Source organism: Hemiscyllium ocellatum, chromosome 24 (assembly GCF_020745735.1).
Source record: "Hemiscyllium ocellatum isolate sHemOce1 chromosome 24, sHemOce1.pat.X.cur, whole genome shotgun sequence".
Classification (NCBI taxonomy): domain Eukaryota; kingdom Metazoa; phylum Chordata; class Chondrichthyes; order Orectolobiformes; family Hemiscylliidae; genus Hemiscyllium; species Hemiscyllium ocellatum.
In genome coordinates, this window is record NC_083424.1 from 59900882 (window position 1) to 60045060 (window position 144179).

General features: G+C 45.5%; 3 protein-coding genes across 3 annotated transcripts; 1 reads left to right on the forward strand and 2 right to left on the reverse strand.

Annotated features, from left to right (window-relative positions):
* Positions 1–8830: 8830 nt before the first annotated feature.
* klhl22 (kelch-like family member 22) lies at positions 8831–66461 on the reverse strand. Its single transcript, XM_060843865.1, has 8 exons — positions 66363–66461; positions 62378–62843; positions 44969–45249; positions 39497–39662; positions 22814–23532; positions 19952–20144; positions 12155–12388; positions 8831–11512 (listed from the first exon to the last, which is right to left on the reverse strand). The coding sequence occupies exons 3-8, from the start codon at positions 45175–45177 to the stop codon at positions 11138–11140; spliced, it is 1896 nt and encodes a 631-aa protein (XP_060699848.1). The 5' UTR covers positions 45178–45249; positions 62378–62843; positions 66363–66461; the 3' UTR covers positions 8831–11137.
* A 15000-nt stretch (positions 66462–81461) lies between these two features.
* On the reverse strand, positions 81462–95040 carry ddt (D-dopachrome tautomerase). Its single transcript, XM_060844118.1, has 3 exons — positions 94861–95040; positions 86450–86625; positions 81462–81664 (listed from the first exon to the last, which is right to left on the reverse strand). The coding sequence occupies exons 1-3, from the start codon at positions 94966–94968 to the stop codon at positions 81592–81594; spliced, it is 357 nt and encodes a 118-aa protein (XP_060700101.1). The 5' UTR covers positions 94969–95040; the 3' UTR covers positions 81462–81591.
* A 9519-nt stretch (positions 95041–104559) lies between these two features.
* Positions 104560–117431, forward strand: LOC132827430 (glutathione S-transferase theta-3-like). The gene is made up of 5 exons (XM_060844119.1): positions 104560–104897; positions 105394–105481; positions 106266–106416; positions 113157–113333; positions 116473–117431. Exons 1-5 carry the CDS (start codon positions 104786–104788, stop codon positions 116674–116676), a joined length of 732 nt encoding a protein of 243 aa, XP_060700102.1. The 5' UTR covers positions 104560–104785; the 3' UTR covers positions 116677–117431.
* Positions 117432–144179: the final 26748 nt, after the last annotated feature.

Sequence of the window (144179 nt, forward strand, 5' to 3'; positions counted from 1 at the left end):
TATGCTTCCTTTTTCTGAACCAAACCCTCAATGTCTTTCGTCATCCAGCATTCCCTATACCTTCCAGCCTTCCCTTTCTCCCTAACGGGAATATTTTCCAACTGTCTCTTTACCTGCGAACATCTGCCCCCAATCAACTTTTGAAAGTTCTTGCCTAATATCGTCAAAATTGGCCTTTCTCCAATTTAGAACTTTGGCTTATAGATCTAGTCTATTCTTTTCCATTACTATTTTAAAACTAAAAGGATTCCTTTGGATTCATTTGAAGTAAGCTGTAAAGGCTATTATTGGGACTCGAGATGAATTACTCATTTTAAATGTTGCTTAGTCATTTATCTGCTCTCACTATCCGAAAGTAGAACATTCCTATGAAACCTTTCGTAAGCCAAAATGGCATAAAGTGAAGCAGCATTAATTTATATGGGAAAAGCTTCACCTTTTTCAGTAAAAACAAAACGCCTCTTTGGATTTCTTTCAGTTAATGAAAACAAATTCTAACAGAGGTCTTTCCTTAAAGCAAAGTGGGATAAAGCAGGGGTGTACGTGTGTGCAAGTCGTGCTGTATAAGCACAGACTGCTTCAGTATCTGAGCAGCTGGGAATGACACAGCATTGGGTCATCATCAGTGAATATACCCATTCTAAACATGAGGGGACTTTGAAGGCCTGCTCTTGTTCCAATTACAGGATCGCTTTAGATATTTGGGGAGCTTCGGGAAGCTGATTAAAATATCTAAAATGTTGCCTTGCATTTAACATCGGAAAATGATAAATAACACTGGAAAATTAAAGCCAATCTGAACCCTGAATCTAATGTAACTCCTTTATTCAGAGGAAGGAAGGCAGAAATCAGGAAGATACAGGCTAGTTAGCTTAACATCTGTCAGAGGGAAAACGTCAGAAGCTATTATTAAAGACACTGTAACAGGACACTTGGATAAGTTCGAGGTCGTCAGGCAAAACCAACACGATATTCTGTCAAAAGACAAATCATGTTGAACTAAATTTGTTTTTGGAGTTCTTTGAAAAGTAATTCTTAGATCATGAGGAGCCAGCAAATTTTAGATTTCGGAATGCTTTTGATAATGAGCCATATCAACTGTTAATGTGGAGAATGAAAGATCATGATGCTCAGGGCCGGGGGGAGGGGGCGTCATGGTCGGGATGGCTGACTAAAAGGAAGTAGAATATACCTATACCATCAGGGAGAAGGTACAGAAGCCTGAACACTTGCACCAGCTGGTTTCGAAACAGTTTCTACCCTACTGTTGTTAGAATACTGAATGGACTCTCAACATTCGCCTGTACCTGTGTTTTTGTTTTTGCCACTGTTTACCTATTATTTACTACTTCTGCTACTTAACTCTGTGACCTACCTGCACTGCTCGAAAGACAAAGCTTTTCACTGTACCTCAGTACACATGACAATAAATTCAATTCAATTTCGTTCAGTTCATCCCATCAGCCCTCAGGGGAAGCCCTTCAACTACTTTGATTCGAATGTGCTGTGTGTAAATTGAAGCTGTTTTGATGTACAACTGTTGCAGATCAGAGGGGAATTGAGAAATGTTATCACTCAGAAGGCTGATAACTACCTGAAAGAGTGCTCCAGTTAGAAATTCTCATCACCGTGATGTAAATGTCGGAGGATTTAGTGAGAGGTTGACCAGGATGGATGGTGGGGAGGGGGCTGAATGGCTGAAAGCCATGCTTCTGGAGTGGGGTTGGTCAGAGCCCTCCACTTTTCTGAAGCAGATGTCAGTGCACAAAGAGCTCCATGCAGATTCAGCAAGGATGTGGTTGAGTGGAACAGTACCCGAATCAACTGTCCAGCTCACTAACCCACAGTGACGGAAAGGAAGATCAAACTTCACTTATTAGCATAATGGTGGCAGCTACACACATCGGACCACACCACAGAGCTGCAAAGCATCAAAATGTGATACAAGTCTGCTGATTAAAAATAGCCTCTGCATGCAGTCAGCTAGACTACAACCATTCGTATACAAAGGAACCTCAATTATCCAAACAAGATCACAAGGTCCTGATGCTTGGCTCAACTGGTATTGATTATCCGAACAAAATATTCCCCGCCCATGTCATTTGGATAATTGAGGTTCTGCCTGTCCCAACATGCTTTACAGACAGTAGATTCTTTATTGTTTTGATGTCATTATTCAAAGAGAGTTTCAGCTAAACAGTCTGCTAATGTGCACAATAGCTATTCTCATGACAGACAAATTATTTCAGTCAATGATTTTTTTTCCATCCAGGTGCAGAGTGGGATGTTGCTAAGTCTGGATGTAGTCTCCAGTAGAAACAAAATGCCTTTTACTGTATATCTTCACACCCACTGAAATAATCTATAAAACTACTCACTTGCCAAGTAGGCAGCTCATCACCACTACCTTCTCAAAGGTGACTGGGAATGAGGACAGAACAAAAGGGGCCAGGACAAGGCAATTTAGCCCCTTAGGCTTGCTCCATCATTCAACCAGATCATGGTTATTCTTTAACATCAGTTTTCTTCACTATTCCCATATCCGCTCAGCGGTTCTCAGCCTGATCTCCTAATGGCTACTGTCAGCTCTCAGCTTGGTCTCTCGGTGACTCCTGTCGGGCCCCGGGCCTGGTTTCTCGGTGACTCCTGTCAGGCCACGGGCCTGGTCTCTCGGTGACTCCTGTTGGCTCTCAGTGGGTATCATGGCTCAGTGTGTGAGTGGATCCTGTCCAGGCATGTTCTCGAGGAACCAGGGGAGAAAGGAGAGGAGCATTATATAAATGTAGATTGTTTCATAAAGCAATTACAGCTCCGAGGATACCAGTCTGTCTCGTCTGTAGCTCTGTGAATCTTTTCAGAGAATGATCCAATTCCCTTTTGAACGAGACAACGAAATTGTCTCTGCTACACTCTCTGACAGTACATTCCAGAGCTGAACCATTCAGTAACAAAAAACATTTCCTTTTTTTTGCCACTAGTTCTATGTTCGTCACTTAATAGTCCTTTGGCTCCCTCTTACCACTGGGTATCGTTTCTATTTATTTTCATCAATTTGAACATCTCTATCGATTTGTCACTGAATGTATTCCCCAAGAAGACCTGCTCCAGCTTCTCCATCTCATTGAAGCTCTTCCTTTCATCCTTCCTGCTGCTCCTCCCATGCTCACATCTAATTTGCAGTCGAGAGGATTCCTACAGGTTACAGCATTGAGAGAAATCACTTTATTGCTCTGCACAGCCAGCATTCCATATTCCACCTTTTGGATATTGAGCATTGATGTTTAGTTGTGCATTATGTTTGAAGATTAATTGCTAAAAGATTTCCAGGGTAAAGGGCAAATTGCTGAATAATGGAATGAAGTTTACTTTGCCCCCCTTATCACTAGGCCATCACCTCTCCCAGGCTATTATCACTGGCCTGTTAATCCAGAGAGTCAGGAAAGGTTCTGAGGAGCCAGGTTCTGACCCTGCCCTGGCAGATGGTGGAATCTGAATTCAATAGAAATCTGCAATTAAGAATCTAATGATGACCGTGAAGCTATTGTCGATTGTTGGAAATACCCATCTAAGTCACTCACGTCCTTCCCGGAAGGAAACTGCCATCCTTACCTCGTCTGGCTTCTATAGAACTCCAGACCCACAGTAATGGGGTGGATTGGCTTATAACTGCCCTCTGGGCAATGAGAGATGGACAATTAATGCTGGCCAGTGATGCCTTCATCCTGTGAATATTTTTTTAAAAAAAACTCACCTAATTTGACAAGACTTATTTGAGAGTTGTGTTATCAGGTTTCAGAGGTCACAAGTAAATGTAGTTTGTGCTTTCTTGCAGCCATTTAGTTGTGTGTTGCAGTACCAGAGAAAACTGCAACAATATGTGAAATAATTCAATTCACCTGGGTTTTATTGTTTCGGTGGATTCACTGCTCGATGGAGTTTCTCTTTTCAGATGCAGCTTTTTTGCTTTTGTGGAAGAACTGTGAAGCCGAACTGATGGTAAACAGCCTGACTGGTCAAAGGCTGCAAACAGGAGGAGCCAGGGCAGTCCCGGTACACCGAGTTATCTCATCTCAGCCACTTGCAGTTAGATGGATGGCACGGTGGCTCAGTGGTTAGCACTGCTGCCTCACAGTGGCAGGGACCCGGGTGACTGTCACTGTGGAGTTTGCACATTCTCCCCGGGGGCTCCAGTTTCCTCCCACAATCCACACGTGCAGGTCAGGTGAACTGGCCATGCTAAATTACCCGTAGTGTTAGGTGCATTAGTCAGGGGTAAATGTAGAGTAAAAGGGTAGGGGAGCAGGCCTGGGTGGCTTACTCTTTGGATGCTATAACTATTCTCATGAATTATAGACAGGGCAACTAACCAAAGTCCCAACCTGTGATTGATGAAGAAATGGGATTAGGCTGACCTGAACATTGCTGAATCCTAACCCTCCATCACTTTCATTTAGTTCAAACACAACCTCCCTTCTCACAGGCTGACCAACCACGAGGGTATTTTCCAAAGTTTCTCTCCACCAGCCCCCAGCCCTGTGACTCTGAAGCTCATTCATGCAGCAAGAGGGAACATTGGTCAGGATACTGGGGAGAACGTCTTTGCTTCTCTTCAAGGTAGAGCTGTTGGATCTTTAATGTCACCTTTAAGGGATATTAGATCAGTTTAATGTTTTGTCTGAAACAAGACACCCTAAAATTGCACTACTTCCTTTTCTACCTTTGAGCATCAACCTGGACTGTACAGTCAAGTCCCGTGTCATGGGTGTGAACTCAGGAGCTCTGGGACTCTGTAAAGCCGGGGAGTTCCTGCTTTTGGGTTATTTGAGTTGTGTCTGTGGACATCAGCTTCTCTCTCAGAACAGAGATGTCTACTGAATACTGAAGCTCAACACACAGTGCCTCCACATCTGTTGTGGATCAGAGACCTGGCCAAGTGTCTCAATGATGCCATCCTATACCATCACTCGGACTGTAAGCATGGTTGGAACCAAACAACTTTCTTTGTGAGAAACAGAAATAGGAGTAGACTCTATAAGCCTGCTCCACCATTCAATATTATCATGGCTGACCATCTAACTCCGCACCTGCTCCCATTTTCTCCCTATTAACCCTTCTGCCCTAAGATCTCGATCTAATTCCTGCATGAAAACATTCTGCGGCAGAGAATCCCATTCTCTGAGTAAAGACATTTCTCCTCATCTCAATCCTAAATGGCCTACCCCTTATCCTTACGCTGTGATGCCTGATTCTGGACTCCCTTGTCACCGGGAAGATCCTGTCTGGTCCTGTCTGGGCTTTATAGGTTTCTGAGATCGTCCCTCATTCTAACCTCCAGTGAATATAATCCGAACCAACTGCATGAAGAACACAAGAATCAGGAGCAGGAGTAGGCTATCTGGCCCCTCGAGCCTGCTCTACCATTCAGTAAGATGATGGCTGATCTGTTTGTGGCCTCAGCTCCACTTACCCACCCTCTCACCATAACCCTTAATACCTTCACTGTTCAAAACATTATCTATCTTAGCTTTAAAGGCATTGAATAAGGAAGTCTCAATCACTTCCCTAGGCAGGGAATTCCACCGGTTCACAACCCTCTGGGTGAAGAAGTTCCTTCTCAATACAGTCCTAAATCTGCTCTCCCTAATTCTGAGGCTATGTCCCCTTGTCCTAGTTTTACCCCGCAGTAGAAGCATCCTCTCTACTTCTATCTTATCTATTCTCTTTATAATTTTATATGTTTCTATAAGATATCTCCCCCTTATTCTTTTGAATTCCAATGAATATAATCCCAGTCTCCACAGTCTCTCCTCAAAAGCCAACTCCGGAATCAACCCAGTGAACCTCATCTGCACGCTTTCTAGTGCCAGTACATCCTTTCTCAAGAAAGGAGACCAAAACTGCATGCAACATAACCTCCCTGCTTTTAAACTCAATCCCTGTAACAATGAAGGACAAAATTCCATTTGCCGCCTTAATTACCTGCTGTACCTGCAGACCAACCTTCTGAGAATGCACAAGGACACCCAGGTCCCTCTGCGAAGCAGCATGCTGCAATTTCATAGCACTCATGTAATACGCCTTTTTACTGTTAGTCCTACCAAAATGGATGACTTCACATTTATTAACATTGTACTCCATCTGCCAGATCTTTGCCCACTCATTTTTCAAAGTTTCACAGTCCTCTGCACATTTTGCTCTGCCACTCATCTTAGTAGCGACCACAAACGTTGGCACACTACACGTGGTTCCCAACTTCAAATCAGCTATATAAATTGTGAATAATTGCAGTCCCAACACTGATCCCTAAGGCACACCACTAGTCACCAATCGCCAGCCAGAAATGCACTCCCTTATCCCCACTCTTTGCTTCCTGTTAGTCAACCAATCCTCTATCTATACTAATACATTACCTATAATGCCTTGCATCCTTATCTTATGCAGTAACCTTTCGTGTGGCACTTTGTCAAATGCCTTTTGAAAATCTAGATACACCACATCCACTGGATCCCCATTCTCCACCATGCTCATAATGTCTTCATAGAATTCCAGTAGATTAGTTAAGCATGACTTGCCCTTCATGAACCCATGCTGCATCTGCTTAACAGGACAACTTATATCCAGATGTCTTACTATTTCTTCCTTGACAATAGATTCAAACATTTTCCCATTATAGAAGATAAGCTAACTGGTCCATAATTTCCCTTCTTTTGCCTACTCCCTGTTTTAAATAGTCGCATCACATCGGAAAACAGCAAATCAGCTGGAACTGCCCCGGAGTCCAGTGAATTTTGGAAAATTCCCACAAGTGCATTTGCTGTTTCTCCCACCACCTCCTTTAGTACCCTGGGATGCATTTCATCTCAGTCAGGAGATTTGTTTACCTTTAGCTCTATTAGTTTGCCCAACACTAGCTCTTCTGTAATAATGATTGTTTCCAGGTCCTCACCTATCTTTGTCTCTGTCAATCACTGGCATGTTATACATGTCCTCCACTGTGAAGACCAACACAAAATACCTGTTCAATGCCTCGGCCATTTCCTCAGATCCCATTATTAAATCCCCCTTCTCATCCTCTAAAGGACCAATGTTTACTTTCACCACTCTTCTTCACTTTATATAATTATAGAAACCTTTGTTATCTGTCTTTAGATTCTGAGCTAGTTTATTCTCATAATCTATCTTACTTGCCTTTATAGCTCTTTTTGTGGCTTTCTGCTGACCTTTAGTTTTCCCAACCTTCTAGCTTCTCACTGATCTTGGCCACTTTGTATGTCTTCTCTTCCAATTTAATAGCCTCCCTTATTTCCTTAGATGGCAGACTATCCCTTTTTCTACAGTCCTTTTTCAAGTGTATATATTTTTGCTGAGCACTTTGAAAAATTACTTTGAAATCCTCCACTGTTCATCAACCGTGACACTTTGGTTCCAGTTTACTCCCTGTCATCCTGTTGTTTCAGCACAGGACCCAGGTATTGGATTTTACCTTCACACTCTCCATCTGTATTCTAAATCCAGATGGTGGTCACTCCTTCCAAGAGGATCCCTAACTATGACACCATTAATTATTCCTGCCTCATTACACAGGACCCGACCGAGGATAGCTCGCTCCCTTGTCAGTTCCATTACATTGTTTTCTTGAACACTATCACAGATACATTCAATGAACTCCTCCTCAAGGCTACCCTGACCGACCTGGTTCAAACATAACATGCATAGCTTAAAATCCCCATGATAATTGTTGTACCATTTTTATCGACATTAGTTATTTTGTTGTTTATTGCCCACCCAATGTGATATTATTATTTGGTGGCCTATAGACTGCACCTATCAGTGACTTTTTCTTCTTAGAATTTCTCTTTTTCACCCAAATGGATTCAAGTTTATTCTCCACAGAACCTACTTCACCTCTGACCACCGCTCTGATGTAGCCCTTAAATATCAGAGCTACACCACGTCCCCATCTGAATGGTCTGATACCTCTGAACATTTAACTCCCAGTCATGACCATCCTGCAACAATTTCTCTGTAATGGTTATCAAATCATATTCATTTGCAATGATTTATGCTGTTAATTCAGCTACCTTTTGAATGCAATGAACATTCAGGTAAAGTACCTTTATGCTAGTTTTTATATCTTCTTTATGAATTCTAACATCTCCATTAATAATATCTCCTGAGTAATCCTTCCTTATAACTTCTCTTATAATCTGCCTTGAGTTAAACCCTCCTGGACACATGCTAATCTGTTTTCCTTTCTATACCATCATAATTCCTTCTCGCCCAAGAATTAGATTATTAGTGACACCCTGTTTATCCTTTTTGCTGGAACATTGGTTCCAGATTGGTTTAGGTGGAGACTGTCCCATCGGTACAGATCCCCCAGTTCCCAAACTGATGCCAACGCCCCATGAAATGGAACCCCTCTTTCCTGCCATCCTAGGAATCAGTTTGCTGCACACTCACTCTCTCTAGTCAGAATGTCCTTTCTCACGTAAGGAGACCAAAACTACACACAATACTCCAGGTGTGGTCTCACCCAAGGCCTCGTTCATTTGCAGCATAACTTCCACGCTCCCAGACTTGAATTCTCTCACTATGAAGGCCAACGTGTCATTTGCTTTCTTCACTGCCTGACACACCTGAAATGCTTACTTTCAGTGACTGGTGTATAAGGTCAGCTTGGTCTCAATGCGCCTCCCTTTTCCAATCTGTCTTCCTGCTATGAAATACGTTATTAGATACACCACTAGCATCAAGATAATATTCTGAATCAATGTAAGGATTGCAAAGATGGAGATGGAACATTCATTTAAATATAAGTTATGTTTATTGTTGCATGTATTACAGCAAAGGAAGTTACAGGTTAAAAACAGAATGAGTACTGTTTCCAATGTGTGTAATTTCAAAGCTCTGTAACACAGAAAATAAATTTCACTCTATGTCAATGCTCCAACAGCTTCATGATTTGAAGAATTCTGTAAATTTTTTTCCCAATTATATTCATGACATCACCAGCTGATTAACCTTTGATGATATCAGGACTCCACACAATTAAGAAGCTTTTTCCAAGCAAATAACATGCATTATCAAAACATACAGACCTCCCAACTCTTCCCAGATCCTTACAACCTTTTCTTACTTAAACTGTTCTTTATTTGAATCTCTAGATTAGATTTTTACCAAAAATACCCTCATGTTGATCTGGTCAGATATTTCTTGATGTAAAGTCAATCCATCTGATGATTCTGCAACAGTCAGATCACAGGTTTGGCTTGGTCTCAGGAAGGTGATTCACAAATGTGTACCCCCCCTCCCCCCCTCCCCCAATAAAAGATATGAAAGAGTTGACGTGTCTGCAGGGGAATAGGTAAAGCAGGGAAATGGGTAAAGCTATCTTTTGTAGGAGAGTACAACTTGGAGAAGTAAACCATGCAAGAACTGTGTGCTTTGAACCCATTAAACAGGTCAATAAATTGACTTCTAGTATAATAATCACTTCATCCCCAGCCTACCTCAGCTACTTACATTTATATAGCACCTTGAATGTGGACACATATCCCAAGGCACTTTGCAGGAGCAAGGAAAGTGAATGCTGAGCTAAAGGAGTAGTTACTGTATTATGAAGATGGGAGTGAGTTAGAGAGCAGTTTTGTTTTTTACAACCAGGGCAGGAGGAACTCGACTTTGTCCACACTGGCGAGTACACGTCAGCAATCTCATCATTGAGATTTGGCTGTGAAATTGCAAGGTAATGGCACAGAGCACCTTGGGGGATAGAAACAATGAAACAGTGTGGAGAAAATAAAATATTTCAATGAAGGCTTGACTTCAGAATGCTCTGAAAGACTTCACAACCAAAGAAGTGCTGATGAAGTGCGAACAGTTGCCAAACTGTAGGGACTCTGTTCTGTTCTATTGTTGTAATGTCGGAAGTCTAGCAGCTAAAACAGCAATGTGATAACAGTCAGATCATCAGATATTGGTTGAAGGAGCAAATATTGACCTGGATACCAGGCACATTTTAGCTCCTCTCCAAAACAGAACCAGGAGATTGTTTTACTCCATGTTTGCAGTGGACAATTAACAGCTGTCCTGATGACAGACTGAACCTTGGTTTAAGTTCTGTCAATGCAGCACTCCCTGTATTCAGCATAAAGCACTGTGAGCAGGACCTGGGTCCACCAGCCTCTGAATCTGGGCAAGACTGATAGCTTGGGTCTTTTTGGAGTGTGCTGTGTAGGGGAATGAGAAAGCCAATGGAGGTGTGCAGATTCCTGGGGAGAAAAACGGAATGAATGTAATCAAAGTGAGAGTTCAGGGAGATAATTCAAATGAAAAGAGAAAATACTAGAGAAACACAGTAGGTCTAGCAGCATCTGCAGAGAGTGAAACAAGAGTTAATGTTGAGTCCAATATCACTTCTTCAGCTATTAACTGTTTCACTCCCCACAGCTGCTGCTAGCCAGATTGTTTCTCCAGTATTTTCTCTTTTTACTTCAGATTTCCAGTATCTGCAGTAATTTGCTTTAATTTGAGAAGATTCCAACCTTCTGTCCACAAGGCTGAACTAATCAAAGCAGTATTATTAAATGGGAATGAAAGGTGCGTGAGACAGAGAGAATGGAGATGGATGAATTTGTTGTCTAGCTTACAGCTGGACCTCCTAATATTGAAGAAAGCAAACTGATTAAATCAAGTTCCCAATGACATATGATATGGTACAAACTCATGCAAATCATATATTGCCAGGTTTGCTATACTGAGATAGCAATTCTAAGTTTGGACCTTGACATTTGACCTTAGATTAGGAAGGGTAGTGGTCGTGTCAGGATCCTGTTGTAGCCTGATGACATTGTCAGGTTTAGAGGAAGATCCTAGAGCTTGTCAACATACACATGTCTACTCAAGAACAGCCACTTGGACAAGGGTACATGAGGGAAGGTAAGGAGAAACTGCCTGTTCCTGTGACACCTTCGCAATCCCCTGGCCCCTCTGCAATGCCTCAGCACAAAGCAGAACCTTCAGTAGCAAGTCTGAGAAAACCGGGAAAAGAAACAAAATGGACAAGGCAGTTATCCACAGGATGTGCCACATTGAGAACAGAACGTTCAACAGTCCAGCCTATTTAACCCAATGTTCAGTCTTCACTGGAACTGAACTCCTCAAAGTCAGACAGGCCGACTACTTCAGGAAGCATGTAGGCACGGCGGCAAGCACGCTCAGAAGGTTTTCGGGGAGTCTGACCCCCCCAGTCCTCCACCACCTGTCTTGGGAGGGTCAGGACACAGCAGGACATCCCAGAATTGGCACACTCAATATCTGGAGCTTGCTCCCAGCAGTGTTCTGTCACGTTGTATATGTGGACGTAGTCAGTGCGTGTGTAACGGTCATGCGACCTCCCGCCCAGGATGTAGATTCTGTCATCCAAGACAGCAATGCCTGGTTCCCCATGACCAAAGGGCATTTCGGAAACTGTTGACCACTGGTCTCGCTCAGGGCTGTAACAGGAAACCTTTACAAACACAACAGGAAGAAAAGCATTGAAAGGGTGGTAGCTGTGTGAATAAGCAAGGCGCAAACTAATAGGGTAACACTTTATCGACCACTACACAAGATACAAATGCAATTTCAAAGCAGCAACGATGCCTGGTCTCCGAGAATGGCTGGTGTTTCAGGCAGGCTAATTGCCACAACAAAGCCCAAGGTGGGTCCTGTCACAATTCACCAACAAGAACTTGAATTGATGTGGTGCCTTGAATATAGTCAAATGCCAAAAGGCACTTCACAGGCATGTTAGCAAATAAAATTTGTGGAGTATTAGGAGAAGTAGTAAAAAGGTAGGTTTTGAGGTAAGCAAGGATGTAGAGTAATGGACAAATGTAGTGAGGGAATTTGTGTTCAAGTCCCTGTGCAGTTAAAGATGGAACTGCCAACAGGTGCAGCAGTTAAAATGAAGAAGGTCCAGAGGGCAGAAATAGGAGCCTTCCATCATCTGTGACTTCCAGCAGAGTGCTGAGGCGTCACCATTTTGAACCTGTCTCTGCTAATGGTGTCAGATTCACATCGTGAATGCCAGTCCTTCTCATCTATAGCATCAAGCTGATGAGGTGATGAGGAGATTGAAACCCAAAAGCAGTAACTCACCAAAGCTTACCTGCATGACATCCTGCCTGTATCCATTGGCATTGTTGCTGCCACCGAGGAGGTACAGCTGGCCTTGGACTGCAGCCATTCCATGCCAAGCCCGTTCCACAGGGGCACTGGCCTTCATTTCCCACTGGTTTGCCTCTGGATCGTAGCAGTGCAGCTCCTTCAAGTAACTTCTTCCACTTCTTCCACAGGCTATGTATATCTTGCCTGCATGCACTGCTCCTGCATGTGCATACACCTAATCAAGTCCCAGAGGAATATCAAATCATTATGCAAGATTACTGATCCTTCAACAGTTTAGCACAAGAGCACTCAGAATACCAATCTCACAAGAAAAAGGAACAATGCATCACTAAACAGTACTTGCTGCAGCATCCCATCCTGGCCTGGTTTTTCTCTCCTCTGAACCAACAGAACTCCTTCAAGGACTAACATCCCATTGCCAGTTCTCTGACTCAATCCCAGGGTAACAAGTTGCCAACTGATTTGTTGTCCTCCAAAGTGTTAATCTTTACGATATGTTGCAAGGTGATACCCTCCTTTGCAAAGTTAATAAAGGCAATTCCCAGAACTAAACAAAGGCATTTTTTTAAAAATGCTGAAATATTTTGACTCAGGTAAGTCACATATTGCACTAACCGCTTCCATTTTTGAGTATTTATAGTATCTGTAAATAAATTCATTAGTTTTATCCTGAACAACAGGTGAGGGAAATCAGAGTGTTAACAGCAAAAGGGCCATTAGATTGGCATGAGTTGACTATTTGCAATGAACCAGCTCCCAGGTTTGAATGGGTATAGAACTGCAAATACTTGACCGTTGAACATAATATGATCAAATAAGACTGCTGAACATCAGGATCAAACCAGACATCTTATGTTCTCGTGACATGCCTAGCTCTGAGCCAGAACTCTCACCTTCTCCAGAAATGTGTCATTACACATCACAACTAATTGATTCAAATAACTAAAATTATTCATCTATCTTGTGTTGGACCAAAGGGTCTGTTTCCATGCAATATATCTCTATAGCTCTATCTGATTAACTGCCACAGCTCTGTGTATCATTCTGGAACATCATGCAGAATCAAGCCCTTTCATAACCCACAAAAACTCGATCAGAGATTTCAGAAAAGAACTATGAAATCTTGGACTTTTTTGTTTGAATTTGTAAGTTTATGAATTTTGTTTAGTTGGGATATTACAGCACAGCTTCTTACTGTGTCTTTCCATTTTACTGTAACTGTTTTGTTAGTAAATAAATCCTTCATTAATGTTAACCTGAACATGTGGGTGGCACAGTGGTTAGCACTGCTGCCTCACAGCACCAGAGACCCGGGTTCAATTCCCGCCTCAGGCAATTGTCTGTGTGGAGTTTGCACATTCTCCCTGTGTCTGCGTGGATTTCCTCCGGGTGCTCCGGTTTCCTCCCACAGGTTAGGTGAATTGGCCATGTTAAATTGCCCATAGTGTTAGGTGAAGGGGTAAACGTAGCAGAATGGATCTGGGTGGGTTGTGCTTCGGAGGGTCGGTGTGGACTTGTTGGGCCAAAGGGCCTGCTTCCACGCTGTAAGTAATCTAATATTAGCTTACAGTGTGACAGTAATCATATTTCACAGGCATCATCCCATACTGTCTTCAGCATAAAATACAATAAGGTGGCAATTTAGGGAGAGACATTAGTACCTGACCTGGTAATCTAAAGGTACAGGCTATTTTTCTGGGGATGGGAATTTAAATCACACCACTAAAGGAATTTGAATGAATAAATCTGGAAATATAAAAATGTTTATCTTAGTACACTAATTGTTGTACAAACCTGTTTTGTTCATGAATGTTGTTGAAGGAAAGAAATCTGTCAGCTTTACCTGGTCTGGCTTCAGTCTCATTCCAGACCCACAGTAACACAGAGTCTTAAAACGTCCTTTGAAATGGCTAAGAAATTCAATTAGTTCAAGGCTATTAGGGATGGACAACCTCTGCTTGCCTTTTCAGCAGCGCTCCTATCTCAGGAACCCTTTGGCACGTCATATCCGTTCACAGGGGACTCAGTATGACTATGCAAACTGGGCTCTTGGTGATGGCTAACCTATCACAAGATGAACCAATTGGAAGTGTGAAAATTACCAAGCTACAAATACAGTGGTTACACCCAGGTGACTCTTTGTTCATCTCTGGCTTTTCTTATATTATGAAAAGTCAAAATGATCCACAGCTCTGTCACCTCAGTGCGTCAGGTCCATTCTAAGAGTTGAAATGGGAAGTGGAGTTTCTTAGGTAAAAACAATGACTGCAGATGCTGAAGCCAAACACCAACTCGAGGATACCTCTTCCTACCGCCCCTTCCAACCTCATAGTCCGGGAACCCCGGACCGCCCGGTTCTACCTCCTTCCCAAGATCCACAAGCCTGACCACCCTGGCCGACCCATTGTCTCAGCATGCTCCTGCCCCACTGAACTCATCTCTACCTACCTCGACACTGTCCTATCCCCCCTAGTCCAGGAACTCCCCACATATATCCAAGACACCACCCACGCCCTCCACCCCCTCCAAAACTTCCGTTTCCAAGGCCCCCAACACCTCATCTTCACCATGGATATCCAATCCCTCTATACCTCCATCCGCCATGACCAGGGCCTCCACGCCCTCCATTTCTTCCTTTCCTGATGTCCCCAACAGTACCCTTCCACCGACACTCTCATTCGTTTGGCCGAACTGGTCCTCACCCTTAACAATTTCTCCTTCGAATCCTCCCACTTCCTCCAGACCAAAGGGGTAGCCATGGGCACACGTATGGGCCCCAGCTATGCCTGTCTCTTTGTTGGCTACGTAGAACAGTCCATCTTCCGTAATTACACCAGCACCACTCCCCACCTCTTCCTCCGCTACATTGATGACTGCATCGGCTCCACCTCGTGCTCCCGCGAGGAAGTTGAGCAATTCACCAACACATTCCACCCTGACCTTACATTCACCTGGACCATCTCTGACACCTCCCTCCCATTCCTGGACCTCTCCATCTCCATTAATGACGACCGACTTGACACCGACATTTTTTACAAACCCACTGACTCCCACAGCTACCTGGATTACACCTCTTCCCACCCTATCTCCTGCAAAAATGCCATCCTGTATTCCCAATTCCTCCGCCTCCGTCGTATCTGATCCCAGGAGGATCAGTTCCACCACAGAACACACCAGATGGCCTCCTTCTTTAGAGACCACAATTTCCCTTCCCATGTGTTTAAAGAAGCCCTCCAACACATCTCGTCCACATCCTGCACCTCCGCCCTCAGACCCCACCCCTCTAACCGTAACAAGGACAGAACGCCCCTGGTGCTCACCTTCCACCCTACAAACCTTCACATAAACCAAATCATCCGCCAACATTTCCGCCACCTCCAAAAATTCCCCACCACCAGGGATATATTTCCCTCCCCACCCCTTTCCACCTTCCGCAAAGACCGTTCCCTCCATGACTACCTGGTCAGGTCCACGCCCCCCTACAACCCACCCTCCCATCCTGGCACCTTTCCCTGCCACCACAGGAACTGTAAAACCTGTGCCCACACCTCCTCCCTCACCTCTATCCAAGGCCCTAAAGGAGCCTTCCACATCCATCAAAGTTTTACCTGCACATCCACTAATATCATTTATTGTATCCATTGCTCCCGATGCAGTCTCCTGTACACTGGGGAGACTGGGCACCTCCTAGCAGAGCGCTTTAGGGAACATCTCCGGGACACCCGCACCAATCAACCACACCGCCCCGTGGCCCAACATTTCAACTCCCCCTCCCACTTTGCCGAGGACATGGAGGTTCTGGGCCTCCTTCACCGCCGCTCCCTCACCACCAGACGCCTGGAGGAAGAACGTCTCATCTTCCTCCTCGGAATACTTCATCCCCATGGCATCAATGTGGACTTCAACAGTTTCCTCAGTTCACCTTCCCCCACCTCACCCCAGTTCCAAACTTCCAGCTCAGCACTGTCCCCATGACTTGTCCTACCTGCCTATCTTCTTTTCCACCTATCCACTCCAACCCCCTCCCCCCGACCTATCACCTTCATCCCCTCTCCCACTCACCTATTGTACTCTATGCTACTTTCTCCCCAACCCCACCCTCCTCTAGCTTATCTCTCCACCCTTTAGGCTCTCTGCCTTTATTCTTGATGAAGGGCTTTTGCCCGAAACGTTGATTTTACTGCTCCTCGGATGCTGCCTGAACTGCTGTGCTTTTCCAGCACCACTGATCCAGAAAATGGAGTTTCTTGTCAGGGGAACAAACAACAGATTCAGAGATCATGACGCAGCAGGAACTGGCCACTCGGCTCAGAGAATCTTTCAAAAAGCAGTCCAATTATTCCCACTCATTCTGCATATGCATATGACTCTGCATTCCTACATGTATTTAATTTCCTTTTGAATACTACTATAAAGCCACTACTCTGTCTAGCAATGCATTCCAAATCCTAGTCACTGCACACACCATTTTCACTTTTAATAATTTAACCTCAGGTTCTTTTAACAATCATAGTTCATCTCTAACGTCTTGAAGTTGATCCAATGTACTTTGGAAACGGTTTATTTGATTAGATTAGATTACTTACAGTGTGAAAACAGGCCCTTCGGCCCAACAAGTCCACACCGACCCGCCGAAGCGCAACCCACCCATACCCCTACATTTACCCCTTAGCTAACACTACGGGCAATTTAGCTTGGCCAATTCACCTGACCCGCACATCTTTGGACTGTGGGAGGAAACCGGAGCACCTGGAGGAAACCCACGCAGACACGGGGAGAACGTGCAAACTCCACACAGTCAGTCGCCTGAGTCGGGAATTGAACCCAGGTCCCTGGCGCTGTGAGGCAGCAGTGCTAACCACTGTGCCACCGTGCCGCCCATTTGCATGACTTTAAACATTTCCTGTCTTATAAGACCATAAGACATAGGAGTAGAAGTAAGGCCATTTGGCCCATCGAGTCCACTCCACCATTCAATCATAACTGCACTCCGTGGCAATGAATTCCACAGGCCCACCACTCTCTGGCTGAAGAAATGTCTCCTTATTTCTGTTCTAAATTGACCCCCTCTAATTCTAAAGCTGTGCCCATGGGTCCTAGTCTTCCCGCCTGTAGGAAACAAATTCCCAGCATCCACCCTTTCTAAGCCATGCATCTCCTCTAAGGAGAGCAATCCTAGCTTCTCCAATCTTGTAGGATTCTGTTATTTTTCAATAATTAATCACTTTGACTTGGTTAAGCAAATGAGGAATTACATTTTATTTTATTGGATTACAGTTCATTGTAAAAGCCGGTCTGTAAGGAAAATAATTATATGGTTCAAATCAAAAGTAACGTTAAGATGTTATGGCTGGTTGTGATTAAAGCTAATGTAAATTTAGGCTGACAACTAATGAGAACACTTGAGATTAAATGCTTTTACTCAAAGACACAGCTGTATTTTAAGTTGGTTTTGTTTGGTAAGTTGAAGTATGTAACAGGCCTATGTATATTTGTCACTATGAGATGACACCACATCATCTTATGCAGTTACAGGATTGATAAACCTATGGCATTAATCAGCTAAAGAGGGACATGCTGCTACCAAAGGCATGAGCTTACAAATTGATTGCCAAGTCAAAGAGTTCAGCAAGGAACATTCAAAGGTGATGGTGTAACATGAAGAAACCAATCAGGAATTAGGCAGACACTATCTAACAATTCAGGTTGACCATGAACTATGCATGCATTATAAGCCAGTTTGACTTCAGGATGTCTCTGGTGTTGCAGGGGGGTGTAGTGGCTAGCAGGGGTTAATTATTGCTGTTTTTTTAGTGGTTCAGCGCACAAGAAAGGAAGCCTGAAAGCAGACAGAGAACTACAGTCAACAGAAGACAACAGACTCAGGCCCAGTCAACCCATGTCACAAAATGGTTTCCTGAAGTAGATTAACTGAAAACCATCATTTTTTAAAATTAAGTACTATTTCCTTCAGACTTGCTGTGACAAACTTCATAAATTCTGTAAAACATGTGTAAGTATATTTATACACAACATAACTATGGATAAAGGGGATCTGAAACAAAAACATACATTGGTAGAAAAACCAGGTCAGGCAGCATCTGTGAGGAGAAAACAGTTAATGTTTTGAGTCCCATGCCACTTCATCAGAATTGATAACAGCTGGGAGAAAGAGGTATTTACTGGGGAGGTGGGGTTAGCAGATCGATCCAGACTGAGCCAGCCAGCCAGAGAGAGGTATATGAAAAGGGTAGGCAGACAGGGGAGAGCTGACAGCTTGTGCTGACCTTCATGGGAATGCTGCAGCAGGCCTGAGATACAGATGGGAACAGGGGAGTATGTTCAAGTGACTGGCAATTGGAAGATCAGTGTCATTTTTACAGACGAATGTAGGTGTTCTGCAAAGTCCACATTTTGTCTCCTCAACGTAGAGGGGAGCACATTATGAGCAGTGAACATAGTCGACTAGATTGAATGATGAAGTATAGGCAACCATCACTTTAGACAGTAAAGCAGAAACTGGTAAATGGGTAAGTGTTCCACCTTCTGTGGTTGCAAGGGAAGGTGCCAAGGAGCTGGGGGAATGTTTTGGGAGTGAGGGAGGAGTGGACCAGGATGTCCAGAAGGGAATGGTCCCTGCAGGATATTGATAAGGAATATTAGGAAAATGTGTCTGATGGTGACATCCCGCTAGGGGTGACAGAAACGGCAACGTCTGGTTCTTTGGATGTGGATGCTGTTGGGGTGTTAAATGAAAACAAAGGAGACCCTATCGTGATTGTGGGGGGAAAGAGAAAGGGTGAGGGCTAAAGTGCTGGAGATGGATTGGACAAGGTGAAAGGCCCCGTCGATCACAGTAGTGGGGAGGGAAAAAGTAGACATTTCTGAGGCTCCTCTTGTGGAAGAGTGCATCATCTAAACAGATGTGACGAAGATGGAGAAACTGGGAGAAGGCGATGGGAGTCCTGACAGGAAGCCAGGTCTGAGAATGTATAGTCGAGATGACTGTGGGAGCCGGTGGGTTTGTAATGGATGTACAGCTTTCTCAAACTCAGTCTAATGATTGTAATTTGCTCAGGTGTTACCTTTACAGATACAGTGAACCTACATGTTCTCTCCAACTAACTGATTCCTCATCCCTGGGACCATCTCAGTAAATCTCAAAGCATATCTGTGCATCCTAAAGTGTGGTGCAGTGCCCAAAACTGGTCAATACTTCAACTGCAGCCAAGGCAGTTTTCAGACAGGTTTAACATACCTTACTGCCTTTTGTAGTCCCTGCTTCTATTTACAAAGCCATGTTTCATTCACTTGTACGTAAACATCTCTGCATCTCCCACAGTTTCATGCTTTGTTACAATTGTATGTTGAAAGGTATGATGTAAAGATACTTGTTGTTCTACCATTTAGTTTATATTGTCTCTTATCCTTTCTAATAAGACATATTATCTCACACTTCTGTGTTAAAAACACAAGTGATTCTTAGAATTCCCATCAAATATAAACAGCCTGGAGGTCAGTCAGATCGAGAACTTCCAATCCACAGTACATAACCTGAATAACTGTTTACTATACACCTCCTCCTGGCCTGCTCCTGCACATACCCTCCCATCGGTGCTTGTGATGCCCTGCACTGCTGGGTGACCAGAAGGACAACAGTCTGTCCCACTTTACAAAGAATGGAGAGTGAATGGTGGACAGAAAGATAATGGTGATTTCACCTTGAACTGACCAGATGTGAAGCTGCAAAAACTTGTCAGAGTACAATGACACGTACCTCTTTTTCCAGCGGTGCCACATATTCCCAACTATTTAAGCGGGGATCATAACGTTCCACCACGTTTAACTCCTGGTGATAGTCTCGGCCTCCTATGGCATACAGGTACTCACCTACCACACACACACAGTGGTCAGCATGTGGCTGCTGCAGTGACTGGATCCGGGTCCACCTATTGTGCCGTGGGTCATACCTTGAAACAAGAGATAAAGTAATCAAATTCTCATTGTACTAAACTCTCAAGCAGTGGCCAACTCCTCACACTCCAGTTCAACAACACAAAAGGGCCTGTTTCCACACTGTAAGTAATCTAATCTAATCTAATCTAAAAAGGCACGAAGTAGCAGCCGACAACACCACCCCATCCCAGGGTAAACAGCACACTCCTTCAAAATAATGTGATTAATGCAGAAATCAACACCTTACATAGAAATACTTAGAAAAGACATGTGAAGAACTACATCAACGGAGAAATACGTTTTTGAATTTGGTGATGATGCTAATAATACAAAAAAGGACACAACTCCCATTCTGAAAACTCAACTAATGCTGGAGTATTAATATACTATACCATTATATAACACCAGGAAAATCCAATCCCCTGCTTTCTTATCTGGTAAGCCTCACTGTGCACACTGTCTGGACAGGCACACAGTGAATTAATGTTTCCCACAGGTTCAAGGAAAGGAATCACAACATTAAATCAAATGAGCCACTTATTTAGTCCTCTGCAATAAAGCATTAGAGGGCACACTGTACACAGACCCGGCTCACCGTGATACAGGGGAGAGGGGCGCAGGGGCACTGTACACAGACCCGGCTCCCCGTGATACAGGGGAGAGGGGCGCAGGGGACACTGTACACAGACCCTGCTCCCCGTGATACAGGGGAGAGGGGGGCGGGATCACTGTACACAGACCTGGCTCCCCGTGATACAGGGGAGAGGGGAGCGGGGTCACTGTACACAGACCCGGCTCCCCGTGATACAGGGGAGAGGGGAGTGGGGTCACTGTACACAGACCCGGCTCCCCGTGATACAGGAGAGAGGGGAGCGGGGTCACTGTACACAGATCCTGCTCCCCATGATACAGGGGAGAGGGGAGCAGGGTCAATGTACACAGACCCTGCACCCGTGATACAGGAGAGAGGGGAGCGGGGTCACTGTACACAGATCCTGCTCCCCATGATACAGGAGAGAGGGGAGCAGGGTCAATGTACACAGACCCGGCTCCCCGTGATACAGGGGAGAGGGGAGCGGGGTCACTGTACACAGACCTGGCTCCCCGTGATACAGGGGAGAGGGGAGCGGGGTCACTGCACACAGACCCGGCTCCCCGTGATACAGGGGAGAGGGGAGTGGGGTCACTGTACACAGACCCTGCTCCCCGTGATACAGGGGAGAGGGGAGCGGGGTCACTGTACACAGACCCGGCTCCCCGTGATACAGGAGAGAGGGGAGCGGGGTCAATGTACACAGACCCTGCTCCCCGTGATACAGGAGAGAGGGGAGCGGGGTCACTGTACACAGACCCTGCTCCCCATGATATAGGAGGGAGGGGTGCGGGGGCACTGTACACAGACCCTGCTCCCCGTGATACAGGAGAGAGGGGAGTGGGCTCACTGTACACAGACCCTGCTCCCCGTGATACAGGGGAGAGGGGAGTGGGGTCACTGTACAGACCCTGCTCCCCGTGATACAGGAGAGAGGGGAGCGGGGTCACTGTACACAGACCCTGCTCCCCGTGATACAGGGGAGAGGGGAGCGGGGTCACTGTACACAGACCCTGCTCCCCGTGATACAGGAGAGAGGGGAGCGGGGTCACTGTACACAGACCCTGCTCCCCGTGATATAGGAGAGAGGGGAGTGGGCTCACTGTGTACAGACCCTGCTCCCCGTGATACAGGGGAGAGGGGAGCGGGGTCACTGTACAGACCCTGCTCCCCGTGATACAGGGGAGAGGGGAGCGGGGTCACTGTACACAGACCCTGCTCCCCGTGATACAGGAGAGAGGGGAGCGGGGTCACTGTGTACAGACCCTGCTCCCCGTGATATAGGAGGGAGGGGTGCGGGGGCACTGTACACAGACCCTGCTCCCCGTGATACAGGAGAGAGGGGAGTGGGCTCACTGTGTACAGACCTTACTCCCCGTGATACAAGTGTGAGGGAGTGGGCTCTTTTCTTCCACTTTATTTTTTGGAGTGTTTCTTGCATTTACTAATAAGCCAACAACAGCAGATGAGGATAACTGAAGGAGATGGTTACAAAAATAAGAATAGATTTATGAAAGTACAGTTATGTCTGTTGTCTCTGGACCTGGAAGTTGTTGGGGATAAGGCTAGATTGATGCCCCTAACCAATATCCTCCATCAGTCTGTTCAGGTTATACGTTGGGAGGTAATGTTCTGAAGCGGTGAACCTTCACATATGACCTGAGGTAATGTCACTCATTAGTTTCACCAGCCTCTTCCCTGAGTGTGTCTTTTCTGAGGAGGGGAGTGGAATTTGAGGAAGTGAGGGCACGGAGGTTACTGACCTTCCTTGTGACACATGGTCTTGGAGCAGAAGGAGGCCATGCAGTCCATTTAATATGGTCATGCTGATCTGTCAAATTATTGTCTTTTACTTTCCCACATCGTCCCGGTAACCTTCCATTGCTGTGCCTCACAAGAATCTATGTGTATCGGCCTTAAAAATATTCAATAACTAGCTGCTGAGGCAGAGAGTGTCAAAGTCACACATCTTCCAGGGAAAGAAAATCGACATTATTATTGCCACAGAATGATGAGTAATTATATTTTATATTCTTTTTTCCCTCAGTTTATCCTGTGAAATATAAACTGAGAAAGGAAACAATGGCATACCTCCAGCAGCTCACCTCTGCTCTGTACCCGGACGTGTTGTTGTCTCCACCCACCAGATACGCAAAATTATTTAAAACAGCGATGCCCTGGTTCGACATCTTTGGCATCTGTGCCTGAGTCAGAGTTCGCCATTCCTGGGTCAATGGGTTCAGAAACTTAACCTCATCACTCAAGTCTTCGTCCTGGGAGGAGTACATGCCTCCAAATCCTACCACACAATGGAACTCTGACCTCAGTTGTGTCTGAGGGGTCTGCAGCACAGGCTGCAGGATTTCGTTTTGATGATAAGCCAGGGCATCTGCCAAGACCTCCTTGAGAGGACAGGGACTCAGCCGGTTGTACAGTTTCTGGAAGGTGTGCTGTTCAATCAGTGCAAAACGGACCATCTCCAGGAGCTTTGGTGGGTCGTGCAGGGAGACCTGGTCCTTGTCAATCTCCTCCTGGCTGTAGTGGTAAAGTAAAGCAGCCTCATAGACCTCATTCTCAGAGTTAGCATGCAGCTTATCACTGCTCAGCAGGCTCTGCACCTTGGCCAGGGGCAGCCGGCGATAGGTCACAGTCTTGCTGATATTCAGAAAGTTCTGGAGGATGTACAAATCAATCTTGTTGCTCAGCTGGGTCAGACTATAATGCTCAGCCAGCCTGTACAGCTCAATAATGTTCTCATCATCGATCCAAGACACGAGGAAGTCACAGCAGAAATCGATGACTTCAGGAATCTGAAACAAAGAGAGCAGCAACACTCAGTCCTGCGTGAAAACCCATCCCAGGAGCCTCTTCACAACTGGGGGGAGATGGTGGTGCAATGCTAATATTACTGGACTAAGAACAGGCAAGCCCTACAGGGACACGTTTTCAAACCTCACCAAACAGCTTATGGAAGTTAAAACTAAATAATAAAATCTGAAACTGAAAACTAGTCTCAGAAATAGTGACCTCATGACTACCATAAACTGTTACAAAATCTCATCTCGCTCACTAGTGCCTTTAAAGGAAGGAAGTCTGCCATGCTGACTTGGTTGTGACTCCAGACTCACTGTAATGTAATTGACTCCTAACTGTAATAGAGGTCTATAGCACAGAAAAAGACCATCAAGTCTGCACTGGTCATAAACAACTACCTAACTATACTCACCCCATGTGCCAGCACTTGGCCCTTATCCTGGTATGCCTCAGCGTCACCAGTGCACATCTAAATACATCTTCAATGCTAAGAGGTTTTCCACCTCCTCCACCCTTACAGGCAGTGAGTTCCTGATCCCCACCACCCTCTGGGTGAAAAGGTTTTTCCTCACATCTGCTCAAAACCTCCTGCCAGACCTTAAAACTTTGCCCTCTCGTTATTGATCCCTCCACCAAGGGGAAAGGTTCCTTTGTGTCTACCCTCTATACTACTCTATAATTTTATAGATGGAGGGCAGGTCTTACGAAGAAAGGTTGAGGTAGCTAGGACTTATCTCACTGCCGTGAGGAAGGATGAGAGGTGACTTGTTAGAGGAGTACAAGATGATGGGAGACAGCCAGAGAGAATGATTAGCCAGAGACTTTTTCCCAGGATGGAAATGTCCATCAAGAGGGGCATAATTTTAAGGTGATTGGAGGAAGGTTTAGGGGTGATGTCAGAGGTAGGTTCTTTACTCTGAGAAAAGTGTGGAAATGATAATAGAGTGAGATACATTAGGGACATTTAAGCCACACTTCGATCAGCACAGGGAAAATAGTAAAATGAAGGGTTTGCAGGTTAGGTTGATATTAGAGTAGGATAAAAGGTTGGCACAATATCGAGGGCCGAAGGGCCTGCACTGTACTGTACTGCTCTATGTTCATTCTCCTCTGCTCCAAGGAAAACCACCCCGGTTCTGTTCAATCTGTGTCCGTAACTGAAACTCTCCAGCCCAAGCAACATCCTGACTAATCTCCTCTGTACCCTCTTCACTTCTGTCACATGCTTCCCAAAATGTGGATTCCAGAACCTGCACACAATACTCTTGTTGGGACCTAACCAAAGTTGAATAGAGTCATAGAGATGTACAGCATGGAAACAGCTTCGGTCCAACCCGTCCATGCCGACCAGATATCCCAACCCAATCTAGTCCCACCTGCCAGCACCCGGCCCATATCCCTCCAAACCTTTCCTATTCATACACCGATCCAAATGACCTTTAAATGTTGTAATTGTACCAGACTCCGCCACATCCTCTGGCAGCTCATTCCACACACGTACCACCCTCTGCGTGAAAAGGTTGCCCCCTTAGGTCTCTTTTATATCTTTCCCCTCTCACCCTAAACCTATGTCCTCTAGTTCGGATTCCCCGACCCCAGGGAAAAGACTTTGTCTATTTATCCTATCCATGCCCCTCATCATTTTGTAAACCTCTATAAGGTCACCCCTCAGCCTCCGACGCTCAGGGAAAACAGCCCCACCCTGTTCAGCCTCTCCCTATAGCTCAGATCCTCCAACCCTGGCAGCATCCTTGTAAATCTTTTCTGAACCCTTTCAAGTTTCACAACATCTTTCCGATAGGAAGGAGAGCAGAATTGCACGCAATATTCCAACAGTGGCCTAACCAATATCCTGTACAGCCACAACATGACCTCCCAACTCCTGTACTCAATACTCTGACCAATAAAGGAAAGCATACCAAACGTCTTCTTCACTATCCTATCTACCTACGACTCCACTTTCAAGGAGCAATGAACCTGCACTCCAAGGTCTCGTTGTTCAGCAACACTCCCTAGGACCTTACCGTTAAGTGTATAAGTCCTGCTAAGATTTGCTTTCCCAAAATGCAGCACCTCACATTTATCTGAATTAAAGTTCATCTGCCACTTCTCAGCCCATTGGCCCATCTGGTCCAGATCCTGTTGTAATCTGAGGTAACCCTCTTCGCTGTCCACTACACCTCCAATTTTGGTGTCATCTGCAAACTTACTAACTGTACCTCTTATGCTCACATCCAAATCATTTATGTAAATAACAAAAAGTAGAGGGCCCAGCACCGATCCTTATGGCACTCCACTGGTCACAGGCCTCCAGTCTGAAAAACAACCCTCCACCACCACACTCTGTCTTCTACCTTTGAGCCAGTTCTGTATCCAAATGGCTAGTTCTCCCTGTAGTACATGAGATCTAACCTTGCTAATCAGTCTCCCATGGGGAACCTTGTGAACGCCTTACTGAAGTCCATATAGATCACATCTACTGCTCTGCCCTCATCAATCTTCTTTGTCACTTCTTTAAAAATCTCAATCAAATTTTTGAGGCATAATTTCCCAAACACAAAGACATGTTGACTATCCCGAATCAGTCCTTGTCTTTCCAAATACATGTACATCCTGTTCCTCAGGATTCCCTCCAACAACCTGCCCACCACTGAGGTCAGGCTCACTGGTCTATAGTTCCCTGGCTTGTCCTTACCGACCTTCTTAAACAGTGGCAGCACGTTTGCCAACCTCCAGTCTTCTGGCACCTCACCTGTAACTATCGATGACACAAATATACCTCAAAAAATGGAGCAGCTCTTACAGCCAGAAATGTTTCCCTTCCTCCATCTTGGATTACCCAGAATCCTCTAGTTCTGGCATAACCTCCCTGCTCTTAAACATCTTCTGAAAAGTTCTGGCAATGTTCTCCCCTGTGAAATGGCCTGGCCAGCCACACAGTGAAAAGGAAAGCTGGGCTCTGCCAGTGATGCTCACATCCCATGACATAAGATAGTCTTTTGAGAATCCAGAAGTAATCACAGTCTGAATAGAATTGTGATTTGAGCTCATGAAAACATACACATGCAGTGGACAGTCCGAACTCACACCTTGTACAGCAACAGAACAACGGCAAGTTAAAAGTGAGCTACGGGTGTGCTTCCTGGAGGCCACTTCACCAACAGAGGGCCATTAGGCTGGGATCAGATTATCAGAACCTGCTCATTACACTCGGATGGTTTTTATGCTTTGAGGGAGTCGAACAATGGAACAGCATATCAACTCTGTCTGTGAATTAATTCCTGCAATAACTCGGTTTGTGTTTCACGGTATTTCACGCTCAGGAAATTATTAGACATGTTCAAATAGGACAGGGTTAAAAAGCCACTGGAGGAGGAATGATTGAGTGGCTCTTTCAAAAAGCTGCCACAAGCAGGATGTACCAAAATGCTTGTTTTGCTGTATCATTCTATGCCTTTCCCTCATTAGTTTCTGGCCCATTCTCACTTGTACCTTAACCAGATGACTATCGTTCACATTAGGAGCACAGCAGTGAGCGCTGGTAAACTCAAATGGGTCTTGAGCTGGCATTCACACTCATTCTGGCAGGTGTCACTGGATAGGGATTAGGGATATGACCCTTTACCAGAGATTCCCCAATCCTACTCCAGGGATATTAATGCCAGCTGTAAGACACAGGCCGAGATCAATAGGATTCTTGACCAGGCCCAATTGATCTCCGAGTGGAGTGCATTAGGAGGCAACAATTCACTGAATCATTGTAAAACTGCAGTTATCAACACTCTCATAAATAAACAGCAAAATAAAGTATACTTGTTTATGGAACACAGGAAACATAGCAACCAATTTGCACATATTAACTTTAATGTGATAGTAACCAAATAAAAGGTAACTTCAGACCCACTAGAGTCTTGAGGTGGCACGGTGGCTCAATGGTTAGCACTGCTGCCTCACAGCACCAGGGACCCTGGTTCAATTCCAGCCTCAGGCAGACTGTCTGTGTGGAATTTGCATATTCTCCCTGTGTCTGTGTGAGTTTCTTCTGAGTGCGCTGGTTTCCTCCCACAGTCCAAAGATGTGCAGGTCAGGCTAAATTACCCATAGTGTTAGGTGCATTTGTCAAAGGGTTACCTCTTCCGAGGGTCGGTGTGGGCTTGTTGGGCCAAAGGGCCGGTTCCCACACTGTAGGGAATCTAATCTCCAAGATGAGCCACCGTCACAACAGGTAGTGCTCAGGCTCCTCAGCCTGTCCACTTGAGGTGCCTGCCATCCTTGTCTTTGTCTCCTTTCTCATTGTTTTTCTTTATTTCTTTGGTGCCTCTCCTGAGGTGGTGGGGAAGCCAGAGCAGTGTCAGCAGGTTGTTGGCTGTGGCAGTGATTCCTGACTGTGTGCTATGCCTGAAGCATGGCCTCTTGGTGAGGTCGCTGTTACTGTACCCCGAGAAGAAGCCCTGGAGCTGCATTTGGAGACCCGTTCTACAGAAGATATTGAAGATACTGAAGGAATTTCTTTTTGTAAATCAAAATGGCAGAGGATTCACTGTATCTTTATAGATATAGACAGAAGTAAATAAATACATTTTAGTCATGTGGGTTCAGGAAAAACATTGGCTAGGCCAAGAGATAACTAAGGGTAAAAAATGAGGTCTGCAGATGCTGGAGATCACAGTTGAAAATGTGTTGCTGGTTAAAGCACAGCAGGTCAGGCAGCATCCAAGGAATAGGAAATTTGACGTTTCGGGCATAAGCCCTTCATCAGGAATCTTGCTAACTAACCTTGCACTTCTACAAAACTGTACCATGGAATCTTTTAAGTATCAGACAGCATTTGGGACGAAGGTTTAACATTACATTTGAAAATGCAAAAATCTCTCTTTACATGATATTACATAATCAGTCAAGATTATTGTGCTGAAATTCTGGATTGGGATTAAAACCCACAATATTCTGACTCACAGCTGAGGCTCAAGGTTGAACAAGAATGACATAGAAACAGAGAGGAACAGGAGGAGCCATTGGATCCTTCCAGCATGACCATGGCCGATCATCAAACTCAATCTCATCTCCACCCTCCCCACCATATCCCTGTAGCTACAAGAGCTATATCTAACTGCCTCTTCAAAACACAACGTTTTGGCCTGAATTACTTTCTGTGATAGTGAATTCCACAGATCCTCCATTGTGACTGAAGACATTTCTCTTCATTTCAGTCGTAAAGGTTTTCCTCCTTATCCTTCAAACTATGACCCCTGGTTCTGGACTCCCCCACCATCAGCAGCATCCTTCCTGTATCTAACCTGTCTGGTCCTGTTAGAATTTTATAGGTTTCTGTGATATCCTCTCATTCTTCTAAACTCCACTGAATACAATCCGACCTGACTCAATCTCTCCCTAGACATCAGGAGTCATTCTGGGAAAGCTTCACTGGACTCCTTCTAGAGCAAGAACATCCTTCCTTAAACAGGAGACCAAAACTGCACACAGAACTCCAGGTGTGGCCTTACCATTGCCCTGTATACTTGCAGGAAAACATTCCCGTTTCTTACTCGACTCCTCTCATTATGAAGGATCCGTTCATTGCTCGAATCCTCTCATTATGAAGACCAACATATAATTTGCCTCGATCCTTCCTGCTGCACCTGCGTGCTAACTGCTAGCCGTATGTACATGAAGACACCTAGGTCTCACTGAACATCCCCTCTCTCAATTTATAAGCAGCCACTTAATATTCTGCCTTGCTATCTTGGGGGGAGGGGGAGGGGGGGTGGGTATAACCCCCCCATTGACCAGAAACGTAACTGGACCCGACAAACAAGCAATGTGTTTATAGGAGCAGGCCAAATGCTTGCAATCCTGCAGCAAGGAACTTGCCTACTTACTCCTCAAAGTCTGTGCATGATCTACAAAGAATAGTTAATGAGTATGGTGGAATAATTTGTACTTATCTGGATGATTGCAGTTCCAAAAACATATTGACACGACCCCCACCCCCCCACCTTTCCAGTCCAGAATAAAGTAGCCTGATTAATTTTCACTCCAACAGCACCTTCACCTTCAGTCCCTTCACTACTGCCATATGGTGGCAGCAGGATGTACCAGCTACAAGATGCTGCTTGCCTGGGATCCTCCGACAGCAACTTTCATCTTCACCGTCTAGAAGTACAAGTTCAGCAAGTGTGTGGGAACACAACTTTTAAGTTTGCCTCCCAATACTTGCCCCATTCTGGCTTGGAATAATATAATTGTCCTTTTATTATTGCTGGTTGGATGTAGAGCAGCTCCCTCAGCTAACAACTTTGTGGGTGTGATTAGCCCCTGCAAAAAGGTGCCTTCGCTAGCAAATTCTCAAAGGCAGTGAGGATTGCACAACAAACCCTGGGCTCACCAACAAAACTCACATACTGTGAATGACTTCAGAGAAAGGAATGACTGAAATGTATTGACAAAGTGGATAACTTCACATTCACCCACATTATACTACATGTGGTACCTAATAGTCAGAAACCAAATATGACAATAAAAACCTAATTCGATTCATTTTCCCACTCTCTCAACCTGTCCAAACCAAACAGCAACATCTCTGCATCCTCCTCACAGCTCACCCTTCCTACCCTGCTTTGAGTCATTACAAACACTGATATATTACATTTCGTTCCCTCATCTAAATCATTAATATATGTTGTGAATAGCTGGGGCCCCGGCACTGAGCCCTGCGGTGCCAACTAGTCACTGCCCGTCATCAGAAAAAGACCCATTTATTCCTCCCTTTTGCTTCCTGTCCACTCACCAAATTTCTATCCACCTCAATAAACTACCTCCAATCCCATAATGTTGCACATCAATCTCTTACGTGGGACTTTGTTGAAAGCATTCTGAAAGTTCAAATAAACCATGTCCACTGGCTCCCCCTGATCAATTCTACTACTGGATTGAATTGAATTGGGTTTTACTGTCATGTGTACTCAAGTACAGAAATACAGGAAAAGAGTGAAAAGTGCACAAAGTCACCATTCTCAGGCACTATTTTAGGTATAAAAACCCAAATTTGTTTTAAAAACCCAACTTATATGTAAAATAGTTACATCCTTGAAGAATTACAGTAGATTTGTCAAGCACGATTTTCCTTTTGCTAATCCATACCAACTCTGTCTGATTCTATCACTTTTTTTAAGTGGTCTGTTATGAAATCCTTGGTATTGAATTTGAGCATCTTCCCCACTACCGACATTAGATTCAGTGGTCTCTAATTCCCTGTTTTCTCTCTCTACCTGCCTTTTTTTAAATAGTGGGGTTACATTAGATACCTTCCTATCAGTAGGAACTGTTCTGGAGCCTAAGGAATCTTGGAAGATGACCATCAATGCGCCCACTATTTTTAGGGCCACTTCCTTAAGTACTCTAGATATGAAATAGGTTAGCAGGTCCGGGGGATTTATCAGCCTTTAACCCCATCAATTTTTCCAACACCACTAAGTCTGATTTGTTTCAGTTCCTGTTTCTCACTAAACCCTGTGTTCCCCGTCACTCTGGTACGTGATTTGTGTCTTCCTTTGTGAAGACAGAAGCAAAGTGTGAATTTACTTTGTCAGCTATTTCTTTGTTCCCATTAGAAATTCCCCTGTTTCTGACTGTTAGGTATCACGTTAGTTTTCATCAATCTTTTTTCTGTTTACATACCTATAGAAACGTTTTACAGTCAGTTCTATGTTCTCTGCAGGCTGACTCTATTTTCCAATTTTACTCTATTTTATAAAATCCTTTTTTTCCTTTCTTAGCTAATCCCTTGGTCTCCCTTGGCTGACTTGTAAACAGTTCCCAACCCTCAGGTTTAATAGAGAAATAGAGCCAGACAGCATGGAAACACCCTTTGGCCCAATTTGTCCATGCCTACCAGGTTTCCTAAACTGAACGAGTCTTGTTTGCCCGCGTTTGGCCTGTATCCCTTGAAACCTTTCCTATTTACATACCTGTCCAAATGTCTTTGCAATGCTGCAATTGTACCTGGATCTTTCACTTGCTCTGACAGCTCATTCCATACATGCACTGCCCTCTGTGTGATCAAGTTGGCCCTCAGACCCTTTTTAAATCTTTCTCCTCTCACTTAAACCTATGCCCTCTAGTTTTGGACTCCCCAACCTTGAGATAAGACTTTTGCTATTCACCTTCTCTATGTCCCTCATGATTTCATAAACCCCTCAGCTTTTCTTTGCATCTAATACCAACTCTCACTTCCCTCGTAAGTCATGATGTGGCACCTTGCTTTTTGCACTCTTGTGCCGGACAGGAGTAAACAATTTTCGGAGTGCACCCATTCGTTCTTGTAATTTTGCCATTGCCTAATCACTGTCCTTCCTTCCAGTAGCATTTCCTAATCCATCACGGGCAACCTGCACCTCATAGCATCATAGTTCCTCTTAATAAGATTCAGGATCCGCAGAATCAATTACCTCATTCTCCATCTTGATGAAGAACTCTATCATAATATGGTCACTCACCCCCAAGGGCTCTCTCACAACTACATTACCAACTACTCCTTTCTCACCGCAACACACCCAGTCTGGGCTGGCCTGTTCTTGGTCTGGGAAATCATCCCAATTGCTGAATACATCAGTTAAAGAAATGCACCCCTAATGAACTGGGGTCAAAGTCCCACTCCAGACACTTCAGCACATAACTGAGCAATACATTTCAGTCATTCCTTTCTCTGAAGTCATTCACAGTATGTGAATTTTGTTGGTGAGCCCAGTGTTTGTTGTGCAATCCTCACTGCCTTTGAGAATTTGCTAGCGAAGGCACCTTTTTGCAGGGGCTAATCACACCCACAGAGTTGTTAGCTGAGGGAGCTGCTCTACATCCAACCAGCAATAATAAAAGGACAATGATATTATTCCAAGCCAGAATGGGGCAAGTATTGGGAGGCAAACTTAAAAGTTGTGTTCCCACACACTTGCTGAACTTGTACTTCTAGACGGTGAAGATGAAAGTTGCTGTCGGAGGATCCCAGGCAAGCAGCATCTTGTAGCTGGTACATCCTGCTGCCACCATATGGCAGTAGTGAAGGGACTGAAGGTGAAGGTGCTGTTGGAGTGAAAATTAATCAGGCTACTTTATTCTGGACTGGAAAGGTGGGGGGGGGGGGTCGTGTCAATATGTTTTTGGAACTGCAATCATCCAGATAAGTACAAATTATTCCACCATACTCGTTAACTATTCTTTGTAGATCATGCACAGACTTTGAGGAGTAAGTAGGCAAGTTCCTTGCTGCAGGATTGCGAGCATTTGGCCTGCTTCTATAAACACATTGCTTGTTTGTCGGGTCCAGTTACATTTCTGGTCAATGGGGGGGGTTATACCCACCCCCCTCCCCCTCCCCCCAAGATGATGATGGTGAGGAATTCAGCAGTGGCAATGTTATCAAATGTAAGGAGAGAAGATTAGACTCTCTATTTTTGCAGTTTATCATTGCCTGACATTTTTGTAAGACAAATATGACTTGCCAATCCACTTATCAGGCCAAGTCTGAATGCTGAACAGATCCTGCTGACATTGATAGCAACTGCCTCTGTAACGGAAGAGTTCCAGATGCTATTGAAACAAAATCAAAACCACCTGTGGACAGAATGCAGGGGTAACGTTTCAGGTCCAGTCACCATTCTTCAGAAGCATCTGTACTGTCAGACCTGCTAAGGCTTTCCCAGCAATTTCTGCTTTTGTTCTTGATTTCCTGCACCTGCAATTCTTTGTGTTTTTTTTCTTTAAATGCTACTGACCATTGTGGAAACATCAGCAAACACTCCTATTTCTCATCCTATGATGGGGGAAAGTCATTGATGAAGTAACTGGTTGATCCTAGGCCACTATCCAAGGGCACTAGCCGAAGGAACTCCTGCAGTGATGTGCTTTGCCTCCAATGACTAGCTTCCAACAACTGCAACCATCTTCTTTTGTGCTGGCTATATCTCCAACAAGTGGAGATGTTTGCCCTGATCCCACTGACTTTAATCTTCTAAGGTTTCTTGATGTGACAATTAATCAAACGCTGCCTTGATATCCCATCTCACATCTGAAATTCACCTTTTTTGTCTATGGCTATAATGAAGACCAGAACTATACGGTCCTGGCAGAATCCAAACTGAGCATCAATGTTAGGTTAGCAGGTCACTATTGCACAAATATTGCTTGATAGCACTGTTTACAAGCCCTTCCAACTTTTGCTCAAAACGGAGAGTACACAGCTGTGGCAGTTAAGTGGCTGGACTGAATGTGTCCTGCTCTTTGTGGATAGGACATACCTAGACAAACATCCACATTGGTGGCTAGGTGCCAGTGTTGTAACTACGCTGGAATAGCATGGCTAGAGGTATGCCTAGGCCAGGGCTAAACGTTCTAAGTATATTAGACCTATACTCTTTGTTTTTTCCTGTGTCTTCAGCCTTTTCATGATATCGCAATGAGTGAGTCAAAATGGCTGAATACTGGCATCCATGTTGTTGGAGATTTAGGACGACGCTGAGATGGACCATCCATTCTGCATCCCTGGCTGAAAATGGTTGCAAATGCTTCAGCCTGATCTGTTGTAAGGACATGTTGGGCTTCCCCATTATGGAAGATGGCGATATTTGAAGATCTTCTTCCTATGGGTTGAAGTACCGGGACATGCCATCTTTCTAATGTGACACTGAACCATGTTCTCTCTTTTGCCCTGGCCAATTTTTATTCCTCAAACAATATCAGATTATCTGGTCATTATAATATCCTTATTCGTAGGAACTTTTGAATTTGGTTACCATGTTTTCCATATTACAACAATGGCCAAACTTCAAATTACTTCATTAGCTGTAAAGCACATCAGAATATCCTGTGGCCATAAAAGATGCTATATAAATGTAAGTGAATCTTTTAGCCCTGATGTGACAGTTCAAACATAGTGGCGGGTGTCAATTATAAGGAAAGGCTGGATAGGCTGGGACTTCTTTCATTTTTCATTGAAGCACTGGGGGTTGAGGGGTGACCTTATAGAGATTTATAAAATCACGAGGGGCATAGAGAAGATGGTGAATAGCAGGTGTCTTTTCGTTAGGATCACGGATTTCAAGACTCGGGGACACATTTGTAAGGCATGAGGAGAACAACTTTAAAAAGATATGAGGAGCAACTTTTTCACAGAGAGTGGTTTGAGTATGGAATGAAGTTTGACAGGAAGTGGTATATGTGAGTACAGTTACCATGTTTAGAAGACATTTGGATAAGTACACAAATAAGAAATGTTTGGAGGGATATGGGCCAAACACAGGCAGGTGAGTCTAGTTCAGTTTGGGATTATGATCGGCCTGGACTGGTTGGACTGAATGGTCAGTTTCCATGCTTTATGACTCTATAACAAAAAAATAGAAACACAGTATAACACCTTTCTAGCATCAAATCTATTTTAAAATAACTTTATTTAATTTAGACACAAAATCCAACATTTATAAATCACTGTGTTTTATCTTTGCATTACTGAAAGAATGAGAGGTGATCTCACTCCAACCCACAAAATACTTAATGGATAGACAGGGTAACTACCTGATAAGATATTTCCCCGGCTGGGGAGTCTAGAACCTGGCGCACCATTTAAAAATAAGGGGATGCCACTTAGGCTGGAGATGATGAGAATTTTGTTTACTCAGAGTGCTGTGAAACTTTGGAATTTTCTATTCAAGGCGGCTGTGCAAGTTCATTTTTGAGAGTATTTAAAATCGAAGTTGATAGATTTGTAATTACCACTGGGACCCTTGGGAACAGCGTGAGTAAAAGACAGTGTTTGGTCAGTGAATGGTGGGGCAGGCTCATGGCCTACTTCTGTTCTTATTTAACACTGACTTACATCTTTAACTACAATGATTCACAAAACTGTCACAAGAAAAAGTGATATGAACCAGAAAAGGAGATATTAGGATAGGAGTATTAGGCCTTAAATGAGAATTAAGAGGTTTAGGGTGGGAATTTCAGAGCTCAGAATCCAGGTAGCTGAAAGTAGAGTGACCAACAGTGGGGCGAAGGAAGAACAAAGAGAGGCTGACGGGTTGTTGGGTCGGAGAAGATTACAAAGACATGGAGAAATCTGAACACAAAAGTGTTTGAACTGGACTATTGGTAGCTTGGAACCCACTGTAGGACAGTAAGTAGAAAGATGTTAGGTGAATGGAACTAGGAGTGAATTAGGCAACAAAACTTTAGCTGAGTGCAGGTTTAAAGGGGGTGGAAGATGGCAGGCAGTCTAGGAGAATATTGGAATAGTTAATTCAGAGTAACAAAGTGATGGGTGAATATTTCAGCAATAGCTGGGCTGAGGTCCAGGTGGAGACAAGCAATGTTACAGCGAAAATAAACTTCTTTGTGATGCAGCAGGTGTGGGGTTGAAGCTTAGCTCAGTCAGATTGCAGTATCCCTTTCAGTAACTTGATGTGTGCATCCAATGCCTTCTACTGAGAACTGGTTGGTTCTAGTGAATGACAAGAAGAGTAAATATTCCTAGTTATCTGATTAGTTCATGCTGCACCACTATCATGTGCTGAGCAGGGAATGACATGCCCTATGTGAAACACACAGAGTTTTACATCAAAGATTTGACCGTCAAAGTTAAAATAATTACTCTGAGTGTTACTAAAGTAACAGAATGCTAATGATCAACTTATACAAGTTCTGAGCTGACCAATCCTGATCCCTGGAGAGCTCTGCTCAGCAGATGACACCTTCAAGGAGATGCTCTTTAATGTTTTCCAGAAGAAACAGCACAGGAAACCAACTAGCCATTTCAATTATACACACACCTGAGGTGCTCATAATGTCAAAGGCTGGCATCTACAGCTTGGTCCTGGAAATTGTTTCACTATAAAGTTCAATTAATCCAGTAATTCAAACTCAGAAGCCGCATTATTTTTGTACCTAAATCTTCTGTGAACTGTGGCTGCATTTTTGCATTTACAAAGTGGCTTCATACCATCTAGTGGCAGAAGCTGAATATTGCAAAAACATGTAACATCTAGCTGCAGGTTAAATTGTTGCTGGCAATTGAGTGGAACAAGATGATAAAAAGATTTAAAGTTCAATCACAGCACTTGGCCATTTGACCCACTGAAGCCTCTGAGACATGAATTCTCCCATCTAAATTATCCCTCTAGAATGTTCACCAGTACCCTAACTCTACAATGAAGCTCATCATTTCTGTACCCTGATCCATTCATTGTAACTGCCTAATACTGTATTGCTTTATTTTGGAATTAATTTTTCATGGGATGTGGGCATCACTGAAAAAAATCACCACTTATTGCTTGTTCCTAACAGCACTTGAGAAAATGCTGATGAGGCCATCTTCCTAAAGCACTACAGTTTGTGTGGTGTCGGGACATCCACAGGACTGTGAAGGTGAGAATTACAGTATTTTGATCCAGTGACAGTGAAGGAATAGTGATCTAGTTCCAAGTCAGGATGTTATGTGGGTTAGATGGGGATTTGCAGGTGGTGGTATTGCCGTGCTTCTGCTGTCCTCTTCCTTCTGACTGGGGTCAGAAGGTGGCGTCAAAGGATTACAGCGAGTTCCTGCAGTGCGTCTGTAGATGGTACACACTGATGCCACTATGCAGTCATGATGGTGGGAATGAGTGTTTGAAATGGTGAATGTAGGTGGCACAGTGTCTCAGAGGTTAGCACAGCTGCCTACAGCGCCAGGGACCCAGGTTTGCTTCCACCCTCAGGCATCTGTTTGTGAGGGGTTTGCACGTTTTCACCGAGTCGGTATGGATTTCCTCCAGGTACTCCAGTTTTCATAGTGTCCAGGAATTTGCTGGTTAGACACATCAGCCATGGAAAATGCAGGGTTACAGGGATAGGGTAATGGGTTGGGTCAGGGTGCTATCTCACACAGAAACAAATGGTGTGGTTTATTTTAAGGTAAGGGGAGAGGTTGAGAAGGCAGAGTGGGAATTGAACTCACACTGGGTGGGTTATTTTAGATCTCCAGCATTCACAGTTCTTTACTTTATCAGTTTTGAATTGCCTGGTGCTCCCTCTAGTATCTGCTAAGGTTGGTCTAATGATTTGGTAACACTAGTGTGGGAGACTACAGATTGTGATGGACTACAGTGCTGCTGCAGATGGCCTCTAAAAACTCATGGTTGTACATTTGTATGCTGCCAGATCTGTTCTGAACCCAACCCAATTTACAAAGTAGTGTGCCACAACAAACTGAAGAGCACCTCCAATGTGAAGACAGGATTTCACCAACACATCCCTAACAGGTGGACTGGGGAGGATAGGGTTAAGCATGCTTTTCCTACCTACTGCAGGCTCAATCTGGTATTTACATCCTTTAAAATTTGACAACCCCGGTCATTAGGGGTACTACCAAGCCATTCTTGGTGATTAACATTAAGTCTCCAGCCAGTGTACATTTTCAGCCTTGCTACCTTCAGTATTTGTTGCAAGTAACATTCAAATGGGGAAATGCTGATTCATCAAAGAGAGATAGGGTAGATGGTTGGTGATAATCAGCAGGTTTCCCTGTCCATATTTCACTTGGTGCCATCAACTTCATGAAGTGTAGATCAACGTTGAAGACTCCCTCATTCACTAGCTGAAGATTGCAGGCCACTGTGCTATCACCTTTGGCTGGTCTGTCCACCAATGAGAAAGGATATGTCATGAGGCTATTGGAAGACTCTAGGACATTGTCTAAAAGGTATGGTTCATCTGTATCAATATGGCATGCAACTGCCTGATCAATCTACAGCTCTCTCAATGTCTGTCCAAGCCCCAGTTTTAGTGAAATAGTTTTTATAGGGTCATCTGTTAGGTGTAGGAGAATGGGTCTGGGTGGGTTGCTCTTCGGTGGGTCGGTGTGGACTTGTTGGGCCAAAGGGCCTGCTTCCACACTGTAAGTAACCTAATCTAAAAAAAAAACCTGGAAGGGTATGGCTTTATTGTTGAAAATGTGTTGCTGGAAAAGCGCAGCAGGTCAGGCAGCGTCCAAGGAGCAGGAGAATCGACATTTCGGGCATGAGCTCTTCTTCAGGAATCTGTTTATTGTGTCTGTATGGCTTTATTGTGTCTGGCACCTAGGAAATGCAGAGTGGTCTGTTCACTTTTATGCTTATTATTCTCTTGTTGTGGTTTAATACATCTGTGTGGTTTGTTAAGTCATTTCATTTGTGAAAACCTGGGGAGTAAGGCAAGGCAGACAAGCAGCCCAATATGATAGCTGCAAATCTGAACCTTAAGAATGTGCAAGGACAGAGACAAATGACAACATGTTGGCAGGTATTTTTAGATCAGCCACCCACAGGCATATAATAACCTTTGTTGTTGGTACCTCAAGGATTCAATTCACTTACTTCAGCTCTTCAGAGGAGATATTTACACTTGAAAGGAATAGATGGCAAAAGGTAGTTCCAGGATGTAGGTTTGCTGGCTGAGCTAGATGGTTCATTTCCACACGTTTCGTCACCCTACAGGTAACATCCTCAGTGGGCCTCCAGGCGAAGCACTGCTGATAATTCCTGCTATTTATATGTTTGGGTTTCTTATATTTAGAAAACAGGATTTATCAGCAATGCTTTGCCCAGAGGCCCACTGAAGATGTTACCTAGTAGGTGACGAAATGTCTGGAAATGAACCTTCCAGCTCAGCGAGCAAACCTACATCCAAGAACCTCAACCTGAGCCTCAAATCTTCTCAAAACTCGCTAAGGTAGTTCTGTGATAGCTTGAAATTCAGAAATGGTTCCAGTTATTCTCTTTACATTTGGTAACAGGAACTGCTGCTTTGTGTTAACTGTAAAGATTCACCCACTACATGAGTCCATCATTACAGATTCCAGATGGATAGAATCATATTCAGTTCCTGAATGCTAGTTTCCCAAGTCAATATTGGAGTTTTAATACATATGCTCAGGCCTATGCTTCGACATTATAACTCAATTACCTGCAGCTGACAAGCAGCCACCAGCACATCCTGTACATTATTCAGGTTCAGCTCCATCTCAGAAGTGTAGATGAAATCCAAGATTTTGCACATAGCCATATAGGTTATGTCATGTAAAAATATCTCCTTCTCCTGCATCTCCCGCAGCCCACCAGCAAACATCCCCCTGTGAACAGACAGATACTGATCAGTCTTCAGACAGTAAAATTAAGGTGCAGACCAAGTTTATAGAAGCACTTCACTACCTGGAGAAAAAAATAATTGTCTTCATGACATGTTATAGACAATTTTCCAAAAAAATGGATTGGTCATTCCCAGGGAAATCACTGTGCATGGCAGCCTTCCCAGGAATGAGTCAAGCAACAGTGATTACGAGAAGTGTCATTCAATGTGGAGTTCAATGTATTTAAGTGTGAAGTCATTCACTTTGGTAGGAGTAACAAGAAGATGGAGTACTGGGCTAATGGTAGGCTACTTGGTAGTGTGGATGAACAGAGGGATCTTGGTGTCCATGTACACAGATCTCTGAAAGTTGCCACCCAGATAAATAGTGCTGTGAAGAAGGCATATGGTTTACTGGGCTTTATTGGTAGAGGAATTGAGTTCCGGAGTCCTGAGGTCATGTTGCAGTTGAATAAGACTCTGGTGCGGCCTCATCTGGAGTACTGTGTGCAGTTTTGGTCGCCATACTATAGGAAGGACGTGGAGGCATTGGAACGAGTGCAGAGGAGGTTTACCAGGATGTTGCCTGGCATGGTAGGAAGATCGTATGAGGAAAGGCTGAGGCACTTGGGGCTATTCTCATTGGAGAAAAGAAGGTTTAGGGGAGATTTGATAGAGGTGTACAAGATGATTAGGGGTTTAGATAGGGTTGACAGTGAGAACCTTTTTCCGCTAATGGAGTCAGCTGTTACTAGGGGACACAGCTTTAAATTAAGGGGTGGTAGGTATAGGACAGATGTTAGGGGTAGATTCTTTACTCAGCGGGTTGTGAGTTCATGGAATGCCCTGCCAGTGGTGGACTCTCCCTCTTTATGGTCATTTAAGCGGGCATTGGATAAGCATATGGAGGTTATTGGGCTAGTGTAGGTTAGGTAGGCTTTGGTCGGTGCAACATCGAGGGCCGAAGGGCCTGTACTGCGCTGTATTTTTCTATGTTCTATGTTCAACAACATGAACTTTGACTAAATCATCAGTCTCCAAGTTAAATCAGAACTGTCTGACCTAGGAAACTCTGGATAGATAAAAGGGACAATACAGGAGTATCCCAACTCATTCATCCAAGAAGAATCAGTCCATCACAGCATCTGGAACCTCCCATCACAGCATCCACAACTTCCTGTCAAGTCATATAGCAACTTTCATCACATCATCCGGACCTTCAGTCATGGAGTGCATGGCCTCAGCCGCACTGCCCAGGGCCTCACACATTACATTCCAGAAAGATCTCAGAGAAAGATGTACCAGATATTAGAGCAGGAGAAAGTGAGGACTGCAGATACTGGAGATCAAAGAGTGTGGTGATGGAAAAGCACAGCCAGTCAGGCAGCATCCAAGAAGCAGGAGAGTCGACGTTTCGAGCATCAGCTCTTCGTCAGGAATTCTGATAAACAGCTTATGTTCGAAACATCGACTCTCCTGCTCCTCAGATGCTGCCTGACTGACTGTGCTTTTCTAGCACCAGACGCTTCAACCTAGATGTTAGAGTGTAAACTTAAAACTTCCAGCTCATTAAATGCCCTAACAGTTTTGTCTGATCGAACAAAGACAGTATGGAGACCACTGCCTGTGTTACTTTGGGAAAATCTCTTTACTGTGAGCAAGTGTGATGTCTTTGGTTCGAAGAGAAAGATTGCATTTCTATCACGATGTGGATGTGCCAGTGTTGGACTGGGGTGGACAAAGTTAAAAATCACACAACACCAGGTAATAGTCCAACAGGTTTACAATGGAAGCACTAGCTTTCAGTGTGCTAGTGGTCATGTCCACAACCACCTGATGAAGGAGCAGCGCTCCGAAAGCTAGTGCTTCCAAATAAACCTGTCAGACAATAACCTGGTGTTGTGTGATTTTTGAACATTTCTATCATGGCAGTCATGATCTCAGGATTCTTTACAGAACCCAAAGGTTTTAAAGCCAATTAAACACATCTGAAGAGTAGTGACTGTTGTAATGTAAGAAACGCAGTGTAGCCAAATTGTGCACAGCAATATTCCATAAACCGGAATGTGGAATAGACCAAATGATCTATTTTTGTGATGATAATCGAAAAGTAAATTTTGGATAGGGTACCAGAGATAACTTTTCTGCTCATCTTTGACGTAATGCCACTGCATCTTTTACGACCACCCAGAACACAAAATATTTGTTTTTGTGCCGAGGACTGTTCTGGAGATTTTCTCAAGGGTTTCTTTTGGTTTTTACAGATTCTTTTTTCATTCTTACTCACGCATTTATTGGGTTGTCACAGAGTACAACATCTTCTGTAATCATGCTGACATATTGGGTAATTGGACTCAGAAGCAGAATTAGAGGAATTTATCAATATCTCCAATAATTACTAAACATAAGGCTGCAACACACAAGGCAAGCATTAATTTATATTGGCACAGGACAACATGCATAAGTAAGCAACAGTTTTTGTTTCAACTAGCTGTCACACATTTCTACATATAAAAAGCCAACACACTAAGCACACTTTTCACAGACAGGTGAGATCATAGCCAATTTGTTTCCAACACATATGCACAAAGCCTGAAAATTTTAACCACCACATTTCCCTGTATGGCAGCTCCTGAAAATATGTAGCCTTAAATGAGAGATTCCACAATACTTTGCACGGAATTAACTACCTCACTGCTTTCAGGTTTTCCTGACCCCTAATTAACTGAGCATTCCTTTGTTGACAGGCTTAAAACTGTTCACCCCTTTTGTAGCTCCCACCTCCTCCCATTGCAACTTCCATCTCCCCCAACCCATCTTGGAGCCTCCCCATCTCCCCACCATCATTCCTCAGCCTATCCTCTGCCCCGCCCCCTTGCGACTTTCTACTTTCCTCAACCATCTTGTAACTTCTCTCATTCCACAGCTTATAGCCTCACCTTCTCCCTCATCCCCCTTTCAACCTCCTTTTTCCCTGCACCATGCCTTGCAGTCTCTTTGCTTATCCCTACTACTCCAAGCAGCCTCTTTCTTTGCCTGACCCCCATGCAGCCTCTATCTTCCACCCAAACCGCTTACAGCCTTTTTCTCCTCCTAGTGCCATATAGACCGAACTCCAGATACATGCACCTGCCTTCCTTCACCTTCCAGCTTTTGCGTTCTTGGTGAAAGAGCTTCCTCAAACACCCCCAGTATCAGATCACCCAGGCTCTGGGCACCGCTATCATCAGCATGGGTTGCAGGATAGTTGGTGGCTCAGTGGTTAGCACTGATGCCTCACAGTGCCAGGGACCCGGGTTCAATTCCAGCCTTGGGCGATTGTCTGTGTGGAGTTTGCACATTCTCCCCGTGTCTGTGTGGGTTTCCTTTGGGTGCTCTGGTTTCCTCCCCCAGTCCAAAGATATGCAGCTTAGGCAAATTGGCCACGCTAAATTGCCCATAGTGTCCAGGGATGTGTAGGTTAGGTGTATTAGTCAGGGGTAAATGTAGAGTAATAGGGTATGGGAATGGATCTGGCTAGGTTACTCTTCAGAGGGTTGGTGTGGAGTTGTTATGTCTAATGATTCTGTAAGGAGGGATTCTATGATTCTGTGACAACCCACTGCTCAACCTCAGATGTCCTGGTCTCAGCATATCCTGGCAAAATTATTTTGCAGTGGTTCACTCGCTCAATCTCCTTCCTTTCTTATTTTCTTGCTTGCTGCTCCTCCAAAACAGGTTGTTCCCCTCCCACATTTAGTATTTATTGTCTTATAGCTAACCTAGCAGTTCCTTAGAGATTCTGGCCATTCTTCTTAGGGGAATCACTTTCCTCTGACTGGTCATCCAGTAATGTTGGGGATCTTGTGGGGTGAGTTTGTCTGTCACCCATATATTTTGAGCCCTTGTGTCTACCCGATAGGGCAGAAGGTGCCTTGGTTTAATGTCCCATCCCAAAAGAATGGCCATTTCCAATAGCACAGCACCTCCTCAGTATTGCCCTGGGTTATGTGATCTTGTAAGTGAGGTTCGGACATCAACCCAAAGCTCAGGATGTAAATATAGGGTCAACCATCCTATCTTCAGAGGCATGATGTCACGCTATACAGAAATATAGAAGTTGCTTGTTTATAAGATAAAATATTTGGGACATCAGTCAAAACAAAATAACAATGCATATCATTAAAATAGCATTGCAAGTTGATGAGAGATGGTATTCTGCACATACAAGATGAAATTGATTAAAATTTTTATGATCTGGCAAAACTTCCATCAAACTGAAGATGGCAGGAGCATCACAAATCACACAGCCTGTGGCAGAACAAGTAGCAGCACAGATGACAGTGTAGATAAAGGATTACAGTCAAACTATGGCTGAGGTGGAGTCAGGATGACATTCAGTTGATGTTCACATGATTTTAGACAAAGACTTGGAATCAAGCATCACCAATCAAGACACACAAAGAATAAATGAATGGGAAACAATGTTTTTTCTTACCACACTATGATTTGACAGAACAATAAGTATAAAATTGCACAACCACAAATACAATTCCAAAAATATACACATATTTTGTGCCTTAAATATACAGAGACACACTCAAGTACATGAATATATAAATCGCAAAATACATTCACTCATCCCAATACATGCATAGACATAAACATGCACAAGCCCTTAAAACTATGTGTAAAGTTCCCCAAAGGCAGACATATACAGCAGCTACCAGACACCAGCCACCGCCAAATACATACTCCCAAAATTAGACAAATACCCCATAAAACCATAAGATATAGAAACAGAATTCGGCCATTCGGCCCACTGAGTCTGCTCCACCATGCAATTATGGTTATTATATTTCGCAACCTCATTCTCTTGCCGTCTCTCAAAAGTATTAGACTCGGCTTCTGTTGTTATGAATCCAAGGACATTGCCACTTCCCCACCCACACACAACACACAAACACACACATACACAGATGTGCATGACCTCCAGGAGATGAAAAAAATACACATTCAGCTGAACAAGCACACAGTCCCAAATATATACAAATATCCCTACATGCTTGCACACAACATCTAAAAACAAACCCAACAAACGTATACAATCCCAAACATACAATCACAATCTCAAAAGTACACGTACTCCCTAAAAGACATGCATACTCCCAAGCATTGAAGTGCACACAAACCCAAAACGCACACAAACCCAAAATGCACACATTCACTCCCAAATACATTGAAATATTCCCACATAACCCTCACGACAAAGCATTCCCCTTACAACACATATCAACATATCTCTGCCAACACACAAGAGAGGTAGAATACCTAAAATAGTCACATGATGCTGCCAGGAGTATGCGGTGAGCCTCAATGGACTTCCCCTCTACAATTAGGGTGACATCAAATAAACTTGCACTGTTCCGAAGTGCAACTAGTCCATCCAGCAGAGACTGGGAATGCGCTGAGCTGTGATAAGTCTGGCTGACTTTTTTCTGACTTTGCTGTTTGTCCTTGTGCTCTTCTGCCATGGTCATGCCAATGCTGCCAATATCGCCCAGATTTCAGCAAAGTGTTTTGCCAAAGGCAGTATTCCCACAATGACTCTTCTGAAAAATATTGAAAATTTTCCAAAATTATTCAGCAGGCAAGAAACTAGGTTTGTTTTGTTGGAATGTCACAAATAAAAACCAGAACTGTCCTTTCTGCATGAATTAGTTGATCATAGCTAGGAAGGTTGGTTAGCATTGGGATAGCAAGGGATAAGCACTAAGCAGAGTTCCCACAGCTAGCCTTTATTGTTTGACCCTGCTGGAAAAGAGCACTTGTAGCCATTCATTCAAGACTTTATTAAATATGCTCTAAAATTTATTTCTGTGATCAGATACAATCGGCTCACACATGTCGTATGACTGCATGAGTGAGCTTTTGCGAAACATTACCACAAGAGAAGGGAGAGATTCAGGGCACAAAGGAAAGAAAAAGGGTATAATGATGAGGTCAGTGCAAGTTAGGGAGTAATTCCATTCCCTTATCAACGATTCGATTTCCCTCTCGCCATCTTCACGGGCTAAACCAGGCATTTTGAAACTTAGACTTGAGTATAGAGGCACAATTTCAAAATCTGTCTATTGCACAAAACTTGGAAACACTGTGGGGAAAACTCATGTAGAACTTCAAAAGAAGGTAGATATGCTGATGGGCTGGGTGGGCAAGTAGAAGATGAAATTTCATGCAGAGAAGTTATCTTGTTTTGACAGGCAAGATGGGGAAGACACAGCTAAAAAAAATAAATGAAGGGTACAATTCAAAACTGGTACAGGAGCAGAGAGACCGGAGGGTGTTAGTAGTGGTGTACTACAAGGATCTGTTTTGGAGCCACTGCTGTTTGTCACTTTTAAACTGACCTGGATGAGGGCGTAGAAGGATGGGTTAATAAATTTGCAGATGACACTAAAGTCGGTGGAGTTGTGGATAGTGTGGAAGGATGTTGCATTCTACAGAGGGACACAGATAAGCTGCAGAGCTGGGCTGAGAAGTGGCAAATGGAGTTTAATGCAGAAAAGTGAGAGGTGATTCACTTTGGAAGGAGTGACAGGAATACAGAGTATTGGGCTAATAGTAAGATTTTTGGTAATGTGGATGAGCAGAGAGATCTCTGTGTCCACGTGCATAGATCCCCAAAGGGTGCCACCCAAGTTGATAGAGGAGATTTATCAGGATGTTGCCTGGTATGGAGAGAAGGTACTAGGAGGAAAGGCTGAGGAATTTGAGGCTGTTTTTGTTAGAGAGAAGGTTAAGAGGTGATTTAATAGAGACATACAAGATGATCAGAGGATTAGACAAAGTGGACATTGAGAGCCTTTTTCCTCAGATGGTGATGGCTAGCACAAGGGGATATAGCTTTAAATTGAGGGATGATAGATATAGGACAGACGTCAGAGGTAGTTTCTTTATTCAGAGAGTAGTAAGGGCATGGAAAGCCCTGCTTGCAACAGTAGTAGACTTAAGGCCATTTAAATAGTCAGTGGATAAACATATGGCTGATAATGGAATTGTGTAGGTTAGTGGGCTTCAGATTGGTTTCACAGGTCAGTGCAACATCGAATGCCGAAAGGCGTGTACGGCACTGTAATGTTCTATGTATCCCCCCTCAAAGGACCCCTTATCCTGCCTCCAGCCTGCCTTTTACACTTGGTCACTACCTGCCAGCCTTGTACTCACCATAGACGCCTTCATTGCTGACTGCCAACGTGACATCAGCTGCCTCAATTTTCCACCTGCCTACCAACTCCAACCTCACCCCCTCTGAATGTGCAGCACTCCACTCACTCCGCAACACCATCAAACCCACTGACAAAGGTGGGGCAGTGGTAGTCTGGAGAATGGACCTCGATGTTGCAAAGACCAAATGCCAACTCTCTGACACCATGTCCTACCTCCCTCTTGCCTGTGACCCCACCACGACCCATCAGGCCAAAATCGAACTCACTGTCTGTGCCCTCACTGCCTCTGGTAATCTCCCCTCCACTACCTCCAAACTCATAGTCCCCCAGCCACATACTGCCCGGATCTTCCTGGTCTCCAAGATCCCCAACTACCCTGGCCAATCTATTGTCTTAGCATGCTCCTGCCCCACTGAATTCATTTCGTCCTACCTCAACTCTATCCTCTTCCCCCTTGGTTCAGACACTTCCCACCAACATATGCAATACCAATCAGGCCCTCCGCTTCTTCCTCTCCAATAGCCCCATCCAGTCCTCCTCCACCAATACCCTGCTCTGCCTTGTCAATCTGGTCGTCACCCTCAATAGTCTTTCTTTTAACTTCTCCCATTTCTTCCAAATCAAGGGAGTGGCCATGGGCACCCGGGTGGGCCCCAGATACACCTACCTCTTTATTAGCTACATCGAACAGTCCCCCTTCAGTACCGACACAGGCACTGTACCCCAACTCTTCTGCCATTACATTGATGACTGCATCGGTGCAGCGTCCTGATCCAGGCTGAACTGGAAGCATTCATCGACTTCACCTATAACTTCTACCCTGCCCTCAAATTCACTTGGTCCATCTCAGACACCTCCCTCCCCTTTCTTGACCTCTCCATTTCCATCTGTGGTGACAGTCTCCAGACAGACATTTACTACAAACCTATAGACCACCATAATTACCTGGACTACACCTTCTCCCACCCTGTATCCTGCAAGAACTCAATCCTGTTCTCCCAACTGCTCCATCTCTGCAGCATATGCTCGATCAGGAAAACATTCCACTCCCAAGCATTTTAGAAGTCCACCTATTTCAAACAACGTGCTTTCCCCCCCTCTGCCATTCCGACAGCCCTCAGCGCACCACCTCCATTCCCTGTTCCACTGCTCTAAATCAGCACCCCTCCAAACACAATAACAACAGAGTCTCCCTTGTCCTCAGCTACCACCCCACCATCTCCACATCCAATGCATCATCTTTAAACACTTCCGCCAATTCCAACTAGACCCCACCACCAAGAACATCTTCCCCTCCCCACCCTCTGTGCCTTCTACAAGAACCACTCCCTTCAACAGTCCTTGGTTTGCTCCACTCTCCCCACCAATCCCTCCGAACCCCCAGGTCCCTTCCCTTGCAACCTGAAGAGATGCAAAACCTGCCGAGTATGTCATCCGCCTCACCTCCATCTAGGTCCCCAAACTGTCCTTCCAGGTGAGGCAGAGGTTCACCTGCTTCTCTTCCAACTGAATTTACTGCATCAAGTGCACTCGATGTGGTCTTCTCTACATCGGGAGACTGAACACAAACTTAGAGAACGGCTTACCGAGCATCTCAGCCAGGCCTGCAGGGGCCGATCGGACCTCCCAGTCACCGCCCATTTCAATTCCCTTTCTGACATGACCATCCTTGGCCACCTCCATTGCCACAACGAACCAAACCAGAAATTAGAGGAACAATATCTCATCTTCCGCCTGGGCAGCCTACAGCCTGGAGGACCCAATTTCAAATAACCTCCTTCCCCATCCTCCCAACTCCCTTCCCAGTTCCTCCCCCTCCCTTCCACCAACACAATGGATTCATTCCTCCCACTGACCAACCAAGTGGCACCCTTTACCTGTCTTCACCTATCCCCACCTCATTACCCTGCCCCGCCAGCCCCTTTATCTGCAGTGCCCCCCATACTCACCCCCCCGTCCTGAAGAAGGGTTACACCCAAAACATTGACTTCTCCACCTCCTTATGCTGCCTGGCTTGCTGTGTTCTTCCAACCTCTTGCTTGTCTATCACATGTACAATAAGCTGAATTCTGATTTTGATTCTTACAAAGAACTTTGGTTGATGTTAAATTTGCCCAACCTTACTAATGCTCCCACATTTATTTGATTACAAGAAAAGGGAGGAGGCATAAGACAGATATAAACATCTGGGATTGAGTGAATCCTTTGAGGAGTCTTAGGTCAGTAGGGGTATACTCAAGAGGGAAACAGGAGGTCAAAAAGGGACATGGGATATCTTTAGCAAATAGGGTTAGTAAGAATCCAAAGAGAATCTACAAATACACTAAAGGCAAAAATAACTAGGGTGAGAATCGGGCCCCTTAAAAATCAACAAGGTCATTTGTGTGTGGAACAGCATGGGCAAAATACTAAACGAGTATTTCAAGTCACTATTTACTATGGAGAAGGATATGAAGGCGTGAGAACTTAGTGAAATAAATAATGATATCTTGAAAAGGTGGTGCTGGATGTCTTAAAATGCATAAAGGCAGATAAATCCCCAGGGTCTGATCAAGTATATCCCAGAATTTGGAGGGAAGGTAGGGAAGTGATTGCTCTTTGCTGAGATATTTGCATCATCAATAGCCACAAGTGAGGTGCCAGAAGACTGGGAGGGTGGCTAATGTAGTGTCATTATTTAAGAAGGTGGAAAGTAAAAGCAGGAAACTATAGACCGGTGAGTGTGATGTCAGTGGTGGGTAAGTTGTTGGAGGGAATTCCGAGGACAGGATGTACATATATTTGGAAAAGCAAGGACTGATTAGAGACATTCAACATTGCTTTGTGTGTAGGAAGTCATGTCTCACTAATCTGATTTAGTATTTTTGAAGAAGTGACAAAGAAGAAAAGATTTACAAGGATGTCGCCAGAGTTGGAGGATTTGAGCTATAAGAGGTTGAATAGGCTGGGGCTGTTTTCCCTGGAGCGTCGAAGACTGAGGGGTGACCTTATAGAAGTTTATAAAATCATGAGGGGCATAGATAGAATAAATAGACAAAGTCTTTCCCCTGGGGTGGGAGAGTCCAGAAATAGACGGCATGAGTTTAGGGTGAGAGGGGAAAGATATGAAAGAGACTGAAGAGGCAAATTTTTCATTCAGAAGATGGTACGTGTATGGAATGGGCTGCCAGAGGAAGTGGTGGACGCCAGTACAATTGCAACATTTAAGAGTCATCTAGATGGCTATATAAATAGGAAGCGTTTCGAGGGATATGGGCCAGGTGCTGACAGGTGGGACTTGGGTTGGGATATCTGGTCAGCATGGACAAGTTGGACCAAAGGGTCTGTTTCTGTACTGTACATCTCTATTATTCTATGGCGCTATAAGACTGATGAAGGCAGAGAGGTGGACATTATCTATGTGGAATTTGACAAGATTCCCATGATGGACTGGTTAGCAAGGTTAGATCACATGGGATACAGGGAGAGCTAGCTACCTGCTTACAGAACTGGCTCGCGGGTAGAAGACAGAGGGTGGTGGTGGGGGGTTATTTTTCAGAATGGAGGCGTGTGACCAGTGGTATGCCATAAAGATCAGTGCTGGGTCCACTATTTTCCATCATTTATATAAATGATTTGGGTGTGAATATAGGGGGTATGGTTAGTAAGTTTGCAGACGACACCAAAATTGGACAGTGACGAAGGTTAGCTCAAAGTACAGCAGGACCTATCAGATGGGCCAATGAGTCAAGGAGTGGCAATTGGATTTTTGTTTCGATAAATGTGAGGTGTTGCATTTTGGTAGGACAAATCATACACTTCATGGTCAGGTCTGGGGAGTTGCCAAATGAGATCTTGGAGTGCAAGTTCATAGTTCCTTGAAAGTGGAGTCACAAGTAGTCAGGATAGTGAAGAAGGCATGTGGTGTGCTTGTCTTTATTGGTCAGTGCATTGAATGAAGTTGGGCTGTCATGCTGTGACTGTACAGGACATTGGCTAGGCCACATTTGGAATACTGCACTCTATTCTGGTTTCCCTGCGAAAGGAAAAATGTTGTTCGACTTGAAAGGGTGCCCAAAAGATTTACAATGATGTTGCCGGGGTTGGAGGGTTTGAGCTATTGGGAGAGACTGAATATGCTAGGGCTGTATTCCCTGAAACATCAGAGGCTGAAGGGTGACCTCATAGAGATTTATAAAATCATGAGGGGCATGGAAAAGGGAGAATAGCCAAGGTCTTTTCCCCAGAATAGGGAAGTCCAAAACTAGAGGACATAGGTTTAAGGTGAGAGGGGAAAGATATAAAAGAGACTCGGGGGCAATGTTTTCACGCAGAGGGTGGTGCAACTATGGACTGAACTGCCAGAAATGGTGGGGGCTGGTACAATTACAACATTTAAAAGGCATCTAGATGGATACATGAATAGCAAGGGTTTAGAGGGAAATGGGCCAAATGCTGGCAGGTGGGACTAGATTAATTTAGGATATCTGGTCAGCATGGACTAGGGGACTGGATAAGCATGGGATAAAGCAGTGTTTGGGACTAATTAGCTCTCTCAAAGATCTGGGACAAAAACACAATGGGTCAGTTGGTCTCCCTGTGCTATCTCAAACACAATTAACATTCAAAAACTATAAACTGCAAAAAGGTGCTGAGATATGCAGACTGAAGATAGAAGGATAAGCACTTACTTCTGTCCAGTGGGCACAATGATTCTAGAAATGCACTATTGTTGTGAATTGCACTTTACAATACAGTGCAACACAATCGTCACCCTCAGAGTACAGGGAGAACCATGCCGAAACAAATTTATCTGTAGAAAAGTTCCAAACAGTCCGAATTGTAATGAGCTCCAAATGACAGTTTCATTTTCACTCTCCTTTCATACTTATTAAACTAACTAATGCTATTGGATTGATAATGGTTTTATATTGGACCAAAGAGTCTGTTTCGGTGCTGCACAACTCAATGACACTTTACCGCACCATGTGATTCAGCACAACACCTTGTAATACACTGAGTCGTCACCATGAGTCAGCTGTAACTTTGGATCGTACTTAACCATACCCTGGATGTTAAAGACACTTACTTTAAAGTGTAATATCTACTACAGTTTTCGTATGAGGTTTCACTTCATCATGAGGTCTAACTATACTAGTGAAAAATCCATTAACACAGGAAACTACACTCCAGCAAACAATTTTTAAATCACTATCCTGTCTTTTCTTCAGGCTGTTAACTCCTCATGAGTTTTATGGCCCCAGTCACCTGCTGCCTTTCCTCCCCTACCTTACCAAACCTGTATGAGCCCGCTTGACCATGGGAGGACACCATAGAAAGTACAGGAACAGATGATCATAAGATCAGTCAAAGCCCAAGATTCACAAAGGTTGCTTATAGAAACTGAGACTTCACAAGTTACTAAGCGAAACTGGAGTTCTGAGGAAGGGTCACCCAACCCATAATGTTAAATCTGATTTCTCTCCACAGATGCTGCCAGGCCTGCTGAGCTTTTCCAGCAATTTCTACTTTTGTGTCTTATTTACAGCATCTGCGGTTCTTTTGGTTCTTATTTGATAAGTTACTAAGCGAGTTGTTAAGATCTGGAATTTAATGCCTGAAGGGAAAGTGAAAGCAGGTTCAACAGTAACTTTCAAAAAGGGACTGGATAAGCACTTGAAGGGGAAAAATGTGGGGATAAAGCAGTGTGTGGGACTCTCACAAAGCTTTGGAGCGAAAACACAATGAGCGAGATCAGTTGGTCAACCTGTGATATCTCATTCAAAATTAACGTTCAAAAACTATAAACTGCAAAAAGGTGCTGAGATATGCAGACTGAAGACAGAAGGATAAGCACTTACTTCTGTCCAGTGGGTCCAGTGATTCTAGAAATGCACTATTGTTGTGAATTTCACTTTACAATACAGTGCAACACAACCATCACCCTCAGAGTACAGGAAGAACCATGCCGAAACAAATTTATCTGTAGAAAAGTTCCTAACACTCCGAATTGTAATGAGCTCCAAATGACAGTTTCATTTTCACTCTCCTTTCATACGTATTAAACTAACTAATGCCGTTTGATTGAATATGGTTTTAGATTTCAAGAGTAAGTGGCCAATCTTTGCATGTCACACTTAAAAGGGGAGGTTATCTAACTTCAATAAAATAATTTTAAACTGAAATATGTATATAAACTCTCTTCACAGAATACTGCAAAGTATTAAGTCTAAATGAAATTTTTCAATCTATTACTGCCTAATGTTGGATTAGCTTAACTCAACAACTATTGCATCTTTAATACAGTAGAAACAAAACGTAGCCTTAGTGGAGTGTTAGATATTTGCCTTAAAATTAGAGGCAAAGTTGCCTAAATTCTACCGCAGAGAGTTGAGTACATAGATAGTACTGTATACTGCTAAAGGTTTGAGCTGTCAGATTAAAATTTGAACCAAAGTCCCATCAACCTTCTTAGTTATGGGTAAAAGATCCTACAGCCCAATGTGTAGAAGATCTGGCAGTCCTCCCTGGTATCCTGGTCAATTTCTATCTGTTTACCAATATCACCCAAACAGATCATCCAGGTATGCAAACAGCTGCTGCATTCTGACAGAATAACAACTACTAGACTTTAAAAGTACTTTACTAGTTGGGATGTGTTGTGGGATACCTTGCGTTTATGAAACTTCCCTTATTAATGTAGATTTTTCCTACAGTCAGGCTGTCTGAGAGCAATTGGAAAATCAGCTAAAGTGAAACAAATAAAATAGGTGCATTCAGTATTACTATAACTCTAACCCTCTTAGCAAACCTCTTGGTGCCTCCATTTGAAGAGGGGATTATGTTGTAAATAACATGCCAATAGATGTCAGCTGGCTCTGTACTCAAAAGTTCCTCTAATACTAGATACAAATCCAGGACAGAATACCCAATAAACCGTAGCACTCCTGCCTCTACAGCTTTCATTTATCAGCTTGGGTTGAAGAACAAAGAGAGGACACGAGCAGTCTTTAGCAAATAGAATAAAGGAGAACCCTAAAGCTTTCTATAGTTATGTGAGGAATAAAAGGATGGTCAGGCTAGTAATAGGGCCAATCAAAGACAGAAGTGCGAAGTTGAAGGTGGACCCTGTGGAGATTGGAGAGGTGCTAAACGAACATTTCTCATCGGTTTTCACTCAGGAAAAGGAGAATATTGTAGAGGAGAAGAATGAGGTACGAGATATTAGACTAGAAAGGATCGAAGTTAGTTACGAACAGGTGTTATCAATTCTAGGTGTGAAAGTAGATAAGTCCCCTCAGCCAGATGGGATTTATCCGAGAATTCTCTGGGAAGCTAGGGAGGAGATAGCAGAGCCTTTGGCTTTGAAAATTGAGTCGTCATTGTCTACAGGTTTGGTACCAGAGGACTAGAGGATTGAAAATGTTGTGCCCTTGTTCAAAAAGGGCAGTAGAGATGACCCAGGTAATTATAGACCAGTGAGCCTTACTTCTGTTGTAGGAAAAGTTTTGGAAAGGATTATGAGAGATAAGATTTACAATCATCTAGCAAGCAACAATTTGATTTCAGATAGTCAACATGGTTTCGTCAAGGGCAGGTCGTGCCTCACAAACCTCATTGAGTGTTTTGAGAAGGTGACCAAGCATGTAGATGAGGGTAAGGCAGTTGACGTGGTATACATGGACTTCAGTAAAACCTTTGATAAGGTTCCACATGATAGGCTGTTGGAGAAAATGCAGAGACATGGAATTGAGGGTGATTTAGCAGTTTGGATTAGAAACTGGCTTTCTGAAAGAAGGCAGCAAGTGGTGATTGATGGAAAATATTCAACCTGGAGTCCGGTAACTAGTGGTGTGCCTCAAGGATCTGTTTTGGGACCATTGCTGTCTGTCATTTTTATAAATGACTTAGGCGCAGGTATAGGTGGATGGATTAGTAAATTTGCAGACGACACTAAAGTCGGTGGAGTAGTGGATAGTGTGGAAGAATGTTCCAGGTTGCAGGGGGACTTGGATAAACTGCAGAATTGGGCTGAGAAGTGGCAAATGGAGTTCAGTGCAGCTAAATGTGAGGTGATGCACTTTGGGAAGAATAACAGGAAGGCAGAGTACTGGGTCAATGGAAAGATTCTTGGTGGTGTCGATGTGCAGAGGGATCTTGGAGTCCGTGTACATAGATCCCTGAAAGTTGCCATCTAGGTGGATAGTGCTGTTAAGAAGGCATATGGTATGTTAGGTTTCATTCGTAGAGGGATTGAGTTCCGGAGCCGCAATATCATGCGGCTCGGTGGCACAGTGGTTAGCACTGCTGCCTCACAGCGCCTGAGACCCGGGTTCAATTCCCAACTCAGGCGACTGACTGTGTGGAGTTTGCACATTCTCCCCGTGTCTGCGTGGGTTTCCTCCGGGTGCTCCGGTTTCCTCCCACAGTCCAAAGATGTGCGGGTCAGGTGAATTGGCCATGCTAAATTGCCCGTAGTATTAGGTAAGGGGCAAATGTAGGGGTATGGGTGGGTTGCGCTTCAGCGGGTCGGTGTGGACTTGTTGGGCCGAAGGGCCTGTTTCCACACTGTAAGTAATCTAATCATGCTGCAACTGTACAAAACGCTGGTGTGGCCACACTTGGAATATTGTGTACAGTTCTGATTGCCATATTTCGGGAAGGATGTGGAAGCATTGGAAAAAGTGCAGAGGAGATTTACCAGGATGTTGCTGGTCTGGAGGGAAGGTCTTATGAGGAAAGGCCGAGAGACTTGGGTCTGTTCTCATTGGAAAGAAGAAGGCTAAAAGGGGATTTGATAGAGACATACAAGATGATCAGAGGATTAGATAGGGTAGACAGTGAAAGTCTTTTTCCGAGAATGATGACGTCAGCATGTACCGGGGGCATAACTACAAATTGAGGGGTGATAGATTTAAGACAGATGTCAGAGACAGGTTCTTTACTCAGAGAGTGGTAAGGGCGTGGAATGCCCTACCTGCCAATGTAGTTAACTCAGCCACATTAAGGAGATTTAAACAAACCTTAGATAAGCACATGGATGATTTTGGGATAGTGTAGGGTGACGAGCTGAGAATAGTTCACAGGTCGGCGCAACATTGAGGGCCGAAGGGCCTGTTCTGTGCTGTATTGTTCTATGTTCTATGTTACTTCAGCACTTGAACAGCACAAAATGATTAACAAGCCTTTTGCATTTGGGGTGACGTTATTTGATGAAAGTGAAAGCACAGCGATATTTTGAACAAAGACTCTTGGTTTTAAAAAACCTATCACCTTTGCCAAATTAGAAGACAATGACAATAGCCCAGTTGAAAATGTGGGTGTTGAACAATTGAGCAGTATAGTGATTAACAAAGAAGAGGTGCGAAAAAGGCTAGCAGCATTCCAGGTGGAGAAGGGGCCAGGGCTGAATGGGGTGCATCCTATATTGCTGAGAGGCAAGGAAGCAATTGTGAAGGTTTGGCATAAACTTTCAAGGCCTCTTTAACACACGATTAGTCACAAGGAACTGGAGAATTGCAACGTGACACTATTGAAGAAAGGGGTAAAGGTTAACCCAGGAAACTACAGTCCTGTCAGCTTGACATCAATAAAAGGAAAACTGATAGAAGCCATAATATAGAATAAGGTAACTATACCCTTAGATAAAAATAAGTTAATACTAGACAGTCCACATGGCTTTGTCAAGGGTAGGTCAGGTCTGGTCTGACAAATTTAATTGAGTTACTTGATGAGGTAAGGAGTACAAAGTTAAAAATCACACAACACCAGGCTATAGTCAACAGGTTTATTTGGAAGCACTAGCTTTCAGATTGCTGCTCCTTCATCAAGTGATTGTGGTGAGGGAACACAGGCAATGGATGAGAGTATTGCTATAGATGCTGTATATTTGGAATTTCAGAAAACAATTTATACAGTACCAAATGGCAGGTTGGTTTGCAAATTAGAAATGTATGAGATTGATTGGTCCTTGGCAGTATGGATTAGAAGTTGGCTAAAAGATAGGAAACAGAGGGTAAGTATAGATTGACATTTCTCAGACTGGAGATGAGTTGAAAGTAATGTTCCCCAGAGATCAGTGTCAGGACTTTTGCCTTTTCTGATTTATATAAACTATTTGGAGATGCGCATTGAGGGCAAAATCTCTAAATTTGCAGATGACATTCAGTTAGGAGAAATAGGGAATTATGAGGATAACACTGAGCAATTTTAGAGAGATACTGACATATTGGCCAAATAGGCAGATGAAATTCAATGTAGAGAAATGGGAGGTAATGCATTTTAACAGAATAAACACAGATGACAATACAGGCTCAATGGTACAACTTATGGAAGAGTACAGGAGCAGAGGAATCTCAGGGTAAATCTACATGATTCTCTGAAAGTAGGCAGGCAAGTTGAAACAACCATTAAAGCTTATAGGATCCTTGGGTTTATATATAGAAACATAGATTATAAAAGCAAGGAAGTGATGCTACACCTGTACAAATCATTAGTCAGACGACATTTGAGTAAGGTGTTATATTCTGGACACTTTATTTAAAGGAAGCCTTGGATAAAGGATATTTGCTAGATCAATACCAGGAATGAGAGATTTTAGATACTAAGAAAGGTTAGAGAAATTGAGCGAATTCTTCGTGGAGCAGAGATTAAGAGGTGATCTCATTGAGGTGTTCAAAATTATGAGCAATTTTGACAGGATAAAGAAGGACATTCTGTTTCTAATAGTTGGTGTGTCAGTAACTAGAGGTCACAATTTCAAGATTGTCAGCAAAAGAGATCAGATTGAGATGAGAATTTTCTTCACGCAGTTGTTTGGATTTGGAATGTGCTGCGTGGGAGACTGGTGGGAGGTGGATCCAATGGGTTTCAAAAGTGAGCTAGATATAAATTTGAAAGTGATGAATTAAGAGGGCTATGGACATGGGAATGGAAAATGGAACTAGCTGAGTAGCTCTTTCCGAAGCTGGTAAGACACGATGGGTCAAATGGCCTCCTTCTGTACTGAAATTCGACAATTCTATGAATAAAATTTACCCAGAAATATACTTTACTTGTAACTGACCTCTCAAACTTTAAACTGATTATCCACGTGATTTTAAGATTAGGATAAATAGTGTTGAGGCTCCTTGCCTACCCCCAGGTCTCCAAAGCACCAAAACTCCCTTTCTACCACAGCGCTGCACCCAATTGTACACTGGTGTCATTTTAATTGAGAAGAAATTTGGCTTTGGGAGTCTTCGATCTGACAAAGCTCACTTCGACCACACTATCTAAATGACCACTACTGGAGAACTAGAGTCAATCCCTGCTTTATTTTAACAAGTTAACCCAATGCTATGTAATTGTGAGCAGATATGCTGTATAATCAAGAGAAACAAATTTGTTGAAAACTTAAGTCCCCCTTATTTGACCATGAAATAATGTGAATGGAAGATCAATACCAAAGAGTAGCCATCACTCCCTATGTATAGGACTGCTGTTACACGTTTTTAATACCAAAATAATCTTCAAGGTGCAGCCCTCAGATATTAGGCTGAGCATAGGAAAATATCTCTTTCAGACTAACTTTAGAAATGTTGTTGGTGGAAGTCTTTCAAACCCATTATCTCTACAAAAAGAATGATTGCATCTTAAAAAGCATCTCAACATTGTGAGCAGAGCACCTTGTTGAATTATAGCAGGAGAGTTCAAGTGGAGGTTAAATGAAAATTGGCTCCCCGGGAGAAGTAAGCTAGATTTTAAGTCTGAACTATGTTGTGGCACGTTGAGACTGTAAGAGATTGCCACAGAGAAGAAAAGTCTAATACATGTGGGAAAGAGACTTCTACAACTGTCAATACAAGTACAAAGTGTGCACTAAGTTGGACAAAGAAAGACTGGTACTAAGAACTTACAGTAATTTCCAAAATTTAGTATTCAACTATGATTGTTTCTCTTTGCAATTCTGGAGAAACATCACTACATTCACTAGAGTCATTGAGTCACAGAGATGTACAGCAAGGAAACAGACCCTTCGGACCAACCCGTCCATGCCAACCAGATATCCTAACCCAATCTAGTCCCACCTGCCAGCACCCGGCCCATATCCCTCCAAACCCTTCCTATTCATATACCCATCCAAATGCCTTTTAAATGTTGCAACTGTACCAGCCTCCACCACTTCCTCTGGCAGCTCATTCCATACACGTTGCACCCTCTGTGTGAAAACGTTGCCCCTTAGGTCTCTTTTATATCTTTCCCCTCAACCTATGCCCTCTAGTTCTGGACTCCCCAACCCCAGAGAAAAGACTTTGTCTATTTATCATTTCCATGCTCCTCATAATTTTGTAAACCTCTATAAGGTCACCCCTCAGCCTCCGACACTCCAGGGAAAACAGCCCCAGCTTGTTCAGCCTCTCCCTGTAGCTCAGATCCTCCAACCCTGGCAACATCCTTGTAAATCTTTTCTGAACCCTTTCAAGTTTCACAACATCTTTCCGATAAGAAGGAGAGCAGAATTGCACGCAATATTCCAACAGTGGCCTAACCAATGTCCTGTACAACCACAACATGACCTCCCAACTCCTGTAGTCAATACTCTGACTAATAAAGGAAAGCATACCAAACGCCTTCTTCACTATGCTATCTACACACGACTCTACTTTCAAGGAGCAATGAACCTGCACTCCAAGGTCTCTTTGTTCAGCAACACTCCCTAGGACCTTACCATTAAGTGTTTAAGTCCTGTGAAGATTTGCTTTCCCAAAATGCAGCACCTCGCATTGATCTGAATTAAACTCCAATTGCCACTTCTCAGCCCATTGGCCCATCTGGTCCAGATCCTGTTGTAATCTGAGGTAACCCTCTTCGCTGTCCACTACACCTCCAATTTTGGTGTCATCTGCAAACTTACTAACTGTACCTCTCATGCTCGCATCCAAATCATGTAAATGACAAAAAGTAGAGGACCCAGCACCGATCCTTGTGGCACTCCACTGGTCACAGGCCTCCAGTCTGAAAAACAACCCTCCTCCACCACCCTCTGTCTTCTACCTTTGAGCCAGTTCCCAATTCAAATGGCTAGTTCTCCCTGTATTCCATGAGATCTAACCTTGCTAATCAGTCTCCCATGGGGAACCTTGTCGAACGCCTTACTGAAGCCCATATAGATCACATCTACTGCTCTGCCCTCATCAATCTTTTTTGTTACTTCTTCAAAAAACTCAATCAAGTTTGTGAGACATGATTTCCCACGCACAAAGCCATGTTGACTATCCCAAATCAGTCCTTGCCTTTCCAAATGCATGAACCCGAATCAGTCCTTGCCTTTCCAAATGCATGCACCCGAATCAGTCCTTGCCTTTCCAAATACATGTACATCCTGTCCCTCAGGATTTCCTCCAACAACTTGCCCACTACTAAGGTCAGGCTCACTGGTCTGTAGCTTCCTGGCTTGTTTTTACCGCCCTTCTTAAACAGTGGCACTGCGTTTGCCAACCTCCAGTCTTCCGGCACCTCACCTGTGACTATCGATGATACAAATATCTCAGCAAGAGGCCCAGCAATCACTTCTCTAGCTTCCCACAGAGTTCTCGGGGACACCTGATCAGGTCCTGGGGATTTATCCACCTTTAACCGTTTCAAGACATCCAGCACTTCCTCCTCTGTAATCTGGACATTTTGCAAGATGTCACCATCTATTTCCCCACAGTCTATATCTTCCATATCCTTTTCCACAGTAAATACTGATGCAAATTTTCATTTAGTATCTCCCCCATTTTCTGTGGCTCCATACAAAGGCCGCCTTGCTGATCTTTGAGGGGCCCTATTCTCTCCCTAGTTATCTTTTTGTCCTTAATATATTTGTAAAAACCCTTTGGATTCTCCTGAATTCTATTTGCCAAAGCTATCTCATGTCCCGTTTTGCCCTCCTGATTTCCCTCTTAAGTATACTCCTACTGCCTTTATACTCTTGTAAGGATTCACTCGATCTATTCTGTCTATACCTGCCACCCAGGTAAATAGTGCTGTGAGGAAGGCATATGGTGTACTGGGCTTTATTGGCAGAGGAATTGAGTTCCGGAGTCCTGAGGTCATGTTGCAGTTGTATAAGACTCTGGTGAGGCCTCATCTGGAGTATTGTGTGCAGTTTTGGTCGCCATACTATAGGAAGGATGTGGAAGCTTTAGAACGAGTGCAGAGGAGGTTTACCAGGATGTTGCCTGGAATGGTAGGAAAATCTTATGAGGAAAGGCTGAGGCACTTGGGACTGTTCTCATTGGAGAAGAGAAGGTTTAGGGGAGATCTGATAGAAGTGTATAAGATGATTAGGGGTTTAGATAGGGTAGATACTAAGAACCTTTTACCGCTAATGGAGTCAGGTGTTACTAGGGGACATAGCTTTAAATTAAGGGGTGGTAGGTATAGGACAGATGTTAGGGGTAGATTCTTCACACAGCGGGTTGTGAGTTCATGGAATGCCCTGCCCGTATCAGTGGTGAACTCTCCTTCTTTATGGTCATTTAAGCGGGCACTGGATAGGCATTTGGAAGTTATTGGGCTAGTATAGGTTAGGTAGGATTCGGTCGGCGCAACATCGAGGGCCGAAGGGCCTGTACTGCGCTGTATCCTTCTATGTTCTATGTTCTATATGCTTCCTTCTTTTTCTTAACCAAACCCTCTATTTCTTTAGTCATCCAGCATTCCCTATACCTACCAGCCTTCCCTTTCACCCTGACAGGAACATACTTCCTCTGGATTCTTGTTATCTCGTTTCTGAAGGCTTCCCATTTTCCAGCCGTCCCTTTACCTGCGAACATCTGCCTCCAATCAGCTTTCAAACGTTCTTGCCTAATACTACACAGAGAAATTCTTCCACTATTCCACCCAAACCAAGCACCAGCCAAAACAGTCAACATGCACCAAGCATTAACTTTCCAGTAGCAATTTTCAAGCTTATATATGTGATAATGAAAATGTGCATCTTATAATTTTGAGTTCCAGGTGTCAAGAGTGTGACTGCATTGAGTCAGTCAATGTGCACTCTTCTGCTCAAAGATCTTGTAATAGCAAAATCCTGCATTTATGTAGCCCCTTTAACATAGAAATATATCCAAAGCACTTTGCGGAGACATAATCAAAGGAAAAAAGCCAAAAGCTACTAAGTGGGGTGACTAATAGGCTGGCTAAGAAGTGGGTTTTAAGCAGAAGGAAGGAGTTGAGAGCCAGAAGTTTTTACGGAGGAAACTCTGGAGCGTGAGTTCAGGTATTTCAGGGCACAACCTTCAACAATATGTTAATAAAACAGGTTCCTCATTATATTTGTATTTAATGAAATAATTTGCATTAATTGAGCACCTTTCTCAGTAACTGTACTGTGTTGGTTTACGTACTCATACAATGCCCTTGAAATGGTACTCAACTAACAACTTTTTGACTCAGAGACAAGTGTACTGCCACTGAGTCACACTTCTGAAATTTAAGATCAAAAGGCTTGAGAGTTCCTCAATGCCTTTCAGACTGACATTAAACAGATTGGAACTGGACCTACCCAACTACAACATCTGACAAAGCGTATCCACTCGAACCATGAATTGCCTTCTCTTTCTCAGATGCTGACAGATCTTCCAAGTACTCCCAGCACCTTGTATTTATTTTGACAGTCACTGTTCTCATATCAAGTCTCTGCAAGCACAATTTTCAGTGGCAATGAGAAAGAGACATTAAATATTTCAGCAAGTATAAATGCCCACTACGGTGTCCATTGAGCAGTAGTTTTAAATGTTATGTCTTTGTTGAAAAGTCATCAAGTTCAGAAGGACATCCTTGAGATAACGTATTCCAGAACTGGTCTTTTCTCACTTATGCATATTACTTAAGGTACACAACCATGATTGATGCATGAGTATGGGTCAAGAACCTCCCAAAGGCTGAAGCTTCTACTATCCAGGATCCATTCACCTGGGTCTTTAATGGTGGAGAGTTGAGGTACCATTGTTCACTAGTCACGATCAAAGCTACGGAAAAAAAAACACCAGCCATATAAGAAAATGCAGTTGGATATTTAGCACAATTCAGCCCACTTAATCTGTGTCAGTGTTTATACTGCACACAAACCCTGGTCTCCCAATTCCGGCTGCCTTTTCCCTCAATACTTTTGACTCATGCAAAATGTTGATCTTGCTTTTTGTGCACCTTCTTTGCAGCCATAAGTATGTATTTCTTACTCTGTTCAATCACCCTATGAATCTTTGTATGTTATTATCTGCCTGTACTGCACGCAAAACAAAACTCTTCACTGGACTGAGGTACACATGGCAATAATAATTCAAATCTCCCCTAAAATGCATCAATGCTCATTGTTCCAAGTGCTTCAAGCAATCATGAGTCCATGTTTTCATCTCTCTCTGTGCATAGAATTCTCTCTGATATAAGCACGTTGATTCAATTTCTCTCTTCACAGATACTGTCAGAATTAATGAGTAACCCAATCAAATTAGAACTGAGTCAATGATGATCTAACAATTTCAGACCATTTTTAGCATATTGATCTAACAATAGACAAATGGGACTTGGGCTGGAATTTCAAGGCACAGGAACCTTTAAAAATGGTAGAGGGACCTGATTACTGGATTCCTGTTTCCAACCAGTGCAGGATATGAGTACAGGTGGCACAGTGACTCAGTGGTTTGCACTGCAACCTCACAGCGCCAGGGATCCAGACTTGATTCCAGCCTCAGGCGATTGTGCAAACTCCACACAGACATTCTCCCCGTGTCTGCGTGGGTTTCCTCTGGGTACTCTGGTTTCCTCCCACAGTCCAAAGATGTGCAGCTTGGGTGAACTGGCCCTGCTAAATTGCCCATAGTGTTCAGGGAAGTGTAGGTTAGGTGCATTAGTCAGGGGAAATGTAGAGTAATAGGATAGAGGAAGGGGTTCGGGGGAGGGAGGTGATGTTACTCTTCAGAGGGTCGGTGTAGACGTGTTGGGTCAAAAGGCTGCTTCCACACTATTGGGGTTCTATGATTTGAGGTAAACATCTTTCATATTGCACTCCCACCTCCCACCATCCACTGTAGTGATGGGCATTTCAAACACTGCACCAATCCTGTGCAGAAGACTTGGTTTATGGCACCACAGAGGAGTCTTGGAGCATGGGGAAATCTTGGTTCCCATTCATGCCCTCCAAAAACAATTCAACATTTCTTTTGAATCACAATGTCTCTCCTACTTAATTATTCATAGTATCAAATCCAAAATGCTACTGTCCACTTTTATTTTTGTGTCACCAAACGCGTACTTATTCAAAAAGATCTTCAAAGAAAGATCAGGTTCTAAGTAGGTGATTTAAACAAACACACTGCTCAACTCTTTGTTATGTAAACATTGCTGGATGAACTAATTTGATGAGTCAATCTTGAATCTTAGTGAATCATTCATAATGAGGCCATCTGCAGAAACATTCTGTAGTAACTACTTCAGGAATATAGTTGCTAGATTGCCACATTATGAATGCTTCGAGTAAAAAGTGAGGTCTGCAGATGCTGGAGATCAGAGCTGAAAATGTGTTGCTGGTTAAAGCACAGCAGGTCAGGCAGCATCCAAGGAACAGGAAATTCGACGTTTCGGGCCAGAGCCCTTCATCAGGAATCATTATGAATGCTTCCTTCATTATGAATGCTTCCTTCATTATGAATGCTTGACATGAATACCTGAGCCATTAAACTCAACAGGCAATGTTTAGATAACTGCAGAGAAGAGTGATAGCTTTGTCTAAGTGGGTTAATTTACCTTGTAAAACGTTATTATTTCTTGGTGTGCTTTACTCAATGCTTGTGTGTATTTGTGTTTACTGACACAATGAACAAGTGTGAAGTAGCTTGACACCACTGTTACTACAAATGTCTGTGATGGGACTGACTTTTTTTATTGAAGTTATAAGGCTTTATTTCAGCAGTTGCTTTATTTCAGTAGTAGGTTTTCAAAGCTTAGAGTGATGATTTCCTAGGCTTTTTTTTAAATGTCAGACTTCCCAATGACTCATTGATTCAGTACTTGTGGATACTGGAAGAGTGAGTATGCATAATACATGATGTGGGGCATGGAGTTATGTCAAAGGAGCCTGGGAGGCTTGGGGACATGGAGTTAGCATCTGAGATATGAGGGCTGAATTGGGACTCCATCCTGCTCCACTTTCTCAAATCAACAGGATGGTCTTCCTCATTGGAGACACATTTGTGGATTCAGGAACCTGCCTACCTTTCACTACCAATCTCCTTCACAAAGACTTGACCATGGGTAGCTGATCAATGCACAAATTGGATGGTAGGGACAGATTAAGTGAGCAGATACCTGGAACATCGAGGTGTCACTGAAAATAACTGAAAGGTTGAGATGCTGACAGAATCACAGAGCTATGGAACAAGTCACTGACCATAGCTTATAGAAAGCTGATTCACTGTGTAACTTCAAAGTTGGAGAAACTGGATCAGTTCCTGTTTGTGGAGGGAATTACATCACAGAAGAGAGAGGGAGATACGAACAAATATAAGTCACAGTCAATGTGTTTCGTGGATTAGTTTCAATCACTAGACGAATACTGGAAAGAAATATATCGCTTTTTTTAAACTAAGGTTTGCGTAATGGTTTTTCAGCTCTCCAACAACTCTTCCATGTCTTGACTAATGTATAACAGTATCACAACATTATACAATGCTTACTGTACATGGTCCAGTTGTCATCCAGATGTTTTGTTTATGCATATTGATAGGAGTCTATCTGACAACACAACAGATGGTGGAGGATTGTCATCAGCATACATATGGAAGGTGAACCTAATGCCAGTTACAGGTAACATGGGAAGGGTTGAGAAAGATTATGGGAATAAGTAGGCTACATCCTGATGAAGGGCTTTTGCCCGAAATGTCAATTTTCCTGCTCCTCGGATGCTGCCTGATCTATTGTGCTTTTCCAGCACCATTCTAATCTAAGCTCTACATATGAAGTAGAGCAGCAATGAGAACTGCAAAACTTCAGGAACAGGAGGAACAATGGGAATTGATGGGAGTTTGGAATGGGGGTGGTTGGGAATGAGAAGAGTAATTATAAGAGATGGATTGAAGGAACCAGGAAGGGGTAAAGGAATTACTGGAGATTAAAGAGGAGGAGGGAGGGGCGAGGTAAAATTTAAATATTTGAGTAGGTCTCAGGGAAGACAATGCTACATCTGAAATCAGTGACATGGCAACGTGTGGTAGTGTCCTTCCCTGTGGACCAGGAGGCCCGAGTTCAAGTCCCAACTGACCCCAGGAGGACTGGGTGCCAGCATCTCTGAACAGGTTAACTGGAAAAATAAGATAAAATGAGTGACCAACTGGCGACATTTTTGTTCCCTGCATGTGTCTACTGCAACAATAATAGGAAAGGAGGGGGGACACAAATAAACAACAAAAATAAATCGGGGCGGGGGGGGAGAGACAGCTGGTCGAGAGAGGGGCTCGGAATCTGTTGGTGAGAAGTTAATGAGTAACGCCTACCTTGTTGAGGGAGGTCGGTGCTGGCTGCGGTTGGATGCTCTCAGGTTGGTCCCTGGCTCCCTCCAGGCCCGCCGCCCGCCCGGCCGGCCGCCATTTTGTCTCCCCCCCACACCCCCAACCTCCTCCCGCTCGCTCACAAAATGGCGGCGGCCGGCGGTGACGCAGGTGGTGGGCTGAGCGCGCCATGGAGTCTGTGTGGGGTGGAACAGCACACAGCAGTGAGAGACGGCCCGAACGGCCTGCTGTCAACATCTCTCTCTCTCTCTCTGTCCGACTCCTCCCGCCTGCTCGCCACAGATATTTTATCCCGCGTTTCCAGTCGGGAGGAGTTACCAAGGGGCTGTCAGGCTCCTTGACCGTTTCTGCGCCGCTGGACTCGTCTACCCCTGCCCTGTGAGTCAGCCTGCACAGGAAGGCTTGCATTTCCATAGCGCCTGTCGCCTCTTTCTGTAGACGGATGGCGCCGTGTTGGAAGGACCGTCCGCAGTTCTGTGTTGGAACATAGTTGGACAGACCCCACAAGAGCAGGCGTAACTGAACAGTGTTTAATGCCTCGTCCTTCTTTCCCTGCTGTGGAAGTTGAACCCAGAACACTAACCAACAGGGAAGGACAGATGTACAGCAGGGAAACAGGCCCTTCGGTCCAACTCGTTCATGCTGACCAGATATCCCAACCCAATCAAGTCTCATTTGCAGTAGTATTTGGCCCATATCCCTCCAAACCCTTCCTATTCATAGACCCATCCAAATGCTGTAATTGTACCAGCTTCCATCACATCCTCTGGCAGCACATTCCATACATGTATCACCCTTTGCGTGAAGAAGTTGCCCCTTGGGTCCCTTCTATATCTTTCCCCTCTCACCCTAAACCTATGCCCTCGAGTTCTTGACTCCCCCCAATTCACATAAAAAATCTTGTCTAATTTCCCTATGCTCAGCCCTCAGATTTTATAAACCTCTATAAGATCATCCTTCAGCCTCCTACACTCCAGGGAAAACACCCCAGCCTATTTGCTGAGACATGGTTAGCATAAGCTCAGCCCAGCCTCAGGGAAAACACCCCCAGCCAACAATATAACTATGCACCCAGATTTGCAATATATTGCATACCCTCCCAACTTAAAAATATTCTTTCAAGTTTTAAAGACTATACATGCATAAATTCCCAGAATGCACGATAACTTTGAGCAGGGCAGAGAAGACTGAGAGGGGACATGGACTTTAAGAGTCATAGAGAAGTACAGCACAGAAGCAGATCCTTTGGTCCAACTCATCCATGCCGACCAGATAACCTAAACTAATCTACTCCTATTTGCCTGCATTGGCATGTATCCATCTAAACCCTATGCATATACCCATCCAGATGCCTTTTAAATGCTGCAAATGTGTTGCCCTCTACCATTTCCTCTGGCAGCTCATTCCATACACACACCACCCTCTGCGTGAAAAAGCTGTCCCTTAGGTCCCTTTCATATCTTTCCCCTCTCACCCTAAACCTATGCCCTCTAGTTCTGGGCTCAACCACCCCAGGGAGGGGACTTTGGTTATTCTATCCATGTCCCTCATGATTTTATAAACCTCTATAAGGTCACCCCTCAGTCTCTGAGGCTCCAGGGAAAACAGTCCCAGTCTATTCAACCTCTCCCTATAGCTCAAATCCACCAACACCCTTGTAAATCTTTTCTGAACCCTTTCAAGTTTCACAACACCCTTCCAATAGGAAGGAGACCAGAATTGCCAGCAATATTCCAACTAGTGGCCTAACCAATGTCCTGTACAGTTGCAACATGACCTCCCAACTCCTGTACTCAGTGCTCTGACGAATTAAGGAAAACATACCAAATGCCATCTTAACTGTCACATCTACCTGTGACTGTACTTTCAAGGAGCTATGAACCTGCACTCCAAGGTCTCTTTGTTCAACAACACGCTCTAGGACCTTACCATTAAGTATAGAAATCCTGCTCTGATTTGTTTTTCCAAAGTGCAACACCTTGCACCTATCTGAATTAAACTCCATCTGCCACTCCTCAGCCCTTTGGCCCATCTGATTAGAATAGATTAGACTCTCTACAGTATGGAATCAGGCCCTTCGGCCCAACATGTCCACACCGACGGTCCGAAGAGCAACCCATTCAGACCTACTTCCCTCTGACTAATGCACCTTGGGTAATTTAGTATGGCCAATTCACCTGACCTGAACATCTTTGGACTGTGGGAGGAAACCGGAGCACCCGGAGGAAACCTACGCAAGACACGGGGGGAATGCGCAGACTCCACACAGACAGTTGCCGGAGGTGGGATCTGATCAAAATCACGTTGTACTCTGAGGTAATCTTCGCTGTCCACTGCACTTCCAATTTTGGAGTCATCTGCAAATATACTAACTGGACCTCCTAAGTACTAATTCAAATCATTTATATAAAGGACAATAAGTAGTGGAGCCAGCACCAATCCTTGTGGCACTCCACTAGTCACAGGCCTCCAGTCTGAAAAGCATCCCTCCACCACCACCTTCAAGCCAGATCGGTATTCAAGTTGCTATGATTGAAACGTATGAAATTATAAGGGGCATTGACAGGTTGTACAGGAAGCAATGATTCCTCTTGATGGTGGGATCGTTAACCAGGAGGCATAGATTTACAGTAAGGGGTAAAGGATTAGAGGAGATGTGAGGAAAAACCTTTTCTCTCAGTGGTGGGAATCTAGAACTTGGTATCTGTGAAGGTGGTAGAGATTGAAACCTTTTGTGACATCTAAGAAGTATCTAGATGCCCACTTACAATGCCAAGGCATGCAAGGCTATGAGCTAAGTGCTGGCAAATAGAATTAGAATACTCAGACCGTAAGATATAGGAGCAGAAATTAGGCCATTCAGCCCATTGAGTCTGCTCCACCATTCAAACATAGCTGACAAGTTTATCAATCCCATTGACCTGCTTTCTCCCATGATAACCCTTGATACTCAAGAACATATCTTTCTCAGTCTTAAATATACTCAATGACCTGGCCTCCTCAGCCTTCTGTGGCAATGAATTCCATAGATTCACCACTCTCTGCTGAAGAAGTTTCTCCTCATTACCATTCGAAAAGGTCTTCCCTTTACTCTAAGGCTGTGCCCTCAGGTCCTAGTCTCTCCTACCAATGGAAATATCTTCCCAACATCCGCTCTGTCCAGACCATTCAGAATTCTGTATGTTTCAATTAGATCTCCTCTCATCCTTCTAAACTCCATCAAGTATAAACCCAGAATCCTCAAACGTTCCTCTAATGTTAAGTTTTTCATTCCTGAGACCAGTCTCATGAACCTCCTCTGAACGCGCTCCAGGGTCAGTACATCCTTCCTGTAACTCTGCACAATACTCCAAATGTGGTCTGACTAGAATTGGAAAGAGCCTCAGAAGTACATTCTTGCTTTTATATTCAAGTCCTCTCAAAATAAATGCCACCATTGCATTTGCTTTAGAACATAGAACATAGAAAAATACAGCGCAGTACAGGCCCTTCGGCCCTCGATGTTGCGCCAATCCAAGCCCACCTAACCTACACTGGCCCACTATCCTCCATATGCCTATCCAATGCCCGTTTAAATGCCCATAAAGAGGGAGAGTCCACCACTGTTACTGGCAGGGCATTCCATGAACTCACGACTCGCTGAGTAAAGAATCTCCCCCTAACATCTGTCCTATACCTACCACCCCTTAATTTAAAGCTATGCCCCCTCGTAATAGCTGACTCCATGCGTGGAAAAAGGTTCTCATGGTCTATCTAAACCCCTAATCATCTTGTACACCTTTATCAAGTCACCCCTAAACCTTCTTTTCTCCAATGAAAACAGCCACAAGTGTCTCAGCCTTTCCTCATACGATCTTCCTACCATACCAGGAACATCCTGGTAAACCTCCTTTGTACCCGTTCCAGTGCCTCCACATCCTTCCTATAGTATGGCGACCAAAACTGCACACAATACTCCAGATGCGGCCGCAACAGAGTCTTATACAACTGCAACATGACCTCAGGACTCCGGAACTCAATTCCTCTACCAATAAAAGCCAGTACGCCATATGCCTTCTTCACAGCATATTTACCTGGGTGGCAACTTTCAGAGATCTGTCTACATGGACACCAAGATCGCTCTGCTCATCCACACTACCAAGTATCCGACCATTAGCCCAGTACTCCATCTTCTTGTTACTCTTACCAAAGTGAATCACTTCACACTTAGCTACATTGAACTCCATTTGCCACCTTTCTGCCCAGCTCTGCAGCTTATCTAAATCCCGCTGTAACCTGCCACTCCTTCCTCACTGTCAACAACTCCACCGACTTTTGGATCATCCGCAAGCTTGCTCACCCAACCTTCTAGCCCCTCCTCCAGGTCATTTATAAAAATGACAAACAGCAATGGTCCCGAAACAGATCCTTGCGGAACACCGCTGGTAACTGCACTCCAAGATGAAACTTTACCATCAACTGCTACCCTCTGTCTTCTTCCAGCCAGCCAATTCCTAATCCAAACCTCCAACTCACCCTCAATGCCATACCTCCATATTTTTTGCAGTAGCCTACCATAGGAAACCTTATCAAACACCTTACTAAAATCCATATACACCACATCTACCGCTTTACCCTCGCCCACCTCCTTAGTCACCTTCTCAAAGAATTCAATAAGGTTTGTGAGGCACGACCTGCCCTTCACAAAACCATGCTGACTATCCTTGATCACATTATTCCTATCCAGATGTTCATAAATCCTATCCCTTACAATTCTCTCTAAGACTTTGCCCACAACAGAAGTGAGACTCACTGGCCTATAGTTACTAGGGTTATCCCTACTTCCCTTCTTGAACAAGGGAACTACATTTGCTATCCTCCAGTCTTATAGCACTATTCCTGTAGACAACGAGGACATAAAAATCAAGGCCAATGGCTCTGCAATCTCCTCCCTTGCTTCCCAGAGAATCCCAGGATAAATGCCATCAGGCCCAGGGGACTTATCTATTTTCATCCTTTCCAGAATTTCCAACACCTTTTCCCTACATATCTCAAAGCCATCCATTCTAATTAATTGTGACTCAATATTCACATCTGCAACAATGTCCTGTTCCTGAGTGAATACTCACGAAAAGTATTCATTCAGTGTCTCCCCAATTTCTTCAGCCTCCACACGCAACTTCCCACTACTATGCTTGACTGGACCTATTCCTACTCTAGTCATCCTTTTATTCCTGACATACCTATAGAAAGCCTTTGGGTTTTCCCTAATCCTACCTACCAAGGACTTTTCATGTCCCCTCCTTGCCGCTCTTAGCTCTCTCTTTAGATCCTTCCTGGCTACCTTATAACTCTCAATCGCCCCAATTGAACCTTCACGCCTCATCTTTACATAGGCCGCCCTCTTCCCTTCAACAAGGGATTCCAATTCCTTATTAAACCAAGACTCCCTCACACGACCCTTTCCTCCCTGCCTGATAGGTACATACTTATCAAGGACACTGTTGCTCCTTCAACAAGCTCCACATATCGATTGCACCCTTCCCTTGAAGCCTACTTTTCCAAGCCACGCATCCTAAGTCATGCCTCACTGCATCATAATTTCCCTGCCCCCAGCTGTAACTCCTGCCCTGCAGTGCACACTTATCCCTCTCCATCACTAGAGTAAAAGTCACCGAATTGTGGTCACTGTCCCCAAAGTGCTCACCTACCTCCAATTCTAACACCTGGCCTGGTTCGTTACCCAGAACCAAATCCAGTATGGCCTCACCTCTTGTTGGCCTGTCTACATATTGTGTCAGGAAACCCTCCTGCACACATTGGACAAATACCGACCCATCTAACGTACTCGAGCTATAGCTTCCCCAGTCAATATCTGGGAAGTTAAAGTCCCCCATAACAACCACCCTATTACTTTCACTCTTCTCCTGAATCAACCTCACAATCCTTTCTTCTACGTCTCTAGGACTATTAGGAGGCCTGTAGAAAACTCCTAACAAGGTGACCTCACCTTTCCTATTTCTAAGCTCAGCCCAAACTACCTCAGATAGCGAGTCTTCATCCATCGTCCTTTCCACTGCTGTAATACTATATTTGACAAGCAATGCCACACTTCCCCCTCTTTTACCCCCACCTCTGACCCTACTAAAACATTTAAAACCTGGAACTAACTAGTGACTCAACCTGCGAGTTTACCTTGAGAGAATCCTGGACTAGAACTCCCAAGTTTCTTTGCACTTCAGACTTCTGAATTTTCTCCCCATTTACAAAATAGTTCATGTTTCTATTCTTCCTACCAAAGTGCATGACCTCACATTTTCCCACGCTGTAATCTGTCTGCCACTTCTTTGCCCACTCTCCTAACCTGTCCAAATCCATGCGGAACACCACTTGTTACCAGCTGCCATCCTGAGAAGGACCCTTTTATCCCCACTCAGTGCTTTCTGTCAGACAGCCAAGCTCCTATCCATGCTAGTACCTTGCCTCTGACACCATGAGCCCTTATCTTACTCAATAGTCTGTGTGGCACCTTGTTAAAGGCCTTCTTGAAGTCTAGATAGATAACATCCATTGACTCTCCTTTGTCTAACCTGCTCATTACTTCCTCAAAGAATTGTAACAGATTTGTCAGGCATGACCTCCCCTTGATGAAACTATGCTGACTTTGTCCTATTTTATCATACACTTCCAAGTATTCAGAAATCTCATCCTTCACAATGGATTCCATTCCATAAAATCCCCAGGAATGAGGTTAGGCTAATTGGTCTGTAATTTTCCATCTTTTGCCTTACTCCTTTTTTTAAACAGGGGTGTCACATTAGCAATTTCCCAGTCCTCTGGGATGCTTCCTGATTCTAGTGATTCCTGACAGATCACCACTAATGCCTCCAATATTTGTTCAGTTATCTCCCTTAGAACCCTGGGGTGAAGTCCATCTGGTCCAGATGATTTATCCACCTTCAGACCATTCAGTGTTTCTAGCACTTACTGCTTGGTGATGGCCACCATACTCAGTTCTGCCCCCTCAATCTCTTGAATTTTTGGCATATTATACGTGTCTTCCACCGTGAAGACTGACATGAAGCAATTGTTCGGTGTCTCAGCCATTTCCTTGTTCTCCACTACTCTTTCCAGTATCATTTTCCAGCAGCTTAATGTTCACTTTTGCTCCTCTTTTGCCCATATATAAAAGAAACTCTTACAGTCTTCTTTTATATTACTGGCTAGCTTACCCTCATATTTAATCTTCTCCCTCCTTATGTCTTTTTTTCTTGCCCGCTGTTGGTCCTTATAGTACTTTGTTTTTGAAAATGCAGACAAAATGGGGCAAAGAGTATTTTTCTGTTGTTGTAGACCTCTTTACTGTAAACTAACAGTACCTAAAAATTTAACAGGTGGATTGCATGGTTGTTTTTATTGTACTCACAACCAAAACATATGTATCTGTTACTGCTTGTAGCACATGAGGTGTATTTCCTATGTTTGGTGCTGGCATACGGTTGTCTGGGATCACAGGGGAATCCAAGCAGTTCTTTTCAGATTCAGTTAAATATAAGTTAAGAGAAGTTAAGACAATGGCAAATTGCTTAAGTATGGGTATTTATTAAGTAATAATAATGAATGATAATGATAATGAGAATAATAAATGGAAAAGAAAGGAGAAAAAGCAACAAGTCTCGCTCCCTTCTGCCTGTCGGAGAGCCCTTGATCTCTGCTCTGAAAGCTTAGCTTTGCTCTTGGCACGTTTGTAATCCTGGTCCAAGGTGAAGGTCTGTACTCTCTCTCTCTCTCTCTCTCTCTCTCGTATACGATTAACAAAAAGACAAAACTGCTGGCTGGTATAGATATTCCCCAGAAAAACAAGCTACAGCTGCCATCTTCAGCTGGTAAAGGAATTTTATTCAAGGACGTGTAGCTTGTGGAATACCGTCAGCAATTGCAGCCCTTTAGTCCATCCTATAATTGTCTCATGCAGCTGTCAAATATCATTAACTTGCAGCCCTTTGGCTCATCCTGTACAATGGTGCAGATGTGAGACTGATATAGCAAGTGATCCATATCAACCAGATATCCAAAAATTATCTAGTCCCATTTACCAGCATTTGCTCCATACCCATCTGAACCCTTTCTATTCATGTACCCATCCAGATGCCTCTTAAACGTGGAAACTGTACCTGCCTCCACACCTCCTCTGGCAGCTCATTCCATCCATGCACCACCCTCTAACAGCCCTTTCAAATCATTCTCCTCTCACCTTAAACCGATGCCCTTTATTTTTGGATTCTGCTGCACTGGGGAAAAGACATTGGCTATTCACCCAATCTGTGCCCCTCATGATTTTATAAACTTCTATATGGTCACCCCTCAGCCTGCAAAGTGCCAGGGAAAACCCCAGCCTGTTCAGCCTCTCTCTATAGCTCAAACCCTCCAACCCTGTCAACGTCCTTGTAATTCTTTTCTGAACCCATTCAAGTTTCACAACATTCTTCCGATAGCAGGGAAGCCAGAATCATACACAGTATTCCAAAAATGGCCTAACCAATGTCCTGTACAGTTGCAACATGACCTCCCAACTCACATATTCAATGTCCTGACCAATAAAGGCAAGCATACCAAACATCTTTGTCATCACCTGTGACTCCACTTTCAAGGAACTGAACCTGCACCCCAAAGTCTCTTTTTTGGCAACATTCCCCATTAAATGTATAAGTCCTGTCCTGATCTGCCTTACCAAAGTGCAGAACCTCACATTTATTTACCTTAAACTCTTATCTGCCACTCCTCAGCCCTTTGGACCATATAATCAAGGTCTCGTAGTACTCTGAGATAACCTTCTTTGCTGCTGCTATTACACAAACAATTTTAGTGACATTTGCAACTTACTAACCACAACTCCTATATTCACATCCAAACCACGTATATAAAAGACAAAAAGAGGTGGACCCGGATGTGCGAACAGAACACTTGGAAAGCATTAATGGGATGAGACAAAGTCACTGGCATATGACAGGGAAGATGTGGTTAACTAATCTGTTGTTTGATGAGGATGTAATGAGTAGAATACATAGGAAGGTAATAAATAACCAGTGGGTGTGATGATTTGGGATTTCAAGAAGGTTCTATTAAGCAGTAATGGGCAATATTCAATCACATGGGCTTGGAACTAATATATTAATGTATTAGTTCCAAATTCATGTTCCATATAATATGTGAGGTGGCACAGAGGCTCAGTGGTTCGCATGGCTGCCTCATAGCCCCAGAGACCAAGGTTCAATTCCATCCTCGGACGACCATCTGTGTGGAGTTTGCACATTCTCCCTGTGTGTGCATGGGTTTCTCCCGCAATCTAAAGATGTGCAGGTTAGGTGAATTGGCCATGTTAAATTGCCCGTAGTGTACAGGGATATGTAGGTTAGGTACATTAGTTCAGGGAAATGTACAGTAATAGGGAATAGGTCTAGGTGGGTTCCCCTTCAGAGGATCAGTGTGGACTTGTTGGGCCATATGGCCTGTTTCTACACTGTAGGGATTTTATGGTTATTAGCATGATTTAGAATTGGTTGACAGACAGGATTAATTCCAGATGGCAGAAAGTGACTAGTAGTATATCAAAGGGATCATTGCTTCGGCCCGACAATATGTACAAATGAGGGAACCAAATGCAATATTCCCAAATTTATTGACGCAAAAGTAGGTGGGATTACAAGTTGTGAGGAGGATGCAAGGATGTTTCTGGGTGATCTAGACAAGTTGAGTTAATATGGCAGATATAGCCTAATGGGTAAATGTGAAATACAGAAAGGCAGAGTGCTAATATATTGGGAAATGTGAGTGCAGAATGGGATCTGGATATCCTAGCACACCAGTCAATCAAATTTAACAGTCAGGTACAACAAGCAATTAGGAAGATAAATGGTATATTGGTCTTCATTAAAAGAGGATTTAACTTCAGAAGTAGAGATGTCTTATTGCAATTGTACAGGGTCTCAGTAAAACCACACCTAAATATTGCTTGCCATTTTGGTCTCCCTTCCAAAGAGAGGGAGTGCAGCAGAGGTTCATTTGACTCATACTGGGGATGGCAGGACTGTTATATGAGGAGAGATTGGTTCAACAGAGCCTGTATTCACTAGATTTTAGAAGGATGAGAGGGGAATCTAATTGAAACATACAGAATACTGAATGGCCTGGACAGAGAAGATGTTGGGAAGATATTTCCATTGGCAGGAGAGACTAGGACCTAAGGGCACAGCCTTGGAGTAAAGTGAGGACCTTTTCGAATGGAGATAAGGAGAAATGTCTTCAGCCAGAGAGTGGTGAATCTATGGAATTCATTGCCACATAAGGCTGTGGAGGCCAGGCCACTGAGTATATTTAAGACTGAGATAGATAGGTTCTTGAGTATCAAGGGGATCAAGAGTTATGGGAAGAAAGCGGGAAGATGGCATTGAGAAACCTACCAGCCAAGATCGAATGGCAGGGCAGACTCGATGGGCTGAATGGCTTAATTTCTGCTCCAACATCTTATGGACTGGAATGAGTGGATCATTTCTGACATCTGACATACAACTTTTCACCAATTCTTCAGTATCTCCACCTATCTTTTGATACCAAAAAAACGTTTTGGCTACTGCTTTCATATGGATTTTCTCTTTGTGTTTTAATGAAATTGTTCTTGAACAAGCTCTTTCTAAATCTTGGTGAAATGATGACTCTTAAATCCTTAAAGTTATAGCTTTGATATGCAGTCGGTTTATTACTGTGTGTGGAATGCTTCAGCACATTGTTAACAATACTGAATACCAAAGCCATCACTGAGTTGACTCAGTAATTCCTCTGGCAAATTTGTATGCAATGTAATTCACAGGGAATCTTCATGGGCAATCACTTGCTCATAAATATGGTTGCTACCAAGGAAATTGCATGTCATTGGTTCTGCAGATTTAATGATGTTTACTGTCGTGATGACTGATATTTTTCATGCCGTCTTCCATACTCAAAGAAAACTTTAATGCTTTCTTAGCACTTCCTCATGACCTGTGTACTTTGATTGATGGCATCTGTAAATAACTCAGCCCACAGGGTGTGTAAGGTTTTTGTGAAGATCTGTAGCTCGGGTCATGGTTAGAGTTGTTGGTCGGTTCATTGAGCTAGTTGATTTTTTTGCAAACGTTTCGTCCCCTGCTGGGTGACATGTTCAGTGTTGTGTAGCCTCTGTGTAAAGTGCTGTTGCTGTGATCTGTCCAGAATTTATACAGTTTTGTCTGTCATGGCGGGTGGTTCAATTTTCGGTTTTATATTGTAGTAGTCTATAGAAGGGGTCCATTTCAACATGTTTGTTTATGGCACCAGTGGATAAATAGCAGGCCTTCCCAGTATTGTGACGTTGTCCCAGTTGAATTGGTGTCCTTCATTGTCAGTATGTATTGTCATGAGGCTGTGTTGTTTTGTTGCAGCTGATGCTCATGTATTCTGGTGGCACATTTCCTGCCCGTTTGTCCTGTGTAATGTTTCTTGCATTTGTTGCATAGTATCTTGTATGTTATATTCATCCTTCATGTTGTGAGTATGGCGTCTTTTGTCTTGGACAGTAGCTGGTGAAGTGTGACTGTTGGTTTGTGTGCTCTCCTTATTCCCAGAAGACTGTAGTCTGTTCTGAGGTATTTCTAATATAGAGTAGGGTGGTCAGTGTTTTGGGGCACACAGTGTCCTCTTGGTGTTGTTTGTATGCTAGGCATCAGTGGGTGAAGCTGTTAGGGTACCCATTATTAGCAAATATTTGTGTAGGTGTTCTTTGTTTTTGCAGAGCCGGGACAGGCAAAATAAAGACAAGTTTGGGAATTCCTAGAGGCCTGCTATTTATCCAAACATGTTGAAATTGACGCCATCTACAGACCACTACAGTACAAAACTGGAAATAGAACCACCCACCATGACAGAACTGTAGAAATTCTGGGCACATCACAACAACAGCACTTCATCCGGAGGCTACACAGCCCTGAAGATGTTACCCAGTGGGGGAATGAAACATAGGGAACTGACCAACAACTCTAACTCAGCCCCTTTTAAAGTATCTGCTTTAGCTAATTCTTTCTCATAGAGTCATACAGCACGGAAACAGACCTTTCAGTCCAACATTGCTCGCTCCTACTATTACCAATATAATTAAGGACAACTTGACCTAACAGTGGAATCCTGTAACTGGAATGGCTCATCAAATTCATAGCTGTTTTGAGCAAGAGAATGTGACAAATTCTTGTATACTCCTCCACAGATAACAAACACATTGCAGTTGTATCAATTCTGAAATTAAGTTGTAAATGTCTGACTTCTATTTTGACAGTGTTGTTAGTATTTTATCATCAACCCTATTGCTCTCAGCTTCGATAAGCTTACTCAGCTGCTTGAGTACAACTCTTGGTCCTCCTGCTTGTTAAGATCAATTTCTATTTTCGTTCAGCGTATATTCGAGGATCTCCTTACTTCAGTATTTGCTTTCGATCTCCCACAAGTTTAAACTAAACTGCTGGAATCTGAAGCTTTGCCATGACCTGAAGCCATCACGAGTTCGTCTCTCCCCACTTGCTATCTGGATATGATTGACCTTCCCACAGGCTTTCCTACCTTGACTGGAAATGGACAGGTTAATGGTCAGTGACTACCATATCAATAGTAACACTGACATTTCTGATCCTCACTTTGAGAACCTGGCTGCCACATGTGACCTGAAACTTGGTGAAATCTACCAGCTCAAAAAAAAGGCTCCTTTCTATTCCTTTTCTGCTTTTCCAGGGAAGGGCCTCCTTCCATATTGGCTTATTATTTCGGGCTGGCGTGGTGCCTCAGTGTGCCAGGGACCCGAGTTCGATTCAACCCTCAGGTGACTGTGTTGAGTTTGCACATTCTCCCTGTGTCTGCGTGGGTTCCTCCCACAGTCCAAAGATGTGCAGGATGGGTGGATTGGCCATGCTAAATTGCCCATAATGTTCAGGGATGTGTAGGTGGGATACGCAGGGATAAGCTTTGGAGGGGGAGGTGGGATGCCCTTCAGAGGGTCAGAGTGGACTTGATGGGCCTGTTTCCTGTAGAGAATCTTTGTCGGGACCCTGTGATTCTAGTCCCTTTACCCAAAGGTATGTTCTTTAGGCCTCCAACGAATGTGTCTCTCAGGTTAACTTTCAGTTTGCAGCAAACACATAGTGACAAGAATTCCTTTGTTTCGAGGATGTAATCAGCAACAGTCTCATTCAACACTGCATCCTTTCAGGGAATATGTAACTCTGTTCTTAGTCATGCTAGAATATGAGTCCAGCATACGTAAACAAACTGGCGTCTTGTGGAAAACATTAATTAGATACCATCTCAATTCCTATTTTGATCAAGAGAATATTTGACTCTATTGTCATTTTTTATTTTATTCACTGTCAGCCAAATGTGTAATCTTTGTTCTTAATTATAACAGTCTATTTTGTTCGAGCTGCAATGTTTTCAGCTACTGAAATGTACTGCATTGACTCATATACCTGAATATGACGTGAACACGTGCAACCTTTCAAATCACTCAAACATCTTCAAAATCATATTTAGGTGTTCCAAAAATGTGGCATGTTATCCTTCAGTCCTTAATTTCTCAAATAAGTTTAACATATAAGAAAGTTTAATCTTAGCATTGTCACTATTTTTCTGATGTCTAATGAACTGAGAAATGTTTTCTTTTGATTTGGGATATGGGCTAATATTTATTGTCCATCCCTAACTGCCTTCTTGAACTGCTGTAGTCCGTGTGATGTAAGTACATCTGGTGTGCTGTTGGGAGTGCATTTCAGAACTTTGACTCGGCGGTAGTGAAGAAATACTTCCAAGCCAGGATGGTATGTGGCTTGGTGGGGAACCTGGAGGGTTGGTGTTCCCATCCAACTCCTACCCTTGTCCTTCTTGTTTGGAGAGCTTGGGAGGTGCTGTTTAAGGAGCCTCGGTGAGTTACTGCGGGGTATCTTGTAGATAGTACATTCTGCTACCGTAGTGTAGAGGGAATAAATGTTTAAAGTCATCAACGGAGGGTTCCGTCAACTGGGCTGCTTCATCTTGTTGGTTGAGTTTCCTGACTGTAGTTCAAGCTCACTCATCTGGGCAGTGGAGAATGTTCCATCAGACTCCTACAACAATATCGTGCCTGCCAATATTGACCTCCAACAACCACAACCATTGCCACATTGGCTTCAGTTTTGCTAAACCTTTTGATGTCACACTTGACAAAATCCTACCTGGCTTGATGTCAAGGGCAGACACTCGCACCTCACCTCTGGAGTTTGTCCATATATAAATCAAGGTTACTGATCTCAGGAGCTGAGTGGCCCTGGCAGAACCCAAACTCTGAGCGTTAGTGAGCAGGTTTTTGATAGTATTATTGATGACCACTTGCATTTCTTTACGGATGAGTGAGAGTTAACTGCTGGTGTAATTGGCTGGATTGGATTTGTGGAAAAAATGTACCAGGGAAACTTTCCACAGTGCTGGATATGGGCCATCATTGTAACTATACTGGAACAGCTTGGCTAGGGCACAGCTAGTTCTGGATAGTACTCCACTGCAATGTTGTCAGGGCTCATCGGCTTTCCAGTATCAATGCCACAAAGGTAATTGGGGTTAACCTCTGAAAACAGCCTGAACTCGATCTGACCCTCGAAGCTCTGTGTTCTCCTCATGTGAGTGACAGTTTTCTCCCAGCCGTTTTCTCCTGAAGAAGTTTCCTCCATTAATTGGGTCTCCCTTTCTTGTTCATGGGTTACCTCCCATATTTCTACAAATCAGAGTACTTTGTTGAAACCAGCATTGATTGCTGCAAAATGGACTCCAATGTCTCCATGCTAGTGAGAAGCACATTAGATACTAAGCAATTGACTTCAGCTGATTGGCCCTCATCATATTTACATTGCGATCCTTATTCATTGGTATCTCCAGATAGATTACAGAGCATTGTTATATAGAACTCCCTCTCTAACCTAAGGATTTCTCTAATCCTGGGATAGGAGCTGGTTTCTATGACTCCAAATTCATTTCTTTACCTCTCAATCATTTTACAATGAATTAATGTCGAGATCAAAGTTGATTGCATTATTGGAATTGTTTAATGTTAGACACTGTTGTGTCACATTCAATAACACACCTGGTGGTACAAGACATATTTGGACAAACGTGTATGTGTCAACACACAAGACTTCAGTCTGGAGTTTATTTACAGAAAGGTCATGACAGTCCCATTTTTCCCTATCTGCCACTTTTCTATAGGATAAAATCGAATCAGGATCCTGGAAAGAAATAATTGAAAGTTAATAAGCAGCAATTATAGTTATGAAACACTTAATTATATCAATTAGGATTCTTATTGCCCAATGCCTAGCGCAACAACATGGGATATATAGGAAGTTCACATAAACATTCCCATTCACTGTGATTTCCCAAGCTTTTAAAAACAGATCTGATATGCATATTTAGGAAGTATGAACAAACAGCCCTTTCAAAACCTCCAAATATACAGTCTCCAAGCCATCCAATAAAGCAAATTTAGAGTAGTTAATTGACCTATGTCATTACAGTTAATATATATGGATAAAGATAAATTAACAATGTAACTTCTCCACTCATAAATTCACAAGTTTCAGTCAAGTATCACAGATGCAAAAACTGATCACACTTAGATTTTGAACCTTGGTTTGTCAGTTAGCTAATTCCTGGTGCAGTAACAGTTGAGTTGCTATAAATGACCAAATGTTTGTTGTGGTTCTGTTCGCCGAGCTGGAAGTTTTTGTTGCAAACATTTCGTCCCCTGGCTAGGAGACATCATCAGTGCTCTGGAGCCTCCTGCGAAGCGCTTCTTTGATGTTTCTTACGTTATTGTCCTTGCCGCGTCCGGGTGTCAGTTTCAGCTGGCCGCTGTAGTGGTTGGTATATTGGGTCCAGATCGATGTGTTTGTTGATGGAGTTTGTGGATGAATGCCATGCCTCTAGGAATTCCCTGGCTGTTCTCTGTCTGGCTTGCCCTATGATAGTAGTGTTTTCCCAGTCGAATTCATGTTGCTTGTTGTCTGAGTGTGTGGCTACTAGGGATAGCTGGTCGTGTCGTTTCGTGGCTAGTTGATGTTCATGTATGCAGATTGTTAGCTGTCTTCCTGTTTGTCCTATATAGTGTTTTGTGCAGTCCTTGCATGGTATTTTATAAACTACATTAGTTTTGCTCATGTTGGGCATTGGCTCCTTTGTTCTAGTAAGTTGTTGTCTGAGCGTGGCTGTTGGTTTGTGTGCCGTTATGAGTCCTAAGGGTCGCAGTAGTCTGGCTGTCAGTTCTGAAACGCTCCTGATGTATGGTAGTGTGGCTAGTCCTTTTGGTTGTGGCATGTCCTCGTTCCGTGGTCTATCTCTTAGGCATCTGTTGATAAAGTTGCGCGGGTATCCGTTTTTGGCGAATACCTTGTATAGGTGTTTCTCTTCCTCTTTTCACAGTTCTGGTGTACTGCAGTGTGTTGTGGCTCTTTTGAATAGTGTCCTGATGCAGCTTCGTTTGTGTGTGTTGGGGTGGTTACTTTCATAGTTTAGGACTTGGTCTGTGTGTGTTGTTTTCCTGTGTACCCTTGTGGTGAATTCTCCGTTCGGTGTTCTCTGTACTATCACGTCTAGGAATGGGAGTTGGCTACCCTTTTCTACTTCTCTCGTGATCATCAACGGATCATCACCGGATCATCAACGCCACACTCACAGGAATCCGATTCACGAGAGAAGTAGAAAAGGATAGCCAACTCCCATTCCTAGACGTGTTAGTACAGAGAACACCGAACGGAGAATTCACCACAAGGGTACACAGGAAAACAACACACACAGACCAAGTCCTAAACTATGAAAGTAACCACCCCAACACACACAAACGAAGCTGCATCAGGACACTATTCAAAAGAGCTACAACACACTGCAGTACACCAGAACTGCGAAAAGAGGAAGAGGAACACCTATACAAGGTATTCGCCAAAAACGGATACCCGCGCAACTTTATCAACCGATGCCTAAGAGATAGACCACGGAACGAGGACATGCCACAATCAAAAGGACTAGCCACACTACCATACATCAGGAGTGTTTCAGAACTGACAGCCAGACTACTGCGACCCTTAGGACTCATAACGGCACACAAACCAACAGCCACGCTCAGACAACAACTTACTAGAACAAAGGAGCCAATGCCCAACATGAGCAAAACTAATGTAGTTTATAAAATACCATGCAAGGACTGCACAAAACACTATATAGGACAAACAGGAAGACAGCTAACAATCTGCATACATGAACATCAACTAGCCACGAAACGACACGACCAGCTATCCCTAGTAGCCACACACTCAGACAACAAGCAACATGAATTCGACTGGGAAAACACTACTATCATAGGGCAAGCCAGACAGAGAACAGCCAGGGAATTCCTAGAGGCATGGCATTCATCCACAAACTCCATCAACAAACACATCGACCTGGACCCAATATACCAACCACTACAGCGGCCAGCTGAAACTGACACCCGGAAGCGGCAAGGACAAACCACTATAAATACCGGAAGAAACATCAAAGAAGCGCTTCGCAGGAGGCTCCAGAGCACTGATGATGTCTCCTAGCCAGGGGACGAAACGTTTGCAACAAAAACTTCCAGCTCGGCGAACAGAATCACAACAACGAGCACCCGAGCTACAAATCTTCGCACAAACCTTGACCAAATGTTTCTTTTCAGTTTGCTCCTTTAGACCCTAGCGTACACATCCATGGGACTGCTCCCTTTCCTAGGTATTCTACTCAGTCCCTACTATCTTTTCTGAGCAGTTCTGCTTTGTGGCAGCAGCAAATGTCAGCAGATGAGTGAACTGTTGAGGTCATTATATCCAAATTCAATCACCGAACCCACAGCCTTGAGTTTAATCCCACAGTCACCACTTTGTTTCCATCAGTTAACTCAAGGACAAGGGATTCAATTCACACAGAATAAGGTGTTTGTACTGTGACACGAATGTTAAAGGTGAGTTCTAATTTTATTGATCATAAAGAATCAATTATCTCATTGTCGTAGGAGCTGGCTGCGTACAAAATGGCTGCAATATTCTTCATCAGTCACTGCACCTCAAGTGTACTGAGTGAGAGTGAAACATTTTATGATGCTGCAGGGATGTGAAAAGGTTATAAAAGTGTAAACTCTTAATGTGGGCCAATGGTGTTAGGCAAATGGATGGATTGCTGTCAGAATGATGCGTTCAACAATATTTGCAATTTTTGCTAAATGTTATTTGCTACAGCAAAGTAACTCAGTGTTTTCTATTTGTAATTGTCAAATTTTAGGCCATGACACCAGACTCCTTTGTGCTAGATAGCTCATTGAAATTCCTATTACATGCAGTATATGTAGGTCCTTTATTCCAAAAAATGCCCCACGCCAAAAAAACCTCATCCAACAGTATCAATGCTTCAGACTAAAACATTTTAACCCTTGATTGCTGTGTGACCTGCATTCAGGGATATGGTATTGAAAGTGAAAAAAACAAGTGCACAGCATTTGGATAGATGGCAAAGCCAAAATCTCCAATTAAATCAGAATTTTCAGTGTCAAAGTGAATAATGCCATGAATGCTTGAATAAGTCCCAACCTGCTTTTATTTCAACTGCTACAGATACACACTAGGGACTTTTCAAGCAACATGGCCTTTCTATATGTAGAAGATTAATTCAAGCAAATATATCCTGGTTACAGTGCATGAGTGAAATGAAACCCTGGCTGGAGACAAAAAAGTGAATCCTGCTAATGTAGCAAGCTTGATACTGAAGCTATTTGAAATACCTCTGGGAAATAAAGCAGAGCAATATAATCAGTTTCCATTCTCTTGATCAATGGGTGATCTAACTGGAGATAATTAAGATTATAAAAAGAGATAAGCAGTCAAAGCTTTCGAGGTAAAATACATATCAGTGATGATCTAACTGATTGGAGGAACAGGTTATGGAGCTGAATGGCCAACCACAGTTGATCCAATTTTCGATGTGTATATTTGATTCAAATTGGTGCGTTATGGCATCAATATGAAAACAGTGATCAAATATATTGATAGAATAGAGCATGGAGATTCTGAGAAATCAAGATCAACTTTTTAATAAAAGGAAATATCTTTGTACGGTTTCAGAGGAATATAGACTATTTTTTCAAACATTCTAGGGGACTTGGTCAATGTTCTTTGCAATGAGGTTATAATTTCAAATTGAGTCTGCACCACAACTTGTCCCCATTCTTTTGTCTTGAACAATTACCTCTCATCAAAAATCACTTCAGTTCTTGTTCACTTACAATCCATAGTCTCTCCTGTCTCCTCCCTTCCTGTTATACAGCCAGGTACCTTTCATTTCACATTTAGAATGTTCTGACAAAGGGTCATTGAACCTGAAACGTGAACTCTGTTTTTCTCTATACAGATACTGCCAGATCTGCTGAGTTTTTCTTTGCATTTATTTAGTGCCTTTCACAACTTCAAATAATATTTGAATATTTTGAAGTACTTCTGAAGTGTACTGTTCTGGGAACCATCACAAACGGTTTACACAGCAAACTCCCACAAATAACGATACAATAATAACCAGATGATCTGTTTAGGGACCGTGGTTCGTAGATAAATGTTGCATTGATTCCCTGGAATAATAATTTTTCTTTAAAATAATGCCATGAGATCTTTTTCATTCACTTAAGAGGGTGGATGGAGTGTCATGGTGCATCACATTTGCTGTTTGTGGGAGTTTGACAAGCACAAGTTTGCTGCCATGTTTTCTGCATTATAACAGCGACTACAGTTTAAAAGTACTTCTTTGGCTGCAATGTGGTTTGGACCCTGAGGATGTGACAGGCCCTATGAAAATGCAAAGTTAAACAACACTGCATTTCCTCAATAATGCATTGAAGTGTCATAAAAAATAACGCATTCAAATCTCCAGGATGAGGTTTGGATCCACAACCCGGTGACACAGAGAGGTGGGAGGGCTCTCACCAGGAGCACAGATGTGATCTCTATCCTCACACTTACCTGTCTGGGGCTAGACCCAACTCATTTGTGAGGAACTCAAATAACTTGGCACTGTGTTGCTTGTTCTGCTCAGCTGTGCCCACCACACCAATGGAAGACACAACCAGTTGGGCACAGGGGGCTGTGCTGCCTCCAATGGCCATTAGCAGGCCTGGTTTCACGGTCACATTAATTCTCTGTAAAAAGAAACACTTTGTTTCAGGAATAATATTTTAAAGAGGATCCTAAACTACTCGCCACTCTGCTTTCCTTCTGCCTCCCATTTGTTAGTTAGTTATTAACAGGTATCAGATACATCTCCCTCTCCTTCACATCTGCTCTCATCATCTCTGTTTTTGCAAATTTCTGCCCCATCTCCAATCCTCTTTCCTTTCTAAATTTGCCTCCTCTTTTGAGTGCCCACCTGTCCAGGCAGTCCATGTTTGAATCCCTCCGAACTGTTTTGCGACCCTGCTGCAATACAGAAATGGCTCTTAGCTTAGTCACAATTGACATCCTATGCGAGAAAGACAAACCATTCCTCCACCCCCTTCTCATGATACTTATCTTTTGAGGCAGTAAACACTTCGCTCCTTTTTTAAAACCTCTCCAACATTGTCCAGCTAAGAGGGACTGCACTAGCATAGCTCCACTGTTTTCTAATTATAACCAGGATGGCTTTTCTTCCCTTTTCCACAGAGTGTCTTTAACTTCTCCCAAGGATCAATCCTTGGGTCCCTCCTATTTCCCATCTATATACTGCCCCTTGGCATTATCTTCCGAAAACATGGTACCAGTTTCCTAATATATGCAGAAGATAGGCAGTTCTACCCCAGCAACATCTCTTCTGACCCTTCAATCCCAAAATTGTCAGGCGACTTATCCAATATACAGAATATAATCAAGAACTGAGGATGCTGGAGGTCTGAAAACACACAAAAACAAAGACATTGCTGGAGAAACTCGGCAGATCTGGGACCATCTGTAGAGAGAAACTGGAGTTCCCTAGAATTCCCTTCCCAAATCTATCTCTTTGCGTTCTTTCAAACCCTCCTTTTTGATCCAGGCTTTGCCCACCTTTCCTAATATCCTGTTTTTGTCATATTTTGTTTATAATATTTTCCCAAAACAGCTGTTAAAGGTGAAACACAAATTGTTGTTTCAATTGAGGAGTGAGTTGGGAAGGCAGACGAATTCCAGAATTTCCAAGTTTGCCTGTCAGGATAGGTGGGGGCAATGGGTGATCCTGTGGTATATGGCACTATGATACGCAGCAAAATGTAAACACTGGGATCATTTTGAAATGTGCAAATTGATACATTTCATCTCTTTCTAGAGACACAAAATCCCCAATGCAGGTTAAGTTGGTGTACAAAGTTGAAAGGCCAGGTTACAGTCTAGCAGGTTTATTTGAAAGTATTAGCTTTCGTAGCACTGCTCCTTCGTCAGGTAGCTACTAGCTCTGAAAGTTAGTACTTTCAAATAAACCTGTTGGACCATAACCTGGTGTTGTGCGATTTTTAACTTTGTCCATCCCAGGCACCTCCACATCAAAGTTGAAAGGGACATTGTTGATATGGTTTGAGATCAGTTCAGCCCCACCTTTGGGTGCATTACAAATCAGACATAGACAACGTACCCCAGTTAGCTTCACTGGAATGATTACACAGATGGCAAAGATTGTTACAAGTGACAATACATGATTCTTAAAACTTTCACCAGAACAACAGGGGCTCTGAGGAGATTTGATAAGGATTCTAATTCAGTTTGCTGAAACAGATATTGATTTACATTGGCTCTTTGTTCCTCCATGGCTCCAAACTAAAATACTGAACCCTCGCGTTTAAATCACATATGTTCTATGTTTTCATCTCTCCCTCTCCTTCAGCTCGGTAATTCTGTGAAAACTATTCTTAGAATTCTGGCCACTACAGTCATCCCTGTCTCTTTACCCAATGCTGATAACTGTACCTTCAGTCACATAGTTCTCCTACCTAAACTTCCACCAATGTCACATCCTTGCCTCCTTCAAGGTACATCCAACTCTCTGTCTAAGCACTGGATCATCTGTCCTCCTTTGGTGTATCTCACAACTCTCTCTAATTGCCTTTCTGTGAACTACCTAGACACCTGTTATATAAGAACGAGGAGCAGGAGTAGGCCAGTCAGCCTCTGGAACATGATTCACCATTTAATATGATCCTGGCTGATTTCATCTTGGCCTCAAGTCCACTTTCCTGCTTATTCCCCATAAACCTTGTTACCCATTATTAATTAAAAATCTGTCCATCTCCTTCAATTTACTGTGTGCCAGGCATCCACCGCACTCTGAGCAGTGATTTCAACAGATTCACAGCCCTTTGGGAGAGGTAATCCTTCCTCATATTTGTTTTAAATCTGCCAACCTTTAAACCTAAAACTATGACCCCTCATTCTAGGATACCCCACAAGGGGAAACATCTGGTTTGCATCTAGTTTGTCAATCCTCTTTAGCATCTTACATGCCTCATTTGGTTGGGTGGCTGACACAGAGTGATACTAACAGCATGGGTTCAATTCCCACACTCACCAAGGTTACCATGAAGGACTGTCTTTCTCAAACACAGGTTGGTGACTCTCAGGTTAAGTCACCATTTGTTTCTCTCAGAGAGCAGCCGTCTGGTCCAATAGGATTATCATGACTTTATATCTCAATTAGATGTGGAGTTGAAATGCACATCAGCCATGATTAAATGGTGGAGTGGACTCGATGGACCGAATGGCCTTACTTCTACTCCTATGTCTTATGGTCTTATAGATCTCATCTTTCTAAACTTTGGTGAGTATAGATCGAAATGGCTCAGTCTGTCCACATAAGGCAAGCCTTTCAGCTCCGGAATTAAGCTAATGAACTTTCTCTGAACTGTCTCTAATACAATTATATCCTTCTTCAATTAAAGGGACCAATATGCATTACTCCATGAGTACTGACCCTAACAAAGAGTTATGTCAATTGTTTTAAGTTCCTCCTTTTCTCAAGGCTCTGCATTACCTGTTACTGCTGGGATGGGTTCAATGTTCTCCACCATGAAAAGTGAGGAAATAGATTGATTTATTACCGTTTCTGGGTTCTTCACAATTAACTCCTCAGTATCATCCTCTAAGACCAACATTCATTTTAGCTTACTCTCTTTTTATATTGTTATATAAGTTTATTGTTATTGCTTTTACACTTTGTGTGTCTTCTTTCATAATTAACCTTTGCCTTTTTATTACTTTTTTTTAGTAACCCTTTGTTGATCTTTAAAAGTTTCCCAATTCTCCAGCCAGCCACTGATCAATTTTTTTTTAACCCGTATGTTATCTTCTAACTTCCTTGCTTAGCCATGAGGGGCTTTTCACACACCTACAATCTTTCTTCCTCTCTGAAATAACTTTAGTTTGGAGGAATTGAATATCTCCTTGAATGTCTTGCACTGTTCATCAACTGAGACAGGCAGGAGGCTGGAAGAACACAGCAAGCCAGGCAGCATCAGAGGATGGAGAAGTCAACATTTCGGATATAACCCTTGTTCAGGACTGGGGGCGGGGGTGAGGGGAGCTGCAGATAAAGGGGGGAAGTGGGGGAGGGTTTTGGGTTGGGAAAGGAGCGGAGTGATGAGGTAGTGAAAGGTGAACACAGGTGGAGAGTATGGCCTGGCTACTCAATGGGAAGATTGAATCTGGTTGGTGGCTGGAAGGAAGGGTCAATAAGTGAAATGGAAGAGAGGTGGAGGGGTTGGGAAGGGAGTTGGGAGATGGGAAGGGAAGTAATATCTTTTAACAATGGGTGAAGTTAAAAGTCACACAGCATTAGCTTCCAAATAAACCTGTTGGACTATAACCTGGTCTTGTGAGATCTTTAACGTTGTCCACCCCAGTCCAACACCAGCACCTCCACATCAAAACAGTGGGTGAGCCACTTAGCAGTTCTTTGTGCTGATAGCTATTCCCATTTTATCAAGTTAAACACTGAATGTTCACACTGCGATAAAAGGTACTTACTGAATCTTGGCTTCTGTTAACCTGCACCCATGCTCTTTGGGCTGTACTTAATTAACTAAGTGGTGTGACTTCCTTAGACAGAGGAAAGAATGTACACTTCATACTGAACTAACAAAAACCCAGCCAGGCCCGATAATCCAGATCTTAGCTAATTCCTGTACACTGCCCAAGAACTAATTTCCCTTTTGAAATGTCTAGGTAATTATCCAACCCATTCTTAAACTTTGCCATGGTCTCAAGTTTCATTTCTTTGTTCCAGTAGTGAACCCATTAGCATTAGGGCGCCATGGTTAACCTTGCTGCCTCACAGTGCTGAGGACCCAGGGAGGGGGTTTGATTCCACCCTCAGGTGACTGTGTGGAGTTTCCACATTGACCCTGTGTCTGTATGGGCTTCCTCTGGGTGCTCTAGTTTCTTCCCACAGTGCAAGGTTGTGCAGGTTATGTGGATTGGCCATTCTAAATTACCCACTGTGTCCAGGAATATGCCAGCTAGGTGGGTTAGCTATGGGAAATGCAGGTTCTGAATCAGTGATGCTGGAAGAGCACAGCAGTTCGGGCAAAAGCCCTTCATCAGGAATAAAGGCAGTGAGCCTGAAGCGTGGAGAGATAAGCTAGAGGAGGATGGGGGTGGGGAGAGAGTAGCATAGAGTACAATGGGTGAGTGGGGGAGGGGATGAAGGTGATAGGTCAGGGAGGAGAGGGAGGAGTGGATAGGTGGAAAAGGAGCTAGGCAGGTGGGACAAGTCATGGGGACAGTGCTGAGCTGGAAGTTTGGAACGAGGGTGAGGTAGGGGAAGGGGAAATGAGGAAACTGTTGAAGTCCACATTGATGCCCTGGGGTTGAAGTGTTCCGAGGCGGTAGATGAGGCATTCTTCCTCCAGGCGTCTGGTGGTGAGGGAGCGGCAGTGAAGGAGGCCCAGGACCTCCATGTCCTCAGCAGAGTGGGAGGGGGAGTTGAAATGTTGGGCCACAGGGCGGTGTGGTTGATTGGTGCAGGTGTCCCGGAGATGTTCCCTAAAGCGCTCTGTTAGGAGGCACCCAGTCTCCCCAATGGAGAGGAAACCGCATCGGAAGCAACGGATACAATAAATGATATTGGTGGATGAGCAGGTAAAACATTGATGGATGTGGAAGGCTCCTTTAGGGCCTTGGATAGAGGTGAGGGAGGAGGTGTGGGCACAGGTATTACAGTTCCTGCGGTGGCAGGGAAAGGTGCCAGGATGGGAGGGTGGATTGTAGTGGGGTGTGGACCTGACCAGGTAGTCATGGAGGGAACGGTCTTTGCGGAAGGTGGAAAGGGGTGGGGAGGGAAATATATCCCTGGTGGTGGGGTCTTTTTGGAGGTGGCGGAAATGTCAGCGGATGATTTGGTTTATGCGAAGGTTGGTAGGGTGGAAGGTGAGAACCAGGGGCGTTCTGTCCTTGTTACGCTTGGAAGGGTGGGGGTCTGAGTGCGGAGGTGTGGAATGTGGACAAGATGCGTTGGAGGGCTTCTTTAACCATGTGGGAAGGGAAATTGCGGTCTCTAAAGAAGGAGGCCATCTGGTGTGTTCTATGGTGGAATTAGTCCTCATGGGAGCAGATACGGCGGAGGCAGTGGAATTGGGAATACGGATGGCATTTTTGCAAGAGGTAGGGTGGGAAGAGGTGTAATCCAGGTAGCTGTGGGAGTCGGTGGGTTTGTAAAAATGTCAGTGTCAAGTCGGTCGTCATTAATGGAGATGGAGAGGTCCAGGGAGGGAAGGGAGGTGTCAGAGATGGTCCAGGTGAATGTAAGGTCAGGGTGGAATGTGTTGGTGAAGTTGATGAATTGCTCAACCTCCTTGCGGGAGCACGAGGTGGCGCCAATGCAGTCATCAATGTAGCGGAGGAAGAGGTGGGGAGTGGTGCCAGTGTAATTACGGAAGATCAACTGTTCTACGTAGCCAACAAAAAGACAGGCATAGCTGGGGCCCATACTGTGCCCATGGCTACCCCTTTGGTCTGGAGGAAGTGGCATGATTCAAAGGAGAAATTGTTAAGCGTGAGGAGGACCAGTTCGGCCAAACGAATGAGAGTGTCGGTGGAAGGGTACTGTTGGGGACGTCTGGAGAGGAAAAAACAGAGGGGCTTGGAGGCCCTGGACATGGCGGATGGAGGTATAGAGGGATTGGATATCCATGGTGAAGATGAGGTATTGGGGGCCGGGGAAACGGAAGTCTTGGAGGAGGTGGAGGGCGTGGGTGGTGTCTCAAACGTATGTGGGGAGTTCCTGCCACACTGAACTCATCTCTACCTACCTCGACACTGTCCTATCGCCCCTAGTCCAGGAAAAATCTTCACCTGGATATCCAATCCCTCTACACCTCCATCTGCCATGACCAGGGCCTCCAAGCCCTCCGTTTTTTCCTCTCCTGATGTCCCCAACAGTACCTTTCCACCGACACTCTCATTCGTTTGGCCGAACTGGTCCTCACCCTTAACAATTTCTCCTTTGAATCTTCCCACTTCCTCCAGACCAAAGGGATAGCCAAGGGCACATGTATGGGCGCCAGCTATGCCTGTCTTTTTGTTGGCTACGTAGAACAGTCCATCTTCCGTAATTACACCGACACCACTCGCCACCTCTTCCTCTGCTACACTGATGACTGCATTGGTGCCACTCATGCTCCCGCGAGGAGGTTGAGCAATTCATCAACTTCACCAACACATTCCACCCTGACCTTACATTTACCTGGACCATCTCTGACACCTCCCTCTCCTTCCTGGACCTCTCCATCTCCATTAATGACGACCGACTTGACACTGACATTTTTTACAAATCCACCGACTCCCACAGCTACCTGGATTACACCTCTTCCCACCCTACCTCTTACAAAAATGCCATCCCGTATTCCCAATTCCTCAGCCTCCGCCGTATCTGCTTCCAGGAGGACCAGTTCCACCACAGAACACACCAGATGGCCTCCTTCTTTAGAGACTGCAATTTCCCTTCCCACGTGGTTAAAGAAGCCCTCCAACACATCTCGTCCACATCCCGCACCTCCGCCCTCAGACCCCACCCCCCCAACCATAACATGGACAGAACGCCCCTGGTGCTCACCTTCCACCCCACCAACCTTCGCATAAACCAAATCATCCGCCGACATTTCCACCACCTCCGAAAAGACCCCACCACCAGGGATATATTTCCCTCCCCACCCCTTTCCGCCTTCCGCAAAGACCGTTCCCTCCATGACTACCTGGTCAGGTCCACGCCCCCCTACAACCCACCCTCCCATCCTGGCACTTTCCCCTGCCACCGCAGGAACTATAAAACCTGTGCCCACACCTCCTCCCTCACCTCTAAAGGAGCCTTCCACATCCATCAAAGTTTTACCTGCACATCCACCAATATCATTGATTGTATCCGTTGCTCCCGATGCGGTCTCCTCTACATTGGGGAGACTGGACACCTCCTAGCAGAGCGCTTCAGGGAACATCTCCGGGACACCCGCACCAATCAACCACACCGCCCCGTGGCCCAACATTTCAACTCCCCTTCCCACTCTGCCGAGGACATGGAGATCCTGGGCCTCCTTCACCGCCGCTCCCTCACCACCAGACGCCTGGAGGAAGAACGCCTCATCTTCTGCCTCGGAACACTTCAACCCCAGGACATCAATGTGGGCTTCAACAGTTTCCTCGTTTCCCCTTCCCCCACCTCACCCTCGTTCCAAACTTCCAGCTCAGCACTGTCCCCATGACTTGTCCGGACTTGTCCAACCTGCCTAGCTCCTTTTCCACCTATCCACTCCACCCTCCTCCCTGACCTATCACCTTCATCCCCTCCCCCACTCACCCATCGTACTCTATGCTACTCTCTCCCCACCCCCACCCTCCCCTAGCTTATCTCTCCATGCTTCAGGCTCTCTGCCTTTATTCCTGATGAAGGGCTTTTGCCCGAAACGTCGATTTCGCTGCTCGTTGGATGCTGCCTGAACTGCTGTGCTCTTCCAGCACCACTGATCCAGAATCTGGTTTCCAGCATCTGCAGTCAGTGTTTTTACCCCATGGGAAATGCAGGGTCATAGGGGTAGGGGGTTGAGTCTAGATGGGTTGCTTCTTAGAGGGTCAGTGTGGACTCGATGGACCGAATGGTCTGCTCCCACACCTCCGGGGATTCTATGATTAGCAGCAGAGATCCTGGCTTTAATGTTAAAGATGCTACAAACACGGTGCCAATCAAATACAAACACAAATTCTACAGTGCTCTAGCTTCAGCCTGGCACTGTTTTAAGGAATCATAGTGAAGTTAACGCTGGAGGGAGTTGCAGAAACGGTGTGAACTGCGACGTGGTAGTTTCACTGAGACAGTGCAGCTCCCCCAGTCAGTCCCTGTGTGAGAGCAGAGTCTCAGCGTTTCCCTTGGAACTGGGTGAACTTGCCTCTTTGGGTTTGTCCAGGATACTGGCGGCCGCACAGCACAGCTTGCTGAGCAGTTGGTCGGAGAACTGGCTTGCTGGCAGGTTACTCTCCAGCTCGAGGAAGGGCATTTTCACACAAGGCCGGAATCAGACAAACGCATACAGCCAAACCCTGGAAATCCACAGAGGAGAAGGCGGAGCTAGCTCTGTGGCCCAGTTCTGATGCAAGGTCACAGAGCTTAAACTTTGAACTGTTACTCTCTCACAGAGCTGCTCAGTGTTTTCTGGTTTTTTGTCTGGCAGGCGTTCCAGTGGCTGTAAAGTATCCTTTTCACCTCACTTTTATCCCCGACATTAGCTCTATGCAAAACATTTATGTGACTGTACCAGAGTCATATTAAAATACAGACAAATCAGTCCCCTTCAGTGCTGTAGTTGATTCCATTTACAATGAGAACAAAAGTGTTATGATAAAGGAGGGGGCCATGATTTCTGTGTGAAGCATACTGCTTCATTCCAATCCTCTGCCTTTTCCCCATTTGCTTGCCCATTCTTCCATTTAAATAATTACCGAATACCCTATTCAATGCCTCAATTAAACTGACTACACCACCCTTCCCAAACCACTAGTGTGAAAACGTTTTATTTTCCCTCACATCATATTTGCTTCTTTTGCAAATCACTTTAAATCTGTGCCCTCCTGTTCTTGGTCCTTTGACAAGCAGAAACAGTTTCTTCCTACCTACTCTATCCAAGTCCCCTCATGCTCCTCTGTCCAAGGAGAACAATCCCAACCTCTCCAGTCTATCCTCACAACTGAAGTTTCTCATTCCTGGAAATGATCCTTCCTACAGTATAGCACTCACAGCAACTCCAGTTGAGGTAAGTGATCTAATCTACAGCTGAAACTGACACCCGGAAATGGCAAGAACATCCATCAACAGACACATCGACCTGGACCCCACATACAAATCACTGCAGCTGAAACTGACACCTGGAAGCGGCAAGAACAAACCAATATAAATACCGGAAGAAACATCAAAGCAGCGCTTCACACAAGGCTCCAACAGCACTGATGATGTTCCCTAGCCAGGGAACGAAACGTTTGCAGCAAAAACTTCCAGCTCGGCGAGCAGAACCACAACAACGGATACCCGAGCTACAAATCTTCAATCAGATTTTAAATCCTCAACTGATCTGATCTCTTTGCCAGCGTTTTTTGAGATTTTATTGTCCCATCTACTCAAACACAGAGTACAATGAAAAGTATATAATGTTACCACACATGGTGCCATCTTAGGCAGAAAGGTACCTAGGTACATAAAGTAGTAAAAGAAATAAAGTTAGAAAACAGTAAGTATTACTTTCAGAGAACAAGTAGAAAAACAAAGAAACAAGGTAATAGTTAACACCAAAGTCCTTCCTAATATAAAATAGATGAACAAAGGAACAAAGTCAAAGGTTTGCATCTTTGATGAGTCCTCTATACTCTCGCTCTCGAGGATACCTCAGCTACCTGTTCTCAATGCTGCCACTACAATACTGAGGCACCCCCCTCACCGCTCGCTCTTCATCTATTGGGTCACTTTGCCATCACTGCTGCTGCTGAAGCTGCCACCTCTCCAGTTACCTCCTGTTGCCTCTGGAGCATGCTCGGGCAGGAGCCATGTACACGCCAAGATACCGCTGAGCCGAGACACCACCACGCCAGGCTGAGAGGCCGTCACGCCAAACCTAGAGGCTGGGCTGAGAAACCGGGACAGGCTGGGCTGGGCAGGGAGAAAGTCTGCGCTGAGGCTGGCAGTGAAGAAAAGAAACACCAAGAGAGAAAACAAAAGACAGAAGCGAGAAGGAAACGGACGAGCTCCAGCTGAAGCGTCCTCCTCCAGCGCCGTATTGTTGTAGTTGACCCATATCCCTCTAAACCTCTATTCATATATCCATCCAGATGCCTTTTAAATGTTGTAATCATACCAGCCTCCACCACTTCCTCTGGCAGCTCATTTCATACACGCACAACCCTCTGAATGAAAAAGTTGCCCAATAGGTTCCTTTTAGATCCTTGCCCTCTCACCTTTAACCTATGCCTTCTAGTTTTGGACTCCCCTACCCTGGGATAAAGATCTTGACTCTATGCCCTATCCATGTGCCTCATGATTTTATAAACCTCAGCCTCTGATGCACCAGGGAAAACAGTCCCAGCCTGTTCAGCCTCTCCCTGTAGCTCAGATCCTCCAATCCCAGCACATCCTTCTAAATCTTTTCTGACCTCTTTCGGGTTTCACAACATCTTTCCTATAGCAGGAGGCAGAATTGCACACAGTACTGTATTCCAAAAATATTCCATACACCCATAACAAAACATCCCAACTCCTGTACTCAATGCATTGACCAATGAATGCAGTGTGACAAATGCCTCCTTCACTGCCCTGTTACTTGCGACTCCATTTTCAAGGAATTATACACCTCCACCCCTAGGTCTCTTTGTTTGGCAATACTCCCCAGAACTATACATTAACTGTATTAAGTCCCAGCAAGTTTTGAGAAGATTTGTAGCTCAAGTTGAGGTTTTGGATGTAGGTTTGCTCGCTGAGCTGGAAGTTTCATTTTCAGACGTTTCGTCACTATTCTAGGTAACATCTTCAGTGAGCCTCCGGACGAAGCACTGCTGGTTTTTCCTGCTTTCTGTTTATATGTTTGGGTTTCCTTGGGATGATGATGTCATTTCCTAGGGTGACATAATTTCCTATGGTGATGTCATTTCCCAATATTTTTCTCAGCGAGTGGTAAATGGGAACAATGTGTTTGTTGATAGAGTTCCGGTTGGATTACCATGCTTCTAGGAATTCTTGTGCATGTCTGTGTTTGGCTTGTCCTAGGATGGATGTGTTGTCCCAGTCAAAGTGGTGTCTGCCTTATTTCTATGTGAGGATACTAGTGACAGCGGGTCATATCGTTTGTAGCTAGTTGATGTTCATGTATCCTGGTGGCTAGTTTTCTTTGTCCAATGTAGTGTTTGTTTACAGTCCTTGCATGGTATTTTGTAAATGACATTAGTTTTGCTTGTTGTCTATATAGGATTGTTCAGGTTCATTAGCTGCTGTTTTAGTGTGTTGGTGGGTTTGTGGGCTACCATCACTCCAAGGGGTCTGAGTATCCTGTATTACGTCCTGCCCTGGTTTGCTTTACCAAGATGCAACACCTCACATTTGTCTAAATGAAAGTCCATTTCACACTCATCAGCCCATTGGCCTACCTGGGTCAAGTTCCCATTGTACGCTGAGATAATCTTTTTCACTGTCGACTACACCACCAATTATGGTGTCATCTGCAAACTTACCAACCATATGTTTTATATTCATATCCAAATCATTTATATAAATATCAAAAAGCAGTGGTCCCACCGCTAATCCTTGTGGAACACCACTGGTCACAAGCCTCCAATCTGAAAAGCAATCCTCCACCCTCTGTCTCCTAAATTCTAGCCAGTTTTGTATCCAGTTGGCTAGCTCTCCCTGGATTCCATGTGATCTAACCTTGCTAACCAATCTACCATGCGGAACCTTGTCAAACGCCTTGCTGAAGTCAATATTGACAATGTCTGCTGCTCTGCCCTCATCAATCCTGTTTGTCACTTCTTCAAAAAACTCAATAAAGTTAGTGAGATGCAATTTCTCACATAGAAAGCCATGTTGACTATCCCATAATTAGTTCTTGCCTTTCCAATTGCATGTAAATCCTGTCTCTCCGAATCCTTTCCAACAACTTTTTTGGGCGGCACGGTGGCACAGTGGTTAGCACTGCTGCCTCACAGCGCCTGTAGACCTGGGTTCAATTCCCGACTCAGGCGACTGACTGTGTGGAGTTTGCACGTTCTCCCCGTGTCTGCGTGGGTTTCCTCCGGGTGCTCCGGTTTCCTCCCACAGTCCAAAGATGTGCGGGTCAGGTGAATTGGCCAAGCTAAATTGCCCGTAGTGTTAGGTAAGGGGTAAATGTAGGGGTATGGGTGGGTTGCGCTTCGGCGGGTCGGTGTGGACTTGTTGGGCCGAAGGGCCTGTTTCCACACTGTAAGTCTAATCTAATCTAATCTAAACTTACCCACCACTGACATCGGGCTCATAAGGCTGGTTTTTCCTTGCCATCTTTCTTAAATAATGGAATGAAGACTATTGGTAGGATTCTAAGCAAGGTCTGAGATTGGCTGGTGGATAACTGGACCTTGGGGATGATTGCAATGGTCACTGAAGTGTCTGTTGCCAATTCTGCCATCCAATTAAGGATGGTGACCCACTTCTGCGAGCTCAAACTGAGGCTGACAAATCAATAGCCTCAATACCGCCTCCTACTGCAGGTGGCTGCCATAGCATCTGGGAGAAGGAGAGGGAACCTCCTTGCTGAGGCACCTTCAATGCATAAGTAGGGATTTTAAAAAATATCTGTGGAGCAAGTTGTAATTGGTGGGGTGAGGGGGTCACGTACACCACAGGGCAATGTTGGAGCCAATAGGTGCCACGGTGAGCAGGAAGAAGCCCTTCCACGGGTGTGGGATCCACCCTTTCCCATTCCCAGAACCAAAAAGCCCAATGCCACCCCGTCCTACATTGATAAACCTTTGGAAGGCTGACTTGATAGAGAGACTGGGCTGAGGCTTGTTGAGATGGCAGTGAAATGCCTCTGGCCCATGAGCAACCACACAGCGACTGTTTGCCATCCTGGGAATATTGGAAAGATGTTGAATTTCACTTCCAATGTTTCTCAATGCTATTTCACAAGCCTTCCCTCCTCCAGTTCATTTTCAGACTTCCAGAAATCAACCCCTTTGCGCTGTACTCTTTAATTGGCTGCTCAGTATGACCTCCTGGTTTTTTTCTCTTCGTGTTCAGTGATTCTGGTTGTGATTTATGGTCCCTGATCAGAAATCAATTTGCTTCAGAGCGTTTTCTTCCAACTCCTTCCATCTACTCAGTTCCCTGCAACTTGATTCACAAACTTTGATCGGGTGATTCGAGATTGTTCAAGGTGCATTTAGGCACTTTCTCCTCAATATTCTGTGAATGTTCCTACTCTCTATAACTGGGTCTGATATTCCTGGTACTGAGTCATAAATCCCTGTTTCTGCTGGAGCTGGTTTATTCTACATATCATGGTCTCACTACTAGTGATTAACTGAGGGAACTGTTTTCCAGTCTTTTCCCAGCTAACAATAACATTGTTGTAAAAGGGGAGTCTGGATGCAAAGGAAAGAAGTGACCACAGACTTTGTCTCAAGGGACATTCTTGACTGCATCTTCTTTACATAAATGTGCAGGTGCCTTCCCAGCTGACTTCAGTCTGCCCCTTCCACCACTTCCCTTTGCAGGGTTAAGCAGGCCTTCAATCTAGCTGTTGCCGAATCAAACTTCCCAGGAAGTTTCCATCCTCCCCCCCCACCTCTGTCTGTGAGGAAAAAGCATTTTTCTCTGGCTCCCGTGGTCTCTCCGGAACTAGAAAGGCAGCTATTGCTTTTCCTGCTGAACAATTAGAGTAACAATATCACTAATTATAGCTTTCATAGTTAAAATGATTTGTCAAATTCTGCTGTCTGGAGAAATCTAGTTTTTAGATTCAACTCCTTTAGAAAATGCATTAAAACATCCCAATCTTTCAGTGTGCATATGCACACAGATGTTGTTCACATTTACATAGATGTTCGCAAGGTTTGTGAAGGTTTGTAGCTCAGGTTGAGGTTTAGGGTGTAGGTTTGCTCGCTGAGCTGTAGGTTTGATATCCAGACGTTTCATTACCTGGCTCGGTAACATCATCAGTGGGGACCTCCAAGTGAAGCGAAGCTGTTGTCTCCTGCTTTCTATTTATATCTTTCTCCTGGATGGGGTTCCTGGGGCTTGTGGTGATGTCATTTCCTGTTCGTTTTCTGAGGGGTTGATAGATGGTATCTAGATCTATGTGTTTGTTTATGGCGTTGTGGTTGGAGTGTCAAGCCTTTGCTTAGCCTGTCCCAGGATAGATGTGTTGTCCCAGTCGAAATAGTGGCTTTTTTCATCCATGTGTAGAGCTATGAGGGAAAGAGGGTTGTGTCTTTTTGTGGCTAGCTGGGGTTCGTGTATCCTGGTGGCTAACTTTCTTCCTGTTTGTCCTACGTAGTGTTTGTGGCAGTCCTTGTATGGAATTTTATAGATGACGTTGGTTTTGTCCATGGGTTGTACTGGGTTTTTTAAGTCCTCAGAATCCTAGTAGCACACAAACCTGCCAACACTCTCAAACAAAAACTAACAAACTTAAAAGACCCAGCACAACCCATGGACAAAACCAACATTATCTACAAAATTCCATACAAGGACTGCCACAAACACTACGTAGGACAAACAGGAAGAAAGTTAGCCACCAGGATACACGAACACCAGCTAGCCACAAAAAGACACGACCCCCTCTCCCTCATAGCCCTACACACGGATGAAAAAAAACCAACATTTCGACTTGGACAACACATCTATCCTGGGACAGGCAAAGCAAAGGCACGCCAGAGAATTCCTAGAGGCCTGACACTCCAACCACAACGCCATAAACAAACACATAGATCTAGATACCATCTATCAACCCCTCAGAAAATGAACAGGAAATGACATCACCACAAACCCCAGGAACCCCATCCAGGAGAAAGGTATAAATAGAAAGCAGGAGACAACAGCTTCGCTTCACTTGGAGGTCCCCACTGATGATGTTACCGAGCCAGGTAATGAAACACCTGGATATCAAACCGACAGCTCAGTGAGCAAACCTACACCCTTACATAGATGTTGTTGACACAAGCATGGGTGTTATTACAATAGGAAAAACCTGTTCACACAGACGCTGTTGAAACTAACATTGATATTAGGCACTTTAGTACAAATGTGTATACAGGGCAGGTGCTCACAGGAGTGCAGGTGTTTTTACATTAACAACATTATAATGCACACTAGTACTGACATTGAATACACTAAACCTCCAAACAGTACAGAATTTTGCTAGATCTGAACCGATTATTATGTAGCCACCTTTGTTGGTGAGGTGTAATGTTAACTGTATATCGAAAGCATTTGCCCCTATACTGTAATAATGAGGAACATATTTGCATTATCTTCATCTTTTGTATTTGCTTTAAGTTAAAACAATAACTTTTGTCCATAGTTACACCAGCCTTCTTTGTTATGCCTGAATTCCTTCATTTTCCCAAAATACATCATCAGTAAATACATCACTATCAGTGAGCAAATGCGAGGTCTTGCACTTTGGCAAAAAGAATAAAAGCATAGACTACTTTCTAAACGCTGGGAAAATTCGTAAAGCCAAAGTACAAAGGGATCTGGGAGTGCTAGTCGAGGATTCTCTAAAGGTAAACATGCAGGTGATTAAGAAAGCGAATGCAATGTTGTCACTTATCTCAAGAGGGTTGGAATATAAAAGCACCGTTGTGTTACTGAGACTTTATAAAGCTCTGGTTAGGCCCCATTTGGAGTCTCTGATGTTGGGGACCACTGCAGGGGTTGAGATGGAGCATCCATTTGGCAGTAAAAAATGAGGTCTGCAGATGCTGGAGATCACAGCTGCAAATGTGTTGCTGGTCAAAGCACAGCAGGCCAGGCAGCATCTCAGGAATAGAGAATTCGACGTTTCGAGCATAAGCCCTTCATCAGGAATAACCCTTATTCCTGATGAAGGGCTTATGCTCGAAACGTCGAATTCTCTATTCCTGAGATGCTGCCTGGCCTGCTGTGCTTTGACCAGCAACACATTTGCAGCATCCATTTGGCAGTTTTGGCTGAGATTGCTGTGAATGTTTCAGTCTTATCTTACACTGATGTATTGGGCTCTTCCATCAGTGAGGATGGGGATATTTGTGGAGCCTCTTCCTCCACTGAGTTGTTTAACTCTTCACCACCATTACCCACCAAATGTGGCAAGACCGCAGAGTCATTTTTAGGTATGCCTGGATCTGATCCTGGTTTCCCCTCCTGCACTCTCCAGTGATCCTGGCTTGATGGTAATGGGTGAGTGGGGGATATACCAGGCCACGAGGTTACAGATTGTGCTGGAGTTACAATTCTGCTGCTGTTGATGGTTCACAGCGCCTCATGGATGTTTGATCAGTTCCAAATCTGACAGTGTCACACAACACAATGGAGGTTATTCTCACTGTGAAGGACTGTGTGGGTGGTCACTCTTACCGATAGTGTCATGGACAGATGCAGATTGGTGAGGGTGAGGGCAAGAATATTTCTCCCCCTTACTGGTTCCTCACCACCTACCCCAAACCCAGTCTAGCAGCTATATTCTTTCGGACCTGACCAGCTTGATCAGTAGTGTTATTGCCAAACACTCTTAGTTGGATATTTGTGGAGCCTTCTCCTCCAATGAGTTGTTTAATTTTGCACCACCATTCAGGACTGCAGAGCTTTAAGCTGATACATGGGTTGTGGGATCACTTGCTGCCTATGCTGTTTGACTTGCAAGGAGTCCTGGTTGGTGGCTTCACCAGGTTAACACCTTATTTGTAAGTATGGGTGGTGCTGCTCCTGGCTTGCCCTATCGAACTCTCCATTGTGCCAACTTAACAACGTATAGAACGGAACACAGCACTGCCTTCTCACCCCCTCAAAGCCTGTGATCGGAACGTTATGAAACAAGCTGCAGGAAGGAATATTAGATCAGGTACCCAAAAGCTGGGTTAAATAAGGGGGTTTTAAGGAGCACCTTAAAGGAAATGAGGCACAAAATTGGAGAGGTGTAGGAAGGGAATTCCAGACATTGGGGCCTATTTTGTTCCAGCTTTATTAGTTAAATGAATTTAAGTTTGCCCAGTCACATGACTAGTCCAGTAATAGTCCAGGCTAGGTGAATTGGCCATACTAAATTGCTCATAGTATTCAGGGATGTGTAGGCTAGGTGCAATAGTCAGGGGAAATGTAGAGTAATAGGGGTAGGGGAAGGGTCTGGGAGGGTCTTCGGAGGGTCAGTGTGGACTTGTTGGGCCAAAGGGCTTGTTTCCATACTGCAGGGATTCTGTGATAAACAACTGGAACAGGGTCACTGAGGGTAGATCAATTAAAATCAATGATGCACATGAGAACCAAACTAGAGAAGCTCAAATATCTCAGCACAGGGTTCGCGATCCAACATTAATAGGCTGCCTGCCTCATTCAAGGGGCACACAGATATCAGTAATGAGTCTTTGTTAAAGTCAAGTTACATTCTCTAACTGAATTATAGTTACAGGAGACATCAGTTACTGTTTAATTTAAGTAATTCTTTAGATTAGATTACTTACAGTGTGGAAACAGGCCCTTCGGTCCAACAAGTTCACACCAACCCGCCGAAGCGCAACCCACCCATACCCCTACATATACCCCTTACCTAACACTACGGGCAATTTAGCATGGCCAATTCACCTGACCCGCACATCTTTGGACTGTGGGAGGAAACCGGAGCACCCGGAGTAAACCCACGCAGACACGGGGAGAACGTGCAAACTCCACGCAGTCAGTCGCCTGAGGCGGGAATTGAACCCAGGTCCCTGGCACTGTGAGGCAGCAGTGCTAACCACTGTGCCACCGTGCCGCTCAACAGCAGCTCTCTTTAAGCAGAGAGCTGCCGTTGTGTCGTCCATCTGGTTTAGAGCAGATTTCTGGCACTAGGAATTTCACTCGCAGTTCCGCACAGTTTAGAACGTGCATGGAAACAATAAATGATCAGATGGTGTGTTTTGAAGTAATGTGATTACTTTTCCTCATCCTGTGTGTGCTATTGGTTCTGGCAAGTCACAGGGAGTTTTGTTGTTTTCCACGTTGGAGCAAGTATGTACGTGCTGTGTGTTTGTGGGAACTGGGGGAGGGATTGGTTTGAGATCAGACAAAGACTGAGCTGCTGATTCCTCCAGTCTTGTTATTCTGCAAAGCCTGGAAGGAGCAGCATGGGCCTGGAGCTGTACTTGGATTTGCACTCACAGCCCTGCCGAGCTGTCTACATTTTCACCAAGAAGAATAACATTGTGTTTGAGTTTAAGCAGGTCGATCTGTTTGCAGGTAGGACAGAGAGCTCACTCTGACCTCAGCCACCTCTGCTAGATTGTAGGAAATTGGTTTTCATTCCTCTCTCCTGCTACTCTGCATCTCTGCTAATCAGGGTGAAGGACTGTGGATGTTGTAAATCTCAAACTCAGCTCTGAACAGGAGCTGCACTGGAGTCAAAAATGTTAATTCTGGTTCTATTGGAATTGCCCAGACCCGCTGCGTTTCTCCAGCACTCTCTGTTTCTCCCCCTAATATTTCTCTCAAGTTTGCCTCCCTCTCCTTTTCTTTCCCTCTGTCATGCCTTCATCACCACCTCTCTGATCTCTCCCTGACCAGTCGCCCTGCTCCCCTCCCCCTCCTCCCCCTCCCCCTCCCTCTCACCCTCCCACTCCCTTCCCCCCAATCCCCAATCAGGCTGTCCCATGGATAGGTGAGGTGTCACCGTGGAGCATGTGAAATTGCCTGATACCATCTGCTCCTGTTTCCTGTGGTCTTGTGTTGTCTGTAGGTCAGCAGTACAGTGAGGACTTTGGCAAAGTGAATCCCCTCAGACTGGTGCCAGCGCTCAAGGATGGAGACTTCACCATGGGAGAGAGGTGAGGCCATGCTTCTATGTTCAAAACAAACGCTGTTCTGACCCTGAGACAGAGAGTGATCCTGAGACAGAGTCTCCGTGAGACGGAGAGTGACCCTGAGACAGAGAGTGTCCCTGAGACAGAGAGTGATCCTGAGACAAAGTGACCCTGAGACAGAGAGTGACCCTGAGACAGAGAGTGATCCTGAGACAAAGAGTGTCCCTGAAACAGAGAGTTGTCCCTGAGACAGAGTGACCCTGAGACAGAGTCACCATGAGACAGTGTCCCTGACACACAAGTGACCCTGGGACACAGAGTGTCCCTGAGACAGAGAGTGTCCCTGACACACACAGTGACCCTGAGACAGAGTGAACCTGAGACAGAGTGACCCTGAGACAGTGTCCCTGAGACAGAGAGTGACCCTGACACAGAGTGTCCCTGACATAGAGTGACCCTGAGACATTGTCCCTGACACACAGAGTGACCCTGAGACAGAGTGTCCCTGACACACAGTGACCCTGACACAGAGAGTGACCCTGAGACAGAGTGTCCCTGACACACAGTGACCCTGACACAGAGTGACACTGAGACAGAGTGTCCCTGAGACACAGTGACCCTGACACAGAGAGTGACCCTGAGACAGAGTGTCCCTGAGACACAGAGTGACCCTGGGACAGAGTGACCCTGAGACAGAGTGACCCTGACACAGAGAGTGACCCTGAGACACAGAGAGTGATGCTGGGGCAGGGAGTGACACTGACAGAGAGTGATGATAACGGGCTGTCTCTCTGATTCTCTCCCGAAGTGTGGCGATTCTCAAATACCTGGCGTGTAAATACAAGACACCCGACCACTGGTACCCGGCTGATCTCCAGAGGCGTGCCCGAGTGGATGAGTATCTGGCCTGGCAGCACATGACCATTCGATATCAGGGAAGCAGGATTTATGTGTTCAGGGTAACATCACCAATCTCTTATCGGGAACACACAAAGGTGTTCACTGGGGATTATAGGGGGATGTTTAATGGGGTTGGTGGGGAGTGTTTATTGGAGATTACAGGGGGATGTTTATTGGGGATTACAGGAGGATGTTTATTGGGGATCACAGGGACATGGTTATTGGGGATTCCATGGGGGTGGTTATTGGGGATTACAGGGTGATGTTTAATTGATATTACAGGAGGATGGTTATTAGGGATTACAGGGGGATGGATATTGGGGATTACAGGGTGATGTTTATTGGGGATTACAGGGTGGTGGTTATTGGGGATTACAAGGGCATGGTTATTTGGGATTACAGGGGGATGTGAATTGGTAATTGCAGGGGATGTTTATTGGGGATTATAGGAGGATGTTTATTGGGGATTACAGGGGGATGGTCATTGGGGATTACAGGGGGATGGTCATTGGGAATTACAGGGGGGGTGTATATTGGGGATTACAGAGGGATGTTTATTGGGGATTACAGGGAGGTGTTTATTGGGGATTACGGGGGATGGTCATTGGGGATTACAGGGGGGTGGATATTGGGGATTACAGAGGGATGTTTATTGGGGATTACAGGGGGATGGTTATTGGGGATTACAGGGGGTGTTTATTGGGGATTACAGGAGCATTGTTATTGGGGATTACAGGGGGATGGTTATTGGGGATTATAGGAGGATGTTTATTGGAATTACAGGGGGATGGTTATTGGGATTTACAGGGGATATTTATTGGGGATTACAGGGGAATGTTTTTTGGGGATTACAGGGGGATGTTTGTTGGCGATTGCAGGGGTATGGTTATTGGGGATTATAAGAGGGTGTTTATTGTGGATTACAGGGGAGCGTTTATTGGGGATTACAGGGGGATGGTTATTGGGGATTATGGGGGGATGGTTATTTGGGCTTACAGGGCGATGGTTATTGGGGATTACAGGGGGATGTTTATTGGGCATTACAGGGGGATGTTTATTGGGGATTACAGGGGGATGGTTTTTGGGGATTACAGGGGGATGGGTATTGGGGATTACAGGGGATATATTTTGGGGATAACCTGGGGATGGTTATTGGGATTACAGGGGATGTTTATTGGGGATTGCTGTGGGATGTTTATTGGGAATTACAGGGGGATGGTTATTGGGGTTTCCAGGGGGATGGTTTTTGGGGATTTCAGGGGGATGGTTATTGGGGATTATAGGAGGATGGTTATTGGGGATTACAGGGGATATATTTTGGGGATTAGCTGGGGATGGTTATTGGGGATTACGGGGGAATGGTTATTTGGGATTACGGGGGGCTGTTTATTGGGCAGTACAGAGGAATGTTTATTAGGGATTACAGGGTGAGGCTTATTGGGGATTACAGGGGGATGGGTATTGGGGATTAGAGGAAGATGGTGATTGGGGATTACAGGGGGTGCTGTTTATTGGGGATTACAGGCAATGTTTATTGAGGATTACAGGGGGATGGTTATTGGGATTGCAGCGGTGTTAATTGAGGATTACAGTGGGATGGTTATTGGGGATTAAATGGGCATGGTTATTGGGGATTACAGGGGGATGGTTATTGGGGATTACAGAGGAATGTTTTTTTGGATTACAGGGGGATGTTTATTGGGAATGACAGGGGGATGGTTATTGGGGATTACAGGGGGATGGTTTTTGTGGTTTTCAGGGGGATGGTTATTGGGGATTACAGGGGGATGGTTATTGGAGATTGAAGGGGGATGTTTGTTGGGGGTTGCAGGGGTATGGTTATTGGGGATTACAGGAGGGTGTTTATTGGGATTACAGGGGAGTGTTTATTGGGGATTAAAGGGGGATGGTTATTGGGGATTACAGGGGGGACGGTTATTTGGGATTACAGGGGGGTGGTTATTGGGGATTACAGGGGATATATTTTGGGGATTACCTGGGGATGGTTATTGGGGATTACGGGGGGATGGTTATTTGGGATTACAGCGGGGCTGTTTATTGGGGAGTGCAGAGGAATGTTTATTGAGGATTACAGGGTGAGGTTTATTGGGGATTACAGGGGGATGGTTATTGGGGATTAGAGGAAGATGGTGATTGGGGATTACAGGGGGATGGTTATTGGGGATTAGAGGAAGATGGTGATTGGGGATTACAGGGGGGCTGTTTATTGGGGATTACAGGCAATGTTTATTGAGGATTACAGGGGGATGGTTATTGGGGTTACAGCGGTGTTAATTGAGGATTACAGTGGGATGGTTATTGGGGATTAAATAGGGATGATTATTGTGGATTACAGGGGGATGGTTATTGGGGTTACAGCGGTGTTAATTGAGGATTACAGTGGGATGGTTATTGGGGATTAAATGGGGATGATTATTGTGGATTACAGGGGGATGGTTATTGGGATTACAGGGGGATGTTTATTGGGGATTACAGGGGGTTGTTTATTGGGGATAACAGGGGGATGGTTATTGGGTATTCTAGTGGGATTTTTATTGGGGATTACAGGGGGATGGTGATCGGGGATTACAGGGGGATGGTATTGGGGTTTACAGGGGGATGTTTTTTGGGGATTACAGGGGGATGGTTATTGGGGTTTACAAGGGGATGGTTATTGAGGATTACAGGGGGATGTTTACTGGGGATTACAGGGGGATGGTTGAGGATTACAGGGAAATGTTTATTGTGGATTACAGGGGGATATTTGTTGGTGATTACTGGGGGATGTTTATTGGGGATTATGGGGGGTGTTTATTGGGGATTACAGGGGTTGGTTATTTGGGATTACAAGGGGATGGTTATTTTGGATTACAGGGAGATGTTTATTGCGGATTACAGGGGGATTGTTATTGGGGTTTACAAGGGGATGGTCATTGGGGATTACAGGGGAATGCTCATTGGGGATTACAGGGCTCTTGTTATTGGGATTACGGGGTGGTTATTGGGGTTTACAAGGGGATGGTTATTGGGGATGACAAGGGTATATTTATTGGGGATTACACGGGGGTGTTTATTGGGGCTTACGGTGGCATGGTTATGGGGATTATAGGGAGATGGTTATTGGGATTACATGGGGATGTTTGTTGGGGATTACGGGGTGATGGTTATTGGGGATTAAAGGAAGGTGTTTATTGGGGATTACGGGGATGATTATTGGGGATTACAGGGAGATGTTTATTGTGGATTACAGGGGGATGGTTATTGGGGATTACAGGGGGATGGGTATTTGGGATTACAGGGTGATGGTTTTTTGGGATTACAGGTGGATTGTTATGGGGGATTATGGGGGGGTTATTAGGGATTAGAGGGGGGTGTTTATTGGGGAATATGGGATGATGGTCATTGGGATTACAGCGGGATGGTTATTGGGGATTACAGGGGGGTGTTTATTGGGGTTTACGGTGGCATGGTTTATGGGGATTATAGGGGGATGGTTATTGGGTTTACAGTGGGATGTTTATTGGGGATTACAGGGGCATGGTTATTGGGGATTACAGGGGGATGTTTATTTGGGATTACAGGGGTATGGTTATTTTGGATTAGAGGGGGATGTTTATTAGGGATTACAGGGGGGTGTTTAGTGGGGATTACAGTGGGATGGTTATTGGGGATTACAGAGGGATATTTATTGGGGAGTAGAGGGGGATGTTTATTGGGGATTACAGGGGGATGGTTATTGGGGATTACAGGGGGGTGTTTCTTGGGGATTACAGGAGGATGGCTTTTGGGGATTACGGGGATGTCTATTGGGGATTACAGGAAGATGGCATTTGGAGATTACAGGGGGGGTGTTTATTGGGGATTACAGGAGGATGGCTTTTGGGGATTATGGGGATGTCTATTGGGGATTACAGGAAGATGGCATTTGGAGATTACAGGGGGGTGTTTATTGGGGATTACAGGATGTGTTTATTGGGGATTACAGGGGATTGTTTATTGGGGATTACAGGTGGATGTCTATTTGGGAAATCCGGGAGGTTGTTATTGGGGATTACAGGTGGGTATATATTGGGGATTACAGGGGGATGGTTATTGGAGATTATGGGGGTGTTTATTGGGGAGTACTGGGGGATGGTTTTTGGGGATTACAGGGTGATGGTTATTTGGGATTACAGGGGGGTTTTATTGAGGAATACAGGGAGATGTTTATTGTGGATTACAGGGGGATGGTTATTGGGGATTGCAGGGTGATGGTTATTTGGGATTACAGGGTGATGGTTATTTGGGATGACAGAGGAATGGTTATTTTGGATTACAGGGAAATGTTTCTGGGGATTACAGTGGGATGGGTATTGGGGATTACAGGGGGATTGTTATTGGGGATTACAGGGGGTGTTTATTGGGGATTACAGGGGGGTGTTTATTGGGGAATACGGGATAATGGTCATTTAGATTACAGGGGGATGGTTCTCGGGAATACAGGGGGATGGTTATTGGGGATTACAGTGGGATGTTTATTGGGGATTAGAGGGGAATGGTTCTTGGGGATTCCAGGGGGATTGTTATTGGGGATTACAGTGGGGTTGTTATTGGGGATTACAGGGTGGTGTTTATTGGGGAATACGGGATGATGGTCATTGGGATTACAGCGTGATGGTTGTTGGGGATTACAGGGGGATGTTTATTGGGAGTTACAGGGGGGTGTTTATTGGGAATTACATGGGCATGGTTATTGGGGAGTAGAGGGGGATGATTATTGGGGATTACAGGGGGTTGTTTATTGGGGATTACAGGAGGATGGCTTTTGGAGATTACAGGGGGGTGTTTATTGGGGATTACAGGATGTGTTTATTGGGGATTACAAGGGGTTGTTTATTGGGGATTACAGGTGGATGTCTATTTGGGAAATCCGGGGTGTTGTTATTGGGTATTACAGGAGGATGTTTATTGGGGATTACAGGTAGGTGTGTATTGGGGATTACAGGGAGATGGTTATTGGGGATTATGGGGGTGTTTATTAGGGATTACTGGGGGATGGTTTTTTGGGGATTACAGGGTGATGGTTATTTGGGATTACAGTGGCGTTTTTATTGAGGATTACAGGGAGATGTTTATTGTGGATTACAGGGGCATGGTTATTGGGGATTACGGGGGGGTGGCTATTGGGGATTATAGGGTGATGGTTATTTGGAATTACAGGGTGATGGTTATTTGGGATGACGGGGGATGGTTATTGGGGATTACAGGGAGATGTTTCTGGGGATTACAGTGGGATGGGTATTGGGGATTACAGGGGGATTGTTATTGGGGATGACGGGGAGTGTTTATTGGGGATTACAGGGAGATGTTTATTGGGGAATACGGGATGATGGGGAATTACAGGGGGATGGTTATTTGGGTTTACAGGGGGATAGTTATTGGGGATTACAGGGGGATGGTTGTTGGGGATTACAGGTGGATATTTATTGGGGATTACATGGGTATATGTATTGGGGATTTCGGGGGGTGTTTATTTGGGATTACAGGGGGATGGTTCTCGGGAATACAGGGGGATGGTTATTGGGGATTACAGTGGGATGTTTATTGGGGATTACAGGGGAATGGTTATTGGGGATTACAATGGGGTTGTTATTGGGGATTACAGGGTGGTGTTTATTGGGGAATACGGGATGATGGTCATTGGGATTACAGGGGGGTGTTTATTGGGGCTTATGGTGGCATGGGTATGGGGATTATAGGGGGATGGTTATTGGAATTACAGTGGGATGTTTATTGGGGATTACAGGGGCATTGTTATTGGGGATTATAGGAGGATGTTTATTGGGGATTACAGGGGGATGGTTATTTTGGATTAGAGGGGGATGTTTATTGCTGAGTAGAGGGGGATGTTTATTGGGGATTACAGGGGGATGGCTTTTGGAGATTACGGGGGGGTGTTTATTGGGGATTATGGAATGTGTTTATTGGGGATTACAGGGGGTTGTTTATTGGGGGTTACAGGGGGTTGTTTATTGGGGATTACAGGTGGATGTCTATTTGCGTAATCTGGGGGGTTGTTATTGGAGATTACAGGGTGATGGTTATTTGGGATTACAGGGGGGTGTTTATTGAGGATTACAGGAAGATGTTTATTGTGGATTACAGGGAATGGTTGTGAGGGATTACAGGAAGATGTTTATTGGGGATTACAGGGCGATGGTTATTGGAGATTACAGGGGGATGGTCATTGGGAATTACAGGGGATGGTTATTGGGGATTTCGGGGGGTTGTTTTTTAAGGATTACAGGGCGTTGTTTATTGGGGATTACAGGGAGATGTTTATTGGGGATTACATGGGTATGGTGTTTGGGGATTACAGGCGGATGGTTATTGGGGATTACATGGGGATGATGTTTGGGAATTACAGGGGTACGTTTTTTGGTGACAGTGCTTGCCTTTTATTTAGTTCATCGCTCAAACAGGCAACTTGAATTTGGGGTGATAGAAAAGAACTGGCTTCTTGCACAGTGGCATCTGCGCCCCGAAAATGTCCAGAGGGAAAGGAGGAAACTTTCGATTTACAATACCCTTATTGAACTCTATTATGCAAAATAGCACTACTGGTTTGTCAAATGGAGGGTTACATTTAGTATTTACATTCTCAAGGAGCCTGGCAATATGTGAGTGAGTTTGAAACTTCCCAGAAAACAACTGCAGTGTTTGAGTTCAGCCCCTGCTCTGCCCATGATCCTCACGGCTGTGGTTGACCTCCTGTGAGTGAACCTTGACCTGGTAACCTCTCCTTATGGTTTGCCCTCAGGGCCTGTTGCCAGTTTTAACTGGGCAGCCAGTGCCCAAGGACAGAATGGACGAGGCTGTACAGGATCTGCAAACAGCCATCCAGATCTTTGAGGACACCTTCCTGCAGGACAGGCCGTACATCGCAGGACAGGAAGTGTCCCTGGCTGACCTGGTCGCTCTCGTCGCTCTGATGCAGGTGAGAGAATCAGGACTGGGTTTGATCACACTTCCAACTGATCAGGTGATTCCACCGACAGACCAATTCGATTGGATAGATGCAGATCGTTTTCCAAGAAATGGAATTATAAACACGTCCCACACCTCATTCCCCTCCTTCCTCATTGGTTTCAGCTGCCATTGAACCTAGTGGGGAGATAATGGCATGATCTCTGGCCTGTTAATCCAGAGATCCAGATCAGGGGACCTCGGTACAAATCCCACTATGGCAGATGGTGGAATTTAAAGTCAAACCTGGAATTAAGACTTTAACAATAATCGTGATTGGATGGTCAGGAAAAGCCCATCTGGGTTTACTATTGGGCGACACCGCTGGCTAGTGGTTAGCACTGCTGCCTCACAGCACCAGGGTCCCAGGTTCGATCCCAGCCTCGGGCGTCTGTCTGTGTGGAGTTTGCACGTTCTCCCCGTGTCTGTGTGGGTTTCCTCCGGGTGCTCCGGTTTCCTCCCACAGTCCAAAGATGTGGGGGTCAGGTGAATTGGCCATGCTAAATTGCCCGTAGTGTTAGGGACATTAGTCAGAGGGAACTGGGACTGAGTCAATAAACAAGGAAATAAAGTTTCAGGGTCAACCTGACAGTCCCTTCCTCAGAGCGAGGTCAAGCCGAGAACATACTCCCCACGAGGGGTTTGGGGTCCTCCACCCTCAACAACCTGCTCCCACCCCTCATCCTCCATCCACACGGCACTGAGCTCGCTCCCTCTCCCTCTACCCCCCCTCCCCTCTCCTCCCTCCCTCTCTCCCGCTCTCCCCCTCACTCTCTCCCCCCTCCCTCTCCCCCTCTCCCTCTACTCTCTCTCCCCCTCGCGCTCTCCCTCTACATCCTCTCCCTCTCCCCACTCACTCTACTTCCTCAATTCCCCCTCTCTCCCTTGCTCTCCCCCTCGCTCTCTCCCTCACCCTCGCACTCTCCCTCTCCCCCTCGCACTCTCCCTCTCCCCCTCGCTCTCTCCCTCTCGCTCTCTCCCTCACCCATCCTCTACCCCTCGCTCGCTTTCCCTCACCCTCGCACTTTCCCTCTCCCCCTCGCTCATTCCCCTCACCCTCGCTCTCTCCCCCTCGCTCTCTCTCTCCCCCCTCGCTCTCTCTCTCTCTCTCTCCCCCTCGCTCTCTACCCCTCACCCTCGCACTCTCCCACTCCCCCTCATCCTCGCGCTCTCCCTCTCCCTCTTGCTCTCTCTCGCTCCCTCCCACTCCCCCCTCACTGCCCCCTCTTCCCCTCGCACTCTCCCTCTTCCCCTTGTGCTCTCCCTCTCCCTCTTGCTCTCTCCCTCGCTCCTTCCCACTCCCCCTCACTGCCCCCTCTTCCCCTCACTCTCTCCCTCTCCCCCTCGCGCTCTCCCTCCACCTCGCTCTGTCTCTGTCTCCCCCTCACTCTCTCCCCATCACCCTTTTCCTCTCCCCTCGCTCTGTCTCTATCTCTCCCTCGCCCCCTCCCTTCCCCTCCCTCTCCCTCTCCCCCTCACTCTCTCCTTCTCCCTCCCCTCCCCCTCTCCCCTCGCTCTGTCTCTGTCTCTGTTTCCCCCCGCCGTGCTGCCCCCAGTGTTGTCTCCCCCCACCTTGCCCAGTCTGTATGGACACTGTTTGGGCAGAGTTTCCAATTGCCCTGGGGATAGTATTCAGGCCGTTCCATTTCATGTCAATGTGAGGGGACATTGTATAGCCTGCAGCTGCTGGCTCAGACGGACACTGTGTGTCTGGAGCTGGGGCCGGTCTGGATTCTGCAACACCTTTATTTCAGTCTTTCAGCACAGTCACTTGGGACCAAGGTTAACCATCACACAACACCAGGGTGTAGGCCGACAGGTTTATGTGGAAATACCAACTTTCGGAGCCAGTGCTGCCAATTAAACCGGCTGTGCCAAAGGGAGAGTGGGTCAGTGAGAAATCAGACAGCAGCAAGGCCTCACTCTCATCCACTCACTCCCTTGTCTCTCACTCTCTCACCCTCCCTCTCTCTCTCTCACTCTCTCACCCTCCCTCTCTCTCTCTCACTCTCTCACCCTCCCTCTCTCTCTCTCTCTCTCTCACCCTCTCTCTCTCTCTCTCACTCTCCACCCTTCTCTCCCTCCCCTTTCTCCCCACTTTCTCTATCCCTCTCCATCTCTCTCCCTCCCTCCCTCTCTCCCTTCCACCCCTCTCTCTCTCACTCTCTGCCTTCTCTCTCACACTCTCCCTCTCTCTCTCTCTCACTCTCTCTCTCTCTCTCTCTTTTTCTCTCACACAAACACACACACCCTCTCTGTCTCATCCTCCCTCTCCCTATCTCTCCCTTTCGTCCTCTCTCTCTCTCTCTCTTTCTCTTTCCCTCTCTCTCTCACTCTCTCCACTCCTTCTCTCTCACCCTCTCTCACTCTCTCTCTCACTTCTATCCCTCTCTTCCTCTCACACTCTCTTTCTCACCCTCTCTCCCTCTCTCTCTCCTTTCCCCCTCTCTTTCTCTGTCTCCCCCTCTTTCTTCCCCCTCTGTCTCACCCCCCTCCCTCCCTCTCTCTCACCCCCCTCCCTCCCTCTCTCTCTCCCCCTCCCTCCCTCTCTCTCCCCCTCCCTCCCTCTCTCTCACCCCCCTCCCTCTCTCTCTCTCTCCCCCTCCCTCCCTCTCTCTCTCCCCCTCCCTCCCTCCCTCTCTCCCCCTCCCTCCCTCTCTCTCTCCCCCTCCCTCCCTCTCTCTCTCCCCCTCCCTCCCTCTCTCTCTCCCCCTCCCTCCCTCTCTCTCTCTCCCCCTCCCTCCCTCTCTCTCTCTCCCCCTCCCTCCCTCTCTCTCTCTCCCCCTCCCTCCCTCTCTCTCTCTCCCCCTCCCTCCCTCTCTCTCTCTCCCCCTCCCTCCCTCTCTCTCTCCCCCTCCCTCCCTCTCTCTCTCTCCCCCTCCCTCCCTCTCTCTCTCTCCCCCTCCCTCCCTCTCTCTCTCTCTCTCCCCCTCCCTCTCTCTCTCTCCCCCTCCCTCCCTCTCTCTCTCTCCCCCTCCCTCCCTCTCTCTCTCTCCCCCTCCCCCCCCTCCCTCTCCCTCTCTCTCCCTCTCCCTCTCTCTCCCTCTCTCTCTCTCCCCTCCCCCCCCTCTCTCTCTCCCTGTTTTGTTACCTTCCCCTTCTCCCTGCAGCCTGTGGGAACAGGACTCGATCCTCTGGAAGGTCGCCCGAAGCTCATGGAATGGCGTGAGCGAGTCACGTGTGACGTGGGGAAGGAGCTGTTCCATGAGGCCCACGAGAAGCTGATGAAGGAGAAGGAATTGTTCAAACTTATTGACCCAAAATCTCCTCGGATGCAGCAGCTTGCAAAAAACCTGCAGAAAGTCTACAAATGAAGGGCTGGGCTGGTGAGACTGATGTAATATGGTTAATGTAATTTCTGCAGTTTCATGCATTTATGCACACACACACACACACACATACACACACCTACACACACACACACATAACCCACACACACACACACACACACACACACCTACACACACACACACCTACACACACACTCACTCACACACATACACACACCTACACACATACACACACACACATACACACACTCACTCACACACACACACACACTCTCTTGGTATGAGTGGAGTAATTTCTGTACTAAAACTGAGGTTTAATGAATAAAAGCTAAATTATGAAACTAATGATCGACTAGGCCATAATGAAGCATGAACTAGAAGTCACCTCTGTTATGCCAGGAACATGGTAACCTTGGGCAAGAAACCAAGGAATGCTTCAGTTAGACACAGAGGGCAAAATACAATGAAAGCTCTTTTTATGAAGATAACAAAGGAATGTACTAAATAGCAAGAATTGTAAAATAATATAACATTTTAATTAAGGAAATGGCAAGGAAAAGCGTGAAATGTTTTAACCAATGGAATTGTCATTAATGATTTTTAATGTAAGAAAATCCATAGCGTGAGATGTTTAAACCAATGGAATTATCACCAATGTATTTGAATGGAAAAATAATGTATAAGTATTAGTGCTGTAAAATCTTCCGGCGCGATTTCCGAAGTCCTTTTTGGAAACTCGCCCGATCTTCGAAGATTGAATAAACATCTGTTGCTCCGTTTATGTGTGTCTCGCAGTATTTCGATTTACCACGGGAGAAGTGATAGCCGGATTATCAGAACAAATTAATTTATTTTTGAGGCCCAGTCTGTATATGTGGGCTGAGTTAATGTCTATTTTTGAATATACTATTTACTGGGGGAGAAAGGAGACTTATATGGGGATACTGGAGAGGGAAAGTGTTAATTGAGATTAAAAAAAACTAGTAGCAGCGCCGGTATTAAGCTTGCCGGACAATTTGGCATGAGAGGGGGATGGTTAGGGGTGAGGACAAATATCCCCTTCAGAACCCTAACTGGGACCACCACAATAAAGAAGGGTGGAATAATATGTTAGACATGTGAAATTTGATAATCCAAGGGATACAAACTTGCATCCCCAAACAGCAAAATTTAGCCAAGGTTTTCGACCTGAGGCAGGGATAGGACGAGTCTCCCTGTGCGTTCTTACACAGATTAAGGGAGTCGGTTAGGAAATGTTCGGGTATAGACCCAGATGGGGAAATAGGATGACGGATGGTAAAGGTTCACTTCGTGACAAAGGCATGGCCTGATATCCAGAAGAAGTTACAGAAGATAGAGGACGGGAGCGGTAGAAATGAGTCGGAGTTGTTACAGGAGGTTCAGAAAGTATTTGTATAGAGAGACATAATGGCGGAGGAACGGAAGGCTAAGATAATGGTAGCAGTAGTAAGGGAGGACTGTATGAAAGACAAAAGGAGTCGGATAAATAAGGTGGTTATCTAAATCTGAATATTTATGTCTGTGTGGGCTGGCCCCGATAGGATTTTTGTATTGGTGAAGATCTATGTGTGTCTTTGTGTGTGTAAATTTGATTGTAAAAAGTAGTCTATCTGTGTGGAGAGAGAGAGAGAGAGAGAGAGAGAAGGCTTCTCAGCTAACAAGCAGTCTAACACTTTGTGCTCTGGCTTGAATTCATCTGTTTGTTAATGGTTTTATGTGTGAAACTTGTTGTTTGTCATTTGATTCAGTGTGCTATTTTTGATTGTAATTTTATGAATGCTTAACGTTATTTTCTTTCATGATATGATTTTATTAGAACTTAAGGAGGACCCTGATACTGGGAGAAAACAGCAGTATAGGTGGACTGTCTTAGCTGAAGGTTTTACCGAGTCACCAAACTTGTTTGGACAGATCCTAGAACAAGTTCTTGAGGGCTTGACTTTAAGGCCAACTTTAAAGTTAATTCAGTATGTGGACGACCTCCTGTTGTCCGGTCCCACCCAAACTGACACACAGCAGGGAACCAATGATTTATTAAACTACCTTGCAGTGAAGGGATTGCGAGTTAGTCAGAACAAACTACAGTATGTGGAACGGGAAGTAAGATATTTAGGGCATTTGATCAGTCAAGGGCAGAAGAGAATAAGCCCCGAAAGAATAAAGGGAATTGTAGAATTAGGACTACCCTGAACTAAGAGGGAACTCCGAAAGTTCCTGGGTTTGCTGGGTTATTGCAGACTCTGGATAGATGATTATGCTACTCTTACGAAAAGGCTATACCTGCAGCTAACAGAGGAGGCTCCGGACAGGGTTAAATGGGACCCAGAAGGAAAAATGCTGATTGAAACTTTAAAAAAAAAATTAGTTACAGCACCGGTTTTGAGCTTGCCAGATTTTAATAAAGATTTTAGACTCTTTGTTAATGCCAAACACGGGACAGCTTTTGGGGTCTTGACTCAGGAATGGGGTGGACATAGAAAACCTGTAGCTTTCCTCTCCAGAATCCTAGACCCCATTTCACGGGGTTGGCCCGAATGTGTACAAGCAGTAGCAGCCACTGCTAAGCTAGTGGAAGAAAGCCAGAAACTGACGTTTGGAGCACCACTGACTGTGGTTACTCCTCACCAAGTCCGCACTATTCTGAATCAAAAAGCGGGACGATGGCTCACAGACTCCCGAATCCTGAAATATGAGGCAGTGCTCTTAGATAGAGAGGACCTTAAGATAGAGGTGGGTGCATGTTCAAATCCGGCTGACTTCTTATGGAAAGGAGGACCATTCATGAGATTGAGTGCAAGGTAGTAATAAGTTAGAACAATTCCAAATTCACACGACATGAGGGGTGGTATCCACCTTCAGGAAAATGAGGCAGGGGAGCAGGGGCTCCAGGGGCAAATGTACCCAGTTACACAGAGAGATAGGCTGCCAGTGAGGCAGGGGAGCAGTGGCTCCGGAATAGATGTACAAAGAAATAGGCTGCTGATAAGGCAGGGGGGAACAGAAACTCTGAGGGTAGATGCGAATTAATATGGGTAACTTGAGAGTGAGTTTCAGGACGTTGAGACAGTAAGTAGACTGTATTGCGCTGAGATTGTTCGTGGGGGCTATACGGCGCGTAGGGCCGCATTGAACAGCGGTAGGTAGGGAGCGGGAGCTCCGGGGGCGGATGCGTCCAGACACAGGGAAAACATTACATTTGACAACTGCGATGTGCTTGAAAGAATTAAAATGTTACTGACAACCGACCCTGAACAGTTCCATATGTAGAGCAGTGACCTCCGGGAAAAAAGGGGGGGGGGGAGATCTGCCACATGGGGACTGCCCAGCAGTACTGGAGACTGCGAGTGGAGATAGTTGGGGAAAAGAATTAGCACTTGAAGACCTGGTGGTCGAGGGGAGGTCGCTATGAGCTCCGATGCGTAGACACAGGAGACAGTGACAGGCAGACATAGACAGAGAGACCAACACCGTATGAGAGAGAGAGAGAGAGAGAGAGAGAGATTGGCTGTGTGTGAGGACCTACAGAGAGAGAACGGAAGCTATTACATTTTGTTGTGTTTCTGGCTGAAAGTCATCTGTTCGTTAGTGCATGAATGTTTGAGTGTTTCTCACCTAGAGCTTGAGTCACGAGATATGTGTATCTGTAAATATGTTGAGACCCTGGGCTTCGCTGTTTCTCGTTTACTCCACCAGGGATTCCTGACTCAGACACCACCTCTGGATTTTGCTGTGCACACTATTGAACCCGGTGAAGGGGGTTTTGATCAAACATTGACAACAGTTAACTCTCGAACTTGTGTGGGACGGCCCGTTCCTAGTACTCCTCACCATTGAACGGTGGAGAAAAGCTGGCAAATGGCCAGTCACCTCTCCTGTTAAGAAAGGAGTCTGGACAGCCGAATCAACACGTGACCCACTATAACTCAGACTGAACAGACTTTGATTAACTGACTATACTATGGCGACGTGAGTGCGGGGACTGTTTCTTCAGAATTGTATGTTAATCTTGTTTTGTGCTTTGATATATTGTTTAAGTTCTTAGCACTAGTCAGAATTATGCTGCTATTCCTGTTACTTCTGAGTTTTGCTCATATATCTTTTTCAGATGTTGTGTTAATGATTTCTGTTTCGGAATTTCCACAAGTTATAAAGATCAATGCTTGCAGCCTAGTAGAATGCCCAGATGTAGAGTTTCAAAGGGAATATCTTTCCTCCAAGATATTTCTTCACACCCTACCGAACCGCAAAAGCCACCGCCTAGCATCACTATCCATACAGCACCCTTTAGCCCAGCCCTAAACTGTTTTGACAGGAAGTGTCATCCTATATATCTCACCATTAAAAATGCTTCCTCTGAAGACTCATTTTCCCATAAAAATGGGTCTCAACTCCTTAGTAAAGATTTAAAGATAGAGATGACAGTGTATGGGAAGCGTTTTGTGGGCTGCTATTTTTGACTTGGCGTCGGACGGGGACAGCCTTTGGGATTCCTTGATTCTAAACTGCAACCTTTAACCCCTTACACTGATCCAAAGTCACTGCAGGTTATAGAGGTTAAAGACCTGAGACAGACTCTTGAAATTGGACTGGCTGGCTAGAGCAGTGGTTCGGTAAATGGAAGGGGGTGATGGTCTCAATGGTGATTACACTTCTGTTGGTAATCGGGATTTTAGTTGCTTTGGGCTGTTGTATAATTCCATGTCTGCGTGGTCTAATTACCCGCCTTATTGAGACTGCTTTGATGAAGAGTGACCCGCGTACAGTAGTGGCATTCACCTTCAAGCTGATGCAAATGATCCTGAGGCTGATTGGACAGGCTATGATTATGTTGCAGAAATTACAGACTGCATAAAAAGACAGGGGGGATTGATATAATATGGTTAATGGAATTTCTGCAGTTTCATGCATTTATGCACACACACACACATTCTACTCACACATAACCCACACACATACACACACCTACACACACACTCACTCACACACGTACACACACCTACACACACACCTACACACATACACACACACATACACATACACTCTCACACACATACATACACACACACTCACTCACACACATACACACACCTACACACACACTCACGCACACACACACACACACACACACACACTCTCTTGGTATGAGTGGGGTAATTTCTGTACTAAAACTGAGGTTTAATGAATAAAAGCTAAATTATGAAACTAATGATCGACTATGCCATAATGAAGCATGAACTAGAAGTCACCTCTGTTATGCCAGGAACATGGTAACCTTGGGCAAGAAACCAAGGAATGCTTCAGTTAGACACAGAGGGCAAAATACAATGAAAGCTCTTTTTTTGAAGATAATAAAGGAATGTACTAAATAGCAAGAATTGTAAAATAATATAACATTTTAATTAAGGAAATGGCAAGGAAAAGCGTGAAATGTTTTAACCAATGGAATTGTCATTAATGATTTTTAATGTAAGAAAATCCATAGAGTGAGATGTTTAAACCAATGGAATTATCACCAATGTATTTGAATGGAAAAATAATGTATAAGTATTAGTGCTGTAAAATCTTCCGGCGCGATTTCCGAAGTCCTTTTTGGAAACTCGCCCGATCTTCGAAGATTGAATAAACATCTGTTGCTCCGTTTATGTGTGTCTCGCAGTATTTCGATTTACCACGGGAGAAGTGATAGCCGGTGGGGATAAGGGCTGATACCAGTCAGCTTGGAGTTCGCCTTTTGGAACTGAACCTTGTGGACAGTCTCCCTTGATACAAGGGTTAAAGGACAGTCCGCGGTTGGCAGAGTTCGGAGGCAGAACCCGGTTGTTCTGAATCAGATCCCTAGAGTTAGAATAGTTAGCCGAGTGTCAGGAACTATTCTCCAGAGATTCAGAAAGCCTAGACAGAAATCATTTATAACAAGACCTGGTGCTGGAGATACCTGTTAATGTCTACCTTGACATGGTCACCTTCACCATCTCCCACCTTCAAATAAACCCCCCGAAACGATGAGAATCTCCTCTCTCGTGGTTTGCTGATTTCTGTGCCCTTTATTTGGACTATTTTGCCTTTCTCTGGGGTCATGGATCCCGCTGCCTTGGGTGGTTTTGAACTGAAACCTTTGCCAGTTGGTGGGTGGGAGCGTGGGGTCTGGGGTTTGGGACCAGGTGTTAGAAATGGGGTAAAGTGCCGGTTTCGCAGATATAGAAAAAGCAAACAGGAAAGGGTACAGCAAGAGAACTATTAACCCTGCAGGTGTTTAGGGACTTTTCAGTGTATAATTGTGGTGAATTAAATACTAACTTTGGTCTGTAATTACTACAACAAAAAGTTCTTGTTGTAAAATGATGCTTTCAGCAAAAAGCTGAGAGAACCGAAATGCTTGAGCTGTACAAAATGATACAGGTTAATGAAATGTCCGAGGATGGAATGTACCAGCAGAACTGACACAAAATGTTCAACCAGATCTTGACGAAATGAATATGTGTCAGCATTTACAGAGAGGAAGGTTACCAACCTGGGGAGGGGGGCAGTAATAAGGGTGGGGCACAGCTGGGCAGTGGTCTGGCACAGTCAGAGAGATTGGGTCATTAGGAGACTGGAGAGATTGTTATAAGTGAATTCTGTCTAGGCTTTCTGAATCTCCGGAGAATAGTTCCTGACACTCGGCTAACTATTCTAACTCTAGGGATCTGATTCAGAACAACCGGGTCCTGCCTCCGAACTCTGCCAACCGCGGACTGTCCTTTAACCCTTGTATCAAGGGAGACTGTCCACAAGGTTCAGTTCCAAAAGGCGAACTCCAAGTTGACTGGTATCAGCCCTTATCCCCACCGTCTATCACTTCTCCCGTGGCAAATCGAAATACTGCGAGACACACACAAACGGAGCAACAGATGTTTATTCAATCTTCGAAGATTGGGCGAGTTTCCAAAAAAGACTTCGGAAATCGCAACGAAAGATTTTACAGCACTAATACTTATACATTATTTTTCCATTCAAATACATTGGTGATAATTTCATTGGTTTAAACATCTCACGCTATGGATTTTTCTTACATTAAAAATCATTAATGACAATTCCATTGGTTAAAGCATTTCACGCTTTTCTCTGCCAATTTCTTTAATTAAAATGTTATATTATTTTACAATTTCTGCTATTTGGTATCTTCATGTTCTACTAGTTATAACATTTATTGATTTTTGTGTATGTCATGAAAAGAGCTTTCATTGTATTTTGCCCTCTGTGTCTAATCGAAGCATTCCTTGGTTTCTTGCCCAAGGTTACCATGTTCCTGGCTTTACAGAGGTAACTTCTAGTTCATGCTTCATTATGGCCTAGTCAATCATTAGTTTCATAATTTAGCTTCTATTCATTAAACCTCAGTTTTAGTACAGAAATTACCCCACTCATACCAAGAGAGTGTGTGTGTGTGAGTGAGTGTGTGTGTAGGTGTGTGTATGTGTGTGGGTTTATGTGTGAGGTGTGTGTAGGTGTGTGTATGTGTGTGGGTTTATGTGTGAGGTGTGTGTGTGTATGTTGTGTGTGTGTGTGTGTGTGAGTGTGTGTGTAGGTGTGTGTATGTGTATGAGTGAGTGTGTGTGTGTGTAGGTGTGTGTGTTATGTGTGTGGTGTGTGTGTGTGTTAGGTGTGTGTGTGTGTGTTGTGTGTGTGTGTGTGTGTGAATGTGTGTGTGAGTGTGTGTGTGTGTGTGTGTGTATAAATGCATGAAACTGCAGAAATTACATTAACCATATTATATCAATCCCCCCGTCTTTTTATGCAGTCTGTAATTTCTGCAACATAATCATGGCCTGTCTATTCCAATCAGCCTCAGGATCATTTGCATCAGCTTGAAGGTGAATGCCCACAACTGTATGCGGGTCACTCTTAATCAAAGTAGTCTCAATAAGGCGGGTAATTAGACCACGCAGACATGGAATTATACAACAGCCCAGAGCAACTAAAATCCCGATTACCAACAGAAGTGTAATCACCACTGAGACCATCACCCCCTTCCATTTATCGAACCACCGCTCTAGCCAGCCAGTCCAATTAGTATTTACACCTGAATTCTCAGCTATCTCATCAGCCACTGCCTGGAGACCTTCCAGGGCACGGGTGACCGAGCCATCAGGGGCCATATTGTTGGGAATAAAAGTACAACATTGAGAGCCTATCATGACACAAACGCCCCCCTTTTCAGCTAAGAAAATGTCCAAGGCCAGTCTATTTTCCCAAGCCATACGACTGGTGGCATCCAGTTATTCGGCCAAACCCTTTACTGCATCTCTAGTATGGTTAATAAACCGTGCTAGGTTATAATAAATGTAGTTTATCCAATCCACATTCTTATTAATAGTAACCCACCAGAATAGGGATGATTCAAAGCCTGCTGAAGTCTGGTTACGAGCTTTGAACTCATCAGGCACCCCCCCTAGGGACCCCTATTGAATCAAGATAAATCCTTTCATCAACAGAAGTGGGTAGCAGTGATCTCTTATCTCTTCCTTTTCTCCCAACTAACTGTTCACTTTCAAATGCCTAGGTGAATGGTATTGCCAATTGTACAATTGCACATATCCCCTTCCAATCAGGGGGCAGGGTGGGTCTCAGTAGTTTTCCTCCACAATACCACCACAGATCCGCTCGGGGAACGTTTAAAGATGAGTAATTTCTTCCTTCCACTGCTTCAGTAACGTTTTTAATCACTGAACACAATCTCAGCTCCCCCAAATCAATAGATCCAGGGGCGGCACGGTGGCACAGTGGTTAGCACTGCTGCCTCACAGCGCCTGAAGACCCGGGTTCAATTCCCGACTCAGGCGACTGACTGTGTGGAGTTTGCACGTTCTCCCCGTGTCTGCGTGGGTTTCCTCCGGGTGCTCCGGTTTCCTCCCACAGTCCAAAGATGTGCGGGTCAGGTGAATTGGCTATGCTAAATTGCCCGTAGTGTTAGGTAAGGGGTAATGTAGGGGTATGGGTGGGTTTCGCTTCGGCGGGTCGGTGTGGACTTGTTGGGCCGAAGGGCCTGTTTCCACACTGTAAGTCTAATCTAATCTAATCTAATCTAAATCACCCTGTCTATAAACACACGATGTGTGATTCCCAACAGCGGCAGAAAACACAGGGGGAGCTTGCCTATTATGTCCTTTTAAGGAAGAGAACATCAAAGACAAAGAGGCACAATTCAGATTTTTCCATGCAGTCTCATCTTGATATAGGGCTATCATGCATTCCATGCCCTGTTTGTTTCGCTCCCACCCGAGCGGAAAGGGAACTACCTGAGACACTGTCCTACCGGAGGCACATGCATAGCAATTGCTTTTGTTCAGACTTTTTACAGTATATTTAACCCATTCAATCCAGGCATTTGTTTATCCATATCCTGTTTCTATTTCAAGAGTCTGTCTCAGGTCTTTAACCTCTATAGTCTGCATTGACTTTGGATCAGTGTAAGGGGTTAAAGGTTGCAGTTTAGAATCAAGGAATCCCAAAGGCTGTCCCCGTCCGACGCCAATTCAAAAACAGCAGCCCACAAAACGCTTCCCATACACTGTCATCTCTATCTTTAAATCTTTACTAAGGAGTTGAGACCCATTTTTATGGGGAAATGAGTCTTCAGAGGAAGCATTTTTAATGGTGAGATATATATAGGATGACACTTCCTGTCAAAACAGTTTAGGGCTGGGCTAAAGGGGGCTCTATGGATAGTGATGCTAGGCGGTGACTTTTGCGGTTCGGTAGGGTGTGAAGAAATATCTTGGAGGAAAGATATTCCCTTTGAAACTCTACATCTGGGCATTCTACTAGGCTGCAAGCATTAATTTTTATAACTTGTGGAAATTCCGAAACAGAAATCATTAACACAACATCTGAAAAAGATATATGAGCAAAACTCAGAAGTAACAGGAATAGCAGCATAATTCTGACTAGTGCTAAGAACTTAAACAATATATCAAAGCACAAAACAAGATTAACATACAATTCTGAAGAAACAGTCCCCGCACTCACGTCGCCATAGTATAGTCAGTTAATCAAAGTCTGTTCAGTCTGAGTTATAGTGGGTCACGTGTTGATTCGGCTGTCCAGACTCCTTTCTTAACTGGAGAGGTGACTGGCCATTTGCCAGCCTTTCTCCGCCGTTCAATGGTGAGGAGTACTAGGAACGGGCCGTCCCACACAAGTTCGAGAGTTAACTGTTGTCAGTGTTTGATCAAAACCCCTTCACCGGGTTCAATAGTGTGCACAGCGAAATCCAGAGGTGGTGTCTGAGTCAGGAGTCCCTGGTGAAGTAAACGAGAAACAGCGAAGCCCAGGGTCTCAACATATTTACAGATACACATATCTCGTGACTCAAGCTCTAGGTGAGAAACACTCAAACATTCATGCACTAACGAACAGATGACTTTCAGCCAGAAACACAACAAAATGTAATAGCTTCCGTTCTCTCTCTCTCTCTCATACGGTGTTGGTCTCTCTGTCTATGTCTGCCTGTCACTGTATTCTGTGTCTGGGAACTGTTCAGCGTCGGTTGTCAGTAACATTTTAATTCTTTCAAGCACATCGCAGTTGTCAAATATAATGTTTTCCCTGTGTCTGGACGCATCCGCCCCCGGAGCTCCCGCTCCCTACCTACCGCTGTTCAATGCAGCCCTACGCGCCGTATAGCCCCCACGAACAATCTCAGCGCAATACAGTCTACTTACTGTCTCAACGTCCTGAAACTCACTCTCAAGTTACCCATATTAATTCGCATCTACCCTCAGAGTTTCTGTTCCCCCCTGCCTTATCAGCAGCCTATTTCTTTGTACATCTGTTCCGGAGCCACTGCTCCCCTGCCTCACTGGCAGCCTATCTCTCTGTGTAACTGGGTACATTTGCCCCTGGAGCCCCTGCTCCCCTGCCTCATTTTCCTGAAGGTGGATACCACCCCTCATGTCGTGTGAATTTGGAATTGTTCTAACTTATTACTACCTTGCACTCAATCTCATGAATGGTCCTCCTTTCCATAAGAAGTCAGCCGGATTTGAACATGCTCCCACCTCTATCTTAAGGTCCTCTCTATCTAAGAGCACTGCCTCATATTTCAGGATTCGGGAGTCTGTGAGCCATCGTCCCGCTTTTTGATTCAGAATAGTGCGGACTTGGTGAGGAGTAACCACAGTCAGTGGTGCTCCAAACGTCAGTTTCTGGCTTTCTTCCACTAGCTTAGCAGTGGCTGCTACTGCTTGTAGCATAATTATCTATCCAGAGTCTGCAATAACCCAGCAAACCCAGGAACTTTCGGAGTTCCCTCTTAGTTCAGGGTAGTCCTAATTCTACAATTCCCTTTATTCTTTCGGGGCTTATTCTCTTCTACCCTTGACTGATCAAATGCCCTAAATATCTTACTTCCCGTTCCACATACTGTAGTTTGTTCTGACTAACTCGCAATCCCTTCACTGCAGGGTAGTTTAATAAATCATTGGTTCCCTGCTGTGTGTCAGTTTGGGTGGGACCGGACAACAGGAGGTCATCCACATACTGAATTAACTTTAAAGTTGGTCTTAAAGTCAAGCCCTCAAGAACTTGTTCTAGGATCTGTCCAAACAAGTTTGGTGACTCGGTAAAACCTTCAGCTAAGACAGTCCACCTATACTGCTGTTTTCTCCCAGTATCAGGGTCCTCCTTAAGTTCTAATAAAATCATATCATGAGAAAAAAAAATAACGTTAAGCATTCATAAAATTACAATCAAAAATAGCACACTGAATCAAATGACAAACAACAAGTTTCACACATAAAACCATTAACAAACAGATGAATTCAAGCCAGAGCACAAAGTGTTAAACTGTTTGTTAGCTGAGAAGCCTTTTTAAAAAAAATCCATACACAAAACACAAATTCTCACATCCACAGAGACCTTTTTTTACAATCAAATTTACACACACAAAGACACACATAAATCTTCACCAACACAAAATTCCTATCGGGGGCCGGCCCACACAGACATAAATATTCAGATTTAGATAACTACCTTATTTATCCGACTCCTTTTGTCTTTCATACAGTCCTCCCTTACTACTGCTACCATTATCTTAGCCTTCCGTTCCTCCGCCATTATGTCTCTCTATACAAATACTTTCTGAACCTCCTGTAACAACTCCGACTCATTTCTACCGTTCCCGTCCTCTATCTTCTGTAACTTCTTCTGGATATCAGGCCATGCCTTTGTCACGAAGTGAACCTTTACCATCCGTCATCCTATTTCCCCATCTGGGTCTATACCCGAACATTTCCTAACCGACTCCCTTAATCTGTGTAAGAACGCACAGGGAGACTCGTCCTTTCCCTGCCTCAGGTCGAAAACCTTGGCTAAATTTTGTTGTTTGGGGATGCAAGTTTGTATCCCTTGGATTATTAAATTTTGCATGTCTAACATATTATTCCACCCTTCTTTATTGTGGTGGTCCCAGTTAGGGTTCTGAAGGGGATATTTGTCTTCACCCCTAACCATCCCCCTCTCATGCCAAATTGTCCGGCAAGCTTAATACCGGCACTGCTACTAGTTTTTTTTTAATCTCAATTAACACTTTCCCTCTCCAGTATCCCCATATAAGTCTCCTTTCTCCCCCAGTAAATAGTATATTCAAAAATAGACATTAACTCAGCCCACATATACAGACTGGGCCTCAAAAATAAATTAATTTGTTCTGACAATCCTATCGGATTCTCATCCAGGACCGTCATTTCCTTTTAAATGTTCCGACCTCCCCACTGGTGAGGGGGTCACACACAAACCCAATCTCCTTGTCCCCTATCGGCACTTTAGTCGATACGTTCTTCCTTTTTTTAAGAAATATTGCAATGTTCCTAGCTTCTCATATCCTCAAACACCAATTTATTAATTCATGCTTGACTAACTTTAAAGCCTGTTCCTAACTTGTAAACATATTTATATATTTACGTCCATTTATTCAGTATTTAATATTTAAAATGTAAAATGCATACAGTTCCCAATTTTGAAATCCACTGTAATCACCCAGATTTAGTACCCTAATTTAGATCCAAAATTAGTTTTCTTATGTACTCCTGACCAATTATTTCTCAATTACAACACTTTAGGTCGTAAAATAATCAGAGCTGTCTTACAATAATTTGTCAATTCAAGTTTAAAAAAAAATTCTAATGGCCGAATCCAAGGTCTCAGATAATAACCATGGAAGTTATCGTCTTTTTTTTCCCGACAGTCTACTGTTGAACTGGAACTACAACTGTCCTTCACATATTGAAAATAAATCATATTAAGTTTACATAAAAATCACATTTAAAACAATCCTGGAACTCAAGCTCCAGTGAATAAAACTTCCTCATTCAATCACCAACAAACCAATGTGCATTCAAACCGAATCACAGAGGGTTAAATGTTTTGCGAGCAGTTTTCGCACTCTCTCTCTCTCTCTGTCGGTTTTACTGCAAGCTACTGGTAAAAAATAAACTTCAGTTGTCTTATATAATTTGAGTTTAATGGGGCTACAACAAATCCTGTGGTCCGTTCCCCAAACGGGACCTCCCGTAGACAAGGGAGGCGTGGTGGTAGTTTGGCGCACTGACCTGTATACCGCTGAAGCCAAACGCCAGCTCGCGGACGCCTCCTCTTATCGCCCCCTTGACCACGACCCCACCTCCCACCACAAAACCATCATCTCCCAGACCATCCAGGACCTCATCACCTCAGGGGATCTCCCATCCACCGCCTCCAACCTCATAGTCCCACAACCCCGCACCACCCGTTTCTACCTCCTGCCCAAAATCCACAAACCTGCCTGCCCCGGCCGACCCATTGTCTCAGCCTGCTCCTGCCCCACCGAACTCCTCTCCCAATACCTCGACACGGTCCTGTCCCCTTTAGTCCAAGAACTCCCCACCTACGTTCGGGACACCACCCACGCCCTCCACCTCCTCCAGGATTTTTGCTTCCCCGGTCCCCAACGCCTTATCTTCACCATGGACATCCAGTCCCTGTACACCTCCATCCCCCATCACGAAGGACTCAAAGCCCTCCACTTCTTCCTTTCCCGCCGCACCAACCAGTACCCTTCCACTGACACCCTCCTTCGACTGACTGAACTGGTCCTCACGCTGAATAACTTCTCTTTTCAATCCTCCCACTTCCTCCAAACTAAAGGAGTAGCCATGGGCACCCGCATGGGCCCCAGCTATGCCTGCCTCTTCGTAGGATATGTGGAACAGTCCATCTTCCGCAACTACACTGGCACCACCCCCCACCTTTTCCTCCGCTACATCGATGACTGTATCGGCGCTGCCTCGTGCTCCCACGAGGAGGTTGAACAGTTCATCAACTTTACTAACACCTTCCATCCCAACCTGAAATTCACCTGGACTGTCTCAGACTCCTCCCTCCCCTTCCTAGACCTTTCCATTTCTATCTCGGGCGACCGACTCAACACAGACATCTATTATAAACCGGCTGACTCCCACAGCTACCTGGACTACACCTCCTCCCACCCTGCCCCCTGTAAAAACGCCATCCCATATTCCCAATTCCTTCGTCTCCGCCGCATCTGCTCCCAGGAGGACCAGTCCCAATACTGTACAGCCCAGATGGCCTCCTTCTTCAAGGACCGCAGACTCCCCCCAGACGTGATCGACGATGCCCTCCACCGCATCTCCTCCACTTCCCGCTCCTCTGCCCTTGAGCCCCGCTCCTCCAACCGCCACCAAGACAGAACCCCACTGGTTCTCACCTACCACCCCACCAACCTCCGCATACAACGTATCATCCGCCGCCATTTCCGCCACCTCCAAACAGACCCCACCACCAAGGATATATTTCCCTCCCCTCCCCTATCAGCGTTCTGCAAGGACCACTCCCTTCGTGACTCCCTCGTCAGATCCACACCCCCCACCAACCCAACCTCCACCCCCGGCACCTTCCCCTGCAACCGCAGGAAATGTAAAACTTGCGCCCACACCTCCACACTCACTTCCCTCCAAGGCCCCAAGGGATCCTTCCATATCCACCACAAGTTCACCTGTACCTCCACACACATCATCTATTGCATCCGCTGCACCCGATGTGGCCTCCTCTATATTGGTGAGACAGGCCGCTTACTTGCGGAACGCTTCAGAGAACACCTCCGGGCCGCCCGAACCAACCAACCCAATCACCCCGTGGCTCAACACTTTAACTCTCCCTCCCACTCCACCAAGGACATGCAGGACACCAAGGACTCCTCCACCGGCAGAACATAACAACACGACGGCTGGAGGAGGAGCACCTCATCTTCCGCCTGGGAACCCTCCAACCACAAGGTATGAATTCAGATTTCTCCAGTTTCCTCATTTCCCCTCCCCCCACCTTGTCTCAGTCGGTTCCCTCAACTCAGCACCGCCCTCCTAACCTGCAATCCTCTTCCTGACCTCTCCGCCCCCACCCCACTCCGGCCTATCACCCTCACCTTGACCTCCTTCCACCTATCCCACCTCCATCGCCCCTCCCCCTAGTCCCTCCTCCCTACCTTTTATCTTAGCCTGCTTGGCTACTCTCTCTTATTCCTGATGAAGGGCTTATGCTCGAAACGTCGAATTCTCTATTCCTGAGATGCTGCCTGGCCTGCTGTGCTTTGACCAGCAACACATTTGCAGCTGTGATCTCCAGCATCTGCAGACCTCATTTTTTACCCTCCCGTAGGGGACACAGTCTCACTACTTCTTTATCACCTTTTCCCCTCATCTCTCTCTCCTTTAGTCGTGCAGATCTCCTTACCCCCTCAGCCCCTGCTGCTGTGGCTTCCACGTCCCCTTCGCCAGATCCCCTGGATCCCGCTCCCGATTTTCCAACGGCCGCTGTCGTTGTTCCTCCTGAAGAGCATATGGCGGGGGTGCCACAGGCGGGGGTAAGTTCTCTAACACTTCCCACTTACTCTCATTCAGTGGGGTTAAAGGATATAAGGGTACTGGGGTTGGAGCAGTTGCTGTCAGGTTCCCTACCCAACATGCAGCATACTCGCTCTCCTTTAAAACTGGATACTGTTTATTCTTTACATAATCATTTAAAATTTGACAAACCCAATCCTCGTCCGATCCAAATTTTGGCCAGATCACTGATGGTGGACGGATGGGTTCTTTTACCCAAACAAAACAACAGTATTTTATCATTTCCTTTTTCTTTAAGCCCCGACTTTCGTAGGGACTCCAATTCCCCAATTTTCGTCCCAGCGGACTATCAAGGGGAATTTTTGGGGTTTCGTCTTCCCGTTCCTTTTTAGACCTGGTTGGTCTTCAGGCTAACCTACACTCTGGTTACTCAATTAACCCTTGTATCCCGGTTACCTGTCACAACCACCGAGTCGACAAGGCAGTGTACCCTTCTCAATTCCGCGAAAACCCCAAAATACCAGAGAAGGTTCTTACCTTGATCCTGTGCACGGAGTTGTCCGACTCAAAGTAAAAAATCACCTTTTTTCTTTTTCGAAGCTTCAACCTTTTTACTTTATTGCGAGCGCCACCTATTCACATCGTTTGGTCAAACATCTGTGTGTGTCACAGTGTCCCAGAATCATTCAGAGCCTCCCGTGGGAGTTCTGTTTAGGATCCCGGACGAGCCCCCAAATTTGTTATAAGTGAATTCTGTCTAGGCTTTCTGAATCTCCGGAGAATAGTTCCTGACACTCGGCTAACTATTCTAACTCTAGGGATCTGATTCGGGTCCTGCCTCCGAACTCTGCCAACCGCGGACTGTCCTTTAACCCTTGTATCAAGGGAGACTGTCCGCAAGGTTAAGTTCAAAAAGGCGAACTCCAAGTTGACTGGTATCAGCCCTTATCCCCACCGTCTATCACTTCTCCCGTGGCAAATCGAAATACTGCGAGACACACACAAACGGAGCAACAGATGTTTATTCAATCTTCGAAGATTGGGCGAGTTTCCAAAAAAGACTTCGGAAATCGCAACGGAAGATTTTACAGCACTAATACTTATACATTATTTTTCCATTCAAATACATTGGTGATAATTTCATTGGTTTAAACATCTCACGCTATGGATTTTTCTTACATTAAAAATCATTAATGACAATTCCATTGGTTAAAGCATTTCACGCTTTTCTCTGCCAATTTCTTTAATTAAAATGTTATATTATTTTACAATTTCTGCTATTTGGTATCTTCATGTTCTACTAGTTATAACATTTATTGATTTTTGTGTATGTCATGAAAAGAGCTTTCATTGTATTTTGCCCTCTGTGTCTAATCGAAGCATTCCTTGGTTTCTTGCCCAAGGTTACCATGTTCCTGGCTTTACAGAGGTAACTTCTAGTTCATGCTTCATTATGGCCTAGTCAATCATTAGTTTCATAATTTAGCTTCTATTCATTAAACCTCAGTTTTAGTACAGAAATTACCCCACTCATACCAAGAGAGTGTGTGTGTGTGAGTGAGTGTGTGTGTAGGTGTGTGTATGTGTGTGGGTTTATGTGTGAGGTGTGTGTAGGTGTGTGTATGTGTGTGGGTTTATGTGTGAGGTGTGTGTGTGTATATTGTGTGTGTGTGTGTGTGTGTGAGTGTGTGTGTAGGTGTGTGTATGTGTATGAGTGAGTGTGTGTGTGTGTAGGTGTGTGTATGTGTGTGGGTTTATGTGTGAGGTGTGTGTGTGTGTGTGTTATGTGTGTGTGTGTGTGTGAATGTATGAGTAGAATGTGTGTGTGTGTGTGTGTGTGTGCGTGTGTGTGTGTGTGTGTGTGTGTGTGTGTATAAATGCATGAAACTGCAGAAATTACATTAACCATATTATATCAAGATGACCTCACTCAGCTCAAAGGGTATAACTGGACACTAACGAAAGTTCTAATTTGCTCATTTGCTTCTGCAATTGAAGCCCTGACTTGCAAGTTCGTAATAAATTGTCTCGTTTCCAGTTTTGGTGGTCTCATCGAAATGTGATTGAATTTTGTTTCTAACATTGGGGACCAGTCTATTGGGGCACTGCTTGGAGGGGATTGGTTATCGCGGTCAGATTGTGGGGGATCTGGTTATGGGAGGGGCTGATTGTGGGAGGTGGCTGAATGTGAGGGGATTGGTTGCCAGGAGAGGGGGTGAGGGTGATTGTGAGGGGATTGGTTGTCAGGGGGTGATTGTGACGGGATTGGTTGCCGGGGGGCTGAGTATGAGGGGATTGGTTGCCTGGGGGCTGATTCAGAGGGGATTGGTTGCCTGCGGGCTGAGTGTGAAAGGATTGGTTGCCTGGGGGCTGAGTGCGAGGGGATTGGTTGCCTGGGGGCTAATTGAGAGGGGATTGGTTGCCTGGGGGCAGAGTGAGAGGGGATTGGTTGTCGTCGGCTGATTGTGAGCAGATTGGTTGCCTGGGGGGGGGATGATTGTGAGGGGATTGGTTGCCGGGGGGCTCATTGTGAGGGGATTGGTTGCCTGCAGGCTGAGTGTGAAGGGATTGGTTGCCTGGGGGCTGAGTGTGAGGGGATTGGTTGCCTAAGGGCTGAGTGTGAGGGGATTGGTTGCCGGGGGGCTCATTGTGAGGGGATTGGTTGCCTAGGGGCTGAGTATGAGGGGATTGGCTGCCGGGGGGGACTGATTGTTGCTTCACCTCCCCTTAACCCTCAATGATCAATGTCAGCCCCAGTCAGTGTCATGGAGCTGTAGGAGGTGGATGATGGATGAGAGCATCTCCTCCAGACCATAGTCAGCTCATTGATGGAGGGAGATGAGAGCATGGGTCTCACCCCCCGAAGATCAGCAAGGAACAGAGCCTTCATCAACTCGGCCTGGCATTGTGCAGCAACCCCAACCCCAATCGTCACCATCCATGGGGAGGATCCACTGGAGCATTCCCACTCACACTGGCTGGACTAGATCCTGCAAATCCACTGGGAAGATAGACAGACGGACACCAGCCCCCATGAACAGGCCAACATCAAGGCACTGAGCCCACACTCACCCGCCAGCCCATCCTGATTCCAAACTGCCCTCTGGGATGACCAACTATGGAATTTAAGGAATGGGCAACAGGAGAGAGGGACAGCCGAGGTCAGTCTGGCATTCCGAGAGGAGAAACAGCTGGCTCCGTACTGACCGATCATGGGACTTCCAAAGCCTCGGTCCAATATTACCGAACGGACTCCCATAATCCCACAACTGGGATGGACCCCTTTGGGGTATGTCCTCTCATTCCCCAACATGTGACTGGGATGAGCCCCTTCCTTCCCAGCTTGGAACTGGGAAGGTCGCATTCCCCGTTATTCCCCAGCGTGTGTCTGGGATGAACCCCTTCCTTCCCAGCGTGTAACTGGGAATGTCGCAGACTCCGTTATTCCCCAGCATGTGACTGGGATGAACACCTTCCTTCCCAGCGTATAAATGGTAAGGTCGCATCCCCCATTATTCCCCAGCGTATGTCTGGGATGAACCCGTTCCTTTCCAGCGTGGAACTGGGAATGTCACATCCCCTGTTATTCCCCAGCGTGTGACTGGGATGAACCCCTTCCTTCCCAGCATGGAACTGGGAATGTCGCATCCCCCGTTATTCCCCAGCGGGCGTCTGGGATGAACACTCTACTTACCATCGTGGAACTGGGAATGTCGCATACCCCGTTATTCCCCAGCGTGTGACTGGGATGAACCCCTTCCTTCCCAACTTGGAAATGGGAAGGTCGCATCCCCCGTCATTCCCCAGCGTGTGACTGGGATGAACCCCTTCCTTCCCAGCGTGGAACTGGGAAGGTCGCATCCCCCGTTATTCTCCAACGTGTGACTGGGTTGAACCCCTTCCTTCCCAGCCTGGAACTGGGAAGGTCGCATCCCCCGTCATTCCCCAGCGTGTGACTGGGATGAACCCCTTCCTTCCCAGCGTGGAACTGGGAAGGTCGCATCTCCCGTTATTCCCCAGCGTGGAACTGGGATGAACCCCTTCCTTCCCAGCGTGGATCTGGGAAAGTCGCATCCCCCGTTATATCCCAGCGTGTGTCTGGGATGAACCCCTTCCTTCCCAGCGTGGAACTGGGAATGTCACATCCCCCATTATTCCCCAGCGCGTGTCTGGGATGAACCTCTTCCTTCCCAGCGTGGAACTGGGAACGTCGCATCCCCTGTTATTCCCCAGCGTGTGTCTGGGATGAACCTCTTCCTTCCCAGCGTGGAACTGGGAACGTCGCATCCCCCGTTATTCCCCAGCGTGTGTCTGGGATGAACCCCTTCCTTCCTGGCCTGGAACTGGGAAGGTCGCATCCCCCGTTATTCCCCAGCGTGTGTTTGGGATGAATCCCTTCCTTCCCAGCGTGGAACTGGGAAGGTCGCATCCCCTGTTATTCCCCAGCGTGTGTCTGGGATGAGCCCCTTCCTTCCCAACCTGGAACTGGGAAGGTCGCATCCCCTGTTATTTCCCAGCGTGTATCTGGGATGAATCCCTTCCTTCCCAGTGAGAAACTGGGAATGTCGCATCCCCCATTATTCCCCAGCGTGTGACTGGGATGAACCCCTTCCTTCCCAGCGTATAAATGGGAAGGTCGCATCCCCCATTTATCCCCAGCGTGTGACTGGGATGAACCCCATCCTTCCCAGCGTGGAACTGGGAACGTCGCATCCCCCGTTCTTCCCCACCGTGTATCTGGGATGAACCCCTTCCTTCCCAGCGTGAAAATGGGAAGGTCGCATCCCCCGTTATTCCCCAGCATGTGACTGGGATGAACCCCTTCCTTCCCAGCGTGGAACTGGGAACGACGCATCCCCCGTTATTTCCCACCGTGTGTCTGGGATGAATCCCTTCCTTCCCAGTGTGAAACTGGGAATGTCGCATCCCCTGTTATTCCCCAGCGTGTGACTGGGATGAACCCCTTCCTTCCCAGCGTATAAATGGGAAGGACGCATCCCCCATTTTTCTCCAGCATGTGACTGGGATGAACCCCTTCCTTCCCAGCGTGGAACTGGGAACGTCGCATCCCCCGTTCTTCCCCAGCGTTTATCTGGGATGAACCCCTTCCTTCCCAGCGTGAAATTGGGAAGGTCGCATCCCCCGTTATTCCCCAGCATGTGTCTGGGATGAACCCCTTCCTTCCCAGCGTGGAACTGGGAATGTCGCATCCCCCGTTATTCCCCAGCGTGTGTCTGGGATGAACCCCTTCCTTCCCAGCGTGAAAATGAGAAGGTCGCATCCCCTGTTATTCCCCAGCGTGTGACTGGGATGAACCCCTTCCTTCCCAGCGTGGAACTGGGAATGTCGCATCCCCCATTATTCCCCAGCGTGTGACTGGGATGAACCCTTTCCTTCCCGGCATGGAACTGGGAAGGTCCCATCCTCCGTTATTCCCCAGCATGTGACTGGAATGAACCCGTTCCTTCCCAGCGTGAAAATGGGAAGGTCGCATCCCCTGTTATTCCCCAGCGTATGTCTGGGATGAACCCCTTCCTTCCCAGCGTGGAAATGGGAATGTCGCATCCCCCGTTATTCCCCAGCATGTGACTGGGATGAACCCCTTCCTTCCCAGCGTGGAACTGGGAATGTCGCATCCCCCATTATTCCCCAGCGTGTGACTGGGATGAACCCTTTCCTTCCCGGCATGGAACTGGGAAGGTCCCATCCTCCGTTATTCCCCAGCATGTGACTGGAATGAACCCGTTCCTTCCCAGCGTGAAAATGGGAAGGTCGCATCCCCTGTTATTCCCCAGCGTGTGTCTGGGATGAACCCCTTCCTCCCCAGCGTGAAAATGGGAAGGTCGCATCCCCCGTTATTCCCCAGCATGTGACTGGGATGAACCCCTTCCTTCCCAGCGTGGAACTGGGAACGTCGCATTCCCTGTTATTCCCCTGCGTGTGTCTGGGATGAACACCTTCCTTCCCAGCGTGAAAATGAGAAGGTCGCATCCCCCGTTATTCCCCAGCATGTGACTGGGATGAACCCCTTCCTTCCCAGCGTGGAACTGGGAACGTCGCATCCCCCGTTATTCCCCAGCGTGTGTCTGGGATGAACCCCTTCCTTCCCAGCGTGAAAATGTGAAGGTCGCATCCCCTGTTATTCCCCAGCATGTGACTGGGATGAACCCCTTCCTTCCCAGCGTGGAACTGGGAATGTCGCATCCCCCATTATTCCCCAGCGTGTGACTGGGATGAACCCCTTCCTTCCCAGCATGGAACTGGGAAGGTCCCATCCTCCGTTATTCCCCAGCGTGTGACTGGGATGAGCCCCTTTCTTCCCAGCGTGAAAATGGGAAGGTCGCATCCCCTGTTATTCCCCAGCGTGTGACTGGGATGAACCCCTTCCTTCCCAGCGTGAAAATGGGAAGGTCGCATCCCCTGTTATTCTCCAGCGTGTGTCTGGGATGAACCCCTTCCTTCCCAGCGTGGAACTGGGAATGTCGCATCCCCCATTATTCCCCAGCGTGTGTCTGGGATGAACCCCTTCCTTCCCAGCGTGGAACTGGGAATGTCGCATTCCCCGTTATTCCCCAGCGTGTGTCTGGGATGAACCCCGTCCTTCCCAGCGTGGAACTGGGAACGTCGCATCCCCCGTTATTCCCCAGCGTGTGTCTGGGATGAACCCCTTCCTTCCCAGCGTGAAAATGAGAAGGTCGCATCCCCTGTTATTCCCCAGCGTGTGACTGGGATGAACCCCTTCCTTCCCAGCGTGAAAATGGGAATGTCGCATCCCCCGTTATTCCCCAGCGTGTGACTGGGATGAACCCCTTCCTTCCCAGCATGAAACTGGGAAGGTCTCATCCCCCATTATTCCCCAGCGTGTGACTGGGATGAACCCCTTCCTTCCCAGCGTGAAAATGGGAACGTCGCATCCCACGTTATTCCCCAGCGTGTGCCTGGGATGAACCCCTTCCTTCCCAGCGTGAAAATGGGAACGTCGCATCCCCTGTTATTCCCCAGCGTGTGACTGGGATGAACCCCTTCCTTCCCAGCGTGGAACTGGGAATGTCGCATCCCCCGTTATTCCCCAGCTTGTGTCTGGGATGAACCCCTTCCTTCCCAGCGTGAAAATGAGAAGGTCGCATCCCCCGTTATTCCCCAGCATGTGACTGGGATGAACCCCTTCCTTCCCAACGTCGAACTGGGAACGTCGCATCCCCCGTTATTCACCAGCGTGTGTCTGGGATGAACCCCTTCCTTCCCAGCGTGAAAATGAGAAGGTCGCATCCCCTGTTATTCCCCAGCGTGTGTCTGGGATGAACCCCTTCCTTCCCAGCGTGAAAATGAGAAGGTCGCATCCCCCGTTATTCCCCAGCATGTGACTGGGATGAACCCCTTCCTTCCCAGCGTCGAACTGGGAACGTCGCATCCCCCGTTATTCCCCAGCGTGTGTCTGGGAAGAACACCTTCCTTCCCAGCGTGGGACTGGGAAGGTCGCATCCCCCGTTATTCCCCAGCGTGTGACTGGGATGAACCCCTTACATCCCAGCATGGAACTGGGAACGTCGCATCCCCCGTTCTTCCCCAGCGTGTATCTGGGATGAACCCCTTCCTTCCCAGCGTGAAAATGGGAAGGTCGCATTCCCCGTTATTCCCCAGCATGTGACTGGAATGAACCCCTTCCTTCCCAGCGTGGAACTGGGAAGGTCGCATCCCCCGTTATTCCCCAGCTTGTGTCTGGGATGAACCCCTTCCTTCCCAGCGTGAAAATGAGAAGGTCGCATCCCCTGTTATTCCCCAGCGTATGACTGGGATGAACCCCTACCTTCCCAGCGTGGAACTGGGAATGTCGCATCCCCCATTATTCCCCAGCGTGTGACTGGGATGAACCCTTTACTTCCCAGCGTGGAACTGGGAAGGTCCCATCCTCCGTTATTCCCCAGCGTGTGAATGGGATGAACCCCTTCCTTCCCAGCATGAAAATGGGAAGGTCGCATCCCCCGTTATTCCCCAGCATGTGACTGGGATGAACCCCTTCCTTCCCAGCGTGGAACTGGGAACGTTGCATCCCCCGTTATTCCCCAGCGTGTGTCTGGGAAGAACACCTTCCTTCCCAGCGTGGGACTGGGAAGGTCGCATCCCCCGTTATTCCCCAGCGTGTGACTGGGATGAACCCCTTACATCCCAGCATGGAACTGGGAACGTCGCATCCCCCGTTCTTCCCCAGCGTGTATCTGGGATGAACCCCTTCCTTCCCAGCGTGAAAATGGGAAGGTCGCATTCCCCGTTATTCCCCAGCATGTGACTGGAATGAACCCCTTCCTTCCCAGCGTGGAACTGGGAAGGTCGCATCCCCCGTTATTCCCCAGCTTGTGTCTGGGATGAACCCCTTCCTTCCCAGCGTGAAAATGAGAAGGTCGCATCCCCTGTTATTCCCCAGCGTATGACTGGGATGAACCCCTACCTTCCCAGCGTGGAACTGGGAATGTCGCATCCCCCATTATTCCCCAGCGTGTGACTGGGATGAACCCTTTACTTCCCAGCGTGGAACTGGGAAGGTCCCATCCTCCGTTATTCCCCAGCGTGTGACTGGGATGAACCCCTTCCTTCCCAGCGTGAAAATGGGAAGGTCGCATCCCCCGTTATTCCCCAGCATGTGACTGGGATGAACCCCTTCCTTCCCAGCGTGGAACTGGGAACGTCGCATCCCCCGTTATTCCCCAGCGTGTGTCTGGGATGAACCCCTTCCTTCCCAGCGTGAAAATGAGAAGGTTGCATCCCCTGTTATTCCCCAGCGTGTGACTGGGATGAACCCCTTCCTTCGCAGCGTGGAACTGGGAATGTCGCATCCCCCATTATTCCCCAGCGTGTGACTGGGATGAACCCCTTCCTTCCCAGCGTGGAACTGGGAATGTCGCATCCCCCATTATTCCCCAGCGTGTGTCTGGGATGAACCCCTTCCTTCCCAACTTGGAAATGGGAAAGTCGCATCCCCCGTTATTCCCCAGCGTGTGTCTGGGATAAACCCCTTCCTTCCCAGCGTGTAAATGAGAAGGTCGCATCCCCCGTTATTCCCCAGCGTGTGACTGGGATGAACCCCTTCCTTCCCAGTGTGGTTCTGGGAAGGTCGCTTCCACCATTATTCCCCAGCGTGTGACTGGGATGAACCCCTTCCTTCCCAGCGTGAAAATGGGAATGTCGCATCCCACGTTATTCCCCAGCGTGGAGCTGGGATGAACCCCTTCCTTCCCAGCCTGGAACTGGGAAGGTCGCATCCCCCGTTATTCCCCAGCGTGTGACTGCGATGAACCCCTTCCTTCCCAGCGTGGAACTGGGAAGGTCGCATCTCCCGTTATTCCCCAGCGTGGAACTGGGATGAACCCCTTCCTTCCCAGCGTGGATCTGGGAACATCGCATCCCCGGTTATTCCCCAGCGTGTGTCTGGGATGAACCCCTTCCTTCCCAACTTGGAAATGGGAAGGTTGCATCCCCCGTTATTCCCCAGTGTGTGGCTGGGATGAACCCCTTCCTTCCCAGCATGGAACTGGGAACGTCGCATCCCCCGTTATTCCCCAGTGTGTGACTGGGATGAACCCCTTCCTTCTTAGCGTGGAACTGGGAACGTCGCATCCTCCGTTATTCCCCAGCGTGTGACTGGGCTGAAGCCCTTCCTTCTTAGCGTGGAACTGGGAAGGTCGCATCCCCTGTTATTCCCCAGCGTGTGACTGGGATGAACCCCTTCCTTCCCAGCGTGGTACTGGGAATGTCGCATCCCCCATTCTTCCCCAGCGTGTGACTGGGATGAACCCTTTCCTTCCCAGCATGGAACTGGGAAGGTCCCATCCTCCGTTATTCCCCAGCGTGTGACTGGGATGAACCCCTTCCTTCCCAGTGTGAAAATGGGAAGGTCGCATCCCCCGTTATTCCCCAGTGTGTGACTGGGATGAACCCCTTCCTTCTTAGCGTGGAACTGGGAAGGTCGCATCCCCCGTTATTCCCCAGTGTGTGTCTGGGATGAGCCCCTTCCTTCCCAGCGTGAAAATGAGAAGGTTGCATCCCCCGTTATTCCCCAGCATCTGACTGGGATGAACCCCTTCCTTCCCAGCGTGAAACTGGGAACGTCGCATCCCCCGTTATTCCCCAGCAGTGTCTGGGATGAACCCCTTCCTTCCCAGCATGAAAATGAGAAGGTCACATCCCCTGTTATTCCCCAGCGTGTATCTGGGATGAACCCCTTCCTTCCCAGCGTGGAACTGGGAATGTCGCATCCCCCATTATTCCCCAGCGTGTGACTGGGATGAACCCCTTCCTTCCCAGCGTGGAACTAGGAATGTCGCATCCCCCATTATTCCCCAGCGTGTATCTGGAATGAACCCCTTCCTTCCCAACTTGGAAATGGGAAGGTCGCATCCCCCGTTATTCCCCAGCGTGTGTCTGGGATGAACCCCTTCCTTCCCAGCGTGTAAATGAGAAGGTCGCATCCCCTGTCATTCCCCAGCGTGTGACTGGGATGAACCCCTTCCTTCCCAGCGTGAAAATGAGAAGGTCGCATCCCCCGTTATTCCCCAGCGTGTGTCTGGGATGAACCCCTTCCTTCCCAGCGTGGAACTGGGAATGTCGCATTCCCCGTTATTCCCCAGCGTGTGTCTGGGTTGAACCCCTTCCTCCCCCGCGTGAAAATGGGAAGGTCGCATCCCCCGTTATTCCCCAGCATGTGACTGGGATGAACCCCTTCCTTCCCAGCGTGGAACTGGGAACGTCGCATCCCCTGTTATTCCCCAGCGTGTGTCTGGGATGAACCCCTTCCTTCCCAGCGTGAAAATGAGAAGGTCACATCCCCCGTTATTCCCCAGCATGTGACTGGGATGAACCCCTTCCTTCCCAGCGTGGAACTGGGAACGTCGCATCCCCCGTTATTCCCCAGCGTGTGTCTGGGATGAACCCCTTCCTTCCCAGCGTGAAAATGAGAAGGTCGCATCCCCTGTTATTCCCCAGCATGTGACTGGGATGAACCCCTTCCTTCCCAGCATGGAACTGGGAAGGTCCCATCCTCCGTTATTCCCCAGCATGTGACTGGAATGAACCCCTTCCTTCCCAGCGTGAAAATGGGAAGGTCGCATCCCCTGTTATTCTCCAGCGTGTGTCTGGGATGAACCCCTTCCTTCCCACCGTGGAACTGGGAATGTCGCATCCCCCATTATTCCCCAGCGTGTGACTGGGATGAACCCCTTCCTTCCCAGCGTGGAACTGGGAACGTCGCATCCCCCGTTATTCCCCAGCGTGTGTCTGGGATGAACCCCTTCCTTCCCAGCGTGAAAATGAGAATGTCGCATCCCCCGTTATTCCCCAGCATGTGACTGGGATGAACCCCTTCCTTCCTAGCATGAAACTGGGAAGGTCTCATCCCCCATTATTCCCCAGCGTGTGACTGGGATGAACCCCTTCCTTCCCAGTGTGAAAATGGGAACGTCGCATCCCACGTTATTCCCCAGCGTGTGACTGGGATGAACCCCTTCCTTCCCAGCGTGAAAATGGGAATGTCGCCTCCCCCGTTATTCCCCAGCGTGTGACTGGGATGAACCCCTTCCTTCCCAGCGTGAAAATGGGAATGTCGCCTCCCCCGTTATTCCCCAGCATGTGACTGGGATG

Excerpts from the sequence above, each read along its gene's own strand:
- LOC132827430 (XM_060844119.1), top strand. The coding sequence starts at position 104,786 with ATGGGCCTGGAGCTGTACTTGGATTTGCACTCACAGCCCTGCCGAGCT. Across the intron at positions 106,417-113,156 it reads GCAGGATTTATGTGTTCAGG|GGCCTGTTGCCAGTTTTAAC; the intron begins GTAACATCACCA and ends GTTTGCCCTCAG. Across the intron at positions 113,334-116,472 it reads CTCTCGTCGCTCTGATGCAG|CCTGTGGGAACAGGACTCGA; the intron begins GTGAGAGAATCA and ends TTCTCCCTGCAG.
- klhl22 (XM_060843865.1), bottom strand. The coding sequence starts at position 45,177 with ATGACCATGGCAGAAGAGCACAAGGACAAACAGCAAAGTCAGAAAAAA. Across the intron at positions 12,389-19,951 it reads TGGCACCGCTGGAAAAAGAG|GTGTATGCACATGCAGGAGC; the intron begins GTACGTGTCATT and ends GGACTTGATTAG. Across the intron at positions 11,513-12,154 it reads ACAGGCAGGATGTCATGCAG|GTTTCCTGTTACAGCCCTGA; the intron begins GTAAGCTTTGGT and ends GTGTTTGTAAAG.
- ddt (XM_060844118.1), bottom strand. The coding sequence starts at position 94,968 with ATGCCCTTCCTCGAGCTGGAGAGTAACCTGCCAGCAAGCCAGTTCTCC. Across the intron at positions 86,626-94,860 it reads TCCTGGACAAACCCAAAGAG|AGAATTAATGTGACCGTGAA; the intron begins GCAAGTTCACCC and ends TTCTTTTTACAG. Across the intron at positions 81,665-86,449 it reads TTGGGTCTAGCCCCAGACAG|GATCCTGATTCGATTTTATC; the intron begins GTAAGTGTGAGG and ends ATTTCTTTCCAG.